Source organism: Myotis nattereri (assembly GCF_964212035.1).
Source record: "Myotis nattereri genome assembly, chromosome: X".
Classification (NCBI taxonomy): Eukaryota; Metazoa; Chordata; class Mammalia; order Chiroptera; family Vespertilionidae; genus Myotis; species Myotis nattereri.
This window is the reverse complement of record NC_138078.1, coordinates 26,759,134-26,903,312: the sequence shown is the minus strand read 5'-3', so window position 1 is coordinate 26,903,312 and position 144,179 is coordinate 26,759,134. Positions and strand designations below refer to the sequence as shown.

General features: G+C 44.7%; 4 protein-coding genes and 1 pseudogene across 5 annotated transcripts; 4 read left to right on the top strand and 1 right to left on the bottom strand.

The window, feature by feature from the left end:
* Positions 1–9,714: 9,714 nt before the first annotated feature.
* LOC308511596 (ferritin heavy chain-like) lies at positions 9,715–10,263 on the top strand (the record flags this gene model as incomplete). Its single annotated transcript, XM_081081597.1, has 1 exon — positions 9,715–10,263. One exon carries the CDS (start codon positions 9,715–9,717, stop codon positions 10,261–10,263), a length of 549 nt encoding a protein of 182 aa, XP_080937723.1.
* Positions 10,264–25,705: 15,442 nt separating this feature from the next.
* On the top strand, positions 25,706–27,307 carry LOC308511595 (protein FAM47E-like; the record flags this gene model as incomplete). The annotated part of the gene is made up of 2 exons (XM_081081596.1): positions 25,706–26,357; positions 26,445–27,307. The coding sequence occupies 2 exons, from the start codon at positions 25,706–25,708 to the stop codon at positions 27,305–27,307; spliced, it is 1,515 nt and encodes a 504-aa protein (XP_080937722.1).
* A 2,137-nt stretch (positions 27,308–29,444) lies between these two features.
* On the bottom strand, positions 29,445–140,542 carry LOC308511594 (tryptophan--tRNA ligase, cytoplasmic-like; annotated as a pseudogene). The gene is made up of 3 exons: positions 140,512–140,542; positions 135,469–135,999; positions 29,445–30,161 (listed from the first exon to the last, which is right to left on the bottom strand). The product of its transcript is annotated as a tryptophan--tRNA ligase, cytoplasmic-like (transcript).
* LOC308510945 (protein FAM47E-like) lies at positions 49,037–50,611 on the top strand (the record flags this gene model as incomplete). Its single annotated transcript, XM_081080998.1, has 3 exons — positions 49,037–49,235; positions 49,395–49,688; positions 49,848–50,611. The coding sequence occupies 3 exons, from the start codon at positions 49,037–49,039 to the stop codon at positions 50,609–50,611; spliced, it is 1,257 nt and encodes a 418-aa protein (XP_080937124.1).
* Positions 130,317–131,908, top strand: LOC308510944 (protein FAM47E-like; the record flags this gene model as incomplete). The annotated part of the gene is given in 2 exon segments (XM_081080997.1): positions 130,317–130,749; positions 130,752–131,908. Coding segments are annotated over 2 exon segments (1,590 nt in total).
* Positions 140,543–144,179: the final 3,637 nt, after the last annotated feature.

Sequence of the window (144,179 nt, the reverse complement as noted above, 5' to 3'; positions counted from 1 at the left end):
TTACTTAAAAAGGATCTTGTTGCCCAGCCTATGTGGCTCAGTGGTTGAGTGTAGACCTATGTATCAGGAGGTCATAGTTTGATTCCTGCTCAGGGCACATGCCCGTGTTGCTGGCTCGATCCCCAGTGTGTGTGTTGGGGCGGGGGGTACATGCTGGAAGCAGCCGATTAATGTTTCTGTGTCATCATTGATGTTTCTCTCTCTTCCTCTCCCTCTCTGAAAATCAGTAAAAGTATATTAAAAATTATGCCAGCTACAACTTGGGATGAATTCCAAGATAATCGTGCATAATGAAAGAACTATCGCTCCGATAATACTCAATTTATAATGCATTACGACAATTATTTTGTTAAGCACAACTTGTAACCCGTAGCCGAAGTAATTTTATGCATTTTTTTAATTGTCCATGGCTACCTTTGCACTACGACGTGAGAATTTAGGAATTATCACAGAGATCATATGGCCTGCAAGCCTAAAATATTTGCTATCTGATTTTTTACAGTAAAATTTACTGTCCCCCTGATCTAGAAGGAAAATATATTCATACATATATTAAATCAATTATTCCACTCTTTAGCTGAACAGAAGATAATACATGCTCATCTATGGAATAGAATAAAGTAAAATATTTTTATAAAATTAACTATTTAGTTAGACCTTTCTGAACACTTTTCAAATCTGCCTATGACTTTTAATATTCTTAGGGTCAAAAATCCCTGAGGCATATCATCATATTTATGATAGTCCCTGTTTCTTGTAATATCTCTCCATGTGATGACTTGTCATACAGAGATTTCCCATGACTCCAAAAATGTGGGTGTTAAATGTGAGGTAAAGCAGCCTGAACATGATAAAGACAGACTAACTTCTTTCCACTGAAATGGCTAATTAATTCAATGGGATGTCCACAAAGGTAGGTTGGCCAGGAAACATGGATTGTATGTCACATATATATTCTATCCATACACCCACCACCCATGGGACCAAAATTAATTTATTTAGGGTATTGTGCTAAGGAGTCGACCCTTCACCTCCATGAAGGGATTTCCTGGGATATTCTTCTGCTTTCCCAGACTACACAGGGCACAAGACTGAATGTTTTCTTTGGTGCCTAGGGCTGCTGTTTGTTCTCTACAGCCCAGGACACCAGCAAGGCACTGCTCTTTGCAGTCCTCCGAGCCAATCAAGTGTCAGGACAAAGGTTTCTACAAAGAACACACATTCCCCTCAGCTGCCACAGGGTGGGGGCACAGTGTCTGCTTAGGACCAGTCCCTGGAAGCAGCATGGGGAGGCTCAGGGAAGGGCAGAGGTTCCAGGAGAACACATGAGGTATGGATTTCAGGAAGTGAGCTGGAAAGTTTCTCCCACAGACTCAACTTAATAAAAGGGGCCACCTGGGGCTAATACTCAGTGTGAAAAGCAGCTTTCAAGCTGGGAGATCTCTCAGTCAAAAGCACAGCTAGCATTTCTGTTTGATTTTGGGGGGATGGGCTGAAATAGGCCTGTGCCCATTAACCTTCCTGAAATGAACACCTAGACCAAAGGCTGTATAACCATCAGGCTTTAAGGGTGTATGTAGAGTGGGATGTTGTCCAATGGAGGTCCTCCTAGGGGCAGAGCAGGCAGCTCACAGGGTGTCTTTGGAAAGGATGACACAGGGAGAAACAGTACTGACAGACACACAGAGTTACAGACACCAGGAACCGGAAGCCACGTGACAGAGCCTCTGGATAAATTATGGTTCCTTCTGTGCAGATATAAAATGGGCATTATTGAAAGTCATAGGACAGCTCTGGGCAGGGGTGGGGGTGTGTGTCAAGAATTCTTTGAATATCTCTTCCATAGCCTACTTGCACCTGGACTGGTGCTCTGCCAGGAGGGGCTGCAGGACCTGCATGAGCTCCTTCTTGAGCTCCCAGGTGAGCATGGCTCCACTGCTGTAATCCTTCCTGATCTGCTCCAGCTTGTCCTCATCCTCGAGCAAGAAGGTCATGTACATGAAGGACACGTCCAGGTGGCCATTTCCCCCAAACTGCCTGTGCTCCTCCATGATGTGTCTCCGTCCATAAAACACATACTTGTTGACCTTGGACTTGATCTGCTTGGCTGTGTCTGTGAGGAAGTGGACCAGTTGGGGTCACTGGCACTCCTTTGGGTCAGAGTCCCCTGCAGGGAGGGGAAGAAGGTCGAGTGCAGCAGGGTGGTTTAGGATAGAAAATCCTGGGTGTGACATCTCTTGTCATCCTGAAGTAAGGATCCTGGTTGATGGCACAGGGGCTGAGGCCTTGGACGTCCATCTCGCTCCCAAAGTTCTGTGGGAATGAGTTACTGAAGGAGGGAGCAGCCTGGATGGCAGGAAAGCTGATCTTCCCCTTGCAATCACTGTCTGCAAAGCCAAAAAATGCCTTTCACTTGGTTGAAGGTCACGTGCTTCTGATCTTCACCATATTCTTGTAGAAGTCTGTGCTCACCCCCATGTAGTCGAGGTCAGAGAAGATGGGCTTGTTGATGTCAAAGCCACAGGTGATGATGTCCTTGGCATTTTCCATGGAGTAGCCATAGGCCTGGTCCAGGGTCAGGACTTCCACAGGTACTTCTACTCATCTGCCATCTGGATGAGCAAGAGCACATTCAACATGTCCCGCAGCCACTTTGTGAAAATGAACGGGATGTGGTGGCCTACATGCATGGCTTCGGAAGAGGGGCCCCTGCCCATTTACCAGCGAAACAGCTTCTTGTTTTCATAGGCATCGAGGACTTGGTTCACGTCTCTGTTTGAGAAGAAGGTTCATCTGTGCAGGAAGCGGTGCAGTCTCTGGCCCCTGGCTCTCTCTATTCTGTTTATCAGCTCTTGGTCAATGTTATTGCTTCCCAACAGACAATGAGCTTGTCATACTCACTGCCTTTTGCACTGTTCTTCTGTTCATTTCAGGGGTCCACAAAATCCATTTCAGCTTCCATGGCACCTGGACCACTAACCCAGGTGCAAGGGTCTCTGGAAGGCAGTGGCCTTGTAGCTCTCCCCCGTGGCCACGTTGTAGCTCATTTTTAGCAATAACAGCCTCTTCCCTGCAGAATCAATTTCATCCTGGGCTGCGGGGGACACTGAAGAGGTGGCCCGTGGAGTAGCTGAGATCTCTGTGCAGCTGGGCTCTTCTTTTATAGTCTCCCCCCTCTTACCGTTTCCTTTTTTAAGCCCCTTTCTTCTCTTTTCTTCTTGTTCACCCCACCCTGCAGCTACTTGCAGTAAGAATTTCTTAGAAATCAACCAGTTTCTCACAAACACTTGAGCCTCTTGACCAATTCCTCATGAGACAGTCCAATCAGGTTTTGGTTGTGAGTGTGTGTATTTGGGGGAGGGTAGGTGTAGAGACCAATGAAACCCACTCTAAATTCAAACTATTAGCCGGTCATTGCATCATTAGCTGGTCATTAGCCACCCCACACTGCAAGCTGGCCTCCATTTAACCTCCACACTCACTCCCCATCTCACATCCTTAGTCTCAGTATGAGAACTGAGTTTTCATTTGTCCTCATGGGAAGAAAGGCAGACTCCAAGTGCCCTGCGGGTATTGTGCACTAAGGCAATGTTGTGAAAGATCAGTTCTGGGGTCACAGGGACCTGAATTTCCAAAGACAGCTTTGACTTTTTTAAAAAAAAAATATTTTTATTCATTTCAGAGAGGAAAGGAGATGGAGTGAGATGAAAACTTCAATGATGAGAATTATTGATCATGTGCCTCCTGCACACCCCCTACTAGGGATTGAGCCCATAACCTGGGCATGTGCCCTTGACCAGAATCAAACATGGGACCCTTCAATCTACAGGCCAATGCTCAGTCCACTGAGCCAAACCGGTTAGAGCTGGCTTTTTACTTTTCTTTTTATTGCTGAAAGTATTATACATGTCCCTTTTTTTACCCTAGTGACCTCTCCCAGCACCTTACCCCCAAATCCTTCACCATCCCATTGTCTGTGTCCATGGGTTATGCATATACGCACATGAGTTCAGTGGTTGAATTCTTCCTCCCTCCACCCTCTCCTTCTTTCCCTAGTGTGTTCCATGTCTCTTTGACTCTAGGTCTATTTTTTCATCACTTTATGTTCTTAGTTATTTTTCACATATGACTGAGATCATATGATATTGATCTTTCTCCCACTGGCTTATGCAAATTAACCGCCATCTTTGTTGGGTTAATTTGCATACTCATCCTGATTGGCTGGTGGGCATAGCAGAGTGATGCCAATTTCCATGTTTCTCTTTTATTAGTATAGACTAGAGGCTTGGTGCACAAAAATTTGTGCACTGGCGGGGGGGCGTGTCCCTCAGCTCCACTTGTGACCTCTCACAGTCTGGGACCCCTTCGGAGATAATGACCTGCTGGCTTAGGCCCGCTCCCGGTTGGCAGAGGGCAGGCCCAATCCCTAGGTGCAGCCCCTGGTCAGGCTCAGAGTAGGGCTGATTGGGGAGTTGGGGCGCCACCCTCAGTCACGATCAGGGTAGGGCCGATTGGGTGGTGGAGGTGCCACCCCCTGTCACAATCAAGGCAGGGTCAATGGGGAGGTTGCGGATTCACCCCCTCTCATGCACAGAGCAGGGCCGATAAGGGGGTTGGGGCGCTGCCCCCTCTCACACACAGAGCAGGGCCAATAGGGGAGTTGGGGCACCACCCCCTGTCACACACAGTACAGAGCAGATCAGGGGGTTGGGGAGCTTCCCGCTATCAGGCACAGAGCAGGGCCGATCAGGGGGTTAGGGCGCCATCCCCTGTCATGAACAGAGCAGAGAGGATAGGGAGTTGTGGCCCCGCCCCCTGTCACACACAGAGCCACAGGGCGATCTGGGGGTTTGGGCGTTGCCCCCTCTCACACTGCTTCAGGGGCCAGGAGGCCTCGTGCCTCCACTGATCAAAGTCCTGGGAGGCCTTGCGGCTCTGCTTGTCACCAGGGCAGTGAGGTCTCGCTGCTCAGCTGATCCAGGTGCTAGGAGGCCTCACAGCTCCGCTGATCCCAGGTTCGGGAGGCCTCACAGCTCCGCTGTTCTCAAGTTCGGGAGGCTTTATGGCTCCGCTGATCCTGGGTTTGGAAGGCCCGGCGGCTCCACTAATCCCGTTGATGGGAGGCATATTACCCTTTCACTATATACTATAGAGGCCTGGTGCATGGGTGGGAGCCATTTCTTTTGCCCTGAAGGGTGTCCCGGATCAGGGTGGGGGGGTCCTGCTTGGGTGCCTGGCCAGCCTGGATGAGGGGATGGTGGCTGTTTTCAGTTAGTCACACCACCTACAGGGTGGGTGTCCCCCCTGGGGTGCCTGGCCAGTCTGGGTGAGTGGCTGAGGGCCGTTTTCAGGCTGTCTGGTGACTAAAGCTCCCAACCTCTCCTTTTTTTCTTTCTTTTTTTTTTTTTTTTATTCTGGGATTTATTTACCTTCTATGGCTGTCACTGCAGCTGAGAGCCAGCTTTAGCTCTGAGGCTCGGCTCCAGCTCTGAGACCTCGGCTGCTGAACTCAGGTATCTGGTTTGTTTGGCTTCTATAATTGGAACACTGTTGCAAATCCAGCTTGGCCGGCTGGTTGAAAGCATGGTGTTTATTTAGCTTCTATAATTGCAGCATTGCTTCTTAGAGTGCAGCTCAGAGGCCAGCAGTGGCAGGCGGGGAACCTTGGCTTCCTCCATCACTGAAGCAAGTAAGCCTCCTGTTCGCTTCAGCTGCCTGGCTCCCGGCCGCCATCTTGGTTGGCAGTTAATTTGCATATCACCCTGATTAGCCAATGGGAAGTGTGTTGGAGGTACGGTTAATTACCATGTTTGTCTATTATTAGATAGGATAAAAAAACCAAGTGACCAACATGACCAGTCACTATGACATGCACTGTGGCTGGCCAATCGGCCTGATCAGGGGTGGTGCTGACCAATCAACCTCTCACGTTCCCTCCCCTGGGCTGGCCCAGCCCCAATTAGACTGATCGGGGCAGGCTTCTGGACCCCACCCATGCATGAATTCATGCACCAGGACTCTAGTCCTATCTAATAAAAGAGAAACATGGTAATTAGCATACATCCGCTACCCTTCCCATTGGCTAAACAGGGTGATATGCAAATTAACTGCCAACAAAGATGGCGGTTAACTGCCAACAAAGATGGCGGTTAATTTGCATACAGAGGCGCAATGATGGGAGGCCATAGGGAAAGGACGGTGATTGGAAATACAGGGAGCAGGCAAGAGCCGGGAGGCACGGCCCCTGGCCCTGAATGGGAGAACCGGCCATCTTTGCCCGCACCCCTGCCGGTGATCAGAGAAGCCAGAGCGGGGCACCGAAGAGGCCGGTGCCTGCCTCTTCCCTGGTCGCCCCTGCCAGGGATGGGGAACCGGAGATCCCATAGCAGGAAAGGGGGGCCTGCAGCTAGTCCCCCTGTGCGCCTGCCCCTGGGTCACTGCAGCGATCAGGGAGCAGGGAAGAGTGGTCTCTAGCCAGCCCCCATGTGCGCCTGCCCCTGGGTCGCCATGGTGATCACAGAGCAGGAAAGGGCGGCCTGCAGCCAACCTCCGTGTGCGCCTGCAGCTGCGATCATGGAGCAGGAAAGGGGGGCCTCTAGCCAGCCCCCCTGTGCCCCTGCCCATGGGATTGCCCCAGAGATCATGGAGCAGGAAAGGGTGTGAAGTATGGTACCTATTTGCTTTGTTTAACAATGGACAGGTTACTTTGATTTTCTAAATTGTATAAGTCATCCCATTCGATTGAATGCCTTATCGATTGAATGACTATTCCATTGATTGTTATCATACTGGTCTTAGAGAGCACATTCTTCTGTAGCTGGGAAACAGGACAGCACAATTACCCTAAATTGTTTTAGTGGCCACAGGTGGTGCGTTCCAGCTGACTCAGTGGTCCCGAGACCAGGAAAGCACAATTACTCTAAACTGTCCTGACAACTCAGTGGTCGGGAGACCCAAGGGCTCTAGATAATGTATACCTGTCAATTCAGTGACCCCGAGACCCGAAACTGTAATTAACATGCTTAATTCTGCTTCTGTAATCTGCTTTTTTGGGAGCCAGGTGCCACATTCCAAACCCTGGGATGTAATCAATACCTTTGTGATTTTGCCTATATAAGTCTGGTTTTGCCACCATCTTAGGGCTATGAGATTTGGGAATGGCCCCTCATAGTCCCGGGTTGCAATCAATGTGACTCTTTAATTCGACTTCTTGAGGCGTCCTTCTGTGATTCGCGGGGTACGTTACAACAGGTGGCCTGCAGCCAGCCATGTGTGCGCCAGCACCTGGGTCACCACTGCGATTCCTGAGGAGGAAAGAGCGGCCTCTAGCCAGCCCCCCTGTGCGCCTGCCCTTGGGATTGCAGCGGCGATCAAGGAGCAGGAAAGGGGGGCCTGCAGCCAGCCTCCCTGTGTGCCTGCGCTTGGGATCACTGTGGTGATCCCAGAGCAGGAAAGGGCGGCCTGCAGCCATGCCCTGTGTGCGCCTGTCCCTAGGTTGCTCTGGCAATCCCACAGCAGGAAAGGGCGCCTCACCCTGGCCACAGCTCAAGGGAGAGTACAACATGCAGTGGAGGCCAGGAGCCTGAGAGATCAACAGAGAGGGGCACCTCCCAGGTGTGGCTGGGGGCAGGCCCCCAGCAGACACACACACACACACACACACACACACACACACACACACACACACAAATGGGACGCCTGCACCGAGCCTCTGCTGCCAGACTGTGGCCATTAGTAGGACATCTACTGAGGGCTCCTGGACTGAGGGGCAGGCTTGGCTGAGGGAACCGCATCCCCCAGTCCACGAATTTCGTGCACTGGGCCTCTAGTATATATATATATATATATATATATATATATATATATATATATATATATATATATATATATATATTAAGAACAATGTCAAAAAGTTTACTGACCATCTTTCTTCTAGGAGTTTTCTGGGTTTGCATCTTATAGTTAACTCTTTAATCAGTTTTGAGTTTATTCTGATATATAGTGTAAGAAAATGGTCTAGTATCATTTTTGCATGTATTTGTCCAGTTTTCCCAGCACCATTTATTGACTAGAGTGATGGTGAACCTATGACACGTGAACTCATTTTTTAGTTGATTTTTCTTTGTTAAATGGCATTTAAATATATAAAATAAATATCAAAAATATAAATCTTTGTTTTACCATAGTTGCAAATATCAAAAAATTTCTATGTGTGACAGGGCACCAGAGTTAAGTTAGGGTTTTTCAAAATGCTGACATGCCGAGCTCAAAAGGTTCGCCATCACTGGACTAGACTGTGCTTATTCCATTGTATGTTCTTCCCCCCTTTGCCATAGATTAATGGCCCGTATAGGTGTGAGTTTGTTTCTGGGTTATTCCGTTTCATTGAGCTAGACATCTTTTGCCATTACCATTTTGTTTTGATTACTAGGGGCTTGTAGAATAGTTCTATCAATGGTAGCATGATACCTCCAACTTTGTTCTTCTTTCTCAAGATTGCTGTGGCTATTTGGGGTCAAAATTTTTGGATTATTTGTTCCAGTTCTATGGTAAATGGCACTGGTATTTTGATATTGATTGTGTTGAATCTATATAATCCTTTTGGTACTATGGACATTTTTTACATTAATTGTTCCTATCCATAAGAAACAGTATATGCTTTTATTTATTTGCTTCCTCTTCAATTGCGTTCTTCACTGTCTTATTATTTTCAGAGTTCAGACGTTTTTACCTCTTTGGTTAAATTTACTGGTAGGTATTTTTGATGCAATTGTAAATGGGATGTTTTCTTAATTTCTTTTCTGATGTTTCACTATTGGTACATAACCATGCTATGGATTTCTGAACACTAATTTTTTATCCTGTAACTTTACTAAATTCATTTACCAGTTCTAATAGCATTTTGATGGAATCTTTAGGATGTCTGCGTTGAGACCATGGGAACTGTCCCCCTTGGGGGCAGACAGGGCGGGCAGAATGTGTTTCAGGGCTGTGCTGAGAGATGGAGAGGAGACAGAGTAAAGGGCGGGAAGGCCAGTTCACAGGAGGGAAGATGGGAGGCGGAGAGTCGGTGAGGCTGTGGAGGCCGGGCTCTGCCCGCAGAGAGGGGGGCCTTGATGGTGAACAGGAGGAAGTGCAGGTCGCTTGTGTCACAAGGCCGAGGACCGGGGACAGGCTGTGGGTACTGTGGGTGCAGACGCTGACATCATTCTGATGAAGCTTTGGGATTCATGCTGAGGCAATAAGGATTCCCCAAAAGGGCTGGGCGGCGGTTAAGGACACAACCACATCGGGACCACATTCACACAAGTTGCTCCGAGAAATCAAGTTCAGTTGATGTCCTGGCAGCGGTTGCACTTCTCCTCATGGGTCACACTTTAAAATGCCATGAAGGCCAGGGCCCAGCATGAGACGGGCATGGAATCTGGAGAAGGTCAGCGCTGCCCGCCTCCTCGGGGCCCCCTCAGGCCCCCCTGTGAGGGGCCCCCCGCCCCTCCCCAGACCCCTGAGTAACGGTCACTGCTTCGGGTCCCCTCAGAGCCAACCGCCACCACCAGCGGCCCGCAGCCTTCCACGTGTCTTGTCGCTGCAGACGCCTGACTCTGGTGCCCTGCCCTCACCCAGGACCTAGGGAGACCCCAGCCGCCTACACCTGTGACCCGCCGGCCTCATCCACTCAGCCTCAACCTCCAACCCGCTCCTGCGCCTGCAGACATGGCCACTCCTCCGCCCTCCTCTGAGCGCCAGCGCTCCCATCCAGACTGCGAGGCCGCCATCAACCAGCAGATCGGCCTGGAGCTCTACGCGGCCTCCGTGTACACCTCCATCGCCGGCTACTTCCAGAGGCCCGACTGGGCCTGGCAGCAGGGCTCCCAGTACTTCCGGAAGCGGGCCCTCAAGAAGAGGGAGCAGGCAGACCGGCTGGTGTGGCTGCATAGCCAGCGCGGGGGCCGGGTCCTGCTGGAGGACGTCCCCCGGCCGCAGCAGCACCAGTGGGACAGCAGCCTGATGGCCCTGGAGCAGGCCCTGCTCCTGGCGAAGAGAGTGGACCAGGGCCTGCGGCACCTGCACCGCCGGGCCACCCACCGGGAGGACGCCCACCTGTGCGAGTTCCTGGAGAGCCACTGCCTGCACCCACAGGCGGCCTTCCTCCAGGAGCTGGGCGGCCACATCAGCCAGCTGCGCCAGATGCAGGCCCCCGAGTCCGGCCTGGAGGAGGACCTGCTCCACAAGCTCACCCTGGGCGACGGAGAGGAGCACTGACCGGGACTGCCTTCCCGAGAGCCGAGGGGGCCTCCCTGCCCCGTGCCCGGATGCCCATGGCCACATTGCCCGTGCAAAACGGGCACCTCAGTTCCATGTTCAAGGTCCACTGTCTCTTCAAATAAAGTCATTGGTTCTTAAATAAATAAGGGTCTTTCTCTGATTCCTCTGAGCAAATCCCTCACGTGTCAGTTTTAAAACATGTATCCAGGAGTCTCCATCAAGGACTCAATTAGGTGCAGCTCGGGACCCTGGATGGAGGAGGGAGGAGTGATTCTAAGGGACCCTTATGGAGGGAGGAGGGATTCCATAGGACCCTGATGGAGGGAGGAGGGATTCCATAGGACCCTGAGGGAGGAGAGAGGAGGGATTCCATAGGACCCTATTGAATGAAGGAGGGGTTCCATAGGACCCTGATGGAGGGGGGAGGGGGGATTCCATAGGACCCTGATGGAGGTGGAAGAAGGGATTCCATAGGACCATGATGAAGGAGGAAGGAGGAATTCCATAGAAACCTGATGGATGGAGGAGGGATTCCATAGGACCCTGGATGGAGGGAGGAGGGACTCCATAGGACCCTGATGGAGGGAAGGAGGAGGGATTCCACAGGACCCTGATTGATGGAGGAGGGATTCCATAGGACCCTGGATAGAGGGAGGAGGGACTCCATAGGACCCTGATGGAGGGAAGGAGGAGCGATTCCACAGGACCCTGATGGATGGAGGAGGGATTCCATAGGATCCTGATGGAGGAGGGAGGAGTGATTCCATAGGACCCTGATGGAGGGAGGAGGGATTCCATAGGACCCTGATGCAGGGAGGAGGGATTTCATAGGATCCTGGATGGAGGAGGTAGGATGGAGTCCAAAGGACCCAGATGGAGAGACAGAAAAAGGATTCCATAGGACACAGTTGGAGGGAGGGAGGAGGGATTTGTTAGGATCCTGGACGGAGTGAGGAAGGATTCCATAGGACTCTTGATAGATGAGGAAGGAGCGATTCCATGGGACCATGGATGGAGGAACGAGGAATATCATGGGACCCTGATGGAGGGAGGAGGGATACCACAGGACCCTGGATGGAAGGAGGAGGAATTCCATAGGACCCTAGATGGAGAGAGGAGGAATTCCATATGACCCTAGATGGAGAGAGGAGGAATTCCATAGGACCCTGGAGTGAAGGAGGAGGGGTTCTATAGGACCCAATGGATGGAGTGAGGAGGGATTCCATAAGATCCTGTTGGAGGAGAGATGAGGGATTCCATAGGTCCCTGATGGAGGGAGGAGGGATTCCATAGGACCTTGGATGGAGAGAGGAGGAATTCCTTAGGATCCTGCTGGAGGAGGAAGGAGGAATTCCATAGGACCCTGATGGAGTGGGTGGAATTCCAGAGAACCCAGGATGGAGGAGGGAGGAGGAATTTCATAGGAAGCCTGGATGGAGTTGGGAGGAGGGATTCCGTACGACCCTGATGGAGGGAGGAGGGATTCCATAGGGCACCGATGACGGGAGGGAGATATTCCATAGGAGGTAGGGAGGTGGGATCCCATAGGACGCTGGATGTAAGGAGGAGGGATTCCATGGGACCGTCATGGAGGAGGGAAGAGGGATTCCAAAGGATCCTGATGGAGGAAGGAGGAGGGATTCCATAGGGCCCTGATGGAAGGAGGAGGAATTCCATAGGATCCTGATGGAGGGAGGAGGAGGGATTCCATAGGATCCTAATGGAAGGAGGTAGGAGGGATTCCATAGGGCCCTGATGTAGGAGGGAAGAGGGATTGCATAAGACACTTATGGGGGGAGGAGGGAATCCATACGACCCTGATGGAGGGAGGAGGGACTCCATAGGACCCTGGACAGAGAGAATAGGAATTCCTTAGGATCCTGATGAATGAGGGAGGAGGGATTCCATAGGACCTTGGATGGAGGAAGGAGAGGGAGTCCATAGGACCCAGATGGAGCAAGGGAGAAAGTATTCCGTATGATCCAGTTGGAAGGAGGGAGGAGGGATTCGATAAGATCCTGGATGGAGGGAGGAGGGATTCCATAGGACTGTGATGAAGGGAGGAGGTATTCCATAGGACCCTGATGACAGGAGGGAGGTGGGATTCCATAGGACCCTAATCGAGGGAGGAGGAATTCCATAGTACCCTGATGGAAGGAGGGAGGATTCTATTGGAACCAGATGGAGGTGGGAGAAGGGATTCCATAGGACCGTGATTGAGGAAGGAAGAGGAATTCCATAGGACCCTGGATGGAGGAAGGAGGGATTCCATAGGACCCTGATGGAAGTAGGAGGAAGTCCTTAGGATCTTGATGGGGGAGGGAGGAGTTATTCCATAGGGCCCTGATGGAGGAGGGAGGAGGGATTCAATAGGATCCTGATGGAGGGAGGAAGGAATCCATAGCATCCTTATGGAAGGAGGGTGTAGAGATTCCATAGGATCCTGATGGAGTAGGAAGATGGGCTTCCATACGGCCCTGTTGGAGGAGGGAGGAGGGATTCCATAGGACCCTGAAGGAGGGAGGGAGGAGGGATTCCATAGGACCATGGATGGAGGGAGGAGGAATACCATGGGACCCTGATGGAGGGAGGGGGGATTCCATAGGACCCAGATGGATGGAGTGAGGAGGGATTCCATAATATCCTTATGGAGGAGAGAGGAAGGATTCCACAGGTCCCTGATGGAGGGAGGAAGGATTCCATAGGACCCTGGATGGAGAGAGGAGGAATTCCTTAGGATCCTGCTGGAGGAGTAAGGAGGGATTCCATAGGACCCTGATGGAGGGTGGAGGGATTCCAGAGGACCCTCGATGGAGGAGTTAGGAGGGATTTCCAAGGACCCAGATGGAGGGAGGGAGAAAGGATCCCTAGGATCCTTTTGGAGGAAGAGAGGAGCGATTCCATAGGATCCTGGATAGAGGGAGGAGGGATTCCATAGGACCCTGGTTTCCGAGAGGAGGGATATCCTAGGACCATGTTTCAGGGTGGGAGGACGGATTCCTTAGGATCCTGGATGGTGGGAGGAGGGATACCATGAGACCCTGATGGAGGGAGGAGGGCTTCCATAGGATCCTGGATGAAAAGAGAGATGGGTATTCCATAGGATTCTGATGTAGGGAGGGAGGGAGGAGGGATTCCATAGTTCCCTGGATTGAGGGAGGAGGGATTCCATAGGACCCTGGATGGAGGGAGGAGGGATTCCATAGGATCTTGATGGAGGGAGGAGGGATTCTATATGACCCTTATGGAGGTGGGAATAGGGATTCCATAGAATCCTGCATGGAGTAGGAGGTATTCCGTGGGTCCCAGCATGGAGGAGAAGTTATTTCATGTGAACCTGGGTGGAGGAGGAGGTATTCCGTGGCACCTGGGAAAACAGAAAATTAACCTACACCTTATTAACAATGCATATGAGGGTGCAGATAGGTGGATGGTCTTCGACCCTTTGAATGTGGATGAATGTTCATGCTAAATGTATAAAATATATCCTTAAAATCACAGCTGTGCTTACCTCTGGTAAAAGGGTGAATAGAATGGGATTGGGCATGGATTAAAAGAAAGTATTCCTGTATTTAACCTACAGTTTTTGGTTTACTAAAATATGCAGATATTAACATTTGTTAACATCTGGGTAGCAAGATGGAGACCCCTTACTCTAAGAACAGAGTAAATGAAATTGCAACACTGCAGATGATCCTTGGTCAATTGTGAGAGTAAATAGCTGCTCTGTGAAGAGCAGATCTGTTTTAACTTGCTCAGCTCTAACCCTACCCCATCCCTCCTAACATAGGACAGTAAAGATCTTTGGCATCTGAGCCTTTTAATCTCCCTAACTACACTCCAAGACAGTGAATGAATTTAAGACAATTACAGACCTGCAGAGAAGGGAAACAATAGGACACATTTTCCTACAAGCAAAAAAACAAACTACTGTTCTAATGTGAGAAATATTGTGTTTATTTTGGCATCAGAAAGTGTTCCTATTCTACCTATAAGCTCTATGCCATGTATCCCCAAATGAGAAAGAAACTGAATAACTAACACACTCCACTCTCCCATTTTGAACAAAACCCTAGTAGTGAAATGGACATCACAATTCTAGATCAGATCCATGCTACTTACCGAGGTGAATCAAGTAAGTCCTTTATTCATAAATATAAATGGAAAAGGTTTGCCAGATGTATGAGGAGGGTAAAATAGAGGATCACAATAAACACACAAAACTATGTCATTGTGGGGGAAAACTCAGATAAAATATTGAAATAAAAGATAATTTTACTAAAAATTCAAATTCCTATTCTCAGAATTTTAAGGGAAGAAAATAGATTTATAAAATTAAAATGAAATATCTACTATAGAAGGAAACAATTAGAGGACAGATCAAGCACTTGCAAGATAGAAGTATTTGCAACAGCATGGATTGACCTGGAGAATATTATGCTAAATGAAATAAGCCAGTCAGGGAAAGGTAAGTATCACATGATCTCACTCATATGTGGAATCTAATGAACAAAATAAATCCATGAAAAAATAGATCCAGAAACAATGTCATTTTGATTTTTAAAAAAATGAAAACTAAAAGGGGAAGTCAGTGGAATATTCTGATGTTGAAAAATGTTGCCACATTACAAGGTATCAGAATTATCTTAAATGTGCTTATTATAAGTGATCCAAGTCATGGTAACAACTACCTGTAAGACACAATCTTCACACGCTGTCTATTTAAGAAGCAAAAAAAGGGGACAATTTAGAAAGGTAAGTACTCTACATCAATAATCACTCTTCAGAAATGTTTGCCTTGGGAGATGGTAAACAACTACAGCAGGCTCTTTTTCAATAGCCATATTTACTAATGTTAACTGTCATAGCCAGAGTAGGATGAATACTTGGAAGATGCTGATGTTCATACAGTAATGTAACCTCTTGTATTTAAGAGTGAAGAGAGCTCTAGAAACATTATTTGGAACTCCTGAGGCTCATTCATTATGTTTCATTGGCTAATTTTATATATATGTATATATATATCTCCTATCTAATAGTAGACAAACATGGTAATTAACCGTACCTCCGACATGGCTAATCAAGGAGATATGCAAATTAACTGCCAACCAAGATGGTGGCTAATTTGCATATGGCAGGCAGGGCGGGGCAGCGCCATCCTGCCTGCCTTGCTGCCATCCAGGCCTGCTATTTGCGACCGGGGCAGCAGGTGGCCCTTATGAGAACAGACCCAGGGCTGGCAGCGGGACCACAGAGATCAGCCAGCAGCCACGCCCACAAACGGCCCTCCCGCAGGGATCCCTGGCTGACAGTTGCTCATGCACTGCTCTGCCAATGGCCACGCCCACAAACGGCCCTCCCATGGGGATCGGAGGCTGCCAGGTGCTAATGCATGTATCTGCCAAAACGCACACCTGGGCTGCCTTTGCCCTGCGAAAACTATGCAGCTGGCAGAGGGGAGTGGGGCCGCTGGGAGCAGGGCGGGAACTTCCCGGGGTTTGCGTCAGGCAGCCCAAAGCAGAGTGCAACTATCCCAACAGGTAGCTGCTTTCTCATTCACTTACTTGCTCATTCATTCACCCATTCACTCACTCATTCACTCACTCACCAAACCCTCTCAGGTCCATGGCACCGGGCCAGGCACAGAAGTTGAAGTAGTATAAGACAGAGCTATGTCCTCAAGATGTTAGTAATTCAGTATGCAGCCAGGAGAGGGGTCCCAGGCCACTGGGAACAGGGGGGAACTTTCCAGGGTGGGCTTCAGGGAGCCGTGTGTGAGGCTGGAACTTCTGCCGCGTTGCCATGGCAATGCGGCAGAAGTTCCCGCCCCTTAGCTGCTTGTTCATTCACTTACTTGCTCATTCATTCACTCATTCACTCATTCATTATTCACGCACTCAACAAACCCTCTCAGGTCCATAGCAGCAGGCCAGGCACTGAAGATGAAGCAGGATAAGACAGAGCTATGTCCTCAAGATGTTAGTAATACAGTAGGGCGAAGCAGACACATGAACGAGGCAGTTGTATGCACAGATGCAGTGTACTAGGTTCTGTGAGGGCTGTAACATACGCTGACTTTGTTCTCTTGACAAAATGGGGCCTCGGGAGCCAGGCCGCCCAAGCCTGTAGGCCTGTGCCTAGGCCAGGAGTGGCCGGGGTCCCCGAACATGACAGAGGGTGCAGGTCAGGTTGAGGGGTCTAGCCCCACCCCTCACCCTCACCCCCAAGTGCACAAGTTTTTAGAGAGATAGGGAGAGGGAAAGAGGGATAGAAACATTAGTGATGAGAGAGAATCATTGATCAGTTGCCTCTTGTAGGCCCCTACCGGGGATTGAGCCTTCTTGCCCCCACCACCTGGGCAGGTGACCTTCAACAAAATGTTACCTGGGACACTTCAGTCCCCAGGGTGAGGCTCTTGGCGAATCTTCTGAGCTTGGCGTGTCAGCCTTTTGAAAAAACCTAACTTAACTCTGGTGACATGTCACATATAGAATTTTTTTTACATTTGCAACCATACTAAAACAAAGATTTATATTTTTGATATTTATTTTATATAATTAACTGCCATTTAACAACAACAAAAAAATCAACCAAAAAAATGAGTTCGCGTGTCACCTCTGACATGCGTGTCATAGGTTCGCCATCACTTCTACCCAATGGTCCAAAACAGCTAGGATTCACTTGATAATTTCAATAAGGGGTAAATGTAATTTCTGTTGCACATCTATCACTCCTCTTTGGAAAAAGTATATGTCATATGACAAATAGGGACAATAGTGAACTTTTTTTTTTAATTTATTGCTTAAAGTATTACAAAGGGTATTACATATGTGTCCATTTTATCCCCCCGCCCTAGACAGTCCCCTAGCCTCCCCTATCCCCCAATGTCTTATGTCCACTGGTTATGCTTATATGCATGCATACAAGTCCATTAGTTGATCTCTTACCCCCCTACCTCCTGCCCCCCAACCCTCCCCGGCCTTCCCGCTGCAGTTTGACAATCTGTTTGAGGCAGCTATGCCTCTGTATCTATTATTGTTCAAAAGTTTATAATGGTCTCTATTATCCATGAATGAGTGAGATCATGTGGTATTTTTCCTTCATTGACTGGCTTATTTCACTTAGCATAATGCTCTCCAGTTCCATCCATGACGTTGCAAATGGTAAGAGTTCCTTCTTTTTAGAGCAGCATAGTATTCCATCGTGTAGATGTACCACAGTTTTCTAATCCATTCATCTACTGATGGGCACTTAGGCTGTTTCCAGATCTTAGCTATGGTGAATTGTGCTGCTATGAACATAGGGGTGCATATATCCTTTCTGGTTGGTGTTTCTGGTTTCTTGGGATATATTCCTAGGAGTGGGATCACAGGGTCAAATGGGAGTTCCATTTTCAGTTTTTTAAGGAAACTCCATACAGTCTTCCATAGTGGCTGCACCAGTCTGCATTCCCACCAGCAGTGCACAAGTGTTCCTTTTTCTCCACATCCTCTCCAGCACTTGTCGTTTGTTGATTTGTTGATGATAGCCAGTCTGACAGGTGTGAGATGGTACCTCATTGTTGTTTTGATTTGCATCTCTCGGATGATTAGTGACTTTGAGCATGTTTTCATATGTCTCTTGGCTTTCTGAATGTCCTCTTTTGAAAGGTGTCTATTTAGGTCCTTTGCCCATTTTTTGATTGGATTGTTTATCTTCCTTTTGTTGAGTTGGATGAGTTCCCTATAAATTTTGGAGATTAAGCCCTTATCAGATATGACATTGGCAAATATGTTTTCCCACACAGTGGGTTTTCTCGTTGTTTGGTTGATGGTTTCTTTTGCTGTGCAGAAGCTTTTTATTTTGATGTAGTCCCATTTGTTCATTTTCTCTTTAGTTTCAAGTGCTCTAGGAGCTGTATCAGTGAAGAAATTGCTTCGGCATAGGTCTGAGATTTTGTTGCCTTTGGATTCTTCTAGAATTTTTATGGTTTCCTGTCGTACATTTAAGTCCTTTATCCATTTTGAGTTTATTTTTGTGTATGGTGTAAGTTGGTGGACTAGTTTCATTTTCTTGCATATATCTGTCCAATTTTCCCAACACCATTTATTGAAGAGACTATCTTGGCTCCATTGTATGTTCTTGCCTCCTTTGTCAAATATTAATTGAGCATATTGGTTCGGGCCGATTTCGGGGCTCTCTATTCTATTCCATTGATCTATATGCCTATTCTTGTGCCAGTACCAGGCAGTTTTGAGAACAGTGGCTTTGTAATACAACTTGATATCTGGTATTGAGATCCCACCTACTTTGTTCTTTTTCAGGATTGCTGCAGCTATTCGGGGTCTTTTTTTATTCCAGATGAATTTTTGGAGAGTTCGTTCTAGATCTCTGAAGTATGCCGTTGGTGTTTTAAGGGGAAGTGCGTTGAATTTATAGATTGCTTTGGGTAGTATGGACATTTTAATGATGTTGATTCTACCAATCCATGAACACGGTATGTTCTTCCATCTGTTTATGTCTTCCTCTATATCTTTTTTCAACGTCCTGTAGTTTTCTGAGTAGAGGTCTTTTACCTCTTTAGTTAAGTTTATTCCTAGGTAGCTTAATTTTTTTGGTGCGATGGTAAACGGGATTGTTTTTATAATCTCTCTTTCTGAAAGTTCACTATTGGTGTATAGAAATGCCTCAGATTTCTTGGGGTTAATTTTGTATCCTGCTACATTGCCAAATTCATGTATTAAGTCTAGTAGCTTTTGGATGGAGTCTCTAGGGTTTTGTATGTATAATATCATGTCGTCTGCAAATAAGGACAGTTTTACTTCCTCTTTTCCAATTTGGATGCCTTTTATTTCTTCTTCTTGCCGAATTGCAATGGTTAACACTTCCAGTACTATGTTGAACAGGAGTGGTGAGAGGGGGCATCCCTGTGTTGTTCCTGTTCTTAGGGGAAATGGTGTTAGTTTTTGTCCATTGAGTATGATGTTGGCTGTGGGCCTGTCATATATGGCTTTTATTATGTTGAGGTATGATCCATCTACTCCCACCTTGGTGAGAGTTTTTATCAAAAATGGGTGTTGAATTTTGTCAAATGCTTTTTCTGCATCAATTGATATGACCATGTGGGTTTTTTTTCTTTCAATTTGTTTATGTGATGTATCACGTTTATTGATTTGCAGATATTGTACCATCCTTGCATCCCTGGGATAAATCCTACTTGGTCATGGTGTATGATCTTTCTGATGTACTGCTGGATCCGATGTGCTAAGATTTTGTTGAGGATTTTGGCATCTATGTTCATGAGGGATATTGGCCTGTAATTCTCCTTCATTGTGTTGTCTTTACCTGGTTTTGGTATTAGGGTGATGCTGGCTTCATAGAATGAGCTTGGAAGTGTTCCTTCCTCTTGAATTTTTTGTAGTAGTCTGAGGAGGATAGGTTTTAGTTCTTCCTTGAATGTTTGGTAAAACTCCCCTGTGAAGCCGTCTGGTCCTGGGCTTTTGTTTGCTGGAAGCTTTTTGATTACTGCTTCAATTTCTTCCATAGTTATTGGCCTGTTGAGATTTTTAGATTCTTCCTGATTGAGTTTTGGAATGTTGTATTTTTCTAGGAATTTGTCCATTTCCTCCAGGTTGTCTGCTTTGTTGTAGTAGAGCTGTCCATAGTATTTTTTAACAATCATTTGTATTTCTGTGGGGTCTGTTGTTATTTCGCCTCTATCGTTTCTGATTTTGTTTATTTGGGTCCTCTCTCTTTGCTTCTTGGTGAGTCTGGCTAGAGGTTTGTCAATCTTGTTTATCCTTTCAAAGAACCAGCTCTTGGTTTCATTGATTTTCTGTATTGTTTTTTTTTTGGTCTCTATGTCATTTATTTCTGCTCTAATCTTTATTATCTCCTTCCTTCTGCTCACTCTGGGGTTTTCTTGTTGCTCGCTTTCTAATTCTTTGAGTTGTAGAGTTAGCTGATTTACTACCATTTTTTCTTGTTTTTTTGAGATAGGCCTGTAGAGCTATAAACTTCCCTCTCAGGACTGCTTTCATTGTGTCCCATAGGTTTTGGATTGTTGTGTTTTCATTGTCATTAGTTTCCAGGATGTTTTGAATTTCTTCTTTGATTTCATTGGTAACCCAATCAATATTTAATAGCATGCTATTCAGCTTCCAGGTGTTTGAGTATTTTGGGTTGTTTTTATTGCAGTTTATTTCTAATATTATGCCATCGTGATCTGCGAAGACGCTTTTTATAATTTCAATCTTCTTGAATTTGGGGATACTTTGCTTGTGACCCAATATATGGTCTATTTTTGAATATGGCTTATGAGCATTTGAGTAGAATGTATATTCCCTGTCTTTGGGGTGAAGTGTTCTGAAGATGTCTATTAAGTCCATCTGATCTAGTGAGTCATTTAGGATTGCTGTATCTTTGCTGATTGTTTGTCTAGAGGGCTTATCCAGTGTTGTCAGTGGTGTATTAAAGTCCCCTACTATGATTGTATTGTTGTCGATCTCTCCTTTGATATCTTCCAGGAGTTTTTTTTTATGAATTTGGGTGCTCCTGCATTGGGTGCATATATGTTTACCAGAGTTATATCTTCTTGTTGTATTGATCCCTTTAGTATTATGAAGTGGCCTTCCTTATCTCTTGTTATGGCCTTCACTTTGAAGTCTATTTTGTCCGATATAAGTATTGCTACCCCAGCTTTCTTTTCCTTTCCATTTGCCTGAAAGATATTTTTCCATCCTTTCACTTTCAGTCTGTGTGAGTCCCTTCTAATGAGGTGGGTTTCTTGTAGACAGCAGATGTATGGGTCATGTTTTTTTATCCATTCAGCCACTCGATGTCTTTTGTTTGGAGCATTTAGTCCGTTTACGTTTAAAGTTATTATTGAAAGGTACTTGTTTGTAGCCATTTCTGTTTTTGTGTGGCTGTTTTCTTTCTGAGCTTTTTATTTCTTATTTTTATACCAGTCCCTTTAGCATTCCTTGCATTGCTGGCTTGGTGGTGATAAACTCCCTTAGCCTTTTTTTTGTCTGTGAAGCTTCTTATTTCCCCTTCAAGTTTGAATGATAGCCTTGCTGGATAGAGTATTCTTGGATTCAGTCCTTTGCTTTGCATCACTTTGTACATTTCTGTCCATTCTTTTCTGGCCTGATGTGTTTCTGTTGAGAAATCATTTGACAATCTAATGGGAGATCCCTTGTATGTAACTTTCCGTCTCTCTCTTGCAGCCTGTAAGATTCTCTCTTTGTCCTGAACGTTTGCCATGGTAATTATGATGTGTCTTGGTGTGGGTCTTTTCGGGTTCACCTTGTTTGGGACTCTCTGGGCTTGTGTGACTTTTTTCTTCCCCACCTCAGGGAAGTTTTCTGATATTATTTCTTCTAATAGGTTTTCTAATCCTTGTTCATCCTTCTGTTGTTCTGGTACCCCTATTATTCGTATGTTGTTTCGTTTCATGTTGTCCCAAAGCTCGCTTAGACTCTCCTCCTGTCTTTTAATTTTTTTCTCCAATTGCAGTACATTTTGGGTGTGTTTTGCTTCCTTGTCTTCTAATTCACTAATTCGGTCCTCCGCTTCTCCTAGTCTACTGTTGATACTTTCAATGGAGTTTTTCATTGCAGCTATATCACTCTTCATTTCTTCTTGGGTCTTACTTAAGTTGTTGATTTTTTCATCTGTTTCTTCTAGCTTCTTGCAGAAGTTGTCGATTTTTTCCTCCATCCGGTTTATGCACTCTAGGACCCTTATTCTGAATTCTTTTTCTGTCATGTTGCATGCCTCTGTATTACTTAGCTGCTTTTCTGGAGAGTCCTCCTTCTCTCTCCTTTGGGGGTTTCTTTGTCTGCCCATGTTTGATCTCACTGACATATCTAGACGTTGAGTCGTTCAGTGGTTGCTCCCTTGGTGGCAGTGACTCCTTGGTCTGTGGTTGCTCTTCGGGAGGTTGCGGTAGCAGCTGCTCTTCAGTTGGCAGCAGCTCCTCTGGTGGGTGCTGTTCACAGCTGTGGTGGCTCTTCTGGCTGGTGGGGCGAGGTTTCACGTACAGCTGCTGTTCCTCAGCAGAGGGTGTGGTGCTCAGGAGGTTGCTGTTGCTTGGATCTGCTGCGTTGTTTTAAAGGCACAAAATACAACACAACAAGGCACCACGTACCAGGCACTATACACAAATATATTCACGACATTCATAACCCCAAATAAAGGTGACCACCTGAATTAAGAGAATTAGGGGATAAGGAAGAAGGAAGAGAAAAAGATAAAAGAGAAAAAAGAAAAGAAAAGTAGGGACCAAAAAAAGGAGTGCAAAAATGAAATTGGGAAAATGAAGGGGGGAAAATAAAAGCGAGAAAAGAAAAGAAAAGAAGAAAGAAAAGAAAGAGTGAAAAGAGAGAATGAAGTGGAAGAGGGGAAGAGACTTTTTTATATGAGGAGAATACTCCTATAGAACAGCTATTAATCCCAACAAATTCCAGCAACAGCTCCCTGGAGATGAATGCAAACTAGAAACAACCAATAATATAACGATGAAAATAGAATGGAGAACACTAATCCCAAAATAAAATAAAGAGAAAATAAAATGGCACTTTAAAAAAAAATGGTAAAATGGTAGCAGTAATAATACTGGTTAAAAATAAGAAGGTAGTAATTAAAAGGGTAAAATCAGGTGATGGAAAAAAGAAGAAAAAAAAAAGAAGAAAAGAAAAAGAAAAAAAAAAGAAAAAAATTGGTTTCTTAGTTAAAAGGTGAAAAAAGATAAAAAAAATGGCAGTAGTGAAGGTCCTTCGGTTCTTCTATTCTTCAGTGTGGCTCGCCTTAGACCTGCCTGGTATTCAGGAGAGTGTTGAGTTTCCCTGCGATACACTGTTCCTCTGTGTTGTAAACCACAGTCCTTATTTTAAAGCAAGCCGCATTTGTTTCCCAGACTGCCTTATTTTGTGTTTAGCAAAGAGTCAGTTTGTGGGTCAGCCTCTGGGTAGCAGCGTTCTGGGGTTGGCCTCTGAGGTTATAGGGCCTCTCTGTCCAGTGGAGGTTCACTGCCCAGAGCTGGCTGCGTAATACTTAGTTACCTGCGCTGTGTTGTTGCTGGGATTAATAGTGAACTTTTAAAGGGCTTTGAATATACTGGGCATTACCTTCAGGCTACTTGTCATTTTTCCTATGAAAATGTCACTTCGTTCGTATCCCTAAACGGAGATATTCTCCCTGTGCTTCATACTGCAGGAAACAATAATATTAATATTAATAATGATATTAATAATAATACTAATTTACAAGCAACGATTTCTAGAATAGATTGAGTTCCCACTGAATCGTGGTCACTGATTTTCTATTCCTTAGCTTCATATTTTAATTTATACCAACCATCTTAATTCATCTTAGCTGTATTAATATATTTAATGCTATTTCATTGATTTGCAATTTCAGCCTGCTTCACTTAACACTTACTCAGAAAGAATGTACTTCAAAGGTGATGTCTGAAGAAAATCTTTAAAATAATCAGATGGCAAAAATTGATGGGAAATTGATTATAGGGAAAATATAGTGTTTGTATCTTTAATTGCAAGAGTTTGAATATTGGACACACTGCCTCATACAAAAGGAGAACTGAACCAATGTGTGCTGAATAACTAAATGAATAAAAAATGTATTTGAGGACAAGATTCAAGTTGCTGCCTTGGTTGAAGAATTACATCTAATCTGCAATTTGTGTATTAGTGTATCATTGGCTATGACCAAGAAAAATCCATGCTGCATTGAAATTGTAAAACACCTAATGTTATATGCTAAGAAGTTTATTATTTATTTTTTGGAAGTTGAAGTAGATGGTTATCCTGAGAATTAGGGAAAAAAGTAAAATAGGTTGGTATGGATTTTAAAAGAGGCATTTGTTTCAATAATGTCGGTGTGATCTACAATTTCTAATCATGGAGAATAGCAAGAATTGACGGTACCAGGAGATGGACAGCCCGACTTCACAAAGGGCTGTCCATCTCCTGAAGATGTGAACACTCATGGCCCTCGGGCGGGCTTTCTCCCCATGATAGTTCGGAAGCCGTGGTAGACCTTTGCAAAGGCAGACTCACAAATTGATGGAGATGAAACAAAAAAAGTTGATCATATTTTCTCTTCTGGCCAAAGTAGAGTAACAGGTATCAGATTTATGCCCTGGAGCACGTGAAAAAATAATGAAAGAAAATAAGATAAAATTATGAAAGACACTGGACATCAGGAAGCAGGGACAGATGCCTCACAGATAGGAAATAAATGAGGTGACTCCTATGATGGCTCCACATTCCTTCTGTTTCTAGGCCACAGCTCAGAGAGGTCACGCTATGTAAAGGAGATGGAGCTAAGACACCACAGAGAACAAGGTGGGTAGAGATCTCAAGGCAGACAACCAGAGAGCAAAATGAGAGAAAGAGACGGAACTCTAGAATCTTGCACCCCACAAGAATGATTCAGGGGATTACTGATCAGCTCGTGTGTGAATATTAGAAGCCAGGAAAGAAACCACTGGAAAGGATTCTTGATAACTGATACTCACACAGGGCCTGCAATAGTGACCTTTACTGTCAGCCAGACTAGAAGATCTCTAGATGCACAGGCATTGAATAATTTACATGGAAGGGTCTTGCTTCAGTAGTGAGGAACAGTTAATTAACCATACCACATGGTCTAACAGTATTTAGCCATGTACTATCACAGGGAACTGCTCTGGTTATTTAAATCAAATCTTAAAAAGGATCCCAAAGAATCAAGCTCTTTCCAAGAAACACAACAGTATCTAAAAAGGGCAAATATTATTTGTAAAAAGAAAATGGATGGTGAACAACACATGGGTTTTAAGTAAAGACAGGATCCATAGTAGGGCACTGACCTATCCTTTGTCCTCAGGCTTTACTATGGCACTGTTTTCCTGATTATGTTGAAATGTTACCTTAAAAGATAATTGATCTTGATTTCTGAGGGGGATTTGGGGTGCCATCTTAAGTTGTATACCCAATGCCTCACTCACTTCACCCATATTTGGGCAGATATCAAAACCTGACGGCTGTGAGTACATAGAAAAAACATGGTTCTCAGAAGCTCCCTCCTTTCAATTGTTACCTATAATTTATCCAGGAGAAATGAAAGTACTTGTATGAAGATGTGAACACGTGAAATATTCGTGACCCCTTGATTTCCAAACAGCTTCAAACTGGAATCAGTCCAAAAGTCCATCAAAAGATGAATGGGGAGCTGACCTGTGGAGGAGTGCCCATACACGGGAACAGTTCTGTACCACAAGCAAGAATGCAACCTTGCCGGCCATCCCCGGACAATGCAGGCTGTGCAGGGGCACGTGCTGACCCACCTCGGGAAAGAATAAGCATGAGTCAGCACCAGGCAATGGTCTCCTAGCAACGGGGCCGCTGGGACAACAAACCCCTGAAGCCACTGGGCGCCCTGGGCCAAGGGCGCCATGGCGTGCCAGCAGTGGCCCTTACCTGAGCCCCACAAGGGGTGGCTGTTAAAGTCGGACCTGAGGAAGAAGGCGCTCATAGAGTCAGGGCTGATCAAGCCGTGGCAGTCAGGGCCGAAGCTGGACAAGAAGCCGGAGCCCAGCAAGAAGTGGCTGCTAGGGCCAGGACCGCTGGAGCCCGTGCCCCTGGGCATGAAATGTAAGCCCTGGTTCAAGGACAGGGACAGGTTGCCTTCCCGCTATCTCTCCAGGCAGAACAACAAGCTTGGGAAGTGCCCCACCTCCATGGACAGCCGGCGGTGGGTATTTGTGAAGGAGGGACTGGACGACTTCAGAACGGGCTGTCCATCTGCTGAAGATGTGATCACTCGTGGCCCTCGGGAAGGCTTTCTCCCCATGATTGCTCATAGAATTCCCCGCCCTCCGCCCAAAAAGATTCACAGGCAGCCGCCCACGGGAGCGGACCTGTGTTCCAAGCTCTCGCCAGCCCAGCGAGCACGGAAGGCCTTTGTAGAGAACATTGAAGCCAGCCTGACCCAGCATTCCTTGGTTAACTGCCCGAACCTGGAGGAAGCTCTCCCTCCAGACCTCCTGCTCAAGGTCCTGGAAGTGCTAGATCCTGACAGGAAGATGGAGGACACGTGGGCGTATTGTGAGGGCACCAAGGAAAGAAAGAAGACCCCCACACACCTGTGTGAAGAACATCCTGAGGAGGTCAACCTGGAGCCTCCCCAGGCAGTGAACCTGGAGCCTCCTCAGGCAGTGAACTTAGAACCTCCCGAGGCAGTGAACCTGGAGCCTCCCCAGGCAGTCCACCCCAAATCTGCCTGGAAGCTCAACCTGGAACCTCCCGAGGAGGACAACCTGGAACCTGAAGACCAAGCCTACGTGGAAACGGCCAAGGAGAGTCTCCAGTCATATTTATTCAGTTTGTTTCCTGAGGAAGAGACAAATGCAGCATGCACAATGGATATCCCCAAGGATCCTGGGCTCCAGAAATCAAGAAGAAGAATTCGTGAATTCTGCAGATGGATCGATGATAATTTTGGAGACATAGGCATTGATGAAGAGGACCTCATGAAACAGTTTCAAGTTGAGTTAGAGGTCCCACTCACCCATAATACAGTCAAAATAAAGAAAATAAGCCAGCTTCCTTTGAATATAAGGCCCTGCAAACAGCTAGATGACATACAGCAGAGAAAATTCTCCCTGCAGGAAGGTAACTGGGAAAGGAAACTCCGCAAACAACAAGACCCTTATAAACCCAAACGGGAGAAGATAAGGTATGGAGCATGGTACCTGGACCCCAAATCCTGGAAAAAGCTGGTCAATGACCAGCCCTTTCCCGACCCTAAAGCCGTCCCTGACAAGGAACATTTGACCGATGGAAGGCATCTTGAACCAGACATTATTGATGAACTTTATGGACCAATTGCCTTCAAAGATTTCATTGTAAGCAAGGGCTACAGGATGCCAGGTGTGATTGAGAAGATGTTTATGAGGAAGGGATGGAACTATGAGTCTGTGAAGACTCCTATACACCGAGTAATGAAACTCCTCTCCAAACCCAAAGAGGAGGATTCAGGGGACGAAGAGGATTAGACAATTTTCTATTTACTGCTCACTTGGCTAGTGTGTCTCTCTCATTTTAACATAAGTCAGAATTCACCATGAGTGCCTCACTGTGTATGGACAATTTGATTCCACAATATCTGTAAATTTTTAACACCTATTTCTAATAAAACTTTCTGAATTAGCTTCTGCTTCAATGTGTTATGTATTTTACCAACTATGAAGTAAATATTTATATATACTCCTCTTGGTTTTGGTTGTGTTAGGAGTATTATATTTTCATTTCAATTATTCATTAAAAATGACCATAAATAAATGAATTACTTAAAAAGGATCTTGTTGCCCAGCCTATGTGGCTCAGTGGTTGAGTGTAGACCTATGTATCAGGAGGTCATAGTTTGATTCCTGCTCAGGGCACATGCCCGTGTTGCTGGCTCGATCCCCAGTGTGTGTGTTGGGGCGGGGGGTACATGCTGGAAGCAGCCGATTAATGTTTCTGTGTCATCATTGATGTTTCTCTCTCTTCCTCTCCCTCTCTGAAAATCAGTAAAAGTATATTAAAAATTATGCCAGCTACAACTTGGGATGAATTCCAAGATAATCGTGCATAATGAAAGAACTATCGCTCCGATAATACTCAATTTATAATGCATTACGACAATTATTTTGTTAAGCACAACTTGTAACCCGTAGCCGAAGTAATTTTATGCATTTTTTTAATTGTCCATGGCTACCTTTGCACTACGACGTGAGAATTTAGGAATTATCACAGAGATCATATGGCCTGCAAGCCTAAAATATTTGCTATCTGATTTTTTACAGTAAAATTTACTGTCCCCCTGATCTAGAAGGAAAATATATTCATACATATATTAAATCAATTATTCCACTCTTTAGCTGAACAGAAGATAATACATGCTCATCTATGGAATAGAATAAAGTAAAATATTTTTATAAAATTAACTATTTAGTTAGACCTTTCTGAACACTTTTCAAATCTGCCTATGACTTTTAATATTCTTAGGGTCAAAAATCCCTGAGGCATATCATCATATTTATGATAGTCCCTGTTTCTTGTAATATCTCTCCATGTGATGACTTGTCATACAGAGATTTCCCATGACTCCAAAAATGTGGGTGTTAAATGTGAGGTAAAGCAGCCTGAACATGATAAAGACAGACTAACTTCTTTCCACTGAAATGGCTAATTAATTCAATGGGATGTCCACAAAGGTAGGTTGGCCAGGAAACATGGATTGTATGTCACATATATATTCTATCCATACACCCACCACCCATGGGACCAAAATTAATTTATTTAGGGTATTGTGCTAAGGAGTCGACCCTTCACCTCCATGAAGGGATTTCCTGGGATATTCTTCTGCTTTCCCAGACTACACAGGGCACAAGACTGAATGTTTTCTTTGGTGCCTAGGGCTGCTGTTTGTTCTCTACAGCCCAGGACACCAGCAAGGCACTGCTCTTTGCAGTCCTCCGAGCCAATCAAGTGTCAGGACAAAGGTTTCTACAAAGAACACACATTCCCCTCAGCTGCCACAGGGTGGGGGCACAGTGTCTGCTTAGGACCAGTCCCTGGAAGCAGCATGGGGAGGCTCAGGGAAGGGCAGAGGTTCCAGGAGAACACATGAGGTATGGATTTCAGGAAGTGAGCTGGAAAGTTTCTCCCACAGACTCAACTTAATAAAAGGGGCCACCTGGGGCTAATACTCAGTGTGAAAAGCAGCTTTCAAGCTGGGAGATCTCTCAGTCAAAAGCACAGCTAGCATTTCTGTTTGATTTTGGGGGGATGGGCTGAAATAGGCCTGTGCCCATTAAACTTCCTGAAATGAACACCTAGACCAAAGGCTGTATAACCATCAGGCTTTAAGGGTGTATGTAGAGTGGGATGTTGTCCAATGGAGGTCCTCCTAGGGGCAGAGCAGGCAGCTCACAGGGTGTCTTTGGAAAGGATGACACAGGGAGAAACAGTACTGACAGACACACAGAGTTACAGACACCAGGAACCGGAAGCCACGTGACAGAGCCTCTGGATAAATTATGGTTCCTTCTGTGCAGATATAAAATGGGCATTATTGAAAGTCATAGGACAGCTCTGGGCAGGGGTGGGGGTGTGTGTCAAGAATTCTTTGAATATCTCTTCCATAGCCTACTTGCACCTGGACTGGTGCTCTGCCAGGAGGGGCTGCAGGACCTGCATGAGCTCCTTCTTGAGCTCCCAGGTGAGCATGGCTCCACTGCTGTAATCCTTCCTGATCTGCTCCAGCTTGTCCTCATCCTCGAGGAAGAAGGTCATGTACATGAAGGACACGTCCAGGTGGCCATTTCCCCCAAACTGCCTGTGCTCCTCCATGATGTGTCTCCGTCCATAAAACACATACTTGTTGACCTTGGTCTTGATCTGCTTGGCTGTATCTGTGAGGAAGTGGGCCAGTTGGGGTCACTGGCACTCCTTTGGGTCAGAGTCCCCTGCAGGGAGGGGAAGAAGGTCGAGTGCAGCAGGGTGGTTTAGGATAGAAGATCCTGGGTGTGACATCTCTTGTCATCCTGAAGTAAGGATCCTGGTTGATGGCACAGGGGCTGAGGCCCTGGACATCCATCTCGCTACCGAAGTTCTGTAGGAATGAGTTACTGAAAAAGGGAGCAGCCTGGATGGCAGGAAAGCTGATCTTCCCTTGCAATCACTGTCTGCAAAGCCAAAAAATGCCTTTCACTTGGTTGAAGGTCACGTGCTTCTGATCTTCACCATATTCTTGTAGAAGTCTGTGCTCACCCCCATGTAGTCGAGGTCAGAGAAGATGGGCTTGTTGATGTCAAAGCCACAGGTGATGATGTCCTTGGCATTTTCCATGGAGTAGCCATAGGCCTGGTCCAGGGTCAGGACTTCCACAGGTACTTCTACTCATCTGCCATCTGGATGAGCAAGAGCACATTCAACATGTCCTGCAGCCACTTTGTGAAAATGAACGTAATGTGGTGGCCTACATGCATGGCTTTGGAAGAGGGGACCCTGCCCATTGACCAGCGAAACAGCTTCTTGTTTTCATAGGCATCGAGGACTTGGTTCATGTCTCTGTTTGAGAAGAAGGTGCATCTGTGCAGGAAACAGTGCAGTCTCTGGCCCCTGGCTCTCTCTATTCTGTTTATCAGCTCTTGGTCAATGTCACTTCTTCCAAACAGACAATGAGCTTGTCATAGTCACTGCCTTTTGCACTGTTCTTCTGTTCATTTCAGGGGTCCACAAAATCCATTTCAGCTTCCATGGCACCTGGACCACTAACCCAGGTGCAAGGTTCTCTGGAAGGCAGTGGCCTTGTAGCTCTCCCCCGTGGCCACGTTGTAGCTCATTTTTAGCAATAACAGCCTCTTCCCTGCAGAATCAATTTCATCCTGGGCTGCGGGGGACACTGAAGAGGTGGCCCGTGGAGTAGCTGAGATCTCTGTGCAGCTGGGCTCTTCTTTTATAGTCTCCCCCCTCTTACTGTTTCCTATTTTAAGCCCCTTTCTTCTCTTTTCTTCTTGTTCACCCCACCCTGCAGCTACTTGCAGTAAGAATTTCTTAGAAATCAACCAGTTTCTCACAAACACTTGAGCCTCTTGACCAATTCCTCATGAGACAGTCCAATCAGGTTTTGGTTGTGAGTGTGTGTATTTGGGGGAGGGTAGGTGTAGAGACCAATGAAACCCACTCTAAATTCAAACTATTAGCCGGTCATTGCATCATTAGCTGGTCATTAGCCACCCCACACTGCAAGCTGGCCTCCATTTAACCTCCACACTCACTCCCCATCTCACATCCTTAGTCTCAGTATGAGAACTGAGTTTTCATTTGTCCTCATGGGAAGAAAGGCAGACTCCAAGTGCCCTGCGGGTATTGTGCACTAAGGCAATGTTGTGAAAGATCAGTTCTGGGGTCACAGGGACCTGAATTTCCAAAGACAGCTTTGACTTTTTTTAAAAAAAAATATTTTTATTCATTTCAGAGAGGAAAGGAGATGGAGTGAGATGAAAACTTCAATGATGAGAATTATTGATCATGTGCCTCCTGCACACCCCCTACTAGGGATTGAGCCCATAACCTGGGCATGTGCCCTTGACCAGAATCAAACATGGGACCCTTCAATCTGCAGGTCAATGCTCAGTCCACTGAGCCAAACCGGTTAGAGCTGGCTTTTTACTTTTCTTTTTATTGCTGAAAGTATTATACATGTCCCTTTTTTTACCCTAGTGACCTCTCCCAGCACCTTACCCCCAAATCCTTCACCATCCCATTGTCTGTGTCCATGGGTTATGCATATACGCACATGATTTCAGTGCTTGAATTCTTCCTCCCTCCACCCTCTCCTTCTTTCCCTATGAGGGTTGCCAGTGTGTTCCATGTCTCTTTGACTCTAGGTCTATTTTTTCATCACTTTATGTTCTTAGTTATTTTTCACATATGACTGAGATCATATGATATTGATCTTTCTCCCACTGGCTTATGCAAATTAACCGCCATCTTTTTTTGGGGTTAATTTGCATACTCATCCTGATTGGCTGGTGGGCATAGCAGAGTGATGCCAATTTCCATGTTTCTCTTTTATTAGTATAGACTAGAGGCTTGGTGCACAAAAATTTGTGCATTGGCGGGGGGGGGGGGCGTGTCCCTCAGCTCCACTTGTGCCCTCTCACAGTCTGGGACCCCTTCAGAGATAATTACCTGCTGGTTTAGGCCCGCTCCCGGTTGGCAGAGGGCAGGCCCAATACCTAGGTGCAGCCCCTGGTCGGGCTCAGAGTAGGGCTGATTGGGAAGTTGGGGTACCACCCTCAGTCAAATCAGGGTAGGGCCGATTGGGGGGTTGAGGTGCCACCCCCTGTCACAATCAAGGCAGGGTCAATGGGGAGGTTGCGGATTCACCCCCTCTCATGCACAGAGCAGGGCCGATAAGGGGGTTGGGGCGCTGCCCCCTCTCACGCACAGAGCAGGGCCCATTAGGGGCGTTGGGGCTCCGTACCCTGTCACACATAGAGCAGAGCAGATCAGGGGGTTGGGGAGCTTCCCGCTATCAGGCACAGAGCAGGGCCGATCAGGGGGTTAGGGCGCCATCCCCTGTCATGAACAGAGCAGAGAGGATAGGGAGTTGTGGCCCCGCCCCCTGTCACACACAGAGCCACAGGGCGATCTGGGGGTTTGGGCGCTGCCCCCTCTCACACTGCTTCAGGGGCCAGGAGGCCTTGTGCCTCCACTGATCAAAGTCTTGGGAGGCCTCTAGGCTCTGCTTGTCACCAGGGCAGTGAGGTCTCGCTGCTCAGCTGATCCAGGTGCTAGGAGGCCTCACAGCTCCGCTGATCCCAGGTTCGGGAGGCCTCATGGCTCCGCTGTTCTTGAGTTCGGGAGGCTTTATGACTCCGCTGATCCCGGGTTTGGAAGGCCTCTCGGCTCCACTAATCCCGTTGCGGGGAGGCATATTACCCTTTCACTATATACTATAGAGGCCTGGTGCATGGGTGGGAGCCATTTCTTTTGCCCGGAAGGGTGTCCCGGATCAGGGTGGGGGGGTCCTGCTTGGGTGCCTGGCCAGCCTGGATGAGGGGATGGTGGCTGTTTTCAGTTAGTCACACCACCTACAGGGTGGGTGTCCCCCCTGGGGTGCCTGGCCAGTCTGGGTGAGTGGCTGAGGGCCGTTTTCAGGCTGTCTGGTGACTAAAGCTCCCAACCTCTCCTTTTTTTCTTTCTTTTTTTTTTTTTTTTTTATTCTGGGATTTATTTACCTTCTATGGCTGTCACTGCAGCTGAGAGCCAGCTTTAGCTCTGAGGCTCAGCTACAGCTCTGAGACCTCGGCTGCTGAACTCAGGTATCTGGTTTGTTTGGCTTCTATAATTGGAACACTGTTGCAAATCCAGCTTGGCCGGCTGGTTGAAAGCATGGTGTTTATTTAGCTTCTATAATTGCAGCATTGCTTCTTAGAGTGCAGCTCAGAGGCCAGCAGTGGTAGGTGGGGAACCTTGGCTTCCTCCATCACTGAAGCAAGCAAGCCTCCTGTTCGCTTCAGCTGCCTGGCAACCGGTCACCATCTTGGTTGGCAGTTAATTTGCATATCACCCTGATTAGCCAATGGGAAGTGTGTTGGAGGTACGGTTAATTACCATGTTTGTCTATTATTAGATAGGATAAAAAAACCAAGTGACCAACATGACCAGTCACTATGACATGCAGTGTGGCTGGCCAACCGGCCTGATCAGGGGTGGTGCTGACCAATCAACCTCTCACGTTCCCTCCCCTGGGCTGGCCCAGCCCCAATTAGCCTGATAGGGGCAGGCTTCAGGACCCCACCCATGCATGAATTCATGCACCGGGACTCTAGTCCTATCTAATAAAAGAGAAACATGGTAATTAGCATACATCCGCTACCCTTCTCATTGGCTAAACAGGGTGATATGCAAATTAACTGCCAACAAAGATGGCGGTTAACTGCCAACAAAGATGGCGGTTAATTTGCATACAGAGGCGCAATGATGGGAGGCCATAGGGAAAGGACGGTGATTGGAAATACAGGGAGCAGGCAAGAGCCGGGAGGCACGGCCCCTGGCCCTGAATGGGAGAACCGGCCATCTTTGCCCGCACCCCTGCCGGTGATCAGAGAAGCCAGAGCGGGGCACCGAAGAGGCCGGTGCCTGCCTCTTCCCTGGCCGCCCCTGCCAGGGATGAGGAACCGGAGATCCCATAGCAGGAAAGGGGGGCCTGCAGCTAGTCCCCCTGTGCGCTTGCCCCTAGGTCACTGCAGCGATCAGGGAGCAGTGAAGAGTGGTCTATAGCCAGCCCCCATGTGCGCCTGCCCCTGGATCGCCATGGCGATCACAGAGCAGGAAAGGGCGGCCTGCAGCCAGCCCTGTATGCGCCTGCACCTGGGTCACCACTGAGATCCCTGAGCAGGAAAGAGCGGCCTCTAGCCAGCCCCCCTGTGCACCTGCCCCTGGGTCGCTGCAGGGATCATGGAGCAGGAAAGGGCTGTCTCTAGCCAGCCCCCCTGTGCGCCTGCCTGTGGAATCACAGCTGCGATCACGGAGCAGGAAAAGGGGGCCTGCAGCCAGCCCACGTGTGCACCTGCCCTTGGGATCGCCGCAGCGATCATGGAGCAGGAAAGGGGGGCCTCTAGCCAGCCCCCCTGTGTGCCTGCCCATGGGATTGCCCCAGAGATCATGGAGCAGGAAAGGGTGTGAAGTATGGTACCTATTTGCTTTCTTTAACAATGGACAGGTTACTTTGATTTTCTAAATTGTATAAGTCATCCCATTCAATTGAATGCCTTATCGATTGAATGACTATTCCATTGATTGTTATCATACTGGTCTTAGAGAGCACAGTCTTCTGTAGCTGGGAAACAGGACAGCACAATTACCCTAAATTGTTTTAGTGGCCACAGGTGGTGCGTTCCAGCTGACTCAGTGGTCCCGAGACCAGGACAGCACAATTACTCTAAACTGTCGTGACAACTCAGTGGTCGGGAGACCCAAGGGCTCTAGATAATGTATACCTGTCAATTCAGTGACCCTGAGACCCGAAACTGTAATTAACATGCTTAATTCTGCTTCTGTAATCTGCTTTTTTGGGAGCCAGGTGCCACATTCCAAACCCTGGGATGTAATCAATACCTTTGTGATTTTGCCTATGTAAATCTGGTTTTGCCACCATCTTAGGGCTATGAGATTTGGGAATGGCCCCTCATAGTCCCGGGTTGCAATCAATGTGACTCTTTAATTCGACTTCTTGAGGCGTCCTTCTGTGATTCGCGGGGTACGTTACAACAGGTGGCCTGCAGCCAGCCATGTGTGCGCCAGCACCTGGGTCACCACTGCGATTCCTGAGGAGGAAAGAGCGGCCTCTAGCCAGCCCCTCTGTGCGCCTGCCTGTGGGATTGCAGCGGTGATCAAGGAGCAGGAAAGGGGGGCCTGCAGCCAGCCTCCCTGTGCGCCTGCGCTTGGGATCACTGTGGTGATCCCAGAGCAGGAAAGGGCGGCCTGCAGCCATGCCCTGTGTGCGCCTGTCCCTAGGTTGCTCTGGCAATCCCACAGCAGGAAAGGGCGCCTCACCCTGGCCACAGCTCAAGGGAGAGTACAACATGCAGTGGAGGCCAGGAGCCTGAGAGATCAACAGAGAGGGGCACCTCCCAGGTGTGGCTGGGGGCAGGCCCCCAGCAGACACACACACACACACACACACACACACACACACACACACACAAACGGGACGCCTGCACCGAGCCTCTGCTGCCAGACTGTGGCCATTAGTAGGACATCTACTGAGGGCTCCTGGACTGAGGGGCAGGCTTGGCTGAGGGAACCCCATCCCCCAGTGCACGAATTTCATGCACCGGGCCTCTACTATATATATAATTAAGAACAATGTCAAAAAGTTTACTGACTATCTTTCTTCTAGGAGTTTTCTGGGTTTGCATCTTATAGTTAACTCTTTAATCAGTTTTGAGTTTATTCTGATATATAGTGTAAGAAAATGGTCTAGTATCATTTTTGCATGTATTTGTCCAGTTTTCCCAGCACCATTTATTGACTAGAGTGATGGTGAACCTATGACACGTGAACTCATTTTTTAGTTGATTTTTCTTTGTTAAATGGCATTTAAATATATAAAATAAATATCAAAAATATAAATCTTTGTTTTACCATAGTTGCAAATATCAAAAAATTTCTATGTGTGACAGGGCACCAGAGTTAAGTTAGGGTTTTTCAAAATGCTGACATGCCGAGCTCAAAAGGTTCGCCATCACTGGACTAGACTGTGCTTATCCCATTGTATGTTCTTCCCCCCTTTGCCATAGATTAATGGCCCGTATAGGTGTGAGTTTGTTTCTGGGTTATTCCGTTTCATTGAGCTAGACATCTTTTGCCATTACCATTTTGTTTTGATTACTAGGGGCTTGTAGAATAGTTCTATCAATGGTAGCATGATACCTCCAACTTTGTTCTTCTTTCTCAAGATTGCTGTGGCTATTTGGGGTCAAAATTTTTGGATTATTTGTTCCAGTTCTATGGTAAATGGCACTGGTATTTTGATATTGATGGTGTTGAATCTATATAATCCTTTTGGTACTATGGACATTTTTTACATTAATTGTTCCTATCCATAAGAAACAGTATATGCTTTTATTTATTTGCTTCCTCTTCAATTGCGTTCTTCAGTGTCTTATTATTTTCAGAGTTCAGACGTTTTTACCTCTTTGGTTAAATTTACTGGTAGGTATTTTTGATGCAATTGTAAATGGGATGTTTTCTTAATTTCTTTTCTGATGTTTCATTATTGGTACATAACCATGCTATGGATTTCTGAACACTAATTTGTTATCCTGTAACTTTACTAAATTCATTTACCAGTTCTAATAGCATTTTGATGGAATCTCTAGGATGTCAGCGTTGAGACCATGGGAACTGTCCCCCTTGGGGGCAGACAGGGCGGGAGGAATGGGTGTCTGGGCTGTGCTGAGAGATGGAGAGGAGACAGAGTAAAGGGCGGGAAGGCCAGTTCCCAGGCGGGAAGATGGGAGGCGGAGGGTCGGTGAGGCTGTGGAGGCCGGGCTCTGCCCGCAGAGAGGGGGGCCTTGATGGTGAACAGGAGGAAGTGCAGGTCGCTGGCGTCACCAGGCCCAGGACGGGGTCAGGCTGTGGGAACTGTGGGAGCGGACGCTGACGTCATTCCGATGAAGCGTTGGGATTCATGCTGAGGCAACAAGGATTCCCCAAAAGGGCTGGGCTGCGGTTAAGGACACAACCACATCGGGGCCACATTCACACAAGCTGCTCCGAGAAACCAAGTGCGGTTGACGTCCTGACAGCGATCGCACTGGTCCTCACGGGTCACACTTTAAAACGCCATGAAGGCCAGGGCCCAGCATGAGACGGGCATGGAATCCGGAGAAGGCCAGCACTGCCCTCCTCCTCGGCCCCCCTCAGCCCCCCTGTGAGGCCCCCGCCCCTCCCCCAGGCCCCTGAGTAACGGTCACTGCTTCCGGTCCCCGCAGAGCCAACCGCCACCGCCAGCGGCCCGCAGCCTCCTGCGTGTCTTGTCGCTGCGGCCACCTGACTCCGGTGCCCTGCCCTCACCCGGCACCCTCCGAGACCCCAGCCGCCTGTCTCCGGTGCCCTGCCCTCACCCGGGACCCTCCGAGACCCCAGCCGCCTGTCTCCGGTGCCCTGCCCGCACCCGGGACCTTCTGAGACCCCAGCCGCCTGTCTCCGGTGCCCTGCCCTCACCCGGGACCTTCCGAGACCCCAGCCGCCTGACTCCGGTGCCCTGCCCTCACCCGGGACCTTCCGAGACCCCAGCCGCCTGTCTCCGGTGCCCTGCCCTCACCCGGGACCCTCCGAGACCCCAGCCGCCTGTCTCCGGTGCCCTGCCCTCACCCGGGACCCTCCGAGACCCCAGCCGCCTGTCTCCGGTGCCCTGCCCTCACCCGGGACCCTCCGAGACCCCAGCCGCCTGTCTCCGGTGCCCTGCCCGCACCCGGGACCCTCCGAGACCCCAGCCGCCTGTCTCCGGTGCCCTGCCCGCACCCGGGACCCTCCGAGACCCCAGCCGCCTGTCTCCGGTGCCCTGCCCGCACCCGGGACCCTCCGAGACCCCAGCCGCCTGTCTCCGGTGCCCTGCCCTCACCCGGGACCTTCTGAGACCCCAGCCGCCTGCACCTGTGACCGGCCGGCCTCCTCCACTCCGCCTGGGCCTCTGACCGCTCCTGCGCCTGCACACATGGCCACTCCTCCGCCCTCCTCTGAGCGCCAGCGCTACCATCCAGACTGCGAGGCCGCCATCAACCAGCAGATCGGCCTGGAGCTCTACGCGGCCTCCGTGTACACCTCCATCGCCGGCTACTTCCAGAGGCCCGACCGGGCCTGGCAGCAGGGCTCCCAGTACTTCCGGAAGCGGGCCCTCAAGAAGAGGGAGCAGGCAGACCGGCTGGTGTGGCTGCAGAGCCAGCGCGGGGGCCGGGTCCTGCTGGAGGACGTCCCCCGGCCGCAGCAGCACCAGTGGGACAGCAGCCTGATGGCCCTGGAGCAGGCCCTGCTCCTGGCGAAGAGAGTGGACCAGGGCCTGCGGCACCTGCACCGCCGGGCCACCCACCGGGGGGACGCCCACCTGTGCGAGTTCCTGGAGAGCCACTGCCTGCACCCACAGGCGGCCTTCCTCCAGGAGCTGGGCGGCCACATCAGCCAGCTGCGCCAGATGCAGGCCCCCGAGTCCGGCCTGGAGGAGGACCTGCTCCACAAGCTCACCCTGGGCGACGGAGAGGAGCACTGGCCGGGACTGCCTTCCCGAGAGCCGAGGGGGCCTCCCTGCCCCGTGCCCGGATGCCCATGGCCACATTGCCCGTGCAAAACGGGCACCTCAGTTCCATGTTCAAGGTCCGCTGTCTCTTCAAATAAAGTCATTGGTTCTTAAATAAATAAGGGTCTTTCTCTGATTCCTCTGAGCAAATACATTTACTTTTAAAACCGGTATCCAGGAGTCTCCACCCAGGCCTCAATTAGTGCAGCTCCGGACCCTGGATGGAGGGAGGAGGGATCCCATTGGATCCTGATGGAGGAGAGGACGTATTCTGTAGGACCCTGATGGAGGGAGGAGGGATTCCATAGGACCCTGATGGAAGGAGGAGGGATTCCATAGGACCCTGGATGGAGGAAGGAGGGAGGAGGGATTCCATAGGACCCTGATGGAAGGAGGAGGGATTCCATGGGACCCTAGATGGAGAGAGGAGGGATTCTATAGGACCCTTAGGGAGGGAGGAGGGATTCCATATGATCCTGATGGAGGAAGGAGGGATTCCATAAGACCCTGGATGGATGGAAGACAGATTCCATAGGACCCTGATGGAGGAAGGAGGGGGATTCCATTGGATCCTTATGAAGGGAGGAGGGATTCCTTAGGACCCTGATGGAGTGAGTAGGGATTCCATAGGACCCTGATGAAGGAGGAGGTGTTCCATGAGACACTGGAATGAGGAGGAGGTATTCCATGGCACATGGGAAAACAAAATTAACCTACCCCTTATAAACAATGTACATGTGGGTGCAGTCAGGTGGATGGTCTTCGGCCCTTTGAATGTGGATGAATGTTCATGCTAAATGTATAAATCATATCCTTAAAATCACAGGTGTGCTTGACTCTGGAAAAAAGGGTGAATAGAATAGAATTGGGCAGGGATTAAAGGAAAGGATTCTTGTATTTAACCTACAGTTTTGGTTTATTAAAATATGCAAATATTAACATTTTTTAACATCTGGGTGGCAATATGGAGACCCCTTACTCTAAGGACAGAGTAAATGAAATTGCAACACTGCGGATGGTACTTGGTCAATTGTGAGAGCAAATAGCTGCTCTGTGAATAGCAGATCTTTTTTAACTTGCATAGCTCAAACCCTCCCCCACCCTTACTTACACAGAACAGTAAAGGTCTTTGGCATCTGAGCCTTTTAATCTCCCCAAACTACACTCCAAGACGGTGAATGAATGTAAGACAATTACAGACCTCCAGAGAAGGGAAACAATAGGACACATTTTCCTAGAAGGAAAAAACACTAGTGTTCCAATGTGAGAAATATTGTGCTTGCTTTGGCATCAGAAAGTGTTTCTATCCTACCTGTAAGCTCCATGCCATGTATCCCCAAAGGAGAAAGAAACTGAATAACTGACACACTCCACTCTCCCATTTTGAGCAAAACCCTAGTAGTGAAATGGACATCACAATTCTAGATCTGATCCATGCTACTTACCGAGGTGAATCAAGTAAGTCCTTTATTCATACATATAAATGAAAACGGTTTTCCAGATGTATGAGGAAGGTAAAATAGAAGATCACAATAAAAACACAAAACTATGTCATTTTGGGGGGAAACTCAGATAAAATATTGAAATAAAATATAATTTTACCAAAAAATCCTATTCTCAGAATCTTAAGGGAAGAAAATAGATTTACAAAATTAAAATAAAATGTCTACTATAGAAGGAAACAATTAGAGGACAGTTGAAGTACTTGCAAGATAGTAATATTTGCAACAGCATGGATTGACCTGGAGAGTATTATGCTAAATGAAATAAGCCAGTCAGAGAAAGGTCAAATATCGCATGATCTCACTCATATGTGGAATCTAATGAACAAAATGAATCCATGAACAAAATAGGTCCAGAAACAATGTTATTTTGATTTTTTTTAAAAAAATGAAAACTGAAAGGGGTAATTAGTGGAATAATCTGAGGTTGAAAAATATTGCTACATTACAACGTATCGGAATTATCTTAAATGTGCTTATTATAAGTGATCAAAGTTATGGTAACAACTACCTGTAATACTCAATCTTCACATGCTGTCTATTTAAGAAGCAAAAAATGGGACAATTTAGAAAGGTAAGTACTCTACATCAGTAATCATTCTTCTGAAATATTTGCTTTGGGAGATGGTAAACAACTACAGCAGGCCCTTTTTCAATAGCCATATTTCCTAATGTTAACTGCCATAGCCAGAGTAGGATGAATACTTGGAAGATGCTGATGTCCATACAGTAATGTAACCTCTTGTATTTAAGAGTGAAGAGAGCTCTAGATTCATTATTTGGAACACCTGAGGCTCATTCATTATATTTCATTGGTTAAATATATATATATTCATTTTAGAGAGCTAGGGAGTGGGAAAGAGGGATAGAAACATGTGATGAGAGAGAATCATGGATCAGCTGCCTCTTGTAGGCCCCTACTGGGGATTGAGCATTCTTGCCCGCACCACCTGGGCATGTGACCTTCACCAAAATGTGACCTGGGACACTTCAGTCCCCAGGCTGAAGCTATGGCGAAACTTTTGAGCTCGGCGTGTCAGCATTTTGAAAAATCCTATCTTAACTCTGGTGCCGGGTCACATATAGAAATTTTTTGACAGTTGCAACCACAGTAAAAAAAAGATTTATATTTTGGTATGTATTTTATATATTTAAATGCCATTTAACAAAGAAAAATCAGCCAAAGAAATGAGTTCGTGTGTCACCTCTGACACGCGTGTCATAGGTTCTCCATCACTGCTATCCAATGGTCCAAAACAGCTAGGATTCACTTGATAATTTCAATAACGGATACATGTAATTTCTGTTGCACATCTATCTTTCCTCTGGAAAAAGTATATCTCATATGACAAATGGGGACAATAGTGAACTTTTAAAGGCGTTTGAATATACTGGGAATTACCTTTTGGCTAGTTGTCATTTTTCCTATGAAAATGACACTTCGTTCTTATCCTTAAATGGAGATATTCTCCCTGTGCTTCATACTGCAGGAGACAATAATATTAATATTAATAATGATATTAATAATAATACTAATTTACAAGCAATAATTTCTAGAATAGATTGAGTTCCCATTGAATCGTGGTCACTGATTTTCTATTCCTTAGCTTCATATTTTAACTTATACCAACCATCTTAAGTCATCTTAGCTGTATTAATATATTTAATTCTGTTTCATTGATTTGCAATCTCAGCCTGCTTCACTTAACACTTACTCAGAAAGAATGTACTTCAAGGGTGAAGTCTGAAGAAAATCTTTAAAATAATCAGATGGCAAAAATTGATGGGAAATTGATTATAGGGAAAATATAGTGTTTGTATCTTTAATTGCAAGAGTTTGAGTATTGGACACACTGCCCCATACAAAAGGAGAACTGAACCAATGTATGCTGAATAAGTAAATGAATTAAAAATGTATTTTAGGACCAGATTCATGTTGCTGCCATGGTTGACGAATTACATCTAATCTATAATTTGTATATTAGTGTATTACTGGCTATGACCAAGAAAAAGCCATGCCGCATTAAATTGCAAAACACCTAATGCTACATCCTAAGGAGTTTACTATTTATTTTTTGGAATTTGAAGTAGATGATTATCCTGAGTGTTAGGGAAAAAAAGAAAAATAGATTTGTATGGATTTTAAAAGAGGCATTTGTTTCAAAAATGTCGGTGTGATCTACAATATCTAATCATGGAGAACAGCAAGAATTTACGGTACCAGGAGATGGACAGCCTGACTTCACAAAGGGCTGTTCATCTCCTGAAGATGTGAACACTCGTGGCCCTCGGGCGGGCTTTCTCCCCATGATGGCTCAGAAGTCGTGGGAGACCTTTGAAAAGGCAGACTCACAAATTGAGGGAGATGAAACAAAAAAAGGAAATTATATTTTCTGTTCTGGCCAAAGTAGAGTAACAGGGATCAGATATATGCCCTGGAACACATGAAAAAAGTAATGAAATAAAATAAAATTATGACAGACACTGGACATCAGGAAGCAGGGACAGATGCCTCACAGATAGGAAATAAAGGAGGTGACTCCTATGATGGCTCCACATTCCTTCCGTTTCTAGGCCACAGCTCAGAGAGGCAAAGACCAGCAGTCACGCTATGTAGAGGAGATGGAGCTAAGACACTATAGAGAAGAAGGTGGGGAGAGATCTCAAGGCAGACAACAAGAGAGCAAAATGAGAGAAAGAGAGGTGCCGGGAGCCGGTCCATGCTTGCTGTTTCAGGGGACCTGGCATATATGGCATGCTGTTCTTAGTATGTTTGCTCACCTTCTTGGCACTGTGTGTTTTAGCCAAGGTCTCCTCTCTGAGAAAGGTTGTTTCCCCAGGTAGGGATTTTCCCCTGAAGTTAGGGAGGGAGTAAAACCCCTCGGCTAAGTGCCAGGCGGGTAATTAATCACTTTAACTACAAACAATCATGCTTAAGCTACATAATCTTTACTCCCTGGAATGGAGATAAGAAACGCCCTAACCTTTGTAATAGAAATTGACAGGATTAAAATCAACTGGGATAAATACGGATGTAACAAGACAATAAACAGCAGAACCTCTCTGGAGATCGAGACCAGAACTTGGCTGGAGATCCTGGCTAGGCTGCTGATCAACTGAACGCTGTCTCCGTCTACGCCTTTGGGAACCCCTGGACCTGCTGGGGTTGGACCCCGGCATCAGGGAAGAGATATCTTGTCTCATATGGGAGTTGTATTATATAGCCCCAGTGATACAGTAACATCACAGATGCTAGACACGAGATTTAATCCAGGAAAGGAATTAGGAAAGGAAAGTAATACCTCACACTCCTCGACAGGATCTGTAATTGGGGCCATTGCCCTTAGGACTGCTGATCCCATAGTCTGGAAATCGTCACAACCAGTATGGGTTGAGCAATGGCCCTTAACATCTGAGAAAATATCAGCAGCCCGACAATTAATTGATCAGCAATTAGCAGAGGGACATATAGAGCCATCAAATAGTCCCTGGAACACACCCATATTTGTAATAAGGCAGAAATCAGGCAAGTGGAGACTTTTGCAAGATCTAAGAGCCATAAATGCCACCATGGAAGATATGGGCTCCTTACAACCTGGATTGCCCTCCCCTGTGGCAATTCCACAGGAGTATTGTGTTGTTGTTATTGACTTACAGGATTGTTTTTTCACTATACCTCTTCTCCCAGCTGATTGTCAAAGATTCGCATTCAGCATACCATCAGAAAACTTTAAACAGCCTTATCACAGATACCAATGAAAGGTTCTCCCACAAGGGATGAAAAATAGTCCTACATTATGTCAAAAGTTTGTAGATCAGGCATTGCAAGTTATTAGAAAGAAATTTTCAGATCTATATCTTATTCATTATATGGATGATATTTTACTAGCTCATAAAGATCGGGCTACTTTACAGGAAATTCTTACTCAGACCATCCTTGCTTTAGAAGAACATGGTCTAAAAATAGCCCCAGAAAAGATTCAGACTGAACCTTCTTTTTCATACTTAGGCAGAATATTACATACCTCTACTATCACCCATCAGCCTCTACAATTAAGAAAAGATCATTTAAACACATTGAATGATTATCAGAAACTATTAGGTGATATCAACTGGGTCAGGCCATATCTAAAAATAACCACTCTTGACTTAAAACCTCTATTTGACATTTTAAAGGGAGATACTAACCCTAAGTCTCCCCGACAATTAACTGTAGAAGGAGAAAAGGCTATAGCAAAAATAGAACAGACCATCAATAAACAGCAACTACAGTATCTAGATTATTCCAAATCTTGGGCCTTAATTATTCTAGCCACTAAATATACTCCTACAGGATGCTTGTGGCAGGAAGGACCATTAGAATGGATACATTTACCTGTCACTCCTAGGAAGATTGTACCACCCTATCCCTCCCTAGTGGCCACTCTCATTATCAAAGGTAGACGACGCAGTATCGAACTCTTTGGAAGAGAAGTTACTGAGATAATAATACCTTATAAAAGAGAACAATTAGACACACTATTACAATTTGAAGAAGAGTGGCAAATAGCTATAGGTAACTTCCCAGGACAAATTTTACATCATTTGCCAAGATCACCTATATTGCAATTTCTCTCCCTACATCCATTTATATTTCCTATTAAATGTTCAAAAGAACCATTATCACCTCCTGCCTCCTTAGTATTCACAGATGGTTCCTCTAATGGTAGGGCAGTAACAATCATTGACTCAATAACCCATGTTCAACAAACTCTAGAGACGTCAGCTCAGAGAACAGAGCTTTTGGCAGTCATTTATGCTTTTGAACAATTGCAACAGGTTCCCTTTAACTTGTACACTGACTCTCAATATATAGTTAAATTATTTCCTCATATTGAGACCGCCTCTCTCCCACAAGGAAGAACAGCCATTTTCTCTTTGTTAACTCAGCTACAAACTTGCATTCACAAACGAGAAAAGGCTTTCTATATTGGACATATTAGAGCTCATTCCTGCCTACCAGGACCCTTAAGTGAAGGAAATTATCAGGCGGATTTACTAACTTGCCCAGTAGTTTGTACAGCTCTAGAAGAAGCCCGGCAGTCTCATGCCATTAACCATCAAAATGCTTCTGCTCTCTGTCTATATTATCGCATATCTACAGAAGCTGCTCAAAGTATTGTGCGTGACTGCGGCCATTGTCCTACTCATTTTCCTAGCCCTGCTACTGGAGTTAATCCAAGAGGACTTAGACCCTGTGACTTATGGCAGATGAATATTACTCATGTCCCATCTTTTGGCAAACTTTGCTATGTGCATGTTTGTATTGATACCTTTTCTCATGTTATCCTTGCTTCTGCACGTACAGGAGAAGCCTTTAAAGATGTAAGTCAGCGTCTATTCCAATGCTTCTCCTACCTAGGAATACCAAGGGCACTTAAAACTGAAAATGGGCCTGCCTATACCTCTAGAACTTTTAAAAACTTATGCTCTACATTCGGCATCGCACATACTACAAGAATACCCTACAATCCTCAAGGCCAAGCAATAGTAGAAAGGGCTCACCAAACTTTAAAAACACAAATTAAAAAATTACAAGAATATGAGTTTAAATATTCCTCTCCTCATCATGTTCTACAACATACTCTATTTGTAATTAATATACTAAATGTAGATTCTGAGGGAAATTCCCCGATGTACAGGCATTGGAACCCTGATCTAACTAAACCTAAAGCCCTCGTCAAATGGAGAGACTTGCTTACAGGAGCCTGGAAGGGACCTGACGTACTTTTAACCTGGGGGAGAGGATATGCTTGTATATTTCCACAGGACGCAAACTCACCTGTGTGGATTCCAGACCGTCTAGTCCGACCTTATGTCTCACCGCCCGCCATCTCTGCCTCATCATAGCACACCTGACCAGTGCCCGTCTGCAGCAGATGTGCAGCCCTGAGCTGGAACAATCTGTCCATTGGGAGGATCACATGTGCCTCCGTTTTGTCTTTCCACATGTCCCAGCTTTGCCCCACATCTCCTTTCCTTTTTCCTTTTTTTTAAAATCTAACTACTTGTTTGCTGGTTCTTTGGCCTTTCTCCTTCTTTCCTGAACACAGCCTTTTCTAGAATCTCCCTACCCTACTGTTCCAGGAAGGGCATCTCCCTTTTATGCCGTGACTAGGGGTGTTTGGTATATGCCCCATACATGGAGTTGTCTTGTGCCAAGAGCCTGACATCCTGGGCTGAGAAAGCCCTGTTCCAGGACTCTCCTTTGTCCTGTATCGGCACCTCTTACCCTTGTGCCAAGAGGGACCCTCTTCTTACAATCCAATTGCCCATAGCTGTTGCCTGAGCTCTCTGTTCATGCTGAGGTTGAAGCCTCATGGTGGCTGGTACCATGGATCTGTCTCTGGCCCAATGGCGTAAGCTGGGCCCTCTCTAGAGAAGAAACCTGAGTTCCCTATGATCAATGCCAGAGCCCCACCAGCAGGCGAGGGAATCCAAAGGCAGTTGCTGGGCATGGAGGCCAGAGGGACATAGGCTATCAAGGAGACAAAACTGAACCTCACATCACCCTACTTGGCCCAGAGATGGCTGGTAGTCAATGACGGGTAAGACTCCACAGGGTGGGGCAACCTAAGACAGGCACAGTCGGGGGCCAGTAGGAGAAGACTTGGGGTGCAACAAAGGTGGGGCACAGACCCCCCTCCCCAATGGTGCAGGGGCTTAAACACTCACCCCTTCTGAGGAAGGTCTCCTGTCCCCATGGCTGCTTCCTGCTTCCCATGCCCAGCTCAGATCGGGACCCAGGTAAAGACAGAGACTGACTGACAGCAGCTGCCCTCTCACTGCAATAGGACTTGTTTCCCATTTCTACCTGGGACCACAGGGAAAGGGGAAGCTGAAGTAAAGTGCTGTGTCAGGATGCTGCCTTCTTCCCTTTCTTCTCCCTCTTTTTTCTAAACACTTCCATGCCTTGTAGTTCTTTTGCTTTCTCTTCTTTTTCTACTACCCTCCATTTTCCATATCAGCTGGATCCAGAGGGCACAGCTTACTCCTCCTCGGACATCGACACCACCATCAACCACGGCCCTGATGGACCCTTTGATGCAGCCCTTCAACTTGCTGACGCTTAGGGAAGCCTGTCGCCAGTGACGCCGCCCGCTAGCCAGACCAACAAAGACAATCAAACCAACAACTTGAGGACAGCTGAAATCCCTTGACTGAAGAGGCTGGCAACCTTCTACAGGAATGGGGCTCCTTCTGCGCTCCATCCACTATGTTTATAGCTATGCTCACTATCATTGCTTGCCACTCTTCTTCCGAGACTTAAATGGCCCAATCTGAGAGGTGGCCACTGATTTGCATGTGTGATCATTTAAAAAATAAAAAAGGGGGAATTTGCCGGCAGCCGGTCCATGCTTGCTGTTTCAGGGGACCTGGCATATATGGCATGCTGTTCTTAGTATGTTTGCTCACCTTCTTGGCACTGTGTGTTTTAACCAAGGTCTCCTCTCTGAGAAAGGTTGTTCCCCCAGGTAGGGATTTTCCCCTGAAGTTAGGGAGGGAGTAAAACCCCTCGGCTAAGTGCCAGGCGGGTAATTAATCACTTTAACTACAAACAATCATGCTTAAGCTACATAATCTTTACTCCCTGGAATGGAGATAAGAAACGCCCTAACCTTTGTAATAGAAATTGACAGGATTAAAATCAACTGGGATAAATACGGATGTAACAAGACAATAAACAGCAGAACCTCTCTGGAGATCGAGACCAGAACTTGGCTGGAGATCCTGGCTAGGCTGCTGATCAACTGAACGCTGTCTCCGTGTCATTCCTTCTTCGCCGACTCCGTCCACACCTTTAGGAACCCCTGGACTCGCTGGGGTTGGACCCCAGCAGAGAGGGAACTCCAGAATCTTGCACCCCACAAGAATGATTCAGGGGATTACTGATCAGCTCTTGTGTGAATACATTATTAGAAGCCAGGAAAGAAACCACTGGAAAGGATTCTTGATAACTGACACTCACACAGGGCCTGCAATAGTGACCTTTATTGTCAGCCAGACTAGAAGATCTCTAGATGCACAGCCATTGAATAATTTACGTGGAAGGGACTTGCTTCAGTAGTGAGGAACAGTTAATTAACCATACCACATGGTCTAACAGTATTTAGCCATGTACTATCACAGGGAACTGCTCTGTTTATTTAAATCAAATCTTAAAAAGGACCCCAAAGAATCAAACTATTTCCAAGAAACACAACAGTATCCAAAAAGGGCAAAAATTATTTGTAAATAGAAAATGGATGGTGAACAACACATGGGTTTTAAATAAAGACAGGATCAATAGTAGGAACACTGATCTATCCTTGGTCCTCAGGCTTTACTATGGTACTGTTTTTCTGATGATGTTGAAATGTTACCTTAAAAGATAACTGATCTTGATTTCTGAGGGGGATTTTGGGTGCCATCTTTGGTTGTACACCCAATACCTCACTCACCTCACCCATATTTGGGCAAATATCAAAACCTGAGGTCTGTGAGTACATAGAAAAAATATGGCTCTCAGAAGCTCCCCCCTATCAATTGTTACTTATAATTTATCCAGGAGAAATGAAAGTACTTGTATGAAGTTGTGAACACGTGAAATATTCGTAGCCCCTTGATTTGCAAACAGGCTCAAACTGGAATCAATCCAAAAGTCCATCAAAAGATGAATGGGGAGCTCAACTGTGGTGTGCCCATACAGGAGGACAATTCTCTACCACAAGCAAGAATGCAACCTTGCGGGCCAACGCGGGACAATGCAGGCTGTGCAGGGGCACGTGCTGACCCACCTCAGGAAAGAGTAAGAATGCAGCCACGCCTGGAAATGGTCTCCTAGCAACAGGGCAGCTGGGACAACAAAACCCTGATGCCCCTGGGCGCCCTGGTCCAAGGGCGCCATGGCGTGCCAGCAGTGGCCCTTACCTGAGCCCCACAAGGGGTGGCTGTTAAAGTCGGACCTGAGGAAGAAGGCGCTCATAGAGTCGGGGCTCATCAAGCCATGGCAGTCAGGGCAGAAGCTGGACCAGAAGTCGGAGCCCAGCAAGAAGTGGCTGCTAGGGCCGGGGCCACTGGAGCCCTTGCCCCTGGGCATGAAATGTAAGCCCTGGTTCAAGGACAGGGACAGGTTGCCTTCCCGCTATCTCTCCAGGCAGAACAACAAGCTTGGCAAGTGACCAAACTCCATGGACAGCCGGAGGTGGGTATTTGTGAAGGAGGGACTGGATGACTTCAGAACTGACTGTCCATCTCCTGAAGGTGTGATCACTCGTGGCCCTTGGGAGGGCTTTCTGCCCATGGTTGCTCATAGAATTCCCCACCCTCCGCCCAAAAAGATTCACAGGCAGCCGCCCACGGGAGCGGACCTGTGTTCCAAGCTCTCGCCAGCCCAGCGAGCAAGGAAGGCCTTTGTAAAGAACATTGAAGCCAGCCTGAGAAAGCATCCCTTGGGGAACTGCCCGAATCTGGAGGAATCTCTCCCTCCAGACCTCCTGCTCAAGGTCCTGGAAGTGCTAGATCCTGACAGGGAGATGGAGGACACGTGGGCGTATTGTGAGGGCACCAAGGAAAGAAAGAAGACCCCCACACACCTGTGTGAATAACATCCTGAGGAGGTCAACCTGGAGCCTCCTCAGGCAGTGAACTTAGAACCTCCCAAGGCATTGAACCTGGTGCTTCCCCACCCACTGAACCTGGAGCCTCCCCAGGTAGTGTACCTTGAGCCTCCCAAGGAAGTCCACCTGGAATCTTTCAGGAAGCTCAACCTGGGACTTCTGGAGGAGGACAACCTGGAACCTGAAGACCAAGCCTACGTGGAAACGGCCAAGGAGAGTCTCCAGTCATATTTATTCCGTTTGTTTCCTGAGGAAGAGACAAATGCAGCATGCACAACGGATATCCCCAAAGATCCTGGGCTCCAAAAATCAAGAAGAAGAATTCGTGAATTCTGCAGATGGATCGATGATAATTTTGGAGACATAGGCATTGATGAAGAGGACCTCATGAAACAGTTTCAAGTTGAGTTAGAGGTCCCACTCACCCATAATACAGTCAAAATAAAGAAAATAAGCCAGCTTCCTTTGAATATAAGGCCCTGCAAACAGCTAGATGACATACAGCAGAGAAAATTCTCCATGCAGGAAGGTAACTGGGAAAGGAAACTCCGCAAACAACAAGACCCTTATAAACCCAAACGGGAGAAGATAAGGTATGGAGCATGGTACCTGGACCCCAAATCCTGCAAAAAGCTGGTCAATGACCAGCCCTTTCCGGACCCTAAAGACGTCCCTGACAAGGAACATTTGACCAATGGAAGGCATCTTGAACCAGACATTATTGATGAACTTTATGGACCAATTGCTTTCAAAGATTTCATTGTAAGCAAAGGCTACAGGATGCCAGGTGTGATTGAGAAGGTGTTTATGAGGAAGGGATGGAACTATGAAGAGGAGGATTCAGGGGACAAAGAGGATTAGACAATTTTCTATTTACTGCTCACTTGGCTAGTGTGTCTCTCTCATTTTAACATAAGTCAGAATTCACCATGAGTGTCTCACTGTGTATGGACAATTTGATTCCACAATATCTGTAAATTTAATACCTATTGCTAATAAAACTTTCTGTATGAGCTTCTGCTTGGGTTCATCAATGTGTTATGTATTTTACCAACTATGAAGTCAATACTTACATATACTCCTCTTGGTTTTTATTGCATTAGGAGTATTATATTTTTATTTCAATTATTCATTAAAAGTAACCATAAATAAAAGAATTACTTACAAAGGATCTTGTTGCCCAGCCGATGGGGTTCCGTGTTTGAACATTGACCTAAGAAGCAGGAGGTCATGGTTTGATTGCAGGTCAGGGCATATGCCTGGGGTGCAGGCTCAATCCTCAGTCGGGGTGCAACCAGGCTGTAGCTGATTAATGATTCTCTCTCAACTTTGATCTTTCGCTCTGTAAAAATTCTATATAATTAAATCCAGTGATGGAAATGTTAGAACAACCAGAACAACGAGAGACCAGAACAACTGCCGCCACTTGCCCCAGCTGGTCCCGCCCCCAGAGGGGATCCCACCCTGGTCGGGGGTGTGGTCAGCCTGCAAACCACCCTCAGCCCCTCGCCCCAGCCAGCCCCACCCCCTGGTGGAGACCTCCTACCCCAATCGGGGCCCCCATCAGGGCAGGTTGGCCAGCCCAGCTGTGCACTGGGCCTCTTTCCTTTATAATAAAAGGGTATTATGCATATTGACCCTAATGGTGGAAGAACCAGAATGACTGCTCCACCAGTCACTATGAGGCGCACTGACCACCTCTCAGTTCCTTTCCCCAGTCGGCAAGCTCCAAATTCCCAATGGTGAAAGGGGAACCGGGGTTGGGTGGTGGGGGATGCGGGTGGCACCAGGCCTAGGCCCCCACCCCACCAGTCACCCCACACACAGAGGGCAACCATGGCAGTTGTGGGGCAGGCGAGCAGACAGAATGGCTGACCTCTCAGTTCTTCCCCTTGGCCGGCAGGCTCCAATCACCCAGTGGCGAATGGGTTACTGGTGGTGGGTGGCGGCGGGGTATGTGGCTGGCTGCAGGCAGCTGAGGGAGATGGCCCTGATCGCAGGCCAGGCCTAGGGACTGTACCTGTGCATGAATTTCTTGCACCAGGCCTCTAGTATATTTATAAAAAATTATGCCAGCTACTGCATGGGATGAATCTCAAAATAATTGTGCATAATGAAAGAACTGTATCGCTCTAATAATATTCAAGTTATAATGCATTATGACAATTATTTTGTTAAGCACAACTTGTAACCCATAGTCAAAGTAACTTTATATATTGTTTGTGAATTATCTATGGCTACCTTTGCACTACAACATGAGAATTTAGGAATTGTCACAGAGATCATATAGCCTGCAAGCCTAAAATATTTCCTATCTGAATTTTTACAGTAAAATTTACTGTCACCCTAATCTAGAAGAAAAATATATTCAAACATATATTAAATCAATGATGCCACACTTTAGCTGAACAGAAGATAATACATACTCATCTATGGAATAGAATCAAGTGAAATATTTTTATAAAAATAAATATTTAGTTAGACCTGTTTGAACACTTTTCAAATCTGCCTATTAATTTCAATATTCTTAGGGTCAAAAATCCCTGAGGCAAATCATCATATAGGCCAGTGGTTCTCAACCTGTGGGTCGCGACCCCTTTGGGTGTCAAACAACCCTTTCAAAGGGGTCGCCTAAGACCATTGGAAAGCACATGTATTATTACATATTTTTTGTGTGATTAATCACTATGCTTTAATTATGTTCAATTTGTAACAATGAAAATACATCCTGCATATCAGATATTTACATTACGATTCATAACAGTAGCAAAATTACAGTTATGAAGTAGCAGCGAAAATAATTTTATGATTGGGGGTCACCACAACATGAGGAACTGTATTAAAGGGTTGCAGCATTAGGAAGGTTGAGAACCACTGGTATAGCCCCTGTTTCTTGTGATGTCTCTCCATGTGATGATTTGTCATACAGAGATTCCCCATGACTCCAAAAATGTGGGTGTTAAATGTTAGGTACGGCAGCCTGAACATGATAAAGACAGACTAACTTTCTTCCCAACTGAAATGGCTAATTAATTCAATGGGATGTACACAAAGGTGGGTTGGCCAGGAAATGTGTTTCGTATATCCATAATATTTTTCAATCTTTTTAATTGAATGCTTTACTGTGGGGGCTGCACTTGCCGCTTTATCACCATCCTCATCCCATATTAGTAAGTCTTTGATCCATTTTACACAGTTAAATGACCTCCCTGGCCCACATGGGTATTTGAGTTTATAACCTTTGAGCAAGAATCAGAATCTTCCCTGATGTCACTAGAGTCTATAAATTATGAAAACATTTTCACTAAAATCATTAATTCTTGCAAATGAGGCTATTATCATCCTTCTGTTTGTGAGCCACCAGAAATACCTATATTTCGTGATTATTGTTAGCATTAATGTTAGGATTGAGTTATAGAATAAAGAATAAGAGAATTCTATAGCTCCACTAATATTAAAATTATTAAGGAATTTATTATGACAATTATTTTGTTAATCAAAAGTTGAAATCTGTAGCCAAGTTAATTTAAGTCTCATTTAATAATAAAATTGTGATCACCTTTGTTAGGATTGCATCAAGGCCCAAAACCTGATTGGATCCTACTAAACAAAAATTGTAGGATAACCTTTGGGTGTTTTGTTTTATCATTGCTCCCTATAGAATATATTTAAATTTTCTTATTATAGTCATAAAAATTCACTGTGAAAGTGTATATCTTTTAAAAAATATTTTTATTGGTTTCAGAGAGAAAGGGAGAGGGAGAGAGAGAATCATCAATGATGAGAATCATTGATCAGCTGCCTCCTGCATGCCCCCTACTGGGGATTGAGCCTGCAACCCCAGGCATGTGCCCTGCCCAGAAATTGAAAGATGACCTCCTGGTTCATGGATTGACACTCAAGCACTGAGCCTTGCCAGCTGGGCTGAAAGCATATTTCCGTATCATATAACAGAGCTGTAGAACACCAAGGAGCTTCAAGTGCTGAAAATCTCCTGTGCAAAACTGATAGGTGAATAAAACTGCCCAGCACCACCAAATATCCTCCCATTTCTATTCAAGTGCAAGTAATCTTTGCATGCCATGAATATCAACTTAAAAGTCACTCATAAATGTCACATGAAAAATCAAGCAACTTCTTTACATTTTAAAAATAACAGCTAAACCTGTCTGTGATGTGACAATTTATAGCTAGAAAGATTTGTAGTGCAGATCTAGAGTGCACTTCTGCTTGCCTTCATAAAGAAAGTCACATGTAAATGGCACTATATGTATATAGAATTTCATCTAAACTCTAGAATGTCTCTCTGACCTAGACTATTCAGAATAATTAAGTTTACATCACCATTGTATCTTAATTCTGCATTGGTTTCCAAACTAGTCTTTCTTCTACTTCAGTATATTTTTCAACAATGCAAATCTGGTCCAATTCACAAGCTTGCTAAATCTCCAGGCTAATCAATAACATATCTATTTACATAGGCACACCTCCCACACACATATTGCCATACAAACATGCTCCTACATTACAGACGCCAGTCCACATGTGCTTTCACACCTCTATGGCTTTGTATAGGGTCCTTCCTACTGTTAGGTCTTCACTCAAGCCACTGTAATCCGGTCTTAATGCTCTCTCCTCCAGAGCCAATTTTTTGATTGGTTTTATCAAGACCTTGTTTTTAGACAGCTGCCTTTTTCTAAAGAACTCACTCTAATTTCCAAGAGAAGTGAGTCACTAATGGCTGCAAAATCTGGGAAATACCCAGACATATTTATTCAGACATTAAAGAGGCCAATATTATATTCTCTGGCTCAGGATTATGTAGTTGCTGTGGGTCTCCATTCAAGCCTGGGGATACGTGCAGCAGCATTCATCCTTACACATTCATTGTTCAGGTCCATAAAATTTGCTTTTCCACATTTTGGTTTTGTGACCTTGCTTTTCCCAGAACATGTCTCCTTATCTATGAAATGGAAACCTTATCATTCAACTCAAATTTTGGTGAGAATTAAAGGGTTACTTTACACAAGTGCCTAATACCACAAGCATCCCAGAATGATGCACAGCATATATTTGTGGAAGAGGAGGAGGGGGAGAATAGAAAGGAGAGTGCTACAAAGTCACCAAGAAGCCAAGGCAAAAAAGTTGTCATGGTGCTTATCCTGTGTGATAGCTTTCAATTGCAGTTGACTCAATCTTACCTGTTGACTAAGATGAAAAAATGTATTTTCAAAATAAGTCATCAGTAAAGCTTCCTATTGGCTTTGGTGATGGCTACGTCCAGCAAAATAAACTTTCATGGAGACATTATATGGGGTTCTCTGCTGCTCTAATTAAGTGCATTGGTATTAGTTGTCCTACAGAAACAAACAGAAACAGTGCTTGATCCATTTGAATCTTTTAACCCCAGAGAAAGTAGGAAACATTACCTGACCTCAAATTTGTACTTTTTAGGAAAGGAAAGTCAGAAGAGCCTAATATATAATTGTGTTAGCATAGCCTCATGAAGTTTTCAAAGCCTGTTCACAGTCCTTAACTTCTGCTTTTGTTTTTCAGGTTCACAACATAAAGATTTCCAAACAAATATTGTAATAATCAATTGTATTATATTATCACAAATGGAGTAACAGAACCTTAGAAGAATTTTGCTCTAGGAACATGTAGTTTAATAAAGACAAAGGACTTTTTTTTTTTTATCTCTGACAGTCTAAGGAGTTTTAAGTGCATCAGGCCATCATGTCTCATTAGTTAAGCATCGACCCATAAAACAGGAAGTCACGGTTTGATTCCTGTTTGGTGCACATGCCTGGATTGTAGCTTAATCAATTATTCTCTCTCATCATTGATTTTTCTTTGTCTACCTCTCCCTTCCCCTCTATGAAATCAACCAAAACATACTTAAAATGAATATTAAAAGCACAACCTTTGGAGTTGGCAGAAATACGTTCATAGTGCAGCACAGCCATGTTCTTATCCTATGATTACAGGCAAAATACTTCACAGAATATTTTATCTCAAATGTGTAATAACCATGCTTATTTCACCCAGGGTTTTTAAAATATATTTTTATTTATTTCAGAGGATAAGGGAAAAGGAGACAGAGGGAGAGAGACATGACTGATAAGAGAGAATCTTTGATTGGCCACCTCCTACATGTCTCCCACTGGGCATGGAGCCCATAACCCAGGCATGTGCTCTGACCTTAAATCAAATCATGACATCTGGGTTCATAGGTCAATGCTCAACCTCTGAGCCTCTCCCTGCCAGGCTTTAAAGATTAAATGATGTAGGAATGCCTTTATATGTCTTGGTGATCAATTAAATTTCCCTGTTCATCACTTGGTAATGAGGCTAAACATGAAATACCTCTTTGCTTTAAATTATCAGTGTAAAAAAGAAGCTTACGTCAACATCAGAAAAAGCTTGATTAATTTTATAAATCTAATATTTAGACCTAATTTATACCACTACAGAACTACTGAACTGAATTTGAATATTGTACAATAATCTTTCATTTATATCTTAAATCAATAGACTAAACTTCATAGAAAATGTCAAGATATGAAATTGCTCCCAGGCAGAGATGTACAGTCCTTTTCTTTGTAACATAAATTTTCTGCTCAGTTAGAACTGTGTGAAGTGCTCTTTATTGAACATTAGAAGAGATATGATATCAGAAATATGTCCCTTGATAATATTTAAAAAACACATTTTCAGGCATTGGCCTGAAGATAAAATAACTTAATCAGAAACTTATGCCAATACAATTTAAAAACTGTCCACCTACTTTGTCATTTTCAAATTCTTCCTGAAGTGCTTGAGTAAGGAGGAAAGTAAGAACACATCGCGAATATTATAATGGATTCAATATATACCAATTATTGAGTGTCATAAAATAAAGACTAAAATTGCCCCTGATAAGTGTAATTCTGATCTAAATGTAAACGATGGAATCATATTCATTCTGTGCCATTAGAGGAGCAGAGATCAACCTCACTTCTTTCAACCCTAAAATTGGTTCTTAGAGAAATAAAGGGCGGGATCGTTTAATACAATGAAAATAATTGCATTTTTATTAGCTTTAAGGAATAATTTTATATATATACTAGAGGCCCGCTGCACAAAAATTTGTGCACTCGGAGGGGAGGGGGGGGTCCCTTAGCATGGCCTGTACCCTCTCCAGTCTGGGACCCCTCGGGAGATAACGACCTGCTGGCTTAGGCCTGCTCCCGGGTGGCAGAGGTCAGGCCCAATCCCTAGGTGCAGCCCCTGTTCGGGCTCAGAGCAGGGCCGAGTGGGGAGTTGGGGCGCCGTCCCCTGTCATGCACAGAGCAGGGCGGATTGGGAGGTTGTGATGCCATCCTCAGTCATGCTCAGGGTAGGGCCGATTGGGGGGTTGGGGCACCGACACCTGTCACACTCACAGCGGGGTGGATAGGGAGGTTGCTGCGCCATCCCATCACGCAAAGAGCAGGCCCAATCAGGGGGTTGGGGCGCTGCCTCCTGTCATGCACAGAGCAGGGCCCATCAGGGGGTTGGAGCTCTGTACCCTGTCACTTACAGAGCAGGACCCATCAGGGGGTTGGGGAGCTCCCCCCTGTCACTCACAGAGTAGGGCCAATAGTGGAGTTGGGGCAACGCCTCCTGTCACACACAGAGAGGGCGCATGAGGGGTTTGGTGCGCCGCCCTCTATCACCCACAGAGCAGGGCTGATTAGGGGGTTGGGGCACCACCACTGTCACAATCAGGGCAGGGTGGATGGGGAGGTTATGGCTCTACCCCATCACACACAGAGCAGGGCCCCTGGGGGGGAGGTTAGTGGTTGGGGCGCCGCACCCTGTCACACACAGAGCAGGGCCGATCAGGGTTGTTGGGGAGATCCCCTGTATCAGGCACAGAGCAGGGCTGATCAGGAGGTTGTGGCCCCACCCCCTGTCACACATGGAGCCACAGAGCAATCAGGGGTTTTGGGCTCTGCCCCCTGTCACGCTGATCCCGGTGCCGGGAGGCATATTACCCTTTTACTATATAGAATAGAGGCTTGGTGCATGGGTGGGGACTGGCTGGTTTGCCCTGAAGGGTGGCCTGGATCAGGGTGGTGGTCCCCACTGGGGTTGCTGGCCAGTCTGGGTGAGGGGCTGAGGGCTGTTTTCAGACTGGCAAGTGACTGAAGCTCCCAAGTGCTCCTTTTTTTCTTTTCTTTTTTTGTATTCTGCCCCAGCTTTAGCTTTGAGTCTTGGCTCCAGCTCTTAGGCCTCCTCTGCTGAAAGTAGGTTTCTTGCCTTTGCTTAAAATGTTGCGATCCTGCTGGCTGAAGCCTGGCGGAATAAAGCAGGTTTCTCGGGTTTTTTTTAGCTTCTATATTTGTTACATAGTTGCTTAGAGTTGCAGCTCAGAGGCCTGCAGCGGCAGGTGCGGAACGTTGGATTCCTCCTTCACTGAAGCAAGCAAGCGTCATGTTAGTTTCAAGCTGCCTGGCTGCCGGCCGCCATCTTGGCTGACAGTTAATTTGCATATTGCCCTCATTAGTAATGGGAAGGGTAGCGGTTGTACGCCAATTACCATCTTTCCCTTTTATTAGATAGGATGGTAGTTGAAGAGTTCCTTATGATGACACAATACCGACATCAAAGGCAGCAGTGATAGTCTTCATTTCTCAATAAACACTTAGAGAAGTTGGCCTAATTACCATATAATTAACAAATTTGATACAAGAAGTGTTGGGGGCCAGATGTAAGCTGGCAAGGTCCTTGCACCTAAAGAGACTAGCAAGGCTGGGACCCTTACCCACACAGTTTTCCCAGCCTTGTTTGGATGGCGATTATCAGTGGAATGAGAACAGCCTTTCATAGCTTACCAAGAAGTCTGTAACTATTTACTGAGACATGCTGTACTGAGAACTTGTCCTTCTGTTCTGTCCCTCCCTTAGAGATTAAGAGGAACAAAGAATACATTCCTCTTGACAAACCTCCTATTCAGTGTGTTGTGTATAAATAGGATTGTGTGGCTAATAAAGTTGCTTCAGTTCCTCGAGAGCTGTAGTCCTCCCGATCTCGCTTTCCTGTCTTTCTTTCTTTTCTCAATTCCCACCTCCCTGCCTCAGCCCGGCTCAACCTGTCAGGCTGGCCCAGACGAAGAAGGTCTGAGTGATTATTATTGTAGGCATCCAACAGGATGGGGTAAGGATGGCAAAATAGCAGAGCAACTGCCTAACACCAGAGGAAAAATTTTTAGTACATTTAATTATTGACTCTAAATTCACAATTCAAATGTGATATCCTGTGTCCTCTAGCTTGCAAATAAAGTATTTGTTTAAAAGAAAACGAATTTTATACAGACTCCTGACAGCAGACCAGAGGAGCGCAAGAATCAAGTCAATGATTTGAAATGCAAGGAAGGAAAAACACCCAACCGGAAAAGCAAAATGAAAAAAGAATGCAAAAATGCGAGGATAGTGTAAGGAGCCTCTGGGACAGCTTCAAGCGTACCAACATCAGAATTATAGGGGTGCCAGAAGATGAGAGAGAGCAAGATATTGAAAACCTATTTGAAGAAATAATGACAGAAAACTTCCCCCACCTGGTGAAAGAAATAGACTTACGGGTCCAAGAAGCACGGAGAACCCCAAACAAAAGGAATCCAAAGAGGACAACACCAAGACACATCATAATTAAAATGCCAAGAGCAAAAGACAAAGAGAGAATCTTAAAAACAGCAAGAGAAAGAAACTCAGTTACCTACAAGGGAATACCCATACGAATGTCAGCTGATTTCTCAACAGAAACTTTGCAGGCCAGAAGGGAGTGGCAAGAAATATTCAAAGTGATGAATACCAAGAACCTACAACCAAGATTACTTTATCCAGCAAAGCTATCATTCAGAATTGAAGGTCAGATAAAGTGCTTCACAGATAAGGAAAAGCTAAAGGAGTTCATCACCACCAAACCAGGATTATATGAAATGCTGAAAGGTATCCTTTAAGAAGAGGAAGAGGATGAAAAAGGTAAAGATACAAATTATGAACAACAAATATGCATGTATCAACAAGTGAACCTAAGAATCAAGTGAATAAATAATCTGATGAACAGAATGAACTGGTGATTATAATAGAATCAGGGACATAGAAAGGGAATGGACTGACTATTCTTGGGGGGGAAAGGGGTGTGGGAGATGCGGGAAGAGAGTGGACAAAAATCGTGCACCTATGGATGAGGACAGTGGGTGGGGAGTGAGGGCGGAGGGTGGGGCGGGAACTGGGAGGAGGGGAGTTATGGGGGGGAAAAAAGAGGAACAAATGTAATAATCTGAACAATAAAGATTTAATTTAAAAAAAAGACATGAAAACAATCTAAGTGTCCACTGACCAATGAATGGATAAAGAAAATGTGTGTACACACACACACACACACACACACACACACACACTAACACACACATTTCAGTCATGAAAAAAAAAGGAGAAACTCCTACCATTTTGTAACATTAATGAACCTAAGGGGCATTTTTTTTTTCAGGTTGAGATTTTTTTATTCTGGAGGTAGGAGGGGTCAGCATGCTCAGGTGGGGAGGGTCCAGCCCAGCTTCTACAGCCCTCCCCTCCCCCCAGTGCATGCCCAGCCCCAATAAGTTACCCAGTTACTCAGCTTCCCTCCCTCCTGAGTCTGTCTGTCCTTCTGCTCCACCCCAGACAGGGCTGACCAGGCTCAATACAAGTGCTGCTTATCCCCAGCTTGTGGGCAGTGCCACATGGCAGGCTGGGGGCGGAGAAAGCAGCTGGGCTGAAATGGCAGAGGGGCGGCCCCTGGTTCTGAGGGGTCAGGACGTGGAGAACCGCTCCCTGGAAGCCAGGGGGCCAGCCCCACAGGTCTGTGCATGAGGAAACAGCAGTCGCGTGGGGCATCCATCACACCTCCATGGCGGGGTCTGAGCCTTGGCCCTGCCGCTGTAGGTCCTCCTCCTGCTTCATCTTGGGCTTCTCTGTCCGCATATGCCACACCAGAACCCGGGTGCAGTTGGCAGTCCGTGGCTCCAGGTCCTTGGGTCCACCAGGTGGCTCAGGAGACTGCTCTCCAGGTGGCCTCGGGGAGCGGTTGCATCAAACAGGGCATTGGGCTTAGCCAACAGCAAGGGCAGGGCCACTGCAAATCCCGCCATATCCACTGGGAAGGGCCGGTTGGGCTCCCACGCCGTGGGAACTAAGTCAGAAGACAGAGAAAGCCAAATACTATGTGACATCATTTGTATGTGGCATCTAAAAACACAAAAGTCATGGAGCCAGAGTAGAATGGTGGCTGTCAGGGGCTAGAGAGTGGGGGAAATGGGCCAATGTCGGTCAAATGGTACAAATTTCCAGTTCAGATTAATAAGTTCTGGAAATCTCATGTACAGCACAGTGACTACAGTTAACAATACTGTATTATATATATGAAAGTTTCTAAGAGAGTAGACCATAAATATTCTCACACACACACATCAAAATATTGTCATTATGTAAGGTGATGAATATAATAACTAACCCTATTGTGGCAATCATTTCACAATATATACGGGTATCAAATCACCACAGTGTACACCTTAAATATACACAATTTTGTATATCAATTATATCTCAATAAATCTAGAAAAGTTTTTAATTAAAAAAATAACATTACTCAAATCTACTATATGGTGTATATTTGTAATCTTTCCCTCATTTTTAAAGTAAATTCAGCATTATGAACTATCAAATTTTTCATAGTATAGTACAAAATATCCATACCAGTCTTTAGTGGATCTACATTCAATGGACTAAAATAACTCTATAGGATCTGAACACTTCACACAGTTCTCTGTAATGACCAGAATGACCGGTCACTATGACTTCCACTGCAGCCAGCAAACTGGCCAATCAGGGTGGAGCCAGCTGGTCAACTGCTTTTTATTACACCATTATTATTGAGCCTTCAGGAGAAACAAAATTGTAATGGAAACATAGACAAAATATAAGGTTCCTTTACTGTTATTGTTGTTTTAGAGAGACAGGTGCTCTTAAAATTAAATAGCAGTTCAGGACAATAATATAAGAAATGTCTAAAGACTACTTTTTGAAGTTTGGTTCTGCTGTCTCTGACTAATCTTTGGGATTTATGGATTCCAAAAGCTATTCATATGTTGGAAATTCCCTATCTACTAACACTTCCACCTGAAAAAATATAAATGAGATTTTAGTGACTAGCTGAAAAAAAAAAATAACATGAAAGGGAAGAGATAAAGTATTATATTAGCCTTCCAAAATTATAGTAGAATCTAAACTTAAAAACTTGTATAAAAATTGAGGGTTTTTTTAAAAATATATTTTATTGACTTTTCACAGAGAGGAAGGGAGAGAGATAGGGAGTTATAAACATCGATGATAGAGTTACATTGATCAGCTGCCTCCTGCACACTCTCTACTGGAGATGTGCCCGCAACCAAGTTACATGCCCTTGACTGGAATCAAACCTGGGACCTTTCAGTCTGCAGGCCGACGCTCTATCCACTGAGCCAAACTGGTTACGGCAAAACTTGAGTTTTATACAGTGAAGAGACTACTTTTTTAGGTCAGCCTTTTAAAAACAATTGCTACCACATATTGATTGAAACCACTGAGTTAAATTTATTATTAGTGTCATTTTAAACGCATCACCTAAGTTAATACTTATAATATCTAGCATTATTAGTCCTGTTTTTCTGATTAAACCACTATACAAAAGCTTGGGCACCTTGGAATGGGTAAGTTGGTCTTTCAACTAAGGACTATTTAACACAGAACACTCTGCCCGCCCCCATGTCCTCCATCACCTCTTAAGAACAGAATAAAGAATGCATATTTCATTCATTGTGCACCTGTGTAGTTTAATTGAAGCAGCAGTACAATGAAAATATAGATCATATTATCTCAACTACCAAGGCTGCCATTTTATCATAAAGCTATTATTTATACCTTTACAACCAGAATATTCACCATTATAACTAAAATTAATGCAAAAGGAGGACGTTGATTATGGATAGATGAGGTCACACAATGTAGGTTGGTGGTTACCTCTTAAATTTGGGCATTGACTATTTTTTTTTTTTTTGAAGAGATTTTAAATAATTTATTTTAGGGCTTATAGCTAGTAAGTATGAGAACTCAGATTTACATCAAAATTTCTTTTTTTTTTTTTTTTTTTTAATTTTTTTATTGCTTAAAGTATTACAAAGGGTATTACATATGTGTCCATTTTATCCCCCCGCCCTAGACAGTCCCCCAGCCTCCCCTATCCCCCAGTGTCTTATGTCCACTGGTTATGCTTATATGCATGCATACAAGTCCTTTAGTTGATCTCTTACCCCCCTACCTCCTGCCCCCCAACCCTCCCCGGCCTTCCCACTGCAGTTTGACAATCTGTTTGAGGCAGCTCTGCCTCTGAATCTATTATTGTTCAAAAGTTTATAATGGTCTCTATTATCCATGAATGAGTGAGATCATGTGGTATTTTTCCTTCATTGACTGGCTTATTTCACTTAGCATAATGCTCTCCAGTTCCATCCATGACGTTGCAAATGGTAAGAGTTCCTTCCTTTTTAGAGCAGCATAGTATTCCATCGTGTAGATGTACCACAGTTTTCTAATCCATTCATCTACTGATGGGCACTTAGGCTGTTTCCAAATCTTAGCTATGGTGAATTGTGCTGCTATGAACATAGGGGTGCATATATCTTTTCTGATTGGTGTTTCTGGTTTCTTGGGATATATTCCTAGAAGTGGGATCACAGGGTCAAATGGGAGTTCCATTTTCAGTTTTTTAAGGAAACTCCATACTGTCTTCCATAGTGGCTGCACCAGTCTGCATTCCCACCAGCAGTGCACAAGTGTTCCTTTTTCTCCACATCCTCTCCAGCACTTGTCGTTTGCTGATTTGTTGATGATAGCCAGTCTGACAGGTGTGAGATGGTACCTCATTGTTGTTTTGATTTGCATCTCTCGGATGATTAGTGACTTTGAGCATGTTTTCATATGTCTCTTGGCTTTCTGAATGTCCTCTTTTGAAAGGTGTCTATTTAGGTCCTTTGCCCATTTTTTGATTGGATTGTTTATCTTCCTTTTGTTAAGTTGTATGAGTTCCCTATAGATTTTGGAGATTAGGCCCTTATCAGATATGACATTGGCAAATATGTTTTCCCACACAGTGGGTTTTCTCGTTGTTTTGTTGATGGTTTCTTTTGCTGTGCAGAAGCTTTTTATTTTGATGTAGTCCCATTTGTTCATTTTCTCTTTAGTTTCAAGTGCCCTAGGAGCTGTATCAGTGAAGAAATTGCTTCGGCATATGTCTGAGATTTTGTTGCCTTTGGATTCTTCTAGAATTTTTATGGTTTCCTGTCGTACATTTAAGTCCTTTATCCATTTTGAGTTTATTTTTGTGTATGGTGTAAGTTGGTGGTCTAGTTTCATTTTCTTGCATATATCTGTCCAATTTTCCCAACACCATTTATTGAAGAGACTATCTTGGCTCCATTGTATGTTCTTGCCTCCTTTGTCAAATATTAATTGAGCATATTGGTTCGGGCCGATTTCTGGGCTCTCTATTCTATTCCATTGATCTATATGCCTATTCTTGTGCCAGTACCAGGCAGTTTTGAGAACAGTGGCTTTGTAATACAACTTGATATCTGGTATTGAGATCCCACCTACTTTGTTCTTTTTCAGGATTGCTGCAGCTATTCGGGGTCTTTTTTTATTCCAGATGAATTTTTGGAGAGTTCGTTCTAGATCTCTGAAGTATGCCGTTGGTATTTTAATGGGAAGTGCATTGAATTTATAGATTGCTTTGGGTAGTATGGACATTTTAATGATGTTGATTCTACCAATCCATGAACACGGTATGTTCTTCCATCTGTTTATGTCTTCCTCTATATCTTTTTTCAACGTCCTGTAGTTTTCTGAGTAGAGGTCTTTTACCTCTTTAGTTAAGATTATTCCTAGGTAGCTTAGTTTTTTTGGTGCGATGGTAAACGGGATTGTTTTTATAATCTCTCTTTCTGAAAGTTCACTATTGGTGTATAGAAATGCCTCAGATTTTTGGGGTTAATTTTGTATCCTGCTACATTGCCAAATTCATGTATTAAGTCTAGTAGTTTTTTGATGGAGTCTCTAGGGTTTTGTATGTATAATATCATGTCGTCTGCAAATAAGGACAGTTTTACTTCCTCTTTTCCAATTTGGATGCCTTTTATTTCTTCTTCTTGCCGAATTGCAATGGCTAACACTTCCAGTACTATGTTGAACAGGAGTGGTGAGAGGGGGCATCCCTGTCTTGTTCCTGTTCTTAGGGGAAATGGTGTAAGTTTTTGTCCATTGAGAATGATGTTGGCTGTGGGCCTGTCATATATGGCTTTTATTATGTTGAGGTATGATCCTCCTACTCCCACCTTGCTGAGAGTTTTTATCAAAAATGGGTGTTGAATTTTGTCAAATGCTTTTTCTGCATCAATTGATATGACCATGTGGTTTTTTTCTTTCAATTTGTTTATGTGATGTATCACGTTTATTGATTTGCGGATATTGTACCATCCTTGCATCCCTGGGATAAATCCTACTTGGTCATGGTGTATGATCTTTCTGATTTACTGCTGGATCCGATTTGCTAAGATTTTGTTGAGGATTTTGGCATCTATGTTCATGAGGGATATTGGCCTGTAATTCTCTTTCATTGTGTTGTCTTTACCTGGTTTTGGTATTAGGGTGATGCTGGCTTCATAGAATGAGCTTGGAAGTGTTCCTTCCTCTTGAATTTTTTGTAGTAGTCTGAGGAGGATAGGTTTTAGTTCTTCCTTGAATGTTTGGTAAAACTCCCCTGTGAAGCCGTCTGGTCCTGGGCTTTTGTTTGCTGGAAGCTTTTTGATGACTGCTTCAATTTCTTCCATAGTTATTGGCCTGTTGAGATTTTTAGATTCTTCCTGATTGAGTTTTGGAATGTTGTATTTTTCTAGGAATTTGTCCATTTCCTCCAGGTTGTCTAGTTTGTTGGAGTAGAGCTGTCCATAGTATTTTTTAACAATCATTTGTATTTCTGTGGGGTCTGTTGTTATTTCACCTCTTTCATTTCTGATTTTGTTTATTTGGGTCCTCTCTCTTTGCTTCTTGGTGAGTCTGGCTAGAGGTTTGTCAATCTTGTTTATCCTTTCGAAGAACCAGCTCTTGGTTTCATTGATTTTCTGTATTATTTTTTTGGTCTCTATGTTATTTATTTCTGCTCTAATCTTTATTATCTCCTTCCTTCTGCTCACTCTGGGGTTTTCTTGTTGCTCTCTTTCTAATTCTTTGAGTTGTAGAGTTAGCTGATTTACTACCATTTTTTCTTGTTTTTTGAGATAGGCCTGTAGAGCTATAAACTTCCCTCTCAGGACTGCTTTCATTGTGTCCCATAGGTTTTGGATTGTTGTGTTTTCATTGTCATTAGTTTCCAGGATGTTTTGAATTTCTTCTTTGATTTCATTGGTAACCCAATCAATATTTAATAGCATGCTATTCAGCTTCCAGGTGTTTGAGTATTTTGGGTTGTTTTTATTGCAGTTTATTTCTAATATTATGCCATCGTGGTCTGCGAAGACGCTTTTTATGATTTCAATCTTCTTGAATTTGGGGATACTTTGCTTGTGACCCAATATATGGTCTATTTTTGAATATGTGTCATGAGCACTTGAGTAGAATGTATATTCTGTGGCACTGGGGTGAAGTGTTCTGAAGATGTCTATTAAGTCCATCTGATCTAGTGAGTCATTTAGTATTGCTGTATCTTTGCTGATTGTTTGTCTAGAGGACTTATCCAGTGATGACAGTGGTGTATTAAAGTCCCCTACTATGATTGTATTGTTGTCGATCTCTCCTTTGATATCTTCCAGAAGATTTTTTATGTATTTGGGTGCTCCTGCATTGGGTGCATATATGTTTATCAGGGTTATATCTTCTTGTTGTATTGATCCTTTTAGTATTATGAAGTGGCCTTCCGTATCTCTTGTTATGGCCTTCACTTTGAGGTCTATTTTGTCCGATATAAGTATTGCTACCCCAGCTTTCTTTTCTTTTCCATTAGCCTGAAAGATAGTTTTCCATCCCTTCACTTTCAGTCTGTGTGAGTCCTTTCTAATGAGGTGGGTCTCTTGTAGACAGCAAATGTATGGGTCATGATTTTTTATCCATTCAGCCACTCGATATCTTTTGGTTGGAGCATTTAGCCCGTTTACATTTAAAGTTATTATTGAAAGGTACTTGTTTGTAGCCATTTCTTTTTGTGTGTGTGTGGCTGTTTTCTTTCTGGGATTTTTATTTCTTCTTTTTACACCAGTCCCTTTAGCATTTCTTGCATTGCTGGCTTGGTGGTGATAAACTCCCTTAGCCTTTTTTTGTCTGTGAAGCTTCTTATTTCCCCTTCAATTTTGAATGATAGCCTTGCTGGATAGAGTATTCTTGGATTCAGTCCTTTGCTTTGCATCACTTTGTAAATTTCCGTCCATTCTTTTCTGGCCTGATGTGTTTCTGTTGAGAAATCATTTGATAATCTAATGGGAGATCCCTTGTATGTAACTTTCCGTCTCTCTCTTGCAGCCTGTAAGATTCTCTCTTTGTCCTGAACATTTGCCATGGTAATTATGATGTGTCTTGGTGTGGGTCTTTTCGGGTTCACCTTGCTTGGGACTCTCTGGGCTTGTGTGACTTTTTTCTTCCCCACCTCAGGGAAGTTTTCTGATATTATTTCTTCCAATAGGTTTTCTAATCCTTGTTCCTCTTTCTGTTGTTCTGGCACCCCTATTATTCGTATGTTGTTTCGTTTCATGTTGTCCCAAAGCTCCCTTAGGCTCTCCTCCTGTCTTTTAATTTTTTTCTCCAACTGAAGTACAGTTTGGGTGTGTTTTGCTTCCCTGTCTTCTAATTCACTAATTCGGTCTTCCGCTTCTCCTAGTCTACTGTTGATACTTTCAATGGTGTTCTTTATTGCAGCTATATCGCACTTCATTTCTTCTTGGGTCTTAGTTAAGTTGTCGATTTTTTCATCTGTTTCTTCTTGCTTCTTGGATAAGTTGTCGATTTTTTCCTCCATCCGGTGTATGCACTCTAGGACCCTTATTCTGAATTCTTTTTCTGTCATGTTGTATGCCTCTGTATCACTTAGCTGCTTTTCTGGTGAGTCCTCCTTTTCTTTCCTTTGGGGATTTCTTTGTCTACCCATGTTTGATCTCACTGACGTATATAGATATTGAGTCGTTCAGTGGCTGCTCCCTAGGTGGCAGTGGCTCCTCGGGCTGTGGTTGCTCCTTGGGCGGTTGTGGTAGCAGCTGCTCCTCTGTTGTTAGCGGGTCTTCTGATGGGTGCTGTTCACAGCTGTTGTGGCTCTTCTGGCTGGTGGAGGGAGGCTTCACCCACAGCAGCTGTTCCTCAGACAGAGCGTGTGGAGATCAGGAGGCCGCTGTTGCTTGGATCTGCTGCGTTGATTTAAAGGCACAAAATACAACACAACAAGGCACAACGTACCAGGCACTGAACACAAATGAATTACGGTATTAATAACCCCAAATAAAGATGGCCACCCAAGCTAAGAGAGTTGGGGGGTAAGGAAGAAAGAAGAGAAAAAGATAGAGAGAAAAACAGAAAAAAGAGAAAAAAAAAGAAGAAGAAGAAAAAGAAAAAAAAAGAAAAATAGAATGAAGTAGAAGAGGGGAGGAGACTATTCATATGAGGAGAAAACTCCGATAGAACCGCCACTAATCCCAACAAATTCCAGCAACGGATCTCTGGAGTGAATACAAACTACAAACAGCCAATAATATCAAGTGAGGCAAGGGAAAGCAGAAGCACAAAAATAACTGGCCGGGGGTGGGGTGGGGAGGGGGAATGGGAGACAGAAAAAGAAAAAGAAAAAGCAGAACAACCTCACATACAATCCTTAAAGAAAAGAAAAGAAAAAAAAACAACACAATATACTCAACAATCGAGCAAGCAACAACAGAACAATAGAGAAAAGGAGAGAATAAAAAATTTGGATAGTGAAGAAAGATAAGGGAGAGGTGGATAAGGATTTAGAGCAGGTGATTGGAAAAGGGATATATAAGTAGGGTGAAATTTAGACAGGGCGTATGAAGAATAGGAAAAATCTAAAGCAGGAATAGGGTAAGAGAAACAGGACAGCAAAAGGGGAAAAGTGGGGAAGAGAGTTATAGCACAGCAGCACAATTGAGGTAGAGGAAAATGATGCTAAAGGAACGATGAAAATAGAATGGAGAACCTTAGTCCCAAAATAAAATAAAGAGAAAATAAAATGACACTTTAAAAAAAAATGGTAAAATGGCAGCAGTAATAATACTGGTTAAAAATAAAAATGTAGTAATTAAAAGGGTAATATCAGGTGATGAAAAAAGAAAATAAATGGTTTCTTAGTTAAAAGGTGAAACAATAATTAAAAAAAAATAATTAAAAAAAAATGGGCTGTAATGAAGGTGCTTCAGATCTTATGCTCCTCTTTTTGGCACACCAGGTATTCAGGAGAATGTTGAATTTTCCTCTGATACACTGTTCCTCTGTGTTGTAAGCCACAGTCCTGATTTTAAGGCAGGCTACATTGGTTTCCCAGACAGCCCTTATCTGTATTTACAGAAGAGTCAGTTCATGGCTCTGCCTCTGGGTGGCAGTGCGTCGGGATTGACCTCCGAGGGTATAGGACCTCTCTGACCAGGTGTTCTCTATTGTACCGGAAGCTGGTTTGGGAATGTCCTCCGCCCAGAGCTGGTTTTCCAGTAGTCACTCCCCGCTCTGTTTCCCAGGCTCCCCCAAAACAGCCTTCCCTTACAAGCTCTGTGACTGACCCCAACTGGGTAGTCCCTTGCACTGGGTTCAACAATCAAACGCACAGATTTAAGAGCCTGGGAAGTTGTGCGAACTCGCAACGCTTCACCTTCCAAATCTGCGCGAAGTCTCTGCGCGCACTCTGGCTCCTGGCACCGAGTAGCCGGCAAACTGGCGTAATTTGAGGCTGCCCGTTTGTGTCCCGTCCAACTGTGGGCTTATTTATAGCGTTCCCTTCTGCCAGCAGCCCTGGGGGTGCCCTTCCACACTCGTGGGTCACGCTGGCTCCAACGGCCGCGGTCTTTGTGGGGCGCAGAGCCCCCACCCCCCTGCGCGCGTTCCACTCTCCAACCTAAACTGCAAACCACACCTTTGGGGAAAGTCTAACCTTTCTGTGGGGAGAAGCCGAGTTCCTCTGAGTTCACGTAGTCGCGCTGCTTGAGAGCCGTTGTTGCCGGGTTAGTAGCTGGTCTCTGGATGCCGGCGACAGTCACCCAAGATGGCACGGTCTCCGCGGCTGTGCCGGCGCACCTGGAGAGGTTTCAGCCTCAGCCTCTAACCGTTCCCTTTATCTAGGATTTCTCTGTCTTTCCTGGCTGCAGACTGTCTCAGCTGAATCTCCTCTGCTTATTCGGGCTGTATGCTACCCGTTTCAGCTGCCCGCCCTTATCTGCTCCGGGACAAGGCACCAACACGTCTGTCTAAACCTCCGCCATTTTCTCTCCCCGGCATTGACTATTAACTTTTTCAGTATCCTATCTAATAAAAGAGAAACATGGTAGTTAGCATACGACCGCTACCCTTCACATTGGCTAAACAGGGCGATATGCAAATTAACTGCCAGCCAAGATGGCTGCCGGCAGCCAGGCAGCTTGAAACTAACATGAGGCTTGCTTGCTTCAGTGACGGAGGAAAGCAATGTTCCCCGCCTGCCTTGCCGGCCTCTGAGCGTGCAGTTTGAAACATTGTAATAAATATAGAAGCTAAACAAAACCCCAGAAACCTGCTTTCAGTGAGCAGGGATCTCAGAGCTGGAGTTATACATTGTTTCCATTATAGAACCCAAACAAACCAAATACCTGTTTTCAGCAGCAGAGGCCTCAGAGCTGGGGCCAGAGCTAAAGCTGGCCCAGAATAAAAAAAAAGAAAGAAAGAAAAAAAGGAGCAGTTGGGAGCTTCAGTCACCCGCGAGCCTGAAAACAGCCCTCAGGCCTTCACCCAGACTGGCCAGGCACCCCAGTAGGGACCTCCACCCTGAAGGGTGTGTGACCAGCTGCAACCAGCCATCATCCTCTCACCCAGGCTGGCCAGGCACCCTAGTGGGGACCCTCACCCTGGTCCAGGGCACCCTACAGGGCAAACCAGCCAGCCCCACCCATGCAACAGGCCTCTATCCTCTATAGTAAAAGAGTAATATGCCTCCCAGCACCGGGATCAGTGGATCCGAGAGGCCTCCTGGCACCAGGATCAGCGTGACAGGGGGCAGCGCCCAAACCCCTGATCACCCTGTGGCTCTGTGTGTGACAGGGGGCGGAGCTGCAACCTCCCTATCGGCCCTGCTCTGTTGGTGACAGGGTAAGGCGCCCAACCTCCTGATCAGCCCTGCTCTGTGCCTGATAGGGGGAGCTCCTCAACCCCCTGATTGCCCTGCGGCTCTGTATGTGACAGGTTGCAGTGCCCAACCTCCTCCCCCACTGGCCCTGCTCTGTGTGTGATGGGGTAGAGCCGTAACCTCCCCATCGACCCTGCCCTGAGTGTGAGAGTGGCGGCACCCCAACCCCCACCCCACGGGCCCTGCTCTGTGTGTGACAGGGTAGAGCCATAACCTCCCCATCGGCCCTGCCCTCAGTGTGAGAGGGGCGGCACCCCAACCCCCTGATCGGCCCTGCTCTGTGGGTGATACAGGCGGCACCTCAACACCCACCCACACGCCCTGCTCTGTGTGTGATGGGGTAGAGCCATAACCTCCCCATTGGCCCTGCCCTGAGAGTGACAGTGGTGGTGCCCCAATCCCCTGATCGGCCCTGCTCTGTGGGTGATAGAGGGCGGCACCCCAAACCCCTGATCTTCCCTGCTCTGTGTGTGATGGGGGGCGGTGCCCGAACTCCCCTATTGGCCCTACTCTGTGCATGACAGGGGGAGCTCCCCAACCCCCTGATGGTCCCTGCTCTGTGTGTGACAGGGTATGGAGCCCCAACCACCCTGATGGTCCCTGCTCTGTGCATAACAGGGGCAGCGCCCCAACCCCCTGATTGGCCCTGCTCTGTGCGTGACAGGGGGTGGTGCCGCAACCTCCCCATTGACCCTGCCTTGAGTGTGACAGGGGGCGGTGCCCTAACCCCCGAATCGGCCCTACCCTGAGCTTGACTGAGGGTGGCATTGCAACCTGCCAATCCACCCTGCTCTGTGCATGACAGGGGGCACGCCCCAACTACCCAATCGGCCCTGCTCTGAGTCCAACAAAGGGCTGCACCTAGGGATTGGGCCTGCCCTCTGCCACCTGGGAGGAGGCCTAAGCCAGCAGGTTGTTATCTCCCGAGCGGTCCCAGACTGCGAGAGGGCACAGGCCGGGCTGAGGGACCCCCTCCCCACCGAGTGCAGATATTATTTTGCAACGATCCTCCAGTCTATATTTATAAAAAGCCAGTGACTGTAACGCCACAATGACCAGAATGACCGGTTGCTATGACTTCCACTGCAGCCATGGAACCAGCTAATCAGGGGGTGGAGCCAGCTGGCCAACCCCCAAGGCCCCTCCCTTCCCCACTGATTCCAACCCTGATTAGCCTGTCCCACCCTGATATAGGGTGGGGCAGCTGGCCAACCCCCTCACGGCCCTTCCCCTTGGCCAGCACTGCCCCTGATTGGCCCAACACTGATATCCCCTCAATAGAAGGCAGGGCTGGCTGCCCAACCACCTGCAGCCCCTCCCCCAGGCTGGCCACACCCCCGATGAACCCCGACCACCCCGATCAGCCCATGGACCCTCCTCCCAACCAGCTCCACCGCCAATCGGCCCCCTCCACACCATTCAGGGGTGGGGCTGGCTGGCAAACCTCCCATTGCACCTCCCACAGTCACTGACCCCTGATCGCCTCCCGACCCCATTTCAGAGAGTGGAGCACTGTCCAATCACCCGTGGCCCCTCCCTCCAGTTGGCTGGCCCTTATTTGCTCCAATTAGGGAAGGACAGCCATCCAACCTCCCACCTTCTCCTCCTCTGGACAGGCCCAGCCTCGATCTGCCTATTGGGGTTGGGCCAGCCAGACCCCACCTGTACACAAATTCGTGTACTGGGCCTCTAGTAACAGTTTACAACATAATAGAATGCTGTTTAAAAGATTTTACTTAAAGGCTGTTTTCAAGAGACAAGTGTCTTGGGAATATGTCTCATTTAACTGTTCTTTAGCTTAATGTATCCCCTATGGCTCCTTTTCCTAGTTAATGATCAACATCAGCAATATGTCTTTTTAATATGAATATGAAATTTGTATTCTGCAAGATAATGATGGCAGAAGATAGCAGCAAGCTTTTCAGTTATTTACTTGTTTTGGCTTGCCTTTATTTGAAGTAAATTCATCTTACAAAATATATTATTTAAAACAATAAACTTATTTATTTCCTCTTGCATATGAAAAGGAAAAAATTAATAAAGATTATAAAATTTCATTATCTAACGAACTGGATGTAGTTCAATGTTCAGTAATGTACTATAAGGTAGCAAATATTTACATATAAAGGGGTTTACAAGCACTTAACCATATGAATTGAATCAAATAAATAACAGTTGTAACCCCAAAACTGACTACACTGAAAATATTTGTAATATTTCTGAGACTGCTTGTTTATCCTGTTGGAGGCAAAAACATCACTGAAATAAACAATTGTCTTTTTTCCCTGTAATTTTGCCACATAACAGGCAGTTCCTGATATAGCTTACTTTATTACAAAGATATAGTCAATATGTATGTTGACTGATTGGTTCTACCTTTACAAAGTTATTTCAATGACCCACTGTTGATCTGATTGCAATAAATTTTACACGAGAAACAATCTTACATAGCATTTTAGAGCCTGTCAATAGTTATTCTACCTCCATACAGGCAGATCTTGATTGAATACTATTTTCTAATAGTGATAAGGAAGAGAGCTGAAATAAATTGAGTCAAGCCTTTCAGTCCTCCTCCAATTCCCCTCATTTATATAATTACAATCATCTAGAAAAAATACAACCAAAATTCCAACTGTCACCAAAGCACAGATGTAAAAATTTAGTTTTGAAATCCTGGAGGAGGAAATAGAATGGAGCACAGAGAATAAATGATGTTCCCTTACTCTTGCATTGAGAGAGCACTTCCTAATGTATTTATTTAATACAAATATATTAGAGATTTCTAGAAATAAATCACATTAAATTAAGCTAAATTTCATTGTAAAAATATATTTGCAATGCTATATATGCTCAAGTGGCATTGTTCCATTTATTAAACTTCCCTGTGCCTTAATGTGCTCTTTAATTGATAAATATTTTCAGTAAACAAATCAAAAAAAGTCTCTGTATAAAACAACTTTTTAAAGTTTCCCAATGTCCATGCAGTTTTTAAATGCCATTTACAATAATGGATTCAAGGAATAAGTTTAATATTTGTCAAACAAATGATTTCTTAAACTTTTTGCACCTCAGAACAGATCATGTTTTTCAAGTAATACCTAAGAAACTTTCACAGATCAAGTAGAACACCATTGGGAAAACATTAAGATAAGAGAATATTATCTGTATTTTATAATTTAGTTTAAGCAAGTAATATAAATTAATATTTTGAGATTAATTCTTTTCTCAGTCCAATCTGTCTTAATGTACATGTGCATGGAGAATCAACCAACCAAACAACCAAGCAATCAAACAAATAAACAAACAAACATGGAACCTAGAGCTAGGAAACAAATCAATAAGAGTGTACTTATTCAGTACCTATCTGTGAACTCAGATAAAACTATACATGTTCTAATTATAAATGCTTCAATTGTATCTCAAAGATACAGTGGTCCAATAAAATATTTTTAAAGAAGATGGCAGCATAGGTTAATGCCAGAGTTTGCTGCCTTGAACAACTACTTCAAAAGTGAAACCAAAAAACGGAAGGGACATCACCCAGAACCACAGGAACGCTGGCTGAGTGGAAGTCCTACAACTAGGAGGAACGAGAAACGCATACGGACACTCAGAGGAGGCGCAGTGCTGAAGTCAAATTCGGAGGTGCGGAGTGCGAGGAGCGGGCTGGCGGCGGAGGGCGCTGTTGGCATTTTCAATCTGGAGGGAGTCGCAGACTCTGAGCTCCAGATCTGGGCGAGTCTTTAGGGACCCAGACTCAAACGGGAGAAGCAGGACTGTCTGGCTTCGGTCAGAGCAAGTGCAGCTTTCGCTCCGAGCTTTACAGCCATTGCTGGGACTCAGAGAGGCAGAGCCCCTGGGGACAGGACTGAGAGCCGCCATCACTGCTCTCTCCGGCCCACCCTGTTGATCCTGTGTGACCCGCCCTGCCCAAGCCCTGCACACAGGCATCTGCTGGATAGCCTCAGGCAAAGGCTAGATTAGCACCTCCCTAGAGGACAGAAGTTCTCTCACCGCAGAAACAGCTGATTCTCATAGCCACTTGGCCTGGAGGTCAAACCCTCCCTGGTATTAGCTACAACAATCAAGGTTTATAAGACTGCGCACAAAGACCACTAGGGGGTGCACCAAGGAAACATAACAAAATGCGGAGACAAAGAAACAGGACAAAATTGTCAATGGAAGATCTAGAGTTCAGAACCACACTTTTAAGGTCTCTCAAGAACTGTTTAGAAGCCGCCGATAAACTTAATGAGATCTAAAAGAAAACTAATGAGACCCTCGATCGTATATTGGGAAACCACCTAGAAATTAAGCATAAACGGACTGAAATAACGAATATTATACGGACTCCCGACAGCAGACCAGAGGAGCGCAAGAATCAAGTCAATGATTTGAAATGCGAGGAAGCAAAAAACACCCAACCGGAAAAGCAAAATGAAAAAAGAATGCAAAAATGCGAGGATAGTGTAAGGAGCCTCTGGGACAGCTTCAAGCGTACCAACATCAGAATTATAGGGGTGCCAGAAGATGAGAGAGAGCAAGATATTGAAAACCTATTTGAAGAAATAATGACAGAAAACTTCCCCCACCTGGTGAAAGAAATAGACTTACGGGTCCAAGAAGCACGGAGAACCCCAAACAAAAGGAATCCAAAGAGGACAACACCAAGACACATCATAATTAAAATGCCAAGAGCAAAAGACAAAGAGAGAATCTTAAAAACAGCAAGAGAAAGAAACTCAGTTACCTACAAGGGAATACCCATACGAATGTCAGCTGATTTCTCAACAGAAACTTTGCAGGCCAGAAGGGAGTGGCAAGAAATATTCAAAGTGATGAATACCAAGAACCTACAACCAAGATTACTTTATCCAGCAAAGCTATCATTCAGAATTGAAGGTCAGATAAAGTGCTTCACAGATAAGGAAAAGCTAAAGGAGTTCATCACCACCAAACCAGGATTATATGAAATGCTGAAAGGTATCCTTTAAGAAGAGTAAGAGGAAGAAAAAGGTAAAGATACAAATTATGAACAACAAATATGCATCTATCAACAAGTGAATCTAAGAATCAAGTGACTAAATAATCTGATGAACAGAATGAACTGTTGATTATAAAAGAATCAGGACATAGAAAGGGAATGGACTGACTATTCTTGGGGGGGAAAGGGGTGTGGGAGATGCGGGAAGAGAGTGGACAAAAATCGTGCACCTATGGATGAGGACAGTGGGTGGGGAGTGAGGGAGGAGGGTGGGGTGGGAACTGGGAGGAGGGGAGTTATGGGGGGGGGGAAAGAAAAAGAATAAAAAAAAAAGAAAAAAAATATTTTTAAAAAACCTTCCTTTTGAAAAGTTATTTTTAGAGGAGAAGATCCTGTAGTAGCATGTTTTTGGTTTGAGATAATCCAGAAATCATTTACATTTCATAATTGGCTTAGGGATACTTAGTGTTTTATTCATTATTAATTAATTAATTAATTTTAAATTCTTTATTGTTTAAAGTATTACACATGATTCCCTTTCCCCCCATTGACCTCTCCCTACTTGTTGCCTCCCCCTGGTACATGTTCTCACCCCTGCTACTGACTGTGTCCCTGGGTTATGCTTATATGCATGCATGCAAGTCCTTTGGTTGATCTCTCTCCCCTCTTCCCACCCCCCACTCCCACCCTTCCCCCTGAGGTTAGATGGTCTGTTTGATGCTTCTCTGTCTCTGGATCTATTTTAGTTCATCAGTTTATGTTCATTATATTCCACATATGAATGAGATCATGTGATATTTCTCTTTATCTGATTGGCTTATTTCACTTAGCATAATGCTCTCCAGTTCCATCCATATTGTTGCAAATGGTAAGAGTTCCTTCTTTTTTACAGAAGCATAGTATTCCATTGGGTAGATGTAACACAGTTTATTAATCCAGTCATCTGCTGATGGGAACTTAGAATGTTTCCAGATCTTAGCTATTGCAAATTGTGCTGCTATATAAAATATTGTATTTATGTATCATAAATAAAACATCAAAATATTACTTCTGAAATTTAAATCTTCAGTATATGAATTAAATAACAAACTAGATTAGGAAAAAGGAAATCAAATCTAGGAAATGTTACAGAAAGTTGAGCAAAAGATTTATTAAATATATGAATGCTAATTAAGAAGTGTGGTGATTAAGTCCAACACAAAACTAACACAAGTCCTAAAATCAGAGAATATAAGAAATAGAGAAGGAATCATCGAAGAGATGTTATTAAAATGGTATCTCTGAGCTTAAGAAATATCCAAGTTTTCAGAATGAAACAAATCTATGGAGTAAAGTGCAGAGTTCAAGGGATAAAAGAATCCATACCAAAATATATACTGATGACATTTTAGAATCACAATGATAAGTTTTTTTAAAAAGGTCTCAGAGCAGCAAAATAAGGTGTCTACTAAGTAATAAGAATCAGATGCAAATTCCAACCCTTTATCAGAAATGATGGATACTAGATATCAATAGAATAATGCCTAATGAACACTATTTTGTACCAACAATTGTTACCTAGTCAGAAAATCAACTCTGTAAACTGAGGCAAATGTGCAAATACTAAGCAAATTTTCCCATCATGCATTCATATTTTTTATATTCTATAAAAGGTGCTTTAACAAAATGATTTTTTAAATGAAGGAATGATATGAGAATTTTAAATAGTGGTGGCATAACATGATCTACAAGAAGAAAAGATCCCCCCAAATAGACATTTTCCTTTTAAGCATTAGGTAATTAAAGTCACAGAGTTATATTTCTTACTCTATAGATCCAACTGTAATCCTTCATTTTCCGTAAATAATATCAGTTAAGTTTTTACCTCTGTTGTAGTGCTTATAATACCTATGAAGAAGCTGTTTTATGAAGATTTGAAATACAGACAATCTTTATTACCTCCTTCCTTCTGCTCACTCTGGGGTTTTCTTGTTGCTCTCTTTCTAATTCTTTGAGTTTTAGAGTTAGATGATTTACTACCATTTTTTCTTGTTTTTTGAGGTAGGCCTGTAGACCTATAAACTTCCCTCTCAGGACTGCTTACATTGTGTCCCATAGGTTTTGGATTGTTGTGTTTTCATTGTCATTAGTTTCCAGGATGTTTTTAATTTCTTCTTTGATCTCATTGGTAAACCAATCAATATTTAATAACATTCTGTTCAACTTCCAAGTATTTGAGTGTTTCGAATTGTTTTTATTGTAGTTTATTTCTAATATTATGCCATTGTGATCTGAGAAGATGCTTGGTATGATTTCAATCTTCTTCAATTTGGGGAGACTTTGTTTGTGACCCAATATGTGGTCTATTTTTGAAAATGTCCCATGTGCATTTGAGAAGAACATATATTCCGTGGCTTTGGGATGAAATGTTGAGAAGATGTCAATTAAATCCATCTGATCTAGTGAGTCATTTAGGCTTCCTGTTTCTTTGCTGATTTTTTGTCTAGAGAATTTATCCAGTGATGTCAGTGTTGTATTAAAGACCCCTAATATGATTGTATTGTTGTCGATCACGCCCTTGATATCTTCCAGGAGATTTTGTTTTATGTATTTGGGTGTTCATGAATTGAGTGCATACATGTTTATCAGGGTTAAATCCTCTTGTTGTATTGATGCCTTTAGTATTATGAAGTTGCCTTTTTTATCTCTTGTTATGGCCTTCACTTTGAGGTCTATTTTGTCCAATATAAGTATTGCTACCACAGCTTTTTTTTCATTTCTATTTGCCTGAAAGATATTTTTCCATGCCTTCACTTTCAGTCTGTTTGAATCCCTTATTCTGAGGTAAGGATCTTGTAGTCAGCAAATATATGGGTCATGTTTTTTTATTCATTCAGCCACTCGAAGTCTTTTGATTGGAGCATTTATTCGATTTACATTTAAAGTTATTGTTGAAAGGTACTGGTTTGTAGACATTTTTATTTTTTGTGCCTGTTTTTTTTTCTTAGCTATTAATTTCCTTTTTTTACACTAGTCCCTTTTCATTTCTTGCATTGCTGGCTTGGTGGTGATAAACTCCCTTAGGCTTTTTTTTGTCGGTGAAACTTCTTATTTCCCCTTCAATTTTTAATGATAGCCTTGCTGGATAGAGTATTCTTGGATTTAGTCCCTTGCTTTGCATCACTTTGTAAATTTCCATCCATTCTTTTCTGGCCTGATGTATTTCTGTTGAGAAATCATTTGATAATCTAATGGGAGATCTCTTGTATGTAACTTTCTGTCTCTCTCTTGTAGCCTTTAAGATTCTGTCTTTGTCCTGAACATTTGCCATGGTAATTATGATGTGTCTTGGTGTGGGTCTTTTCGGGTTCACCTTGTTTGGGACTCCCTGTGCTTGCGTGACTTTTTTCTTCCCCACCTCAGGGATGTTTTCTGACATTATTTCTTCAAATAGGTTTTGTAACACTTGTTCCTCATCCTGTTGTTCTGGCAACCCTATTATTCACATGTTGCTTCGTTTCATGTTGTCCCATAGCTCCCTTAGGCTCTCCTCCTGTCTTTTAATTTTTTTCTCCAATTGCATGTCAGTTTGTGTGTGTTTTGCTTCCCTGTCTTCTAATTCGCTAATTCGGTCTTCTGCTTCCCCTAGTCTACTATTGAAACTTTCCATGGTGTTTTTTTATTGCAGCTATATCACTCTTCATTTTTTTCTTGATTCTTACATAAGTTGTTGATATTTTCCTCTATTTCTTCTTGACTCTTAAAAAAGTTTTTGATTTTTTCCTCCATCCAGTTTATGCACTCCAGAACCCTTATTCTAAATTCTTTTTCTGACATATTGCATGCTTCTGTTTCACTTAGCTGCTTTTCTGGCGATTCCTCCCTTTTCTTTCCTTTGGGGGTTTCTTTGTTTACCCATTTTTGGTCTCTCCGACTGATCTAGATATCAAGTAGTGCAGGGGCTGCTCCTTGGGTACAGTGGTTTTTCAGGCTGCAGCTGCTCCTCAAGTGGTCGCAGTAGTGGCTGCTCCTCAGTTGGCAGCAGCTCCTCTGCTGGGTGCTGTTCAGAGCAGTGGTGTCTCCTCTGGTTGGTAGGTGAGGCTGCTTGCACAGCTGCTGTTCCTTGAACAGGCGTGGGATGGTCATGAGGCTGCTGCTCTTCAGGTGGGGGCAGGCTGAGTGTGGCTGCTGCTCCTTGGACAGGAGCCAGCTTTTCATATGGCTTCTGCTCCTCAGATGGGCACAAAGTGCTCACGTGGCTGCTGCTCCTTGGATTGGGGCTGGCTGAACCTGCTGCTGTTCCTCAGATGGGGTGGGCTGCTCATGAGGCTGCCAATCTTTGGACAGGGGCAAGTTGCTTACAGGGCTACTCCTCCTTGTATGAGTGTGGCTGCTCTCACAGATGCTGCTCCTCAGATGGGGGTGGGCTGCTTGTGTGGCTGCTGCTTCTCGGGTGGGAGTGACCTGCATGTGCGTCTACTGCACCTTCGATGGGGGCTGGATGCTCACCCAATTGCTGCTTTTCGTACAGATGTAGACTGCGTGTTGCTGCTGCTCCTTGGACTAGTGTGGGCTGTGCAGGGCTGCCGCTCCTCAGATGTGGTCAGTCTGTCTACTTGTGTGGCTGCTGCTCCTCAGACAGGTGCAATTGGCTCGGGTGGCTGCTGCTCCATGGGCCAGAGTGAGATGCATGTGGGGTTGCTGTTCCTCATATGGGGACTGTCTGCTCACATGGCTAGTGCTCCTCAGATGGAGTATGGGCTGCTTGTGTGTGTGCTTCTCTTTGTGCGGGAGCGAGTTGCATATGTGTATGCTCTTCGGATGGGGGCAGGTTACTCACCCAACTGCTGCTCGTCAGACAGGTGCAGGCTGCATGTGTCTGCTGCTCCTCGGACCACTGTGGAATGTGCAGGCCTGCTTCTCTTTGGATGTGGGTGGTCTGTTTGTGTGGCTACTGCTCCTCGGACTGGGGCGGGCTGCTCAGGCAGCTACTGATCCTTGAATGGGAGAGGGCTGCTCACGGTGATGCTGTTCCTCATATGGGTATGGACTGCTCACACCACTGCTGCTCCTCGTATGGATGGGGGCAGGCTGCTTGTGCAGCTGCTGCTCCTTGGATGGGGGCTGGTTTCACACACACTTACTGCTCCTCAGACAGGAGGAGGGTGTGGGCTGCACAGCTGCTGCTCCTCGGATGGCGGTGGGCTTCATGGAGCTGCCACTCCTCAAGAGTGGGCAGGCTGCTTGTGTGGCTGCTGCTCCTCAGAACGGGCAGGCTGCTCACACAGATGCTGCTCCTTGGACAGGGGCAGGCCACACGAGGCTTCTCCTCTTAGGCCTGGGGCAGGTTGTTCACCGGGCTGCTGCTCCTTGGACAGGAGTGGGCTGCTCACGTGTCTGCTGCTTGTGTGGTTGCAGTGTCCTGGGCTAAGACGTTGGGCTGGTCAGAGGGGAGAATGCTTCAGAATTCACAGGAGGCTGCACCCAGGGTGGCTGGAGACTCGTTGACCATGGGAGCACAGGTGAGGTAGCAGGTCCCTGGCAGGGGTGTCTGTAGAGTCCCAGGAGTTATCTAAGGGCACCCTGGGTGAGGGTGAGGCCTGGTTCCCAGTTACAGCAGCTCTCCCCTTAAAAGAGCTAGGCCTCTGAGGATGAGCCGGCCTCCAGGAACTTCTTACAATGGTAGTAGAGGCTGCCTAGTTAGGCGAGCCCATTTAGCCTGACCCCAAAGGTCTTGTGGGATCTATCTGTGCCTCACTAACATACACACAAACACATCCCACATGACCACACACTCCTCTTTTGGTCCATCACTGACTCACACTTTCTCCCTCATTGCTGCCTTCTTCCTGCCTCTGTAGTTGGGTTTGGCGTGTTATTGACCCGTTTGTGGGTGGAGTTTCCTCTCCAGGTGTCTGTTTATGAGGCTTACTCTCTAGCACCTAGCCGACAAGATAAAATTCACCTTGACAAGACACAACACAATGAGACCAAATCACGAATGTACTCACGACAATAATAACCCTACTATAAGTGACCACCTGAGAAATGAGAATTAGGGGCAACAAAAGAGAGCATAAATGATATCAAAGAAAGTGAAAAAGATGAGAGAAAAGAAAAAGGAGATTACATATATATATATATATATATATATATATATATATATATATGAAACACCACAGAACCAATAGATAAACAAAACAAAACAACAGAAATAATAAATAAATAAATAATATAAAAACAAAATAAACAAACAAAATACAAACACCAAACCCCCAGCAAAGAGGGTGGGGCAGAATCTGTAGATGCTGAGCTTATATATAGAAGATAAGGTTAAGAATTGGATGAATATGGGGAGGATCTCAGTTCAGTATAGACGAAGTAGAAAGGGGTCGGTGGATAAGAAAAAAGAGAATGAGAAAATATAATAATAAAATTAGAAAAACTTTGATTTCAAAAATGGTTTTCAAAATAGCAACTAAAATAAAATGAAATAGAGTGATTGCCGGGGTCCAACCCCAGCAGGTCCAGAGGTCCCCAAAGGTGTGGATGGAGTCGGCGAAGAAGGAATGACACAGAGACATCTTTCAGTTGATCAGCAGCCTAGCCAGGATCTCTAGCCAGGATCTCCAGCCAAGTTCTGGTCTGGATCTCCAGCGAAGTTCTGCTGTTTATTGTCTTGTTACATCGTATTTATACCAGTTGATTTTAATCTTGTCAATTTCTATTACAAAGGTTAGGGCGTTTCTTATCTCCATTCCAGGGAGTAAAGATTATGTAGCTTAAGTATGATTGTTTGTAGTCATTAACTACCCGCCTGGCACTTAGTTAAGGAGTTTCATCCCCTCCCTGACTTCAGGGAAAAATCCCTACCTGGGGAAACAACGTTTCTCAGAGAGGTGACCTTGGTTAAAACACACAGCGCTAAGGGGAGCAAACATATTAAGAACAGTATGCTATATACGCCAGGTCCCTTGAAACATATGCTGTGCAGATGTTTCTTTCCTGCAGCGACTGTGTCAAGCAGCAAGGATGGACCGGCTTCCGGCAAATTCCCCCTTTTTTATTTTTTAAATTATCATGCATGCAAATCAGTGGCCACCTCTCAGATTGGGCCATTTAAGTCTCGGAAGAAGAGTGGCAAGCAATGATAGAGAGCATAGCTATAAACATAGTGGATGGAGCGCAGAAGGAGCCCCATTCCTGTAGAAGGTTGCCAGCCTCTTCAGTCAAGGGATTTCAGCTGTCCTCAAGTTGTTGGTTTGATTGTCTTTGTTGGTCTGGCTAGCGGGCGGCGTCACTGGCGACAGGCTTCCCTAAGCGTCAGCAAGTTGAAGGGCTGCATCAAAGGGTCCATCAGGGCCGTGGTTGATGGTGGTGTCGATGTCCGAGGAGGAGTAAGCTGTGCCCTCTGGATCCAGCTGATATGGAAAATGGAGGGTAGTAGAAAAAGAAGAGAAAGCAAAAGAACTACAAGGCATGGAAGTGTTTAGAAAAAAGAGAGAGAAGAAAGGGAAGAAGGCAGCATCCTGACACAGCCCTTTCCTTCAGCTTCCCCTTTCCCTATGGTACCAGGTAGAAATGGGAAACAAGTCCTGTTGCAGTGAGAGGGCAGCTGCTGTCAGCCAGTCTCTGTCTTTACCTGGGTCCCGATCTGAGCTGGGCATGGGAAGCAGGAAGCAGCCATGGGGACAGGAGACCTTCCTCAGAAGGGGTGAGTGTTTAAGCCCCTGCACCATTGGGGAGGGGGTCTGTGCCCCACCTTTGTTGCACCCCAAGTTTTCTCCTACTGGCCCCTGACTGTGCCTGTCTTAGGTTGCCCCACCCTGTGGAGTCTTACCCGTCATTGACTACCAGCCATCTCTGGGCAAAGTAGGGTGATGTGAGGTTCAGTTTTGTCTCCTTGATAGCCTATGTCCCTTTGGCCTCCATGCCCAGCAACTGCCTTTGGATTCCCTCGCCTGCTGGCGGGGCTCTGGCATTGATCATAGGGAACTCAGGTTTCTTCTCTAGAGAGGGCCCAGCTTACGCCATTGGGCCAGAGACAGATCCATGGTACCAGCCACCATGAGGCTTCAACCTCAGCATGAACAGAGAGCTCAGGCAACAGCTATGGGCAATTGGATTGTAAGAAGAGGGTCCCTCTTGGCACAAGGGTAAGAGGTGCCGATACAGGACAAAGGAGAGTCCTGGAACAGGGCTTTCTCAGCCCAGGATGTCAGGCTCTTGGCACAAGACAACTCCATGTATGGGGCATATACCAAACACCCCTAGTCACGGCATAAAAGGGAGATGCCCTTCCTGGAACAGTAGGGTAGGGAGATTCTAGAAAAGGCTGTGTTCAGGAAAGAAGGAGAAAGGCCAAAGAACCAGCAAACAAGTAGTTAGATTTTAAAAAAAAGGAAAAAGGAAAGGAGATGTGGGGCAAAGCTGGGACATGTGGAAAGACAAAACGGAGGCACATGTGATCCTCCCAATGGACAGATTGTTCCAGCTCAGGGCTGCACATCTGCTGCAGACGGGCACTGGTCAGGTATGCTATGATGAGGCAGAGATGGCGGGTGGTGAGACATAAGGTCGGACTAGACGGTCTGGAATCCACACAGGTGAGTCTGCGTCCTGTGGAAATTATACAAGCATATCCTCTCCCCCAGGTTAAAAATACATCAGGTCCCTTCCAGGCTCCTGTAAGCAAGTCTCTCCATTTGACTAGGGCTTTAGGTTTAGTTAGATCAGGGTTCTAATGCCTGTACATCTGGGAATTTCCCTCTGAATCTACATTTAGTATATTAATTACAAATAGAGTATGTTGTAGAACATGATGAGGAGAGGAATATTTAAACTCATTTTCTTGTAATATTTTGTAACAGGAGTAAATCAAACACCGCTCGGGCTATATAATACAACTCCCATTTGAGACAAGATATCTCTTCCCCATAATGTAAAGCGGAGAGTCGTAATTACATAGGGACAGAATGTTCCTGAATGTTGACCTTCATCAGCCCAAGTTAAAATCTGAGAACTCTTTTTTACATTAGATGCCTTGCCTAGTCCTACTAAGGAAGTGGAGGTGGTGTGCGTGGGCCATGAAGAGGGCCAATCTTTCCCTGCTATGCAGGAAACATCTGCTCCTGTATCCAATAGACCTTCAATTGGTTTTCCCTGAATTTGTAAAATTTTTGTAGGTCTAGTAGCATGGATTTCTTGTATCCAAAATGCTGCATCACTAGATCCAAAGCCTCTGGCCCCTCTAGCTACCTGGGTAACAGCTGTCCCTATTTTATGTATTGGCAACAGGATTAATTGGGCAATTCTCTGGTTGGGCTGAATCTGTATAGTTGTGGTGGGTGGGGAAAGTAAAATCTGTATTTCTCCTGTGTAGTCTGCATCAACAACTCCTGGGATGACTAAGATCCCGTGTAACGAGGTGGAGCTCTGTCCTAATATTAAACCTACAGTTCCCTCAGGCAGCGGCCCAGACACTCCTGTAGGAATGGCTGCTACTGGCGAGTCTGGGGTTAGTATTGCATGGGTGGTTGAGTGGAGGTCCAATCCTGCACTGCCTGGGGTTGCCCTGAAGGGGTCACTGACTGATTGATATTTGCAAAGGGGTTGAGGGTTGATGCCCCTATTATTGCAGTGGCCTGGGGCTGGCCCCTTCTCAAGTTTCCCAATTGAGGTGATGGTATATAACCTCCTTGGGAGCTATTTGTAGAGTTTAAAGGCCGACCATTTTTATTGTATTTTGATCTACATTCCTTTGCCCAATGGAATCCTTTCTGACATTGGGGACAAACGGTTTTTGGAGGATTAATATTATTCCCTAATGTATTTCCAGGCTGTCGAGGAGCTTGCCATCTGGCCTGAGTATAATTATTATTTTTATTTGGGCATTCTCTGCTAAAGTGCCCAGATAAGCCACAAGAGTAGCAGTTCATATTTCTTTTATTACCTGTATTATTGCTGGCTTGTCCGATAGCCTGTACATATTGAGGGTATGTCTCCCCTTTGAGAGCTGTAGCTATAGCTATACCCTGTATAAATGTTGGACTTACATCAGCACACTGTTTTATAAAATCATTTATAGTTCCTGTTCTGAGAATTGGCCTTAATAAAGCCTGACAGGTATTATTAGCATTTTCAAAAGCCAGTTGTTTGATTAGGATATCGGCTGCCTCTTTGTTATTGATTACTCTCTTGACTGCCTGCATGAGGCGAGAAAGGAAATCCTGATATGGTTCCTCGACCTTCTGTTTAACCTCTGTAAGGGTGGTTGTTTTTCCTGCTGTCTAAGGTAGGGATTTCCAGGCACTTACTGCACAACTGGTTACTTTGGTAAGTGCCTCTGTGGGCATATTCATTTGCTCCTCAGCCGTGTTAAAATCACCTTCTCCTAATATCATGTCTAGGGTTATTCCTTTCCTGGTTTTTTCGCTAGTGGCTACAGCTTTCTTAGCAAGATCATCATATTCAGTTTTCCATAATAAGTAATCGCCTCCTGAGAGACAGGCTTTACAAACCTGTGACCAATCATAAGGAGTCATCCATTTACTGGCTAGGGTTTCTACCGAGGTTTGTGTGTAAGGAGCTAGAGGTCCATGTTCAGAGCAGGCCAATTTTAATTCTTTAAGTACTTTGTAAGGTATAGGCTCCAAGGTGGGGTTTCTATTCCCACCAGACTCATTCTCATATGTAACTGGGAAGCAGAGTGAGAATTCAAGATCTCCATTAGCTTCAGCTTCTCTTATCGCCTTTTGAAATTTAGACATGGAGCTCATAGGAGCCACAGGACCTGGTTTAGGCTTCCTTTCTAATTTGGGGAGCCTGTTTTGAATGGGAGGGCCACTCTCCTCTCTACTGACTGGAAAGGACCAATGGTCCTGTTTATGATATTTATTCTCCTCCCGATCAGTAGGCATAGCTAAATTGCTTTTAGATTGAGCTGAAGACAATGAAGATGTATCCTCTCTGGGTGGAGCCGAGGGACTATTTAAATTTTGAGAAAGTTCAACCGTTTTTTCCTCTGGTGCCAAGGTGTCACAGATTGAATCCCAGAGGGAAAAGAAACATGGCAGGACCTTCTCAGATCCATGGTGTTTCTTTAATTGCTTTCCTACTTCAACCCAAGTTTTTAAATTAACAGTTCCATCCTCTGGAAGCCATTGACATACTTCTTCTATAAAACTTTCTGTCTGACTGGGAGTAACCTTAACTCCAATTCTGCTAGTAAGCATATGCGTTAAAAGATTAATACAGAGTCTTTTTTCTTTAGACTCAGTATGACCCATCTTGTCAATCTAAGTTCTGTACTAACTACCCGCTTACCCTACTTATCCTCTATAGGGGGGGGGTCTGAAGCACCCTACAGTGCAGTCCTATCCGTCCCAAGTACAGGGGGACTTACCTAAGGGAACCCTGTTCGGGCGCCAGGCTCCCGGCTAGTGATGGAAAAATAATGTGAAATGAATAGAAAATAAAGCAAAAAAAAAAACAAAAAAAAAGAAAAACAAAGAAAAAAGAAAAAAGAGAGAGAGAACAAAGTAATAAAAAATAAAATAAAAATGAAAAAGTGAAGTGTTCCTTTGGCTGGCTGAACATCCCAGTCTTCTATACTGCAGTTTTTCTCAGGTGCCCATTGTGGGGACTGAAAGTTTCTCTTTAATCCAGCCACTTTGGACTGCCAAGGACTACTTAGGGGTTTGTTTGTTTTTTAATCCTTTTTACCATTCAGGGTGGAATCTGGGTGTGGCTATATTGGTTGCCTAGATACTGGAGGGAGGGGCTATCTCTTCAGGACAAAATGGCTGCCCGGGTCCCAGGCTCAGTATAAGGCAGCACCAAACTCACTGCCACTTCTCCTGGATCCCCCTCTCCCCCCAGATTCCACAATTCCGCACCATCTCCCACACTCCAGCCATGGGTAAGTGTCTGTATAAGAAAGGTCCTATGAACTAGGCTCTATGAAGAAAGGCACAAGCCACAGAGAGAGAGAGGCTGTATCTCTGTGCACTCCTCTCCTGCCAGCACTCTTCAGCCTTTACTGACTGTGGACCCGGAACTAGAATCCCCTGCTAGGGGGGAAAGGCTGCGCATCTGTGCGCTCTTCTCCTGCCAGCACTCCTCAGCCTTTCCTGATTGTGGACCCATATCTAGAATCCCCTGCCGACCAGCAGTTCTGCATACCTTCTTTCCACTGCGCCTGTCCCAAGGGACGTGGCCCAAGCTGGTGCCATGTGGATTCGCTCTGATCCTCAGGGATCGGATGTCTGGCCAATTATCTTTCCCAGAGCCTTGACTTTACCTTTCTCCTGGAGTCCTCTGCCTTTCCCAGCTTCAAACTGTCTTCCAGCTGAATCTCCTCTGCCAATTCTGGCTGGATGTTACTCATTTCAGCTGCTCGCCCTATCTGCTCTGGGACTAGGCACGGAACACATCTGTCTGTACCACCGCCATTTTGTCTCTCTCACTTGGTCTTTCAATGATTCTTATACACACAAAAATCTGAGACTTACTTTTCAAGAGCCCTGTGCCTTTTATAAGCCCAAAACTACTTTTAGTCTTAAAACCTCAGTCTTAATTAATGGTATTATTCAACATAACCAAATTTGGAGAAAATTAAAATTCAGCATATGAATGAGAAAAGGAAATATCAGAGGAGCCTGTGGACAAAATAATTCACTGAGATAATATATAACTGGTAGGCCCACACGAAAATGGGGTCATGATAGAAGAGCTAAGAAGATACAAAATGTGCAAGCATCCAAGTAACAGTAAAAAAAAAAAAAAAAGTAGAAAAGGAACCAACTTGTTTATGCAAATACCACTCACCACTTCCTGGATCAAGGAAAAGTGACATCACTATAGAGTGCAGAGAAATTACAACCGGCCTGTTCCATCAACAGGCAGCAACTGCCTTAGTATGAAGTGTTACTCCAAAAATGACTACTGCAGAACTGACAACCCAAAGCAACACCCACCAAGCTAATAAGCAAATGCTCAAGCAAGTTGAAAGACTCACTGGAGCACCATATAATGAATGAGCAGGTGAAAACGAGAATGAGAATAAACTATGGAAATCAATGCGAAGAAACTCATTGATTAAATGATGCCTAAATAGTCCCAATTCTGACCAGAACGGCTCCAAACTGTAGAGGGCATGAGAAAAAAGGAGAAGACTACTGTGTGCCTCTTCCCACCCGCAGCTGCCCACCAAATTTACTGTAGGCTTAACACTGGCTCAGGATACCATTTTCATACCCCAACAGATTCAGGTGATCTGAAATCTTGCTCCTGCCCCCACCCACACAGTTTGACCAACCCTTCTCATATACCCACTCACATTCACTCTGATTGAACTCAGTCATTCTTCTGCTGGCATCAGCCCTCACTAACGTTTACCAGCTGTGAGGGTTAATTTTATGTGTAAACTTGGCTAGGCTATGGTACCCAGTTGTGATGTCTAGAAGTCGCCTTGGTGTTTTTTAGATGTGATTAACATGTAAATAAGTAGGCTTTGAATAAAACAGATAATCCCTCTATAGCAGGGGTCCTCAAACTTTTTAAACAGGGGGCCAGTTCACTGTTCCTCAGACCATTGGAGGGTTGGATTATAGTTAAAAAGAAAAAAAAAACAACTATGAACAAATTCCTATGCACACTGCACATATCTTATTTTGAGGTAAAAAAACAAAACGGGAACAAATACAAGATTTGTATTTGCATGTGGCCCGTGGGTCGTAGTTTGAGGACCCTTGCTCTATAGTGTGCATTAGCATCATCCAATCAGTTGAAGGCCTTAGGAGCAAAGGCTGAAAGCCTCCCCAAAGAAAGAATTATCAACTAGGCTGGTGTGTCTCAGTTGGTTAGTGTTGGCCCACGCACCAGACGGTCACAGGTCTGATTCTTAGTCAGGGCACGTGCCTGGGTTATGGGTCCCATGGATGTGTCTCTTTTCTATGGACATGTCCATTTACGTTCCTTCCTCTCTATAATCATTTTTTAAAAGAATTACCTATGCCTATAGATTGCAAAATAGAAATTCTGTCTGAATTTCCAGTCTTTGGACTCACAACTACAATATGAACTTTTGCCTAAATTTCCACCCTGCTAAACTGCCCCGCAGAATTCTCACTTGCTAGCCCCCACAATCACATAAGCCAATTACTTAAATCAATCTCTCTGTCCCGTTTTCACTCTCTCCTTCTCCCACTCTTCTATGTTCTTATATTAATGGTCTACCTTACTATTGGGTCTATTTCTCTGGGAACTCCTATACATTGCTCATTCTAATCATTTTTCTACCAGTAACACTATATCTTTTCTTATAATGAGACTAGAGGAACGGTACACGAAATTTGTGCATTTGGGCAGGTCCCTCAGCCCAACCTGCACACTCTTGCAGTCCAGGAGCCCTCGGCAGATGTCCAACTGATGGCTGAGGCAGGGAGCAGACCTAAACCATCATTCAGAGGCCCTAAGCAGTGCTGCAAGGGCAGTGAGGCTCCCACCACCAACTCTGCACTCGCCAGCCATGAGCCCGGCTTCTGGCTGAGCAGCACTCCCCATGTGAGAGCACACTGACCACCAGGGGGCAGCTCCTGCATTGAGCATCTGCCCCCTGTTGGTCAGGGCTCATAAAAGTTACTGGTCCTTCTGCCATCTGGTTGATTTGTATATTAGCCTTTCATTATATAGGCTACATGGCAGCTATTTTACAACTACTACAACTACTGACATTTTTTCTTAGCAAGGTATAATCCTTTATAATAAAGAGCTAATATGCAAATGGTCGTCACACCCTCACTCTGTGATGCCGTTACTCCATCACAATCCATCACCATGAGGCTGCATTCACAGTGGGCACAGGCGGGTGGGTGAGGCTGTGTGTGTAGTGAGGCACATGTGGGTTGGCAGGGACTTGACACTACATGCTTGGCACAGAGGCGGGTCCCAGTGGCTCCATGTGGCAAGGCCTGGGGGTCCTGAAGCTCCATGCAACCTGGTTCCAGCCTACCTCTTTGGGGCAATCCATTAAGGAGCCCCAGATTGGTGGGTGGGGCATACCTCTTTTTTAAAAAAAATGTATTTTATTGATTTTTCACTTAGAGGAAGAGAGAGGGATAGAGAGTTGAAAACATCGATGAGAGAGAAACCTCGCTCAGCTGTCTCCTGCACACTCCCTACTGGGGATGTGCCCGCAACCAAGGTACCTGCCTTTGACCGGAATCGAACCTGGGACCCTTGAGCCCGCAGGCCCATGCTCTATCCGCTGATCCAAACCGGTTAGGGCGGCCTACCTCTTTGGGGTGATCAATCACAAGGCTTCCGCACTGTGAGAAGGCACAGGCCAGGCTGGGGGATGCCCTCCCAGTGCATAAATTTTGTGCACCAGGCCTTTAATATTTAGTTAAGTTATAAGCAATATATAGGTTTGAGATTCTCATTCTGTTCTTCGCACCAAATAATATAAAATCACTATTCCATATCCTGACTAGGTTTGAGTCACTTGTGGCTCTTCTCAAAACGACACATCCCAGAGTTCTATCCTGAAATACTGACTAAGAATTCCCTCAGTTGATTTTGATTCACAGCCAAGGCCTAAAATCCCTGGACATAAAATCATTTGACTATAGTATCTCCAGCAGTAGAGTCCAAGACCACTTTTTAAAATGAGGAACTTAACTAATGTCGAACAAGTGACATATTCATATTCTCAAAGTGAAAACATCAGGCTAATATGTTTTTCATATTTCTAGAGATTAATTTTATTTTTATATAAATTGCAGAAAGAATATGACAGGTGTTCTTATCTCAGTGCATGTATATTTTATCATAATATTTAGTAAATAATCAAGCACAGGCAGCTCTGTTTTATAAAGTGGTTCATGCCAGGTGCACATGAAATTCTCTGGTATATAGTTAAAAGACCTCACAAATGTCTAAAATCTTGACCGTTTTTTGTGTTGTTAAAGTTATAAAATTTTATCTGAGGACATATACATGTCAATGTTTTATGTCTGCTGATTTAATCAAAGGAATTTAGTTGACCTCACTTTTCTATTGATGAAACTTTATCAGATGCATTCAAAGAACTATCATAAATCTTGTAGTAGCTGGCAAAAAATTTACAGAATCACTTTATATTTTGGATATAAAAAATACATAATAATCAATATTTTTAGTTATCTACTACTGCTGGCTTAATTTTACTCTTTGGTGCCTAATGCAACATTTGCATCCCTTAAAGAATTAAAAAATCACTGAACATCTGAAACCAGTTTGGCTCAGTGGATAGAGCATCGGCCTGCGGACTGAAAGGTCCCAGGTTCGATTCTGGTTAAGGGCATATACCTGGGTTGCAGGCACATCCCCAGTAGGAGATGTGCAGGAGGCAGCTGATCGATGTTTCTCTCTCATCGATGTTTCTAACTCTCTATCTCTCTCCCTTCCTCTCTGTAAAAAATCAATAAAATATATTTTTTTAAAAAATCACTGAACAGCCCTGACTGGTTTGGCTCAGTGGATAGAGAGTCGGCTTATGGACTGAAGGGTCCCAGGTTCGATTCCAGTCAAGGGCATGTACCTTGGTTGTGGGCACATCCCCAGTAGGGGCTGTGCAGGAAGCAGCTGATCGATGTTTCTCTCTCATCCTCTCATCGACGTTTCTAACTCGCTATCCCTCTACTTTCCTCTATGTAAAAAAAAAAAAAAAAAATTCACTGAACACACACATACAATCAGCTAAGATGCAGGTTCCCACTAATTTCTACTCTACCTGTCTCATGTCCAACATTAGAAGAGTGGGCAAAAGTATTCAATATTAGTATTATCTATAAATTATATCACTCTAACCTTAATTGTGAAATGTAGGTTACTAATTTATGATAATCATAATATCTCTTCAGAATCCTATATAATAAAAGGCAAATCCACTGAACAGCGGAACAAGTGGTTGTTATGACACATACTGACCACTAGGGGGAAGATGATCAACACAGGAGTTGCCCCTTGGTGGTCATTGTGTTCCCACAGCGGGAGTGTTGCTCAGCCAGAAGCCAGGCTCATGGATGGTGAGCACAGCGGCAGTGGCTGGAGCCTCTCCTGCCTCCATGGCATTGCTAAGAATGTCTGACTGGGAGCAAGCCTATGCCATCAGTTGGACATCCCCCGAGGGCTCCCAGACTGAAAGAGGGTGCAGGCTGGGCTGCGGGAGGCCCCCCCCCCCCGCCCCCCGTAAGTGCACGAATTTCATTTACCAGGCCTGTAGTAATTTATAATATGCATTCGTATCACATTCCACATTAAGGTCCAAACCTCTGTTAATAACATTGACTAAATACTTTAGTTCATAACATTAGCAGTCAAAACTTTATCTGAACATACAAATGGATGTATTTGATACACACATACACACACCATGGTTTTCTAAGACGTTATTGAACTTATCACAAAATATAAATTGAATTATTTTATAAAAATATTTCTAACATTATATTATTACCTACTTTCTCTTGTTCATTTAGCCCAACAGAACTCCTTTGCAAGAAGATAGCCTAAGGAATATTCTACATTATCTAGCTATGAAACAGTTTTATAAAACAAAGTGTCCCATACATTTACTCCAATGAAGTGGTTCAATTTAGAATGTAATCTAACCAAATATATTTAATAGCATGGCCAGGAAAATCACCACCATGTATATATATAAAAGCCTAAGTGACCAAACAACCAGTCAACTGGTTGCTATAATGCACACTGACCACCCGAGGGCAGAACGTTCAACTCAGGAGCTGCCCCCTGGTAGTCAGTGTGCTTTCACAGGGGGAGTGCTGCTCAGCTGACCTACGCGTGCCACATGCAGGGCTCATGGCTGACGAGTGCTGCTCTGGTGGTGCAAGCCTCTCCCAATTGGGTCTGACTGGGCATGAGCCAGCACAGGCACAGCGGGGCCAAGATGAGCGGGGGCAGCAGGCAGGAGCGACAAGTGGCATTGGACTGCCAATTTCGGCTCAATCCCCAAAGGCTATGCCAAGGGAACCCCACTGCAGGGGTCCCCTAGTGGTTTATGAAACAACTAGTGGGCCCAGTGCACAAAAATGTGTGCACTCGGGGGGGTGGGGGGGTCCCTCAGTCCGGCCTGTGCCCTCTCGCAGTCTGGGACCCCTCGGGAGATAACGACCTGATGGCTTAGGCCTGCTCCTGGGTGGCAGAGTGCAGGCCCAATCCCTAGGTGCAACTCCTGGTCGGGCTCAGAGCAGGGCCGATTGGGGGGTTGGGGCACCACCCCCGTCACACTCAAGGCAGGGTCGATGGGGAGGTTGCGGTGCGACCCCCTGTCACGCACAGAGCAGGGCCAATCCGGGGGTTGGGGCACTGCCCCCTTTCACACACAGAGCATGGCCCATCCGGGGGGGTTGGGGCTCCGTACACTGTCATGCACAGAGCAGGGCCTATCAGGGGGTTGGGGAGCTCCCTCCTGTCACGGACAGAGCAGGACCCATCAGGGGGTTGAGGAGCCCCCCCCTATCTCTCACAGAGTAGGTCCGATAGGGGAGTTGGGGCACCGCCCCCTGTCACACACAAAGCAGGGCGAATCAGTGGGTTGGGGCGCAGCCCTCTATCACTCGCAGGGCCAATCAGGGGATTGGGGCACCGCCACTCTCACACTCAGGGCAGGGCCAATGGGGAGGTTATGGCTCTACCCGATCACACACAGAGCAGGGCCCGTGGGGGAGAGGGGGTTTGGGATGCCACACACTGTCACACACAGAGCAGGGGCGATCAGGGTGTTTGGGCGCTGCCCCCTGTCATGCTGATCCCGGTGCCGGGAGGCCTCTCGGCTCCGCTGATCCTGGTGCTGGGAGGCATATCACCCTTTTACTATATAGGGTAGAGGCCTGGTGCACGGGTGGGTCTGGCTCGTTTGCCCTGAAGGATGTCCTGGATCAGGGTGGGGGTCCCCACTGGGGTGCCTGGCCAGCCTGGGTGAGGGGATGATGGCTGTTTGCAGCTGGTCACACACCCTTCAGGGTGGGGGTCCCCACTGGGGTGCCTGGCCAGTCTGGGTGAGGGGCTGAGGGCTGTTTTCAGGCTGGGGTTGACTGAACTCCCAAACGCTCCTTTTTTCCCTTTTTTTTTTTTTTATTCTGGGCCAGCTTTAGCTTGAGGCTTGGCTCCAGCTCTTAGGCCTCATCTCCTGAAAGTAGGTTTCTGGCCTTTGCTTACAATGTTGCGAATCTGCTGGCTGAAGACCAGAGGTATTTGTTGCAATGTTTGAAAATGCAGGCTCAGAGGCCTGCAGCCGTAGGCGGGGAACGTTGGTTTCCTCCCTCACTGAGGCAACCAAGCCTCATATTAGTTTCAAGCTGCCTGGCTGCCGGCCGCCATCTTGGCTGACAGTTAATTTGCATATCTCGCTGATTAGGCAATGAAAAGGGTAGCGGTCGTACGCCAATTACCATGTTTCTCTTTTATTAGTGTAGATATCTGTGAGAGAAAAGGAAATGGCCTCTTGATTCTGCATGGAATCTTCTTATTTGTATTTCCACTTCTCCTCCTACATTTGTAACACCTGAATAAACTGAGAATGTTGTTTCTTCTTGTAGCTATAATCACTCTAGACCTGTGGTCAGCAAACTGTAGCACGCGAGCCACATGCGGCTCTTTGGCCCCTTCAGTGTGGCTCTTCTTAAGCCTTAGGAGTACCTTAATTAAGTTAATAACAATCTACCTACCTATATAGTTTAAGTTTTAAAAATTTGTCTCTCAAAAGAAATTTCAATTGTTGTACTGTTGATATTTGTCTCTGTTGACTAATGAGTTTGCCGACCACTGCGACAAAATGATAAGCTAAAGTACACTGATATGATCAATATATTTATCAATTAATAGTGAAAAAGGCCTTAGCTAGTTTCACTCAATGGATAGAGTGTTGGCCTGAGGACTGAAGGGTCCCGAGTTAGATTCCAGTCAAGGGCATGTACCTCAATCTTGGCTCAGGTCAGGGCGTGAGCAGGAGGTAACCATGAGGTGCCTCTCACACAGTGATGTTTCTCTCTCTGTCTCTCCCCTTCCCTTTCACTCTCACTCAAAATCAATGAAAAAAATCCTCTTGTAACAATTATCAAAAACCAACACAAAACAAAACAAAAACCAACAACAGTGAAACAGGAATTGATTTTTATAATTTGAGGTATTCTGTACCTTGATTCATTTATATGCTATTGTTTTTCTAAAAATTAGGGATTATTAATGTGGAAAGAAAAAACAATTATGGGGAAAGAGCCAGGGAGGGACAATTGCATTTTTCTACAGCATAATTGAGAAATACATTTGATTAAGGACCAAAGTGAAGATTTGGGGGGGTGGGGAGAGGACGAAAGCATTGATAATTGATAGAGACCTGGTGAAAAAGAGAAGCAATTATAAATTATTTTGGACATCTTACTGACAGTTGTCTTTCTTGGTTTTAATCCTTGAGAGTTAAGATGAACTATGTCTCAATAGCTACATGTACAAGAAAATAATATTCCCTGCCACCAGAAGCTGCTCTCAGCACAGCTTCCCCCTTTACTCCAAGCCAGGGGCTATATACACACAAATGACCCAAAGGCGGGTATTATCTTTCAAGAATTCTTTTCACTCATCCTCTTTCCCTCAATTTCCCGTTTCAACAGCCTCTTCCCTTCAAGTGGGCTACTTGTGGACTCACCAAATACACCAGTTACTCCATAACTCATCTTTGATCCATGTCCTCCAAGGAATGAAGGAATGTTAGGTTTTGTCTTTGCACTCAATCTCTCTTCTTATTGTGTGTGTGTGTGTGTGTGTGTGTGTGTGTACACATACATACCTATACTGTATAAATTCATACCACTATCAATGGTTTGTAAGAATCAACACTTTTCTGGCTAGACAAAAGCAAGGGATAACATTACTAATAGAGAAGCAAGTCATACAGCTCACAGTACTTGACTGATTAACGAACCTTTCTTCATTAATTGTTTGTCGTGTAAGAAATCAGAACTTGAGAGCACCATCCACAAAAGCAAAAGCAAAATCTTAATATTCTACCTAAAGAATATTGCCCTGGCCAGTGTTGCTCAATGATTGGAGAGTTGGCCTGCACACCAAGGGGTCACAGGTACAATTCCCAGTCAAGGGCACCTACCTGAGTTTCAGGTTTGATTCTCCGCCCCTGTCTGGGCTCCTGTGGGAAGGAACCAATTTATGTGTCTCTCTCACATTGAAGTCTCTCTCTCTTTCCCTCTCTCTCTCCCTCTCCCTTCCACTTTCCTAGAAATCAACAGAAAGTTATCCTCAGGTGAGGATTAACAACAACAACAACAAAAGAGTATGGCCCAACTCATTTATTCACCTGAAATAAGTGAGGTTTAAAACCATTTTGGCAGGAACCTATTAAATAATCAGATATTTTCTAGGAATTTGAAACTCCCTAAATATGATTAGCTGACCTTATATATTCAGAGATTTTTTTAATTAATGGCAAAAGCCTTCAAGGAAATAAACCAAAAGGACACTGTTTTTAAAGTATGAGCAAAAACTGAAGAATGAAAAGCTGAGAGGGAAGGTAAGAAATGTGAATAACACACAGGAAACACGATACAAAACTTAATTTTATATAAATTGTGTTTTTCACTGAGTTTTAACATTGGCTAGTGAGGTAATTATATTTTTATGAATGAGGAAGTCAGCAAGTAAGCAATCGAGAGTGTAGAAGAAAAGTTTGGGCAATTAAAAATGAGAGAAAATTACCCATGTCAAAACATGAAGGAAAGTGTATGAAACATAAGCTTGTTCTATTAACTCTCTGGGTCCATATGAGAGTAAGGCATGGAATCATAGAAAAATGTTCAAAGGTTTATGGTTTTTACTTAACGTGTTTGAAAAAACATACACTTGATTTTAGTGAAACATAAATCTACAGCTTCAGCCAAGACATTTTGGATCTTTAATTTTACCTAGCATAATTACACCAAATATATTTTCCCTAAACATAATTGTTATGTAGGAAAAAGTATTAGAACTTCTGTAGCAACTTCTGCATCTGCGACAATAGGAAATATATAACATAAAATATTATTGACTGCATGCGTATTTTAAAACATGTATTAATGTGCATTCTATTATCACCTCATTAACAATTAATTTTATATAGGTCCCATATATATTCTCTTGGTGCAAAGTGAACTGAAACAGACTCTTGAAGACATGCAATTAAAGTCAATGTCTGCTGCAATCATTGAGCACAAAGCTGGGTGTACCTTAGGCCCTGGGGGAAAGTGGGCCTAAGCTGTCAGTAGGACATCCTCTGAGGACTCCCAGACTGTGAGAGGGCACAGGCCTGGCTGAGGGACCGCCCTCCCCCCACCGCCAAGTGTATGAATTTTCATGCACCGGGCCTCTAGTAAAGTATACACATAAACCGATGAGCCAACATATATCTAGAGACAGAGAAGCATCGATCAGATGCTCAAACCTCAGAGGGAAGGCAGGAGGGAGGGTGTAGCTAAGGGGGAGAGATCAACCAAAGGACTTGGATGCATGCATATAAGCCTAACCAATGGACACAGAACCAGGGGGAGGTGGGAGGGCATGAGTGGGTGAAGAGGGACAATGGGGAGATAAGGACACATTTGTAATAAGTTAATAAAGGAAAAAAATTCCAATTAATGTTTAGCCCTATATTCGTTATGTGTTCATATTTAGTTTTATATTTCTCATTAAAGAAAACCTTGAAGGAATGCCTTTGTTTACACATATGTATATTTCCTTCATGGAATTTTGAGGTCCCAGCCAATGCTTGTTTATTACTTTCACTTGGAAAACTGAGTTTTTAAACACTAGGTAGAGTAAAAGTATAAGGATAAATTATTTAATAATCTTGGAACATAATGATAAATAGTCTACAAAATTAAGATTTGTTTTCTTTAAATAGGTCCTTATAGTGAGATCTGCAATGAAATCTCCCAAGGGTATTTTGAAAGTCTACAATTATATTAAAACTAAACAATGATGTAGGAAATATAGATTAAATTTTTACTTCATTGAGAAACTGATCATGTAGTTCTTTTCTACGTCTAATGTATGATTCTATCATTACAATCAAATTATCAAATAGACATGTTATTCAATTATTTTAAAGATCCAACAATTAAATGTATCTGAACTGATTGGATAAGTTTTCATTGTGACATTCAATACTTGATCCTTTCTTTTCTTCATAAACACTGATTATAAAGTAGCATAAGCTTCTACCCTGGCCAGTGTGGTTCAGTTGGTTGGAGTGTTGTCCCATGCACTGAAAGGTCATTGGTTCAATTCCTGGTCAGGGTTTCAGGTTTGCTCTCAGCTTGGGGAGCATATGAGAGATAACCAATTGATGTATTTTCTCTCACATCAGTGTTTCTCTCTCTCTCTCTCTCTCTCTCTCTCTCTCTCTCTCTCTCTCCCTCATCTTCTCTCTAAAGTCAATAAAAACATATTTTAGGTGAAAATTTAAAAATAAATAAGTAACTAAATTAATGTTAAAAATAGCGTAAGCTTCCAAAGAGAAATAGACACCTCAAAAAAGGTATCAATCAAAACCCTGGGAATAAAACTTTAATTGAAAATAGGCCCTTTATTCATAACTTTAAATCCATCTGAGAACACTTATGATATTCTGTTACTCTATCTTGTACCTTGAGAAGAGAGACTACATTGGATTCTTCTGTGTATTTCCAAAATCATACTGTCCAACATACATTTGCAGTATATAAATGCTTGTTGAATTAATGCATAAATAAGTTATAAATACCTAGGTTTGTCTTATGTGTTTCACTCTAATGTCTTTACTTCTAATATATTTACTATTTTTAAATTTCCATATCCTATCTAATAAAAGAAAAACATGGTAATTAGCGTACGACCGCTACCCTTCCCATTGGCTAATCAGGGCAATATGCAAATGAACTGCCAGCCAAGATGGCGGCCGGCAGCCAGGCAGCTTGAAACTAACATGACGCTTGCTTGCTTCAGTGACAGAGGACTCCAACATTACCCACCTGACGCTGCAGGCCTCTGAGCTGCAACTCTAAGCAACTATGTACCAAATATAGAAGCTAAACAAAACCCGAGAAACCTGCTTTATTCCGCCAGGCTTCAGCCAGCAGGATCGCAACATTGTAAGCCAAGGCCAGAAACCTACTTTCAGCAGCGGAGTCCTAAGAGCTAGAGCCAAGCCTCAAAGCTAAAGCTGGACCAGAATAAAAAAAAGAAAAAGAAAAAAGGAGCGGTTGAGAGCTTCAGTCAACCCCAGCCTGAAAAAAGCCCTCAGCCCCTCACCCAGACTGGCCAGGCACCCCAGTGGGGAACCCCACCCTGAAGGATGTGTGACCAGCTGCAAACAGCCATGATCCCCTCACCCAGGCTGGCCAGGCACCCCAGTGGGGACCCCCACCCTGATCCAGGACACCTTTCAGGGCAAACCAGCCGGCACCCAACCATGCACCAGGCCTCTACCCTATATAATAAAAGGGTAATATGCCTCCCAGCACCGGGCTCAGCGGAGCCGAGAGGCCTCCCGGCACCAGGATCAGTGTGACAGGGGGCAGCACCCAAACCCCCTGATGGCCCTGCGGCTCTGTGTGTGACAGGGGGCAGGGCCACAACCTCCCTTTCCACCCTGCTCTGTTCATGACAGGGGAAGGCGGCCCAACCCCCTGATCAGCCCTGCTCTGTGCCTGATGGGGGGAGCTCCCCAACCCCCTGATCGTCCTGCGGCTCTGTGTGTGACAGGGAGCGGCGCCTCAACCCCCTGATTGGCCCTGCGGCTCAGTGTGTGATGGGGGGCAGGGCCACAACCTCCCTATCCACCCTGCTCTGTTTGTGACAGGGGAAGGCACCCCAAGCCTCTGATCAGCCCTGCTCTGTGCCTCATGGGGGGAGCTCCCCAACCCTCTGATCACCCTGAGGCTCTGTGTGTGACAAGGAGCGGCACCTCAACCCCCTGATCAGCCCTGTGGCTCTGTGTGTGACAGGGGGTGGGGTCACAACCTCCCTAGTCACTCTGCTCTTTTCCTGACAGGGGAAGGTGCCCCAACCCCCTGATCAGCCCTGCTCTGTGCCTGATAAGGGGGAAGCTCCCCAACCCCCTGATCGTCCTGCGGCTCTGTGTGTGACAGGGAGCGGCGCCTCAACCCCCTGATTGGCCCTGCGGCTCAGTGTGTGACGGGGGGCAGGGCCACAACCTCCCTATCCACCCTGCTCTGTTTGTGACAGGGGAAGGCACCCCAAGCCTCTGATCAGCCCTGCTCTGTGCCTCATGGGGGGAGCTCCCCAACCCTCTGATCACCCTGAGGCTCTGTGTGTGACAAGGAGCGGCACCTCAACCCCCTGATCAGCCCTGTGGCTCTGTGTGTGACAGGGGGCGGGGCCACAACCTCCCTAGCCACTCTGCTCTTTTCCTGACAGGGGAAGGTGCCCCAACCCCCTGATCAGCCCTGCTCTGTGCCTGATAAGGGGGAAGCTCCCCAACACCCTGATCGCCCTGCGGCTCTGTGTGTGACAGGGTGCGGTGCCCCAACCACCCCCCCACGGGCCCTGCTCTGTGTGTGACGGGGTAGAGCCATAACCTCCCCATTGGCCCTGCCCTGAATGTGATAGTGGCAGCGCCCCAACCCCCTAATGGGCCCTGCTCTGTGAGTGACAGGGGGCAGTGCCCCAAACCCCCAGTCGGCCTTACCTTGAGCGTGACTGAGGGTGGCATAACAACCTCCCCATCGCCCTGCTCTGTGCATGACAGGGGAAGGTGCCCCAACTCCCCAATCGGCCCTGCTCTGAGCCCAACCAGGGCCTGCACCTAGGGATTGGGCCTGCCCTCTGCCACCCGGGAGCAGGCCTAAGCCATCAGGTCGTTATCTCCCGAGGGGTCCCAGACTGCGAGAGGGCACAGGCCAGGCTGAGGGACACCCTTCCCACCCCTCCCCCCCAGTGCACAAATTTTTGTGCACCAGGCCTCTAGTTTATATATAATGTCTTGTGTGTATTTACTTGGGACAATAGGGGAAAAATGCCAGTTTTATGTTTCTTTTTTTTTTTTTATCTGCTTCTCCATTAGAATACAAATCCCAAAGGCTTAGTCTATGTCTCCTTGTTACTAATATACGCCCAAATTCAAGATCATTTTAGATAATAAATATTCGTTGGATGAGTGAGTGAAGGAAGGAAGGAAGGAAGGAAGGAAGGAAGGAAGGAAGGAAAGGCAAATTGAGATCAGTGGTGTCCTCAACCACGGTGGCTTATTCCCTAGAACGCCACTGAGAGCTTAAAGTACAAATGAGGTTGGAGGGGATGAATACATCCCCATTAGTAGGTGCTTTCTCTATGAATGCAGCTAATTTTATTGTTTCTTGCCAGAGAAAACTGAAGTCTGTGCTTACCCAAGAGGAAAGAAATTGGCAAACGAGGTGAAATGGTGAGCAAATCCAGGATGTCAGCGTTGAGACCATGGGAACTGTCCCCCTTGGGGCAGACAGGGCGGGAGGAATGGGTGTCTGGGCTGTGCTGAGAGATGGAGAGGAGACAGAGTAAAGGGCGGGAAGGCCAGTTCACAGGCGGGAAGATGGGAGGCGGAGGGTCGGTGAGGCTGCGGAGGCCGGGCTCTGCCCGCAGAGAGGGGGGCCTTGATGGTGAACAGGAGGAAGTGCAGGTCGCTGGCGTCACCAGGCCGAGGACGGGGTCAGGCTGTGGGAACTGTGGGAGCGGACGCTGACGTCATTCCGATGAAGCGTTGGGATTCATGCTGAGGCAACAAGGATTCCCCAAAAGGGCTGGGCGGCGGTTAAGGACACAACCACATCGGGACCACGTTCACCCAAGCTGCTCCGAGAAACCAAGTGCGGTTGACGTCCTGACAGCGGTCGCACTGGTCCTCACGGGTCACACTTTAAAACGCCATGAAGGCCAGGGCCCAGCATGAGACGGGCATGGAATCCGGAGAAGGTCGGCGCTGCCTGCCTCCTCGGCCCCCCTCAGCCCCCCTGTGAGGCCCCCGCCCCTCCCCCAGGCCCCTGAGTAACGGTCACTGCTTCCGGTCCCCGCAGAGCCAACCGCCACCGCCAGCGGCCCGCAGCCTCCTGCGTGTCTTGTCGCTGCGGCCACCTGACTCCGGTGCCCTGCCCTCACCCGGGACCCTCCGAGACCCCAGCCGCCTGTCTCCGGTGCCCTGCCCTCACCCGGCACCCTCCGAGACCCCAGCCGCCTGTCTCCGGTGCCCTGCCCGCACCCGGGACCCTCCGAGACCCCAGCCGCCTGTCTCCGGTGCCCTGCCCTCACCCGGGACCCTCCGAGACCCCGTCCGCCTGTCTCCGGTGCCCTGCCCTCACCCGGGACCCTCCGAGACCCCAGCCGCCTGTCTCCGGTGCCCTGCCCTCACCCGGGACCCTCCGAGACCCCAGCCGCCTGTCTCCGGTGCCCTGCCCTCACCCGGAACCTTCCGAGACCCCAGCCGCCTGTCTCCGGTGCCCTGCCCTCACCCGGGACCTTCCGAGACCCCAGCCGCCTGTCTCCGGTGCCCTGTCCTCACCCGGGACCTTCCGAGACCCCAGCCGCCTGTCTCCGGTGCCCTGCCCGCACCCGGGACCTTCCGAGACCCCAGCCGCCTGTCTCCGGTGCCCTGCCCTCACCCGGGACCTTCCGAGACCCCAGCCGCCTGTCTCCGGTGCCCTGCCCTCACCCGGGACCTTCCGAGACCCCAGCCGCCTGTCTCCGGTGCCCTGTCCTCACCCGGGACCTTCCGAGACCCCAGCCGCCTGTCTCCGGTGCCCTGCCCGCACCCGGGACCTTCCGAGACCCCAGCCGCCTGTCTCCGGTGCCCTGCCCTCACCCGGGACCCTCCGAGACCCCAGCCGCCTGTCTCCGGTGCCCTGTCCTCACCCGGGACCCTCCGAGACCCCAGCCGCCTGTCTCCGGTGCCCTGCCCTCACCCGGGACCTTCTGAGACCCCAGCCGCCTGCACCTGTGACCCGCTGGCCTCCTCCACTCCGCCTGGGCCTCTGACCGCTCCTGCGCCTGCAGACATGGCCACTCCTCCGCCCTCCTCTGAGCGCCAGCGCTACCATCCAGACTGCGAGGCCGCCATCAACCAGCAGATCGGCCTGGAGCTCTACGCGGCCTCCGTGTACACCTCCATCGCCGGCTACTTCCAGAGGCCCGACCGGGCCTGGCAGCAGGGCTCCCAGTACTTCCGGAAGCGGGCCCTCAAGAAGAGGGAGCAGGCAGACCGGCTGGTGTGGCTGCAGAGCCAGCGCGGAGGCCGGGTCCTGCTGGAGGTCGTCCCCCGCCCGGAGCAGCACGAGTGGGACAGCAGCCTGATGGCCCTGGAGCAGGCCCTGCTCCTGGCGAAGAGAGTGGACCAGGGCCTGCGGCACCTGCACCGCCGGGCCACCCACCGGGGGGACGCCCACCTGTGCGAGTTCCTGGAGAGCCACTGCCTGCACCCACAGGCGGCCTTCCTCCAGGAGCTGGGCGGCCACATCAGCCAGCTGCGCCAGATGCAGGCCCCCGAGTCCGGCCTGGAGGAGGACCTGCTCCACAAGCTCACCCTGGGCGATGGAGAGGAGCACTGACCGGGACTGTCTTCCCGAGAGCCGAGGGGGCCTCCCTGCCCCGTGCCCGGATGCCCATGGCCACATTGCCCTTGCCAAACGGGCATCTCAGTTCCATGTTCAAGGTCCGCTGTCTCTTCAAATAAACTCATTGGTTCTTAAATAAATAAGGTTCTTTCTCTGATTCCTGTATGCAAATCCCTCACATTTCAGTTTTAAAACTCCTATCCAGGAGTCTCCACCAAGGACTCAATTAGTGAAGCTCCGGACCCTAGATGGAGAGAGGAGGGAGGGATTCCATAGTATCTTGATGGAGGAGGGAGGAGGCATTCCATTGGACCCTGATAGAGGAGAGAGGAGGGATTCCATAGGACCTTGATGGAAGGAGGGAAGAGAGATTCCATAGGATCCTGATGGAGGGAGGAGTGATTCCATAGGACCCTGATGGAGGAGGAGGCATTCCTAGGACCCTGATGGACGGAGGAGGGATTCCATAGGACCCTGAAGGAGGGAGGAGGGAGGGATTCCATAGGACCCTGATGGAGGGCGGAGGGATTCCATAGTATCCTGATGGAGGAGGGAGGAGGCATTCCATTGGACCCTGATAGAGGAGAGAGGAGGGATTCCATAGGACCTTGATGGAGGGAGGGAAGAGGGATTCCATGGGACACTGATGGAGGAGGAAGGAGGGATTCCATAAGACCCTGATGGAAGGAGGGAAGAGAGATTCCATAGGATCCTGATGGAGGGAGGAGTGATTCCATAGGACCCTGATGGAGAGAGGATTGATTGCAGTGGACCCTGATGGAGGGTGGGAGGAGTTATTTGATGTGAACCTGGATGGAGGAGGAGGTATCCATGGAACCCTGGATGGAGGAGGAGGTATTACATGGCACCTGGGAAAACACAAAATTAACCTACCCCTTATAAACAATGTATGTGGGGGTGCAGTCATTTGGATCGTCTTGAGCCCTGTGAATGTGGATGAATGTTCATGCTTGTTGGGAGCCATTAGAGATATTGGCCTAGACAAAGCCATCTTAAGAACAATAAGTTTCTGGTAGAAACTCCTAGTTACTAGAAACCACGTGTGTCCTGAGATTTGGCCAGCAGCTAAAGATAACCATCCTATACCCTGAAGCAACTACCGCCACAACAGGAGCCTGCTACAACCCTGCTGATAAGCTAATAGGCTTCTCCACCCATCCCCTGTCCCTAAAACAGTATGTATTCTGCCGCTGTAAGAATAAAATTTGAGGCTTGATCAGAATCCTGTCTTGCCTCCATTTCTTCGCGTCTCCTATCCTCTCATTCCCTTACAGGAATCGTCACGGTACCCACGTTGCATGCCCCGCGGGTCGGGGCATAATTGGCTCCCAACGTGGCCTCTGTACTTCGGTTCCTGTTGGGAACGTTCACTCAAGTGTCCAGCCGGACCTCTTCTTAGGTGCCACTGGGATCGCCCTGTGAGTCAGCCTGTTTTCTTGATCGCCGCTCGGCCCACCCACCCTGCGAGTCAGACCTGGTGTTAAGGTAAGTGAACGCATTGGAATTGTGGATAGGCGTCATCCTTCATCATTGCCCTCCCTTATTCTCCTGCCTCTAGTCCACTTCGAGCACTCTCTTGTTGTCTCAGGGAAGAGTGAAGGGTACCCGAGTTCGACTGAGAGAATTCCAAAACACTCAGGCTTGTTCCCTGGTTTCGTTCCCCTTGGTTGATCTTTATCCGAAAACCCTGAGTTCACTTCATCTTAGTGGTCGTTCTCCTGGCATGGGGCTTATACATCCCAACCTATGATACGTGAACAGGGGCCTCTTTTTGAGGTTGAGGTTCGTTGATCTTCCTTGGTGGTTCGTCTCCTCGTGGACTCCTGGGCTGACCTTGTACGGGGTTTATACATCTTGGAGGCTTATGTGGAAGAGACGGAAATATGGGTCAGGCTTTGAGCTCTCATGAGTTATTTCTCAGGGGACTCAGGGCGTCCCTCAAGGCGCGAGGATTTCGGGTTAAAAATAAAGATTTAAGCATTTCTCAGGGGGCTCAGGGAGTCCCTCAAGGCACGAGGATTTTGGGTTAAAAAGAAAGATTTAAGGATTTTGCTGGGAGCCGGTCCATCCTTGCTGTTTCAAAGGACCTGGCATATATGGCATACTGTTCTTAAAATGTTTGCTCACCTTCTTGGCACTATGTGATTTAACCAAGGTCTCCTCTCTGAGAAAGATTGTTTCCCCAGGTAGGGATTTTCCCCTGAAGTTAGGGAGGGAATAAAACCCCTCAACTAAGTGCCAGGCAGGTAATTAATCACTTTAACTACGAACAATCATGCTTAAGCTACGTAATCTTTACTCCCTGGAATGGAGATAAACGCCCTAACCTTTGGAATAGAGATTGATAGGATTGAATCAACTGGTATAAATAGAGATGTAACAAGACAGAAGAAGACAGAACTAGAGAGAGACAAAACCTAGGCACAGAACCTACACAGAACGTTCTCTAGAGAGAGAAGAACTTCGCTGGAGAGAACATGGCAAAAGATCCTGGACAGAAACTGGCCTCAGAACCTAGAGACAGAACCTAGCGAGAGAACATGGCAAAAGATCCTGGACTGAACCTGACTACAGAAATTGGCAAGAGAACCTGACTAGAACCTGGTGACTGAACCTGGCTGGAGAACCTGGACAGAACCTGGCTGGAGAACCTAGCGAGCGAACATGGCCACAGAACCTGGCTGGAGAACCTGGAGAACCTGGCTGGAGAACCTAGCAAGACAACATGGACACAGAACCTGGCTGGAGATCCTAACCAGAACTTGGCTAGAGATCCTGGCTAGGCTGCTGATCAACTGAACGCTGTCTCCGTGTCATTCCTTCTTCGCCGACTCCGTCTACGCCTTTGGGGACCCCTGGACCTGCTGGGGCTGGACCCCGGAAGGATTTCTCAGGGGACTCAGGGAGTTCCTCAAGGCTCGAGGATTTTGGGTTAAAAAGAAAGATTTAAGGATTTCTCAGGGGACTCAGGGAGTTTTCAAGGCTTGAGGATTTCAGGATAAAAAGAAAGATTTAAGGAATTTTTTCACTTTCGTCACTGACCTTTGCTCATGGTTTATTATAGACTTTTGATTTGCAAGTTTAAAGTTTTAAAACTTTAGAAGGAAATCTTTTACATTTTTTGCATGTTATTATAGAATATAACCTTTGTTTTTCTTGAAAAAGGTACTCTTTTAGATCAGGCTGAAGAAAAAATAGTACCATGGTCATCTTAATGTGTTTTCTTATCTTAATTTGTATTTGGAATCTATCTGTAATAAGAAATGGAACCCCGCTGCCGAATCTCTCTCTGGTTTGGAGAGATTCAAAGGTGGCAGGAGAGCGCAGAGCAATAAGTTCTCCCGCAATGAGATTACTCAATGTTCTGTTTAAGAATTACCTGAAAACATGTCGGGAAGTGCAAAGTCTAGCCAAGGTCACCTTGGGCTCTAGCTATTACTTTGGAAAGTGAAGTAGTATTACATTTTAAAATTTGTTTTTCTATTAAGCATGACTTTGGGGAAAATACGCCATCTGAGTCATTTGCTGAAACTTCCCCTGAAAGGACAGAGCAGGACTGATGGCTGTGTCCTTAACCCCTCTTTCCAAGAAAAAGCCGCAGGGTGTATCAGTTACTCAGCCTGCCCTTATCTCGGCCAATGGGAAAGCGGGGGAAACTAGCCCAAAGCCAAAAGTATGCTGGCCACGCCCCCGTCTTTGTGTAACCAGACCCTAGCGGCACCCTGCCTGAACCCCCGACCCCAAGCCCTATAAATTCTTTGTTCTCTTGGGATTCGGGGCTCTCTCTTGCATCCCGTAATGGAGGCAAGGGGGGGACCAAGCGAGCTTGTATAAGAGACCCTCTGCTTTTGCATCGGACTGGCTCCCTGGCGTGGTTTCTTGGGGATCTTGAATTCTGGGCATAACATTTTGGGGGCTCGTCCGGGATCCCCAACACCAGCGATGGGACTCCCAGTCCGGAGGGCCTGACTGACCGAGGTAGGTCTCTTGTTTTGTTTATGTCGTATGTTTTGTGTATCTATCCGGTGTGAGCTCACTTCTGAAATCTGTAAATGCCTGTAATAATGATCTGAGTGGATGCACGGGATCAACAGGTGGGAGGAGCCGAGGGACGCCTCGCTCCTCCATCTGAAGGGGTATAGCTTTGCTTCCGCGGAGTCGGAAGGTCTGTAGGAGTCCCCTTAATCTGAGACAGGCAAGGAGGAGTCGGGGGCCGCCCAGATCCTCCATCTGAAGAGGGGAAATTTTGCTTCCGCGGAGTCGGAAGGTCTGTACTAACCCCTCAATCTGAGAAAAGGAAGGTCGCTCCTGCTGGTTGGCGCGCAGCCAACGTCTGGATTTCGTTTTGTTTTTTTTTTGTTTGTTTGTTTTGTTTTGTTTGCTTCCATGGAGTTGGAAGGCTGTACTTTTTTGGGCCCTTTAGTTGTTTGTGTTTCCGTTTTGTTTTGTGGACTTGCTGGATTAATAATTTCAAGGAGATTGGGGGAGGCTTTAGAGCTCCCTCAGGAATGGGGAAGTTGTTAGGAATTGAATGGATTGTTTAAACTCTGAATGAATGTCTGATGAAAGTGTATGAATGTGGAGGGAGAGGGACTGCTCTCACCCCTCCTTTGTGTGGCGGTCGGGCGGCTGCCTGAGTGAGGGTCTGTGGAAACAGGTCACCCCCTCCCCAAGTATTCTAAAATTAAAATCCTCCTTGTAATTGAAAAGCGTTTACAAAGTTATAAATGCATCCGGGATTTCTGTGCACATGTAAAGGGAAAAGGCCAGTTTGAAAACGAGTGCGCATAGTTTTGAGCTGGACTTGACTTTTTGCTGCGTACAGAATAAAAACTGGGGACTGTTTTGGTCTTAAAAATGGCAAAGTTGAACCTAAGAAAGAAATACAGGCAGGTTTCTCAAGGCCATTTAAAGTAGCTTTTGAAATTTCCCGCCCTGAGGCAAGTACCACCAGGAAGTTGATGGTCAAGTTTGCATGTGAATATGGTTTTGTTTCTTGACTTCCCCAACAGGAAAATTGTGACCATTTTAGCAGCTATGCCAGGCTTATTGGCTGGAAACTTAAAACTTTTAAGTGCAAATCATCTAAAAGCATTGAAATTTATAATACTGAAATGTTGATCTAAATATGCCTAATATGAGGTCTAAATGATAGAAGTTAATCTGTTAATTGAAAATGCCTTTGCTTATTAATCTGATTGAGAAGAGAGGATTGATTTTGTGACCTCAACTGAAGATTTTTAATACAAAAACCAGTTTAAACTTAATATTCTTTAAGATAATTATAAAGGGTATAAACAGCTAATGAGATTTCTGTTTGTCTACAATATAATGTTGGCCATCTATCTTTTAGGAATTTTGGTTTCCTCTTCCCTTGTTTATTGTGAGAATAAGGAAATCATCTTTTCTGTTAGAGAACAGTTTAGACAGCCGCCACTTTGAGCTGCCTGACTTGGCAGCCGCCATGTTGGCCGCATGGCCTGCCGCGCCCCTGGGGGCCGCCATCTTGGAACAGCCCCGCCCTCTGACTTGGCCAATCACAAGGGGGGTGTCTGCTCACTGGGGCAGGATGGAATTTCAGGGGTGGAGTTTTAAGGCGGAGTTTTACCTCGGAAATGCGGATGGGGCAAAAAGTGTGCTAGCCTCGCGGATTTATTTAATACTTAATAAATTAGCAATCACGGTCTTAATATAATTTCAGTGGTATGATAGACCAATGTTTTGAGCAGTTGGCTTTATAAGAGCCGACAATAGAGCTCGTATTTCTTAAAAGGCTTGTAGATAGAGACATTTTTAAAAGACATATATCATACACAAATTAAGAGTAATTGATTCCATGGTCAAGACTAAATCCTATTATGTTGAGAACTGTTTTTAAGTGTTGAAAATGTTTTCCTAAGTTTTACCTAGGTTACCCAAGAAAGATTTTTCTTTTTTCAGTGTCCCTTAAAATGTATTGCTAACCACCTAAGAAATGTTAAGTGAAACGTCAGAGGATCCAATGTGTTTAATCCTCTTGAAGGACATTGAATGGTTCTTTCCTTCCTCTTTAACTTTAAGGGGACTGTATAAATGGATTACTGATGTAGATTATCAAGAATCTCTAAGGGACTTGTCCTGTATCTGAAGGAATGGCTTCTAGATGGTATTCACCATCTCTAGGACTTCCGGAGGGAAGTCGAAACTCTGACTAGCTAAGGGTTCAAATCTAGCCTATCTTTCAGAAAGATAAAAAGAAAAAAAAAAGCATTCCTAGGCAGTTTTCTACCGCCTATGTTCAGGGACTTGTTCTGTATCTTGACACAACTGAAACTGATTTGTTGGTATTTTGTGATATAAATGTGGCATGCACCTCAAAGTTCTTAATGGGAAATGTATCTAGTTATCGTGTCTATTTAGTCTTGATTTCCTTGTTCAATATGAGTACCGTTTCTATCTGGATGAGACATAGGTCAAGAATCCCATCCTGGGACGTGGGAAAGGGAGGCCCCCACATCTGTTCCTGTCAGGCCCCCATCAGGGGACTTGGGCCGTGTTCCTGTTACCTGCTCAAGATCCCAAGACTGTATTTGTTTATGTAAGTGTGGAAATATATTCTGTGCTAGGTTGGGATTTTAGAATTCTGGGGTAGATTTAAAAGATATTTGTGACTTTTCTAGTCTGATTGGGACATTTAAGGGTGGGGCTCACAGTTCCTCAGGGCAGAGATTCCATGGGCCCTTCCCCCTGCCTGTGCTGAATTAAATAATAAAACAATGGACCTTAGAATCTGTAAAGGTGGGCGGGAATGAAGCTGGTCAAATGTACCCACTTCTGGTGCACTCCCTTGAAAGAGGCCTGGTTGCTGCTCTGCCACAAAGGGAACTGGTAGAAAGACAAAAAGCAGAGTGTTGTAACTGATAAACAGGGTTACCTAGAAGCCATCAGGACTTTGAAGTTCTAATCTGACTCAGAGACTGGCGCTTTAACTATCTCTTTCCTTGAGAGGGCTCCAGAGGGCGCACGAGGACATTTGGCCGCGCCTCCGCGCCATCTATGAGACCAGCCCAACCCCAACTCCTCATCAGCACAGACCAGGGGATTGGGTCTACGTCTGAAGGCACTGCTGGGCGACCCTAGAGCCACGTTAGAAGGGTCCCTACACCGTGGTGCTGAAGACCCCCACCGCTCTCAAGGTAGACGGCGTCACGACCTGGGTCCATCCGGAAAGACTTCATCACCAAATGGAGCATCCATTGATCGAGATCAACGCAACCCGCTCAAGCTCAAGCTGCGGAGTGCTTGGCCTGCCTGATGCCAGTAACATGACTCGCGATCGCTCCTGTCACCAGGAGCCCCAATACACTTAGATAATGCCTGCATCTTCATGGACATGGCTCCAAAGAGACAAGGACCATTTATAGAATCACATGTTTAGTTATTGATATGTTATATTAACCTTTGATTCTTTTGCAGGTTTGAATGTATGTTGGCTGTCCTGGAAGGGAGCTGTGTGGGGTGACCCCCAAAAGTAAAGGGTGTCTAGCTGCCAAGAGGACAAGTGCCCAACTGGGCAGGGAAGGGTGCCCATCAGGTTTTGGTCTCTGTTGAGAGACAGCTAACAGTTGACAGCCTGTAATACTGTCTTGCAGGCCTGAGTCACCATGCCCATGTCAGGGGTAGTAAAGCTGGAAAAAGCCTGTTTAGACTAGAAAGTCTGAGGCATGGACCAACAATTACTGTTTTGTTTTAAATCCATGAAAAGAAATTAGCAAGGAAAGTCAGAAAATCTTAGAGTAAATCAGTATGTTTTTCTCCTTATGTAATTCCTCCGAAATCTGGCAATGCTAAGTAAGTACGTGTCTTTGCATAGATTCAGTAAGACTGGTTCCTAATAGTGGTTTTATTAACGGAAAACTTTGACTGGAGTATCATGTTTTAAAGAGCCCTGTCTGAGCTCTAAAGACTTGAAGCCACTAAGAATGCCACGAAGAAAGCCTGGTATCCTGCCTGGGAGCCCTGAAAATGGCTGGCGCTGGAGCGTCAGGCCCATGCCCTACCATCACTGGCGGTTGGTAAGAGTAGAAGGGGAGCAGTAAAGATGCCTCTGCATCCCTGCAGAACCCCCACACACTCTGGGCCGCAACGAGTAGGAGGGCTACTGAGATGGGCCTTAAAGCCTGGAGCGTGGGCTCAGGTGGAGTTGCTACAGGTGAGGGATTCACCTAACTCAGCAGATACTGCAGGCAGGCCTGATGGCAGCTGGATGGCTTGGCTTCCTGGCCCTACGGGGCACATTAAGGTTCAACCATGAAATTCCAGCAAAGGTAGTCGGTTACCATTCTTGTTGTGTTTATGCAAACATCAGGACAGTAAATAAATTAATCTTGATTTGGCTCTTTAATAGCCATGGAGGAATTTTAAGAAGAAAAATCCTATTTCAATAGAAGTTGTTAAAGCTAAAATGATTTCTTTCCCTTCCACCGGACCATTTGTTAGCAATGGTGGAATAGAAATGTAGTCCCTCTCATGATTGAGCCGGAAGTTCCAAGACAAGGGAGGAATGAAAGGACAGAGCAGGACTGATGGCTGTGTCCTTAACCCCTCTTCCAAGAAAAAGCCGCAGGGTGTATCAATTACTCAGCCTGCCCTTATCTCGGCCAATGGGAAAGCGGGGCAAACTAGCCCAAAGCCAAAAGTATGCTGGCCACCCCCCCTGTCTTTGTGTAACCAGACCCTAGGGGCACCCTGCCTGAACCCCCGACCCCAAGCCCTATAAATTCTTTGTTCTCTTGGGATTCAGGGCTTTCTCTTGCATCCAGTAATGGAGGCAAGGGGGGGACCAAGCGAGCTTGTATAAGAGACCCTCTGCTTTTGCATCGGACTGGCTCCCTGGCGTGGTTTCTTGGGGATCTTGAATTCTGGGCATAACACCCCCAAAGCAGGATGTGGTGGAAAGAAAAAGGGAGCACATGGCGATCTAATATGGACGCCCCCTCCCCAGTATTCTAATTTAAAGTCTCCTTCTCGTAATTGAAAAGTTTTACAAAAATTTAAAATGCGTCTGGGATTCCTGTTCACTTGTAAAGAGAAAACCTGGCTTGAAACTGATGCGCGCAAGTTCCGATTTTGGACATTTAGATAGAGTTTTGAGCTAGAGCCTCTCTATACAAATGTGCAGAATAAAACCCAAGACTGATTATTTCCTAAATAAAATGGCGAATTTGACCCAGGGTAGGAATTCTAGCAACAAGACTGGTATTTTTCCATAATAATGTTAATGAAGCCTATTCCAAAGCTAATTTTAAGACCTCTAAAAGGAATATCAGTAAAATTGTCTCTGTTACAAAAATTTGCTAAAGTAAATGCCTTAAAATAATTGGATTCGAACCCCAAGAATTATTAAAAATATCTTAATTATAAAAATCTAAGTAGCCCGGTAAAAAACCGGCCCTTTGTTAATTAAAAAGGCTAGCCATGCCTTTCTGATGGAGAAAGGGGCTGCTTCCCGCCTGTGGCAAATTCCTAAAGAATGGGGTCAATTTACATCTGATTGGTCCAGAGTAGGCCAAACCTGTTCTTCCAGGGAAAACAGTTCCTCCCCCGCCTCCCCGCCCCCCAGGCCAATTTTGAAACTTCCCACTGGCAAGCAAGGGGCAGGAAACAATGTAGCTAAACCTTGTTTCTTGACCTTCCCCAGAGGAAAAAATTATGGTCCTTTTAAAATCAAAGGCTGGGCCAGGCCTGCCTTGCCAGGCTCAAGTGTGGTTTTCCAAAGCTGCTGTGAAATTTAAGACCTTGGAGTTTATACCTAGGTATCTTGAAGTGACATAATACTGAAATGTTGATCTGAGTATGCCTAGTATAAAGTCAAGATGATAGAAGTTAATCTATTAATTGAAAATGCCTTATATTTTGTTTGAAATGTATCCTTAAATGTAAAAGTATTGATTTGAAGAATGCTGAGTATTTAATTTGCTACCTAAGATTTAAAGTTCTGAAAGTTTAAAGTGCAAATTTAATCGGGAGAAATTAATTAAATAATGTATAACTTGTTTTTGAAAAAATAAAATGTGTTTTCCCTTAAATAATTAGAATTCAAAATATGTTACTTCTTGGTCTGATTTTAAAAAGAGGATTAATTTTATGATCTCCACTGAAAATTTTTTAATACAAAACTGAGTTTAAATTTGATTGATATTCTTTAAGATAATTATAAAGGGTATAAACAGCTAATGAGATTTCTGTTTGTCTACAATATAATGTTGGTCATCTGTCTTTTAGGGATTTTGGTTTGCTCTATCAAAGAACAGTGTAGACAGTCGCCACTTTGAGCTGCCTGACTTGGCAGCCGCCATGTTGTCCTCATGGCCTGCCGCTCCCCTGGGGGCCGCCATCTTCAAACAGCAAAGGCCCCGCCCTCTAACTTAGCCAATCACAAAGGGAATGTCTTCTCACTGAGGCAGGATGGAATTTCAGGGGTGGAGCTTTAAGGCAGAATTTCACTACAGAAATGCAGATGGGGCAGAAAGTGTTTCTAATCTCTTAAATGTAGAAAACCCTGCTTTCCTTAAACTAAGGACAATTAAAGGTTATATGTTCCCTCCCCAAACAAAAGTTAAATAGCTTATGTCAAAGTATTTAAAAGGGACTGATAGCAGTAATCCAATTTCTGTGATCCCAGCTGATATTTTAAAACCAGTTTAAATTTAATTGATATCTCTTAATAATTATAAGAAGTATATAATTTTTAAATTATATATATATTTAATGGTCTTTCAAGTTGGATTTCAAAACTATACTAGAAATCACATGGAAAGCTTTATCAAATAAAAATTAATAAATATATTTTAAGTTTTTGCCTCTGAGAAAGGGCAAAACAAGTTATTTTGTTTAATATTTCTTAAAATACAGCAGTGAAATTTTAAGATGTAATTTGAAATAACAAAAGCTCCTCACTACTGCATTTTAAATTAGGCTGGAAGTGGTGCAGCGTTTGCCCCTTGTGAATCCGAAGTTTACTAAATACTAAATTTATTTGCTTTGCTTTAAAAAAAAAAAAATACTTACTTAAATTACTATCCTTGTAAGCAATTGAATCCTAGTAAAGTAAAATTCTTCTAAAAAAGTTACTGAAGGCTTCCCATGATTCCTCTGTATATGCAAATAAGCCAAAGGGTATATTCTTTAAAAATATAATTGCTAACATTCACAGATTGTTGTTAAAATACTAAATCTGACAATAATTAGTCACCATAAATGAAAACTCACTTGAAATATATAGCTTTGCAACAGCATTTGTTAAAATCTCAAAAGGCAACCATGTTCCTTACATTTGTTGCTTGTGTGAGAAAGAAAGCTGTCTGGAAGGAAATAAAAAGAGGCTTCCTTCAGATGTCTAACTAAAATTAAAAATCAATATATTGGACCTCATAAGCTAAATTAAATAATATGTGTTTTGCCTCCTTAAACAAAGTTTATGTAAATTTACTTAAAGACTAAGACCAGAAATTTAATTAATGTCATTTACTGTCCATAACTTAGGACAAGTAAAGTTAAAAGAATAAATGTTATTTCAAACTGACTTAAAATTGGCAAATTGGGCTAAGTGGATATTCAGGGGAACTTAGCTGTCACCTATTAAAATGTAAACTACTACAATTTTTATATAAGACCTCCATCATTATACCAAAAAATACTAGGCAGGAACCAATTCCTGGAGCTTTAACTGTTTTTACTGATGGGTCATCAAATGGGAAAGCTGCCTATCATACTCTAAATTCTGACCGAGTCATACTGACCAGTCATACTTCTGTGCAAAGAATTGAATTAGAAGCTATAAAGGCTTCATTGCAAGATTTCCAACAGCCTGTTAACATAATTTCTGATTCCTCTTATGCTTTGGGCCTAGTAAGTAGATTTGAAACTGCCCGGTTGAAATGGTTTAGTGACCAAAGTTTATACTTACTATTTAAGCATGTTCAACAGATTGTGCAGCAGAGAAAACACCCTTTTTATATCACCCACATCAGGGCTCACAGCATATTACCTAGCCCATTAACTAAGGGAAAGGCACATGCTGATCAATTGGTTGCTTTATTAAAAGATGCTTCAGTGTCTCATCAGCTTTTAAAAATCCCAACTTGAAAAACAAAAAAGGGGGATGATGGAGAGATCACCTACAGGTAGGCTGTACCTAGCGTTAATTACTCTAAATTTTTTCACTTGTGATGCTAATGGAAGACACCTGTGGAGCTACATTGGTGTCCAAATAAAAGGAACAGCCCAGAGACCACCTGGGGCACGGTAAAGTGAAGTATGGTAACAATCATTTCAGGTAAAAACTATAGTTTCATACTGATCTTAGAAGGCACATTTTTCCTTTACCTGGGAAGGACAGCACAGCTATCCCAAGGTTAGAGGGCTCCAGTTAATATGTCAACTCAGTGTTCTGGAGACCCAAAACTGTAATTTAAATAACATGCCTCAGTTTAACCTGGGTTACCCAAGGACTCTAGATAATGTGTTTACCCAAAATGGTAGTTTGGATGGCATGCTGTTTCTGTTTCTGTAAATTGCATTTTTTTTTGCAAACTAGGTTCCTCATTCCAAACCTCGAGACAGCCAATTTAAAATTGAATTGTCATGACCTAGAGCAAAGAATATTCTTACATGGTATTATTCTACAGTTTTATTCATAATTTTTGATGCTTTATCACAGTATATTGTGCATTTATCCCAAACAAACTTACAAATTAATGTTTACCTTGGATATTTTGAGAATGTGAAGGGATTTATTCCCTCCTGGGGAAGGCACTTAAGCATTCTGTAATGACCTCTCTTGACCTTTTTTTAGGAACAGCATTGCATACCTATAATAAATTATATAACCAGCTAATTGATGATGTCCAAGCTCTCTCAGGCACTATCAGCGATCTCCAAGATCAGATAGATTCATTAGCTGAAGTAGTACTACAAAATAGAAGAGGGTTAGATTTGGTCACAGCAGAACAGGGAGGAATATGCTTAGCCCTACAGGAATGTTGCTGCTTCTATGCCAACAAATCTGGGATCGTCCGAGACAAGATAAAGAAACTACAAGAAGATGTGGTGAAAAGGCGAAAGGAACTATTCGAGAACCCCCTTTGGAGCGGACTGAACGGACTCCTGCTCTAGCTGCTTCCTGCTCTCAGCCCCCTTATAAGCCTTCTCCTAATCCTAGCTTTCGGCCCCTGGGCCTTTAGAAAATTAACAGACTTTGTAAATCATCAGGTTGATAGCATCCTGGCCTAACCCATTCAGGTACACTATCACCATCTAGCCATGATAGACCGTGAACGTGACTATAATGACTGCCAGGGCTCCCTCCCTACGGGGACAGCATGACCCCAGAGGGATGCTTGCCTACTCCCCACAGAAGGAGAAAGGCATGGGCACCGACCTGGGTGCACGGCAAAGCACTGCAAGGGAAGGTCACAAAATTTTCGACCGCCTCTGGATTTCCCTGTGAGCACACCTGGTTTGCATAGAGGTTGGTATCCATACATAACTATTGGCTCTGCCTCTCCTCCCCAAAAAGATACCAAGAGCCACTAGTAGTGGGATTCCACAATCCCATGGGAGGAACCAGGTCCCTACTCCCCCAGTCGGTTAAAGCCCACTCTTAATAAAGAAAAAGGAAGGAAATATTGGGAGCCATTAGAGATACTGGCCTAGACAAAGCCATCTTAAGAACAATAAGTTTCTGGAGAAACTCCTAGTTACCAGAAACCACGTGTGTCCTGAGATTTGGCCAGCAGCTAAAGATAACCATCCTATACCCTGAAGCAACTACCGCCACAACAGGAGCCTGCTACAACCCTGCTGATAAGCTAATAGGCTTCTCCACCCATCCCCCGTCCCTAAAACAGTATATATTCTGCCCCTGTAAGAATAAAGTTTGAGGCTTGATCAGAATCCTGTCTTGCCTCCATTTCTTCGCGTCTCCTATCCTCTCATTCCCTTACAGGAATCGTCACAGTACCCACGTTGCATGCCCCGTGGGTCGGGGCACGTGCTAAATGTATAAAACATATCCTTAGGATCACAGGGGTGCTTACCTCTGAAATAAGGGTGAATAGAATGGTATTGGGCAGGGATTAAAAGAAAGGATTCTTATATTTAACCTACAGTTTTTGCTGTACTAAAATATGCAAATATTAATATTTGGTAACATCTGGGCAGCAGGATGGAGGCCACTTACTCTAAGAACAGAATAAATGAAATTGCAACACTGTGGATGGTCCTTGAGCAATTGTGAGAGTAAATAGCTGCTCTGTGAAGAGCAGATCTGTTTTAACTTGCTCAGCTCTAACCCTCCCCCACCCCTACTTACATAGGACAGTAAAGAACTTTGGATTCTGAGTCTTTTAATCTCCCCAAACTACACTCAGAGACAGAGAATTAATTTATGACAATTACAGAACTGCAGAGAAGGGAAACAATAGTACACATTTTCCTAGAAGGAAAAAACACTGGTGTTCCAATGTGAGAAATATTGTGCTTGCTTTGGCATCAGAAAGTGTTTCTATCCTACCTGTAAGCTCCATGCCATGTATCCCCAAAGGAGAAAGAAACTGAATAACTGACACACTCCACTCTCCCATTTTGAGCAAAACCCTAGTAGTGAAATGGACATCACAATTCTAGATCTGATCCATGCTACTTACTGAGGTGAATAAAGTAAGTCCTTTATTCATACATAGAAATGGAAAAGGTTTTCCAGATGTATGAGGAGGGTAAAATAGAAGATCACAATAAACACACAAAACTATGTCATTGTGGGGGAAAACTCAAATAAAATATTGAAATAAAAGATAATTTTACCAAAAATTCAAATTCCTGTTCTAAGAATTTAAAGGAAAGAAAGTAGATTTATAAAATTAAAATTGGAAGAGGGAAGATGGCGGCGGTATAGGCAGAGGCATCCCAGGTCGTGTCCTGGAGCAAATGGAGTGAGCAGCTGAAACTAGTAACATCCACCCCGAATTGGCGAAATTGCTCAGCTGGTGAGATGGTTTGCAGCCGGGAAGAACAGAACTCCCCTGGAAAGGAAAAAAAAACCAGGTATTTGGGCAGGAAAGTTTGCCAGACCTCTGAGCCCAGAGAGTCGTAGGGAGACCGCGTGGCAGACAGCCCTGTCCCTTGGGACAGGCACAGCCCCTGACAGGGGAAAGGAGAACCCCGGGATTCCTGGTGCCACCGGAGTAATTGAGAGCTGGGTTCTGTGATCACAGAGGACTGAGCCTAAAGGGGGCAGCCTGAAGAGCTGACCAGACCATGCAGTCCCGGTAAGAGAAGAAGCTTACAGAAACCAAGCCTTTCCTGTTTCCGCGGCCGGCTTTGTTTGTTTGTTTTCACTGAAGCCTGTTCATGGGACATTTCAGATACAGACACTCACCTGTGCTGAAGAGAGGGAGAGTGTGCGGAGGAGTGGAATCTGGGGAGAGACTGAGGAGAGGGGGGGGGGGGGCGGGAGAGGTGGCAGCGAATTGAGTGCTGAGACACCACCGAGCCCAGGTCTGGGGCAGACACTCTCTCCTGAGAGTGAGACTCCTCCCCCCAGCCCCCAGGCAAGGAGCACAGCCACACCCAGATTCCACCCTGTAGGAGATCAAGGATTAAAATAACCTGATCAGACCCTGGGAGTTAACAGGGTCTGGCCTATAGAGGGATTTTCAATCCCAGCAACAACACAGCCCTGGTAACTAACTATTACGCAGCCAGCTCTGGGCAGTGAACTTCCACTGGACAGAGAGGCCCTAGAGCCTCAGAGGCAAACCCCAGAACACTGCCAACCAGAGGCTGACCCACAAACTGACTCTTTGCTAAACACAAAATAAGGCAGTCTGGGAAACAAATGCAGCTTGCTTTAAAATAAGGACTGTGGTTTACAACACAGAGGAACACTGTATCGCAGGGAAACTCAACACTCTCCTGAATACCTGGTAGGTCTAAGGCGAGCCACACTGAAGAATAGAAGAACCGAAAGACCTTCACTACTGCAATTTTTTTTTTCTTTTTTCACCTTTTAACTAAGAAACCAATTTTTTTTCTTTTTTTTTCTTTTCTTCTTTTTTTTTCTTTTTTTTCTTCTTTTTTCTTCTTTTTTCTTCTTTTTTCTATCACCTGATTTTACCCTTTTAATTACTACCTTCTTATTTTTAACCAGTATTATTACTGCTACCATTTTACCATTTTTTTTAAAGTGCCATTTTATTTTCTCTTTATTTTATTTTGGGATTAGTGTTCTCCATTCTATTTTCATCGTTATATTATTGGTTGTTTCTAGTTTGCATTCATCTCCAGGGAGCTGTTGCTGGAATTTGTTGGGATTAATGGCTGTTCTATAGGAGTATTCTCCTCATATAAAAAAGTCTCTTCCCCTCTTCCACTTCATTCTCTCCTTTTGCTATTTTTTTTTTCTTTTCTTCTCTTTTCTCGGTTTTATTTTCCCTCCTCCTTTTTCCCAATTTCATTTTTGCACTCCTTTTTTTAGTCCCTACTTTTCTTTTCTTTTTTCTCTTTTATCTTTTTCTCTTCCTTCTTCCTTATCCCCTAATTCTCTTAATTCAGGTGGTCACCTTTATTTGGGGTTATTAATATCGTGAATATATTTGTGTATAGTGCCTGGTACGTGGTGCCTTGTTGTGTTGTATTTTGTGCCTTTAAATCAACGCAGCAGATACAAGCAACAGCAATCTCCTGAGCACCACACCCTCTGCTGAGGAACAGCAGCTGTACATGAAACCTCGCCCTACCAGCCAGAAGAGCCACCACAGCTGTGAATAGCACCCACCAGAGGAGCTCCTGCCAACTGAAGAGCAGCTGCTACCGCAACCGCCCGAAGACCAACCACAGACCAAGGATTCACTGCCACCAAGGGAGCAACGACTGAACGACTCAATGTCTAGATATGTCAGTGAGATCAAACATGGGTAGACAAAGAAACCCCCAAAGGAGAGAGAAGGAGGACTCTCCAGAAAAGCAGCTAAGTAATATAGAGGCATGCAACATGACAAAGAAAGAATTCAGAATAAGGGTCCTAGAGTGCATAAACAGGATTGAGGAAAAAATCGACAACCTCTGCAAGAAGCAAGAAACAGATGAAAAAATCAATAACATATGGAAGAAGCTAGAAGAAACAGATGAAAAAATCAACAACTTAAGTAAGACCCAAGAAGGAATGAAGAGTGATATAGCTGCAATGGAAAACTCCATTGAAAGTATCAACATTAGACTAGGAGAAGCAGAGGACCAAATTAGTGAATTAGAAGACAGGGAAGCAAAACACAACCAAAATGTACTGCAATTGGAGAAAAAAATAAAAGACAGGAGGAGAGCCTAAGGGTGCTTTGGGACAACATGAAACGAAACAACATACGAATAATAGAGGTACCAGAACAACAGAAGGATGAACAAGGATTAGAAAACCTATTAGAAGAAATAATATCAGAAAACTTCCCTGAGGTGGGGAAGAAAAAAGTCACACAAGCCCAGAGAGTCCCAAACAAGGTGAACCCAAAAAGACCCACACCAAGACACATCATAATTACCATGGCAAATGTTCAGGACAAAGAGAGAATCTTACAGGCTGCAAGAGAAAGACGGAAAGTTACATACAAGGGATCTCCCATTAGATTGTCAAATGATTTCTCAACAGAAACACATCAGGCCAGAAAAGAATGGACAGAAATTTACAAAGTGATGCAAAGCAAAGGACTGAATCCAAGAATACTCTATCCAGCAAGGCTATCATTCAAACTTGAAGGGGAAATAAGAAGCTTCACAGACAAAAAAAGGCTAAGGGAGTTTATCACCACCAAGCCAGCAATGCAAGGAATGCTAAAGGGACTGGTATAAAAATAAGAAATAAAAAGCTCAGAAAGAAAACAGCCACACAAAAACAGAAATGGCTACAAACAAGTACCTTTCAATAATAACTTTAAACGTAAACGGACTAAATGCTCCAAACAAAAGACATCGAGTGGCTGAATGGATAAAAAAACATGACCCATACATCTGCTGTCTACAAGAAACCCACCTCATTAGAAGGGACTCACACGGACTGAAATTGAAAGGATGGAAAAATATCTTTCAGGCAAATGGAAAGGAAAAGAAAGCTGAGGTAGCAATACTTATATCGGACAAAATAGACCTCAAAGTGAAGGCCATAACAAGAGATAAGGAAGGCCACTTCATAATACTAAAGGGATCAATACAACAAGAAGATATAACTCTGGTAAACATATATGCACCCAATGCAGGAGCACCCAAATTCATAAAAAAACTCCTGGAAGATATCAAAGGAGAGATCGACAACAATACAATCATAGTAGGGGACTTTAATACACCACTGACAACACTGGATAAGCCCTCTAGACAAACAATCAGCAAAGATACAGCAATCCTAAATGACTCACTAGATCAGATGGTCTTGATAGACATCTTCAGAACACTTCACCCCAAAGCCTGGGAATATACATTCTACTCAAATGCTCATAAGACATATTCAAATATAGACCATATATTGGGTCACAAGCAAAGTATCCCCAAATTCAAGAAGATTGAAATTATAAAAAGCATCCTAAAAACTAATGACGATGAAAACACAACAATCCAAAACCTATGGGACACAATGAAAGCAGTCCTGAGAGGGAAGTTTATAGCTCTACAGGCCTATCTCAACAAACAAGAAAAAATGGTAGTAAATCATCTAACTCTACAACTCAAAGAATTAGAAAGAGAGCAACAAGAAAACCCCATAGTGAGCAGAAGGAAGGAGATAATAAAGATTAGAGCAGAAATAAATGACATAGAGACCAAAAAAACAATGCAGAAAATCAATGAAACCAAGAGCTGGTTCTTTGAAAGGATAAACAAGATTGACAAACCTCTAGCCAGACTCACCAAGAAGCAAAGAGAGAGGACCCAAACAAACAAAATCAGAAACGATAGAGGCGAAATAACAACAGACCCCACATAAATAAAAATGATTGCTAAAAAATACTATGTACAGCTCTACTCCAACAAACTAGAAAACCTGGAGGAAATGCACAAATTCCTAGAAAAATACAACATTCCAAAACTCAATCAGGAAGAATCTAAAAATCTCAACAGGCCAATAACTATGGAAGAAATTGAAGCAGTCATCAAAAAGCTTCCAGCAAACAAAAGCCCAGGACCAGACAGGTTCACAGGGGAGTTTTACCAAACATTCAAGGAAGAAATAAAACCTATCCTCCTCAGACTACTACAAAAAATTCAAGAGGAAGGAACACTTCCAAGATCATTCTATGAAGCCAGCATCACCCTAATACCAAAACCAGGTAAAGACAACACATTGAAAGAGAATTACAGGCCAATATCCCTCATGAACATAGATGCCAAAATCCTCAACAAAATCTTAGCAAATCGGATCCAGCAGTACATCAGAAAGATCATACACCATGACCAAGTAGGATTTATCCCAGGGATGCAAGGATGGTACAATATCCGCAAATCAATAAACGTGATACATCACATAAACAAATTGAAAGAAAAAAACCACATGGTCATATCAATTGATGCAGAAAAAGCATTTGACAAAATTCAACACCCATTTTTGATAAAAGCTCTCAGCAAGGTGGGAGTAGAAGGATCATACCTCAACATAATAAAAGCCATATATGACAGGCCCACAGCCAACATCATACTCAATGGACAAAAACTCACACCATTTCCCCTAAGAACAGGAACAAGACAGGGATGTCCCCTCTCACCACTCCTGTTCAACATAGTACTGGAAGTGTTAGCCATTGCAATTCGGCAAGAAGAAGAAATAAGAGGCATCCAAATTGGAAAAGAGGAAGTAAAACTGTCCTTATTTGCAGACGACATGATATTATACATTCAAAACCCTAGAGACTCCTTAAAAAAGCTACTAGACTTAATACATGAATTTGGCAATGTAGCAGGATACAAAATTAACCCCAAGAAATCTGAGGCATTTCTATACACCAATAGTGAACTTTCAGAAAGAGAGATTATAAAAACAATCCCGTTTACCATCGCACCAAAAAAATTAAGCTACCTAGGAATAAACTTAACTAAAGAGGTAAAAGACCTCTACTCAAAAAACTACAGGACGCTGAAAAAAGATATAGAGGAAGACATAAACAGATGGAAGAACATACCGTGTTCATGGATTGGTAGAATCAACATCATTAAAATGTCCATACTACCCAAAGCAATCTATAAATTCAACGCACTTCCCATTAAAAAACCAATGGCATACTTCAGAGATCTAGAACGAACTCTCCAAAAATTCATCTGGAATAAAAAAAGACCCCGAATAGCGGCAGCAATCCTGAAAAAGACCAAAGTAGGTGGGATCTCAATACCAGATATCAAGTTGTATTACAAAGCCACTGTTCTCAAAACTGCCTGGTACTGGCACAAGAATAGGCATATAGATCAATGGAATAGAATAGAGAGCCCAGAAATCGGCTCGAACCAATATGCTCAATTAATATTTGACAAAGGAGGCAAGATCATACAATGGAGCCACGATAGTCTCTTCAATAAATGGTGTTGGGAAAATTGGACAGATATATGCAAGAAAATGAAACTAGACCACCAACTTACACCATACACAAAAATAAACTCAAAATGGATAAAGGACTTAAATGTACAACAGGAAACCATAAAAATTCTAGAAGAATCCAAAGGCAACAAAATCTCAGACCTATGCCGAAGCAATTTCTTCACTGATACAGCTCCTAGGCACTTGAAACTAAAGAGAAAATGAACAAATGGGACTACATCAAAATAAAAAGCTTCTGCACAGCAAAAGAAACCATCAACAAAACAACGAGAAAACCCACTGTGTGGGAAAACATATTTGCCAATGTCATCTGATAAGGACCTAATCTCCAAAATTTATAGGGAACTCATACAACTTAACAAAAGGAAGATAAACAATCCAATCAAAAAATGGGCAAAGGACCTAAATAGACACCTTTCAAAAGAGGACAGTCAGAAAGCCAAGAGACATATGCAAACATGCTCAAAGTCACTAATCATCCGAGAGATGCACATCAAAACAACAATGAGGTACCACTTCACACCTGTCAGACTGGCTATCATCAACAAATCAACAAACTACAAGTGCTGGAGAGGATGTGGAGAATAAGGAACACTTGTGCAGTGCTGGTGGGAATGCAGACTGGTACAGCCACTATGGAAGACAGTATCTTGTTTCCTCAAAAAACTGAAAATGGAACTCCCATTTGACCCTGTGATCCCACTTCTAGGAATATATCCTAAGAAACCAGAGACACCAGTCAGAAAGGATATATGCACCCCTATGTTCATAGCAGCACAATTCACCATAGCTAAGATCTGGAAACAGCTTAAGTTCCCATCAGTAGATGAGTGGATTAGAAAACCGTGGTACATCTACACAATGGAATACTATGCTGCTCTAAAAAGGAAGGAACTCTTACCATTTGCAACTTCATGGATGGAACTGGAGAACATTATGTTAAGTGAAATAAGCCAGTCAATGAAGGAAAAATACCACATGATCTCACTCATTCATGGATAATAGAGACCATTATAAACTTTTGAACCATAATAAATACAGAGGCAGAGCTGCCTCAAACAGATTGTCAAATTGCAGTGGGAAGGCCGGGGAGGGTTGGGGGGCAGGAGGTAGGGGGGTAAGAGAACAACTAAAGGACTTGTATGCATGCTTATAAGCATAACCAGTGGACATAAGACATTGGGGCATTGGGGAGGCTAGGGGACTGTCTACAGCGGGGGGATAAAATGGACACATATGTAATACCCTTTGTAATACTGTAAGCAATAAAAAAAAAGAAAAAAAAATTAAAATAAAATGTCTACTATAGAAGGAAAGAATTTGAGGACAGATCAAGTACTTGCAAGACAGAAATATTTGTAACAGCATGGAATGACCTGGAGAGTATTATGCTAAATGAAATACGCCAGTCAGAGAAAGGTTAAGTATCACATGATCTCACTCATATGTGGAATCTAATGTATTAAATAAATCCATAAACAAAATATATCCAGAAACAATGTCATTTTGATTTTTTTTAAATATGAAAACTAAAAGGTGAATTTAGAGGAATAATCTGATGTTGAAAAATGTTGCTACATTACAAGGTATCAGAATTATCTTAAATATGCTTATTATAAGTGATCAAAGTTATGGTAACAACTCCCTGTAAGACACAATCTTCACATGCTGTCTATTTAAGAAGCAAAAAAAATGGTAAAATTGACAAAGATAAGTACTCTACATCAGTAATCACTCTTCAAAAATATTTGCTTTGGGAGATCGCAAACAACTACAGCAGGCTCTTTTTCAATAGCCATATTTCCTAATGTTAACTGCCATAGCCAGAGTAGGATGAATACTTTGAAGATGCTGATGTCCATACAGTAATGTAATCTCTTGTATTTAAGAGTGAAGAGAGCTCTAGAATCATTATTTGGAACACCTGATGCTCATTCATTATATTTCATGGGCTAATTTTATATATATATATATATATATATATATATATATATATATATATATATTCATTTTAGAGAGATAGGGAGAGGGAAAAGGGATAGAAACATCAGTGATTAGAGAGAATCATGGATCATCTGCCTCTAGTAGGCCCCTACTGGGGATTGAGCCTTCTTGCCCGCACCACCTGGGCATGTGACCTTCACCAAAATGTTACCTGGGACACTTCAGTCCCCAGGCTGAGGCTCTTGGCGAAACCTTTGAGCTCGGCGTGTCAGCATTTTGAAAAACCTATCTTAACTCTGGTGCCGTGTCACATATAGAAAGTTTTTGACAGTTGCAAACACAGTAAAAAAAAGATTTATATTTTGGTATTTATTTTATATATTTAAATGCCATTTGACAAAGAAAAATCAGCCAAAGAAATGAGTTCGTGTGTCACTTCTGACACGCGTGTCATAGGTTCTCCATCACTGCTATCAAATGATCCAAAACAGCCAGGATTCACTTGATAATTTCAATAACGGGTACATGTAATTTCTGTTGCACATCTATCTTTCCTCTGGAAAAAGTATATCTCATATGACAAATGGGGACAAAAGTGAACTTTTAAAGGCGTTTGAATATACTAGGAATACCCTTTTGCTAGTTGTCATTAATCCTATGGAAATGTCACTTCGTTCTTATCCTTAAATGGAGGTATTCTCCCTGCACTTCATACTGCAGCAGACAATAATATTAATATTAATAATGATATTAATAATAATACTAATTTACAAGCAATAATTTCTAGAATAGATTGAGTTCCCACTGAATCATGGTCACTGATTTTCTATTCCTCAGCTTCATATTTTAACTTATACCAACCATCTTAAGTCATCTTAGCTGTATTAATATATTTAATTCTGTTTCATTGATTTGCAATCTCAGCCTGCTTCACTTAACACTTACTCAGAAAGAATGCACTTCAAGGGTGAAGTCTGAAGAAAATCTTGAAAATAATCAGATGGCAAAAATTGATGGGAATTTTATTATAGGGAAAATATAGTGTTTGTTTCTTTAATTGCAATAGTTTGAGTATTGGACACACTGTCCCATACAAAGGAGAACTGAACCAATGTATGCTGAATAAGTAAATGAATAAAAAATGTATTGTAGGACAAGATTCATGTTGCTGCCATGGTTGAAGAATTACATCTAATCTATAATTTGTGTATTAGTGTATTATTGGCTATGACCAAGAAAAAGCCATGCCGCATTGAAATTGTAAAACACCTAATGCTACATACTAAGGAGTTTACTATTTATTTTTTGGAATTTGAAGTAGATGATTATCCTGAGTATTAGGGAAAAAAAGAAAAATAGATTGGTATGGATTTTAAAAGAGGCATTTGTTTCAATAATGCGGGTGTGATCTACAATTTCTAATCATGGAGAACAGCAAGAATTTACGGTACCAGAAGATGGACAGCCCGACTTCACAAAGGGCTGTTCATCTCCTGAAGATGTGAACACTCGTGGCCCTCGGGCGGGCTTTCTCCCCATGATGGCTCAGAAGTCGTGGGAGACCTTTGAAAAGGCAGACTCACAAGTTGAGGGAGACGAAACAAAAAAAGAGTAAATTATATTTTCTGTTCTGGCCAAAGTAGAGTAACAGGGATCACATGGAACACATGAAAAAGTAATGAAATAAAATAAAATTATGACAGACACTGGACATCAGGAAGCAGGGACAGATGCCTCACAGATAGGAAATAAAGGAGGTGACTCCTATGATGGCTCCACATTCCTTCTGTTTCTAGGCCACAGCTCAGAGAGGTCACGCTATGTAGAGGAGATGGAGCTAAGTCACTATAGAGAAGAAGGTGGGTAGAGATCTCAAGGCAGACAACCAGAGAGCAAAATGAGAGAAAGAGAGGGAACTCCAGAATCTTGCACCCCACAAGAATGATTCAGGGGATTATTGATCAGCTCTTGTGTGAATACATTATTAGAAGCCAGGAAAGAAACCACTGGAAAGGATTCTTGATACCTGACACTCACACAGGGCCTGCAATAGCGACCTTTACTGTCTGCCAGACTAGAAGATCTCTAGATGCACAGGCATTGAATAATTTACGTGGAAGGGTCTTGCTTCAGTAGTGAGGAACAGTTAATTAACTATACCACATGGTCTAACAGTATTTAGCCATGTACTATCACAGGGAACTGCTCTGTTTATTTAAATCAAATCTTAAAAAGGACCCCAAAGAATCAAACTATTTCCAAGAAACACAACAGTATCTAAAAAGGGCAAATATTATTTGTAAAAAGAAAATGGATGGTGAACAACACATGGGTTTTAAATAAAGACAGGATCAGTAGTAGGACCACTGATCTATCCTTGGTCCTCAGGCTTTACTATGGCACTGTTGTTGTGATGATGTTGAAATGTTACCTTAAAGATAATTGATCTTGATTCCTGAGGGGGATTTTGGGTGCCATCTTTGGTTGTACACCCAATACCTCACTCACCTCACCCATATTTGGGCAAATATCAAAACCTGCGGGCTGTGAGTACATAGAAAAAATATGGCTCTCAGAAGCTCCCCCCTATCAATTGTTACTTATAATTTATCCAGGAGAAATGAAAGTACTTGTATGAAGGTGTGAACATGTGAAATATTCGTGGCCCCTTGATTTGCAAACAGCCTCAAACTGGAATCAATCCAAAAGTCCATCAAAAGATGAATGGGGAGCTCAACTGTGGTGTGCCCATACACGAGGACAATTCTCTACAACAAGCAACAATGCAACCTTGAGGGCCATCCCGGGACAATGCAGGCTGTGCAGGGGCGCGTGCTGACCCGCCTCAGGAAAGAGTAAGAATGCAGCCACCCCTGGCAATGGTCTCCTAGCAACAGGGCCGCTGGGACAACAAACCCCTGAGGCCCCTGGGCATCCTGGTCCAAGGGCGCCATGGCGTGCCAGCAGTGGCCCTTACCTGAGCCCCACAACGGGTGGCTGTTAAAGTCGGACCTGAGGAAGAAGGCGCTCATAGAGTCGGGGCTGATCAAGCCATGGCAGTCAGGGCAGAAGCTGGACAAGAAGCCGGAGCCAAGCAAGAAGTGGCTGCTAGGGCCAGGACCGCTGGAGCCCGTGCCCCTGGGCATGAAATGTAAGCCCTGGTTCAAGGACAGGGACAGGTTGCCTTCCCGCTATCTCTCCAGGCAGAACAACAAGCTTGGGAAGTGCCCCACCTCCATGGACAGCCGGCGGTGGGTATTTGTGAAGGAGGGACTGGACGACTTCAGAACGGGCTGGCCATCTCCTGAAGATGTGATCACTCCTGGCCCTTGGGAGGGCTTTCTGCCCATGATTGCTCATAGAATTCCCCGCCCTCCGCCCAAAAAATTCACAGGCAGCCGCCCAAGGGAGAGGACCTGTGTTCCAAGCTCTCGCCAGCCCAGCGAGCAAGGAAGGCCTTTGTAGAGAACATTGAAGCCAGCCTGAGAAAGCATCCCTTGGCGAACTGCCAGAATCTGGAGGAATCTCTCCCTCCAGACCTCCTGCTCAAGGTCCTGGAAGTGCTAGATCCTGACAGGGAGATGGAGGACTTGTGGCGGTATTGTGAGGACACCAAGGAAAGAAAGAAGACCCCCACACACCTGTGTGAAGAACATACTGAGGAGGTCAACCTGGAGCCTCCCCAGGCAGTGAACCTGGAGCCTCCCCAGGAATTGAACTTAGAACCTCCCGAGGCAGTGAACCTGGTGCCTCCCCACCCACTGAACCTGGAGCCTCCCCAGGCAGGGTACCTTGAGCCTCCTGAGGAAGTCCACCTGCAATCTTTCAGGAAGCTCAACCTGGGACTTCCGGAGGAGGACAACCTGGAACCTGAAGACCAAGCCTACGTGGAAACAGCCAAGGAGAGTCTCCAGTCATATTTATTCCGTTTGTTTCCTGAGGAAGAGACAAATGCAGCATGCACAACGGATATCCCCAAAGATCCTGGGCTCCAAAAATCAAGAAGAAGAATTCGTGAATTCTGCAGATGGATCGATGATAATTTTGGAGACATAGGCATTGATGAAGAGGACCTCATGAAACAGTTTCAAGTTGAGTTAGAGGTTCCACTCACCCATAATACAGTCAAAATAAAGAAAATAAGCCAGCTTCCTTTGAATATAAGGCCCTGCAAACAGCTAGATGACATACAGCAGAGAAAATTCTCCATGCAGGAAGGTAACTGGGAAAGGAAACTCTGCAAACAACAAGACCCTTATAAACCCAAACGGGAGAAGATAAGGTATGGAGCATGGTACCTGGACCCCAAATCCTGCAAAAAGCTGGTCAATGACCAGCCTTTGCCCGACCCTAAAGCCGTCCCTGACAAGGAACATTTGACCGATGGAAGGCATCTTGAACCAGACATTATTGATGAACTTTATGGACCAATTGCCTTCAAAGATTTCATTGTAAGCAAGGGCTACAGGATGCCAGGTGTGATTGAGAAGATGTTTATGAGGAAGGGATGGAACTATGAGTCTGTGAAGACTCCTATACACTGAGTAATGAAACTCCTCTCCAAACCCAAAGAGGAGGATTTAGGGGACAAAGAGGATTAGACAATTTTATATTTACTACTCACTTGGCTAGTGTGTCTCTCTCATTTTAACCTCAGTCAAAATTCACCATGAGTGCCTCAGTGTGTATGGACAATTTGATTCCACAATATCTGTAAATTTAAGGCTTATCGCTAATAAAACTTTCTGTATGAGCTTCTGCTTGGGTTCATCAATGTGTTATGTATTTTACCAACTATGAGGTCAATACTTACATATGCTCCTCTTGGTTTTTATTGCATTAGGAGTATTATATTTTCATTTCAATTATTCATTAAAAATAAACATAAATAAAAGATTTACTTAAAAAGGATCTTGTTGCCCAGCCAATGGGGCTCAGTGTTTGAGCATTGACCTAAGAAGCAGGAGGTCATGGTTTGATTGCAGGTCAAGGCATATGCCTGGGGTGCAAGCTCAATCCTTAGTAGAGGTGCAAGCAGGATACAGCTGATTAATGATTCTCTCTCAACATTGATGTTTCTCTCTCTTCCACTCTCGTTCTGAAAATCAGTAAAAATTTATTTATTAAAAAATTATGCCAGCTACTGCATGGGATGAATCTCAAAATAATTGTGCAGAATGAAAGAAATGTATCGCTCCAATAATATTCAATTTATAATGCATTATGACAATTATTTTGTTAAGCACAACTTGTAACCCGTAGTCAAAGTAACTTTATGTATTGTTTGTGAATTATCTATGGCTACCTTTGCATTACAGCATGAGAATTTAGGAATTGCCATTGAGATCATATGGCCTGCAAGCCTAACATATTTCCTATCTGAATTTTTACAGTAAAATTTACTGTCCTTCTGATCTAGAAGAAAAATAGATTCAGACATATATTAAATCAATGATGCCACACTTTAGCTTAAGGAAAGATGATACACACTCATCTATGGAATAGAATGAAGTAAAATATTTTTATAAAATTAACTATTTAGTTAGACCTTTTGGATCACTTTTCAAATCTGCCTATTAATTTTAATATTCTTAGGGTCAAAAATCTCTCAGGTATATCATCATATCTTATAGCCCCTGTTTCTTGTAACGTCTTTCCTTGTGATGACTTGTCATACAGATATTTCCCATGATTCCAATTATGTGGATGTTAAATGTGAGGTAAGGCAGCCTGAACATGATACAGACAGACTAACTTTCTTCCCAACTGAAATGGCTAATTAATTCAATGGGATGTCCACAAAGGTGGGTTGGCTAGGAAACATGGTTTGTATGTCATATATATATTCCAACCCCTACACCCACCCCCCGTGGGACCAAAGGAAATTTATTTAGGGTATTGTGCTCAGGAGTGGACCCTGCACCTCCATGGAGGGATTTCCTGGGATATTCTTCTGCTTTCCCAGACTACCCAGGGCACAAGACTGGATGTTTCCCTTGGTGCCTGGGGTTGCTGCTTGCTCTCTACAGCCCAGGACACCAGCAGGGCACTGCTCCTTGCAGGCCTCTGAGCCAATCAAGTGTCAGGATTAAGCTTTCTACAAAGGACACCCATTCCCCACAGCTGCCACAGGGTAGGGGCACAGTGCCTGTGCTCAGAGCCAGTCCCTGGAAGCAGCATGGGGAGGCTCAGGGAAGGGCAGAGGTTCCAAGAAAACACATGAGGTCTGGATTTCAGGAGGTGAGCTGGAAAGTTTCTCCTACAGATTCTGATAGTCCCTGTTTCTTGTAATTTCTTTCCATGTGATGACTTGTCATACAGAGATTTCCCATGATTCCAATTATGTGGGTGTTAAATGTGAGGTAGGGCAGCGTGAACATGATACAGACAGACTAACTTTCTTCCCAACTGAAATGGCTAATTAATTCAATTGACTGTCCACAAAGGTGGGTTGGCCAGGAAACATGGTTTGTATGTCATATATATATATTCCACCCCTACACCCACCCCCCGTGGGACCAAAGGAAATTTATTTAGGGTATTGTGCTCAGGAGTGGACCCTGCACCTCCATGGAGGGATTTCCTGGGATATTCTTCTGCTTTCCCAGACTACCCAGGGCACAAGACTGGATGTTTCCCTTGGTGCCTGGGGTTGCTGCTTGCTCTCTACAGCCCAGGACACCAGCAGGGCACTGCTCCTTGCAGGCCTCTGAGCCAATCAAGTGTCAGTACAAAGCTTTCTACAAAGGACACCCATTCCCCTCAGCTGCCACAGGGTGGGGGCACAGCGCCTGTGTTCAGGACCAGTCCCTGGAAGCAGCATGGGGAGGCTCAGGGAAGGGGAGAGGTTCCAGGAGAACACATGAGGTCTGGATTTCAGGAAGTGAGCTGGAAAGTTTCTCCCACAGACTCAACTTAATAAAAGCGGCCACCTGGGGCTAATACTCTGTGTGAAAAGCAGCTTTCAAGCTGGGAGATCTCTCAGTCAAAAGCATATCCAGCATTTCTGTTTGTTTTTTGGGGGGAGGATGGGCTGAAATAGGCCTGTGCCCATTAAACTTCCTGAAATAAACACCTAGACCACAGGCTCTCTAACCAACAGGCTTTAAGGATGTATGTGGAATAGTGGGATGTTTTCCAATGGCGGTTCTCCTAGGGGCGGAACAGGCAGCTCACATAGTTTCTTTGGAAAGCATGACACAGGGAGAAAGAGTACTGACAGACACACAGAGTTAGACACCAGGAATGGGAAGCCATGTGACAGAGCCTCTGGGTAAATTATGGTTCTTTCTGTGCAGATATAAAATGGGCGTTATTGAAAGTCATAGGACAGCTTCTGGTGTGTGGGGGGATGTCAAGAACTCTTTGAATATCTCCTCCCTGGCCTCCTTGCACCTGGCCTGGTGCTTCCCAAGGAGGGGCTGCAGGACCTGCATGAGCTCCTTCTTGGGCTCCCAGGTGAGCATGGCTCCACTGCTGTAATCCTTCCTGATCTGTCCCAGCTTGTCCTCATCCTCCAGGAAGAAGGTCTTGTACATGAAGGACACGTCCAGGTGGCCATTTTCCCCAAACTGGTTGTGCTTCCTTGATGGTATCTATCCCTCCAGAAAACACATGCTTGTTGACCTTGGTCTTGATCTGCTTGGCTGTATCTGTGAGGAAGATGGGGGAGTTGGGGTCTCTGGCATTCCTGTGGGTCTGAGTCCCCTGCAAGGTGGGGAAGAAGGCTGAGTGTAGCAGGGTGGTTTAGGATAGAAGATCCTGGGTGTGACATCTCTTGTCATCCTGAAGTAAGGATCCTGGTTGAAGGCACAAGGGATGAGGTCCTGGACGTCCATCTCGCCCCCAAAGATCTGTTGGAATGAGTTGCTGAAGGAGAGAGCAGCCTGGATGGCAGGAAAGCTGATCTTCCCCTTGCAGTCACTGTCTGCAAAGCCAAAAATGCCTTTTACTTGTTTGAAGTTCAGGTAGTTCTCATCTTCACCGTGTTCTTGTAGAAGTCTGGGCTCACCCCCACGTAGTCGAGGTCAGAGAAGATGGGGTTGTTGATGTCAAAGCCTCAGGTGATGATGTCCTTGGCGTTTTCCACGGAGTAGCCATACGCCTGGTCCAGGGTCAGGTCTTCCACAGGTACTTCTGGTCATCTGCCATCTGGATGAGCAAGAGCACATTCAACATGTCCTGCAGCCACTTTGTGAAAATGAACGGGATGTGGTGGCCTACATGCATGGCTTCGGAAGAGGGGCCCCTGCCCATGTACATGCGAAACAGCTTCTTGTTTTCATAGGCATCGAGGACTTGGTTCATGTCTCTGTGTGAGAAGAATGTGCATCTGTGCAGGAAGCGGTGCGGTCTCTGGCCCCTGGCTCTCTCTATTCTGTTTATCAGCTCTTGGTCAATGTCACTGCTTCCAAACAGAACAATGAGCTTGTCATAGTCACTGCCTTTTGCACTGTTCCTCTGTACAGTTCGGGGGTCCACAAAATCCACTTCAGCGTCCATGGCACCTGGGCAACTAACCCAGGTACAAGGTTCCCTGGAAGGCAGTCCGCCTTGTAGTTTTCCCCAGTGGCCATGTTGTACCTCATTTTTAGCAATAACAGCCTCTTCACTGCAGAATCAATTTCATCCTGGGCTGTGGGGGGAACTGCAGAGGTGGCCAGTGGAGTAGCTGAGATCTCTGTGCAGTTGGGCTCTTCTTTTATAGTCTTCCCCCTCTTACTGTTTCCTTTTTATTAAGCCCCTTTCTTCTCTTTTCTTCCTGTTCACCCCACCCTGCAGCTATTTGCAGTAAGGATTTCTTAGAAATCAACCAGTTTCTCACAAACACTTGAGCCTCTTGACCAATTCCTCATGAGACTGTCCAATCAGGAGTTGGCTGTGAGTGTGTGTGTGTTTGGGGGAGGGTGGTTGTGGAGACCAATAAGACCCACTTTAAACCCAAACTATTAGCTGGTCATTGCATCATTAGCTGTTCATTAGTGTGGGGTGCCACACTGCCTGCTGCCCTCCATTTAACCTCCCCACTCACTTCCCATCTCACTTCTTCAGCCTCAGTATGAGAACTGAGTTTACATGTGGTCCTGATGGAAGGAAAGACAATCTCTAAGTGCCCTGCAGCTATTGTGCACTAAGGCAATGTTGTGAAAGTTCAGTTCTGGGTCACAGGGACCTGAATTTCCAAGTACAGCTTTGACTTTAAAAAAATATATATATTTATTTATTTCAGAGAAGAAGGGAGATGGAGTGAGATAAAAACATCAGTGATGAGAATCACTGATCATGTGCCTCCTGCACACCCCCTACTAGGGATTGAGCCCATAACCTGGGCATGTGCCCTTGACCAGAATCAAACTTGGGACCCTTCAATCTGTAGGCCAATGCTCAATCCACTAAGCCAATCCTGTTTGAGCTGGCTTTTTTCTTTTCTTTTTATTGCTGAAAATATTATATATGTCCCTTTTTTTACCCCTAGTGCCCTCTCCCAGTCCCTTACCCACAAAACCTTCACCAACCCATTGTCTGTGTCCATGGGTTATGCATATACTCACATGAGTTCATTGGTTGACTTGTTCCCCCAACCAACCTCTTCTTCTTTACCTGTGTGGGTTGCCAGTGTGTTCCATGTCTCTATGTCTCTATGTCTATTTTTTCATCACTTTATGTTCTTAGTTATATTTCACATATGAATGAGATCATGTGATATTGATCTATTTCCCACTGGCTTATTTCACTTAGCATATTGTGCTCTAGGTCCATCCATGCTGTTGCAAATGGCCATAGTTCATTCTTTTCTCAGCTGCATAGTATTCCATTAAATAGTTGTACCACCGTTTTTTAATCCATTTATCTGCTAATGGGTGCTTAGGCTGTTTCCAAATCTTAGCTATTGTAAATTGTGCTGCTATGAACATAGGGGTGCATATATTCTTTCTGATTGGTGTTTCTGATTTCTTGGGATATAGTCCTAGAAGTGGAATCACTGGGTCAAATGGTAGTTCCATTTTTAATTTTTTGATGAAACTCCAAACTGTTTTCCACAGTGGCTGCACCCAGTCTGCATTCCCACCAGCAGTGCACCAGGGTTCCCTTTTTTCCACATCCTTGACAACACTTTGTCATTTGTTGATTTGTTGATGAATGCCATTCTAACAGGTGTGAGGTGGTACCTCACTGTCCTTTTTATTTGCACCTCTTGAATAATCAGTGACTTTGAGCACTTTTTCATATGCCATTTGGCCTTCTGCATGTCCATTTTGGAGAGTGTCTATTTAGATACTTGTCCCATTTTTAATTGGACCGTTTATCTTCCTTTTGTTAAGATGTATGAGTTCCCTGTAGATTTTGGAGGTTAACTCCTTGTCAGATGTATTGTTGGCAAATACGTTTTCCCATGGAGTGAGCACTATTTTTATTTTAGTGATGGTTTCATTTGCTGTGCAGAAGCTTTTCATTTGAATGTAGTCCCACTTATTTTCTCCTTAATTTCCATATTGTTACATGAAATGTCTGAGATTTTGCTGCCTGTGAATTCTTCTAGGATTTTTATGTTTTCCCTTCTTACATTTAAATCCTCCATACATTTTGAGTTTATTTTTGTGCATGGTTTAGCTTGGTGTTCTAGGTTCATTTTTTGCATGTTTCTGTCCAATTTTCCCAACACCATTTATTAAATAGACTATCTTGACTCCATTGTGTGCTCTTGCCTCCTTTGTCATATATTGAACATGATGACTTGTGTTGATTTCCAGGTTCTCTGTTCTGTTTCATTGGTGTATATGTCTGATCTTGGTATTTTAATGGGTATTGCTTTGAATCTGTAGACTGCCTAGGTACTATGGACATTGTGATGATGTTGATTGTACCAATCCATGAACAGGGTATATTCTTCCACTTGTTTGTATCTTCCTCTATCTCCATTTTTAATGTCTTTTATATTTTCTAGAACAGGTTTTCTACTCCTTGGTTAAATTTATTCATAAGTATCTATTTTTTTTTTCAATGGTAAAGGGGTTCTTTGTTTGCTTTCCCTTTCTGAGAGTCCATTACTGGTGTATAAAAATGCCATAGATTTCTGGTTAATTTTATATCCTGCTACTTTGCCAAATTCATTTGTTAAATATAGTAGTTTTCTGATGGAGTCTTTAGGGTTTTCTTTGTATAGTATCATGTTATCAGGGAATAGTGACAGTTTTACTTCCTACTTTCCAATTTGAATGCCTTTCATTTCTTCTTGTTGTCTGATAGCAACAGCTAGTACTTCTAGTACTATGTGGAACAGAAGTGGTGAAAGTGGGCATTCCTGTCTTGTTCTTGTCCCTATTTAAAATGGTTTAAGCTTTTGTCCATTGAGTATGATGCTGCCTGTAGGCTTTTCATAAAAGGCTTTTATTATGTTGAGGTATGATCCCTTTACTCCCACTTTGTTGAGAGTTTTTATCAAAAAAGGGATTTTTGTCCCATTGGATTTTGTCAAATGCTTTCTCTGCATCTATTCATATGATCATGTGGTTTTTATCTTTCAGCTTGTTTATGTGATGTATCACATTTATTGATTTGTGGATATTGTACTAGCCTTGCATCCCTAGAATAAACAGCAATTGGTTATGGTGTATGATATTTCTAATGTATATCTGGATCCGAGTTTCTAGAATTTTGTTGAGGATTTTAGCCACTATGTTCATCAGGGATATTATCCTGTAATCCTCTTTCTTTCTACTGTCTTTATCTGGTTTTTAGAATAGGGTAATGCTAGCCTCAAAGAAAGAGCTAAGAGGTTTTCCTTTTTTCTGAATTTCTTAGAATAGTTTGAGGAGGATAGGTGTTAATTCTTTCAAGTTTGGTAAAACTTCTCTGTAAAGCCATCTCATCCAGAGAGTTTGTTTGCTGGGAATTGTTTTTATGACTTATTCAAATTCATCATAGTTATTCATCTATTCAGGTTTTCTGATTAATTTATTCATTGATGTCAATAGGGTATTAAAGTCTCCTACTGTGATTGAGTTGCTGTTGATCTCTTCTTTGATATCTTCCAGAAGTTTTGTTTATGTATTTGGATGCTCCTGTATTAGGTAAACATATGTTTACCAGAGGTAAATCCTTTTGTTGTATCAATCCCCTTAGTATTATGAAGTGGCCTTCCCTACCTCTTGTTATGACCTTTGCTTTGAAGTGTATTTTTCTCAGATATAAGTATTGCTACCACAGGTTATTTTGTTTTTGTTTGTTTTTCATTTCAATTTGCCTGAAGAATATCGTTTTCCATTTCTTCATGTTCAGTCTGTGTGAGTCATTGTTCTGAAGTGGGCCTGTTTTAGATAGTATATATATGAGTCATGATTACTTATCCATTCTGCTACCTTATGTTTTTACTTGGGGCATTTAATCCATTCACATTTAAGGTTATTATTGATAGGTCTTTATTTGTTGCTCTCTTTATTCTTTGAGCTTATTTTCTTTCTCTTTCTCCCTTTCTATTTCTTCTCTACAATAGCCCCTTTAGCATGTCTTCCATTGCTGTCTTGGTGGTAATAAACCCCCTTAGTTGTTGTTTTTGTTTGTTTGTTTGTTTGTTTGGGTTTTTGTTTGTCTGTTTTGTTTTGTTTTGTTTTTGTCTGTGACTCTCCAAATTTCACCTTTAATTTTGAATGATAGCCTTGCTGGTTAGAGCATTATTCGAATTAGTCCCTTGCTTTGCATCACTTTACATACCTCATTCTATTCCCTTCTGGCCTGGCATGATTCTGTTGAGAAATCAGTTGATAGTGTAATGGGAGATCCCTTTTACATGAATTTGTCTCTCTCTTGTAGCCTTTAAGATTCTTTGTCTTTTACATTTGCCAATTTAATTACGACCTGTCTTGGTTTGGGTCTTTTTGGGTTCATCTTGCTTGGGACTCTGTGCTTCTTGGCTTTGTGTGACTTGTTTTCTTCCCCAACTCTGGAAAGTTTCTTTAAAAAATGTTTCTATTCCTTGCTCAGCCAGTTTTCTTCTGCCACAGCTATTATGCACATGCTGTATTATTTCCAGTTGTCCCAAAATTCCAGTATACTCTCCTCCTGTTTTTAAATTATTTTTTTTCCAGTTGCTGCTCAGATTGGGCATCTATTTATACTTTGTCTTCTAACTTGTTGATTTGGCCCTCACCTTCTTCTAGTCTACTCTTGAAGCCTTCCATTGTGTTCTTTATGGCTGCTACGTCATTCTTCATTTACTTTTCTGTAAAAGTGATTTTATTGAATTTAATTTAAGTTCTTTATTTTTTAAAGTATTTCATATGCCTCCTTTTTCCACCTTGTCCTCTCCCCGCCCATATCCACCCACCAGTACATGCCCTCAAGTCCCCTTCCAGTTGGTGTCTATTGGTTATGCTTGTATGCATGCATACAAGTCCTTTGGTTGATCTCTTATACCCTCAACCCCAGCTTACCCTCATAGGTTCAACAGTCTGTTTGAGGCTTCTATGACTCTGCTTCTAGCTTTGTTCATCAGTTCATGTTGTTCATTATATTCCAAAAATTATTGACATCATGTGATATTTATCTTTCTCCGACTGACTTATTTCACTTAGCATAATGCTCTCTAATTCCATCCATGCTGTTCCAAATGGTAAGAATTCCTTCTTTCTTACAGCGGCATAGAATTCTATTGTGTAGATGGACTACAGTTTTCTAATTCACTCATTTTCTGATGGGCACCTAGGCTGTTTCCAAACCTTAGCTATTGTAAATTGTGCTGCTATGGACATAGGGGTATATATATATATCCTTTCTGATTGGTGTTTCTGGTTTCTTGGAATATAGTCCTAGAAGTTGGATTACTGGATCAAGTGGGAGTTCCATTTTTAATTTTTTGAGGAAACGCTATACTGTCTTCCACAGTGGCTGCACCAATCTGCATTCTCACCAGCAGTGCAAGAGGTTTCCTTTTTCTCTGCATCCTCTCCAGCACTTGTTTGTTGATGATAGCCAGTCTGACAGGTGGTACCTCATTGTTGTTTTGATTTGCATCTCTCAGATGATTAGTGATTTTGAGCATGTGTTCATGTGTATCCTGGTCTTCTGTTTGTCTGCCTTTGAAAATTGTCTATTTAGATCCTTTGCCCATTTTGTGATTGGATTGTTTATCTTCCTTTTGAAAAGTTGCAGGAGTTACTTATAAATATTGGAGATTAAACCCTTATTGGTGATAACATTGGCAAATATGTTCTCTCATGCAATGGGCTTTCTTGTTGTTGTTTTTTATGGTTTCTTTTGCTGTGCAGAAGCTTTTTATTTTGATGTAGTCTCATTTGTTTATTTTCTCCTTAACCTGCTTGCTCTAGGAGATGTGTCAGTAATGATTTTGCTACAACAATTGTCTGTTATTTACGTGCCTATGGCTTCTTCTAAGATGTTTATCTTTTCCCATCTGATGTTTAAGTCCTTGGGACATTTTGAGTTTCCTCACGGCCGTTGATGGAAGGAGAGAGGATTGATACCATACCACCCTGATGGAGGGAGGATGGATTCTATAGGGTCCTGGATGGAAGGTGGGAGGAGGGAATCCATAGGATCCTGGATGGATGGGTGGACGGAGGAGGCATTCCTCGGGGCCCTGGATAGAGGGGGGAAGGATTCCATAGGACACTGGAAGGAGGAAGAGGAATTCCACAGGACCCTGGATGGAAGGAGAGACGAGGGGTTCCATAGGACCCTGATGGAGGAGGAGGTATTCCGTGGGACCCTGGATGGAAGGAATGAGAAAGGATTCCATGGGACCCTGGATGGAGGAATTAAAGAGGTATTCCATGGAAACATAGATAGAAAGAGGGTGAAAGATCCATCATACCATGGATGGAGGGAGGGAGGAGGTGTTCCTTGGGAACCTGAATGGTGGGAGGGATGAAGTATTCATGGATCCGTGGGTGGAGGGAGGGAGGTGGTATTCTGTGGGACCCTAAATGGAATGAGGAGGTATTCCATGGAACCCTGGATGGACAGAGGGAGGATGTATTCCTTGAAACTCTGAATGGAAGGAAAGAAGAGGGATTCTATGGAGCCCTGGATGGAGGGAGGAGAGATTCCATTGAAGCCTAAATGGAGGGAGGGAAGGAGGGATGCTATGGAATCCTGGACAGAGAAAGAACGTATTCTGTGGGACCTTTTGGAGGAAGGGAGGTTGTATTCCTTGGGACCCTGGATGGAGGGAGGGAGAAGTTATTCCATAGGACTCTGGATGTAAGCAGGAAGGTATTCGATGGGACCCTGGATGGAGAAGGTATTCCCTAGTACCCAGGATGGGGGGAAGAGGTATTCTGTGCTACCCTGAAAGAATGGAGAGAGTATTTATGGGACCCTTGATGGACGGATGGAAGAGGTATTCCATGGAACCCTGAATGCAGGGTGGAGGTCTTTCATGGGACCCTGGATGGGAGTTGTATGTATTCTGTGGGACCGTGATTGACAGAGGGAAGAGTTATTCCTGGGGACCCTGTTACTAGGAAGGGAAGAGGTATTCCTGGGGACCCTGGTACTAGAGAGGGAAGAGATATTCCTGGGGACCCTGAATGGAGGGAGGGAGGAGGTAGTCCATGGAAACCTGGATGTTAGAAGAAAAAAAGGCATTTCGTAAACCTGAGTCAAGAGAGAAAGGAGTTATTCCATGGAATCCTGGATTTAGAGTGGAAGGAGGTAATCCTTGGGACCCATTAATGGATAATGGGAAAATGCATTCCATTCGACCCTGCATGGAGGGAGGGAAGAGGTATCCCGTAGATCCCAAAAGGATAGAGGGAGGTGTTCCATGGAACCCTGGATGGAGGAATAGAAGAGGTATTCTGTGGGACCCTGGATTGATGTAAGGAGGAGGTATTCCATGGAACCCTAGATGGAAGGAGGCAAGGGGTATTTTATGGGTCCCTGAATGGAGTGAATAGGTATTTCATGGATCCTGCATGGAAGGAGAGAGAAAGATCCGTGGTACCATTGATGGAGGGAGGGAGGAGGTATTAATTGGGAATCTGAATGGAGGGAGGGAGGAGGTATTCCATGGAACCATGGGTGGAGGGAGGGAAGTGGTATTCCATGGGACCCTGAATGGGGGGGAGAGGTATTTTGTGGGACCCTGAAAGGATGGGGAGAGAAGGTATTCATGGAACCTTGGATGGATGGAGGAAAGAGGTATTCCATGGAACCCTGAAAGGAGAGAGGGAGGTATTTCATGGAACCCTGGGTGGAAGGATGGAAGAGGTATACTGTGGGACCCTGATGGAGGGAGGGAACAGTTATTCCTTCCAACCCTGGATGGAGGAATGGAAGAGGTACTCCGTGGGACCCTGGATTGAAGGAAAGAGGAGGTATTCCATGGATCCCTCGAAGGAAGAGGGAAAGAGGTATTTTCTGGAACACTGAATGGATTGAAGAGTTATTCCATGGATTCCTGGGTGAAGGGAGGGAGGAGATAATCCTTGGGATCCTGATGGAGAAAGGAAGGAGGTATTCCATGGAACCCTGGATACAAGCAGGAGTTATTTCATAGGACTCTGGATGGAGGGAGGGAAAATGATCAGTGGTAACATGCATGAAGGGTGGGAGGAGGGATTCCTTGGGACTCTGAATGGAGGGAGGGGGGAGGTATTCCTTGGAACCCTGGAGGAAGGGAGGAGTTATTCCTTGGGACTGGGCAATAGTGAATATGGAAATGAGCCTTATACTGGTTTTCCCATAGAGCGGGGTGTGACTTCCAAATCACCAGTGACTGGCAGGCACATTCCAGTTACAAAGCATTTACTTATGTATATTTTCTTTCATTTGTATCATAAGTGTATAGATATT